General features: G+C 23.5%; 6 protein-coding genes across 13 annotated transcripts; 2 read left to right on the plus strand and 4 right to left on the minus strand.

Annotated features, from left to right (window-relative positions):
* Positions 1 to 9,697: 9,697 nt before the first annotated feature.
* LOC129606392 (putative uncharacterized protein DDB_G0272516) lies at positions 9,698 to 11,655 on the minus strand. The gene is made up of 2 exons (XM_055516703.1): positions 11,564 to 11,655; positions 9,698 to 11,125 (listed from the first exon to the last, which is right to left on the minus strand). The coding sequence occupies exons 1-2, from the start codon at positions 11,570 to 11,572 to the stop codon at positions 10,016 to 10,018; spliced, it is 1,119 nt and encodes a 372-aa protein (XP_055372678.1). The 5' UTR covers positions 11,573 to 11,655; the 3' UTR covers positions 9,698 to 10,015.
* A 1,894-nt stretch (positions 11,656 to 13,549) lies between these two features.
* Positions 13,550 to 56,082, minus strand: LOC129606245 (SLIT-ROBO Rho GTPase-activating protein 1-like). Of its 4 annotated transcripts, XM_055516450.1 has the most exons (17): positions 55,922 to 56,082; positions 53,688 to 53,772; positions 25,055 to 25,238; positions 24,797 to 24,962; positions 24,612 to 24,701; positions 22,811 to 22,942; positions 22,578 to 22,706; positions 22,021 to 22,518; positions 21,486 to 21,966; positions 21,307 to 21,412; positions 21,010 to 21,234; positions 20,873 to 20,949; positions 20,717 to 20,817; positions 20,429 to 20,508; positions 19,731 to 20,370; positions 14,540 to 15,037; positions 13,550 to 14,368 (listed from the first exon to the last, which is right to left on the minus strand). In XM_055516450.1, exons 1-17 carry the CDS (start codon positions 55,928 to 55,930, stop codon positions 13,742 to 13,744), a joined length of 4,128 nt encoding a protein of 1,375 aa, XP_055372425.1. In that variant the 5' UTR covers positions 55,931 to 56,082; the 3' UTR covers positions 13,550 to 13,741. The 4 variants fall into 4 exon arrangements, with proteins under 4 accessions (XP_055372425.1, XP_055372427.1, XP_055372428.1 ...); XM_055516452.1 differs by lacking the exons at positions 53,688 to 53,772; positions 55,922 to 56,082 and adding an exon at positions 51,590 to 52,127; XM_055516453.1 differs by lacking the exons at positions 53,688 to 53,772; positions 55,922 to 56,082 and adding an exon at positions 45,512 to 45,700.
* A 1,822-nt stretch (positions 56,083 to 57,904) lies between these two features.
* Positions 57,905 to 62,775, minus strand: LOC129606268 (ras-related protein Rab6). 2 transcript variants are annotated; one of them, XM_055516496.1, is made up of 7 exons: positions 62,541 to 62,775; positions 61,219 to 61,277; positions 61,004 to 61,163; positions 60,734 to 60,939; positions 60,603 to 60,669; positions 58,353 to 58,393; positions 57,905 to 58,292 (listed from the first exon to the last, which is right to left on the minus strand). In XM_055516496.1, exons 1-7 carry the CDS (start codon positions 62,605 to 62,607, stop codon positions 58,266 to 58,268), a joined length of 627 nt encoding a protein of 208 aa, XP_055372471.1. In that variant the 5' UTR covers positions 62,608 to 62,775; the 3' UTR covers positions 57,905 to 58,265. The 2 variants fall into 2 exon arrangements, with proteins under 2 accessions (XP_055372471.1, XP_055372470.1); XM_055516495.1 differs by lacking the exons at positions 57,905 to 58,292; positions 58,353 to 58,393 and adding exons at positions 58,904 to 59,459; positions 59,525 to 59,635 and having other exon boundaries at positions 62,541 to 62,773.
* A 1,989-nt stretch (positions 62,776 to 64,764) lies between these two features.
* On the plus strand, positions 64,765 to 95,948 carry LOC129606357 (protein SYS1 homolog). Of its 3 annotated transcripts, XM_055516654.1 has the most exons (5): positions 64,765 to 64,931; positions 65,067 to 65,338; positions 70,091 to 70,496; positions 94,068 to 94,189; positions 95,214 to 95,948. In XM_055516654.1, the coding sequence occupies exons 3-5, from the start codon at positions 70,308 to 70,310 to the stop codon at positions 95,407 to 95,409; spliced, it is 507 nt and encodes a 168-aa protein (XP_055372629.1). In that variant the 5' UTR covers positions 64,765 to 64,931; positions 65,067 to 65,338; positions 70,091 to 70,307; the 3' UTR covers positions 95,410 to 95,948. The 3 variants fall into 3 exon arrangements, with proteins under 3 accessions (XP_055372629.1, XP_055372628.1, XP_055372630.1); XM_055516653.1 differs by lacking the exon at positions 64,765 to 64,931 and having other exon boundaries at positions 64,955 to 65,338; XM_055516655.1 differs by lacking the exon at positions 64,765 to 64,931 and having other exon boundaries at positions 64,955 to 65,180.
* A 792-nt stretch (positions 95,949 to 96,740) lies between these two features.
* On the plus strand, positions 96,741 to 102,460 carry LOC129606321 (beta-arrestin-1). 2 transcript variants are annotated; one of them, XM_055516584.1, is made up of 9 exons: positions 96,741 to 97,010; positions 97,329 to 97,420; positions 97,514 to 97,842; positions 97,940 to 98,116; positions 98,205 to 98,362; positions 98,579 to 98,719; positions 101,428 to 101,520; positions 101,583 to 101,747; positions 101,910 to 102,460. In XM_055516584.1, exons 1-9 carry the CDS (start codon positions 96,925 to 96,927, stop codon positions 101,989 to 101,991), a joined length of 1,323 nt encoding a protein of 440 aa, XP_055372559.1. In that variant the 5' UTR covers positions 96,741 to 96,924; the 3' UTR covers positions 101,992 to 102,460. The 2 variants fall into 2 exon arrangements, with proteins under 2 accessions (XP_055372559.1, XP_055372558.1); XM_055516583.1 differs by lacking the exon at positions 98,579 to 98,719 and adding an exon at positions 99,340 to 99,483 and having other exon boundaries at positions 96,742 to 97,010; positions 101,910 to 102,459.
* A 4,333-nt stretch (positions 102,461 to 106,793) lies between these two features.
* On the minus strand, positions 106,794 to 112,039 carry LOC129606468 (acidic mammalian chitinase-like). Its single transcript, XM_055516808.1, has 5 exons — positions 112,029 to 112,039; positions 110,451 to 110,587; positions 110,034 to 110,307; positions 109,318 to 109,672; positions 106,794 to 106,811 (listed from the first exon to the last, which is right to left on the minus strand). Exons 1-5 carry the CDS (start codon positions 112,037 to 112,039, stop codon positions 106,794 to 106,796), a joined length of 795 nt encoding a protein of 264 aa, XP_055372783.1.
* Positions 112,040 to 118,610: the final 6,571 nt, after the last annotated feature.

A 118,610-nucleotide genomic window follows, 5' to 3' on the forward strand; every position in this document is an offset into this window, starting at 1 on the left:
AGTTTTAGTAACATTTCATTTATAATTTAAGTTTAAAGACTTTTATATTATTTATCTACAAACATAACAGAGTAATGAATTTTAAGTAGAACTTATGTTTAGTTTGATAAATTTACACATACTAGGCGCATACAACCAGAGCAACTGGTTGTCCCATTTGGGACTGTTGCACTATAGATACAACAGTTCCAATTTAGGACTATTATCTACAGTGCAACTTCCAAAATGCGTACCGCAAACGCAAGCCTAACGAAATTCTCTTTTGCTCTCTAAAAATTTTTACACATAAAACTTAAAATTAGTTCTTGGAAACCGCAAAGTAACCTGCTAGAAGAACGAGGAAACGGGAATTTCTGAGTAATTCTACCACTAAAGATGGATCTATTCATAAGGCTCATTAATTACGCATAAAATGTTTTATATTCGATTAATAACCGAAAATAAAATATTTGAAAAAATTTTCGAGAACTGAACATATACCCCTTCTGCAAAATAGGAATACTATTTCCGCTTTGTCATTTTTGCAAAATAATTTAAATGAAATACAAGACAAAACTTAAGTAAGAGTGTTAAGACAAAAAGATACATCTAAATTAAATTAAATTTAAAAATCTAAAATCGATTAAAAACACTTAAGAGAAAAAGACAATCTAGTTTAAATTTAATTAAGTAAAATTAAAATTGTAGCAAATAATAATTTGACGTTGTCAAAATGATTATTGAGAGGAAATAAGGGAATCAATTTTTATTGCTCTAAAAACAGTAAAGTTTTCTTTTTTCAAAACTACTAACACTAGCAAGTTTATCTACTAATACTATTCTCCCAAATCCAAAAAGATATGAAGAATCATAATTTATTTTTGTACTAGCTTATTCACTGTATGTACATATGTCTTGACGCCAGATTTTTTTTTTTAATTATCTTACATTAGCTAGTCGTCTTCCAGTCTGATTTTCTATTTTTAAAGTCTAACTATAATTGCATTTTTTTGTATAGTTCTAAGTTATGGTTATTTTGAGAAATTTTTATGTCGAGTTGAAAAAAAATTCAATTTACCATTCGAAATTTAGGCAAAAATATAAAATCAACACAAAAATAAGTAAAATCAATACACATTTAAGTAGGTACATAAAAATTTTCCGATGTCCTTATGAAAAAGCCGAATAATATGCAAAAAAAAAAAAAAAAATAACAAAAAAATTTTTTTATAGATTTTCATAAAAAAATCTTATGCAATTTTGCTGCATTGCCATTATATTTAGATATTTTCGTAGGTAACTATAATATTTATACATACGTATGTACATACATAATGTATATTGTATACCTATAGAGAATGTAAAAAAGTTATTTATAAATTTATCAAATTATTATGTAAAAATATTTTCTGCATTTAAATCTTAAAATTAGTTTTTAATGGTTCTTTTTAGAATGGTTATGAAGTTCTGAAGGGTAAATTGGGGGTTCAGAAAATTAATAAAATTTTTTTAACAATTATAGAAATAAGTGCATAACATGTCAATATTTCCTTAAATTAATGTTTTATCAAAGTACACACACGCATATTAGTGTTTTAATAACAATATTTCGAATGCCAACAAAACTTGGTGAATGTTTCATTCTTATATATTCATTATTATAATTCTTATATATTCATGGCCAACACAAATTTCTTAAGAAATTTGTTAAGAAGAAATAGCAGATCGCGCTGGAGCACTCTTGGACCATATCTGATACTCACTTACGAGGGGAAAACTACAATAAATCTCAAAAAATACTATACTATATTAAAGAATCAATGTGTGACACATTTAATATCTTGCAAACTACATAAGTGTGATGGTTTGATTCTTGTTTTTACCATTATCCTCTTTCTCAATGTTTTAATTTTATATCCTACTCTTTTACTTGACTTAATGAACAAATTTTAATTTAACACATTTAAGAAGGAATATTATCTACAAAATAGAAACAAATGTCGGAGAAATACCATACATTTATATTCCTTAAACTTAAGGGTATTTAGCCTTATATAAAACATTTGGACCCGTACCTGTACATGTATACATTTTATGTAGGTATAAATAGATTAACGTATAATATTTTAATTTCATTTAATTAGAACAGCAATTCAAACATCTGCGGTAAATAATCTAAAAAATGGTTAAGTTATATCTACAAAACTAGTATGGCTACAGTGCTAAAATATTGCATTTAACTTTTTTTAAGCATTTAAGATTTTAAACAATTCGGGATTGACGTGATTTTTTGCAACCACGTCCAAAAATTTAAAAAAAAAATAATTTCCTCATATCTATAGGAAATAATTAAAGCTTCAATGTTCATTTCTGGTATAAGACGAGTTTAGTAGCGCCAGTATTTCTAACAAAATTTGGTTTTAGTTCTGGTAGCTAAAATAGGCTGTTACAATACCTGCCATATGTATCCAAAACAAATTAATCATAATAATCTTGACAAATATTAAAACTGAAGTGTTAAAATTTTAAGTACATAATATGTTCATGCACATGTACATGAATGAATTTTTAGTGGAAATGCACTTATTGAGAAAGAATATTATTTGCTGAAACTTAAAATCCTCATTCAAAATTTTATGTTACTTAAATTTTACACGAATAACGTTAGTTTTGTATAACAACCCCAATACATTAAAGAAATATGAATAGGAATTCTACATGCGAATCATTGTGTCAATTTTCGAATGTAAGTATCACAAACTTAACACGATCAACTTAATTTGTCTCATCAGTAGTTCTTTCTCTTTCACTTAATAATATTTTTTATTGACACTTTAAATTATAAACAATTGTCATTCGAACTGTTTAAAGCGAGTAAAAATTTTAAATAATGTAAAAAAAAACAAAATTATAATTGCGATACGAAAAAAAAAACTTAGCCGACCTGACTTGAGTATTTTGTCTTAATATGGTAAGTAATACAAAAGCTGCTTCCTTTTAAAGACATTTTGTTTAAGACAAGTTTTATTGCAAGTCTTTCAAAGTTGATCGCATGTTAAGAAGGAAAAATCTACGAAATTAAAATATAGGGAAAAAAATTTAAAGAAAAACATTTTTTTTTTCAGGTTTATCGATTTATGGTGTCAATGTGTGTGCAAGTTAAATCAAAACCACTTTAATTTTAACGTCTTTGGTTGATTAGAACGACAAAATTGTTATTTGAAAATGAAAAATATGAATAGAAAAAAATCTGGCAAAGTAAATAACCTTAAAAAGTAAAAAGCTTTCTAATAGACTTATCGAGTCAGAGAAGAATACAAGCAGTATTACAAAATTATTAAATTATACAATTAATTTTTTTTAATATTAGAACGATTTCAGACCCCGTACAATATGTCTACATATTGTTTTTGTAGAGTAAAGTAACTTCCAAATTATAAAAACTGCGTTAATTTAAACGAAGTATCGCCATCCATATTGTCTATGTAGAAATTTTAACGAAAAATTTAATTCCATATAGAATAACAACCGCTTTTGAATGCGCTGGAATGTCTGCTTTCCGCTACTAGACAAACGTTAGATGTTTTTGAAGATTTACGCCTAGAAGAAACGCTGAATACTTTTTATAAATCTTCAAACTGCGTTGTTGCAAGTTGATAGTACATTTCACTAATTTTATATTTGTCAGCCAAAAACTATATTTTTTTTTATTTTTATACCCGAAGGAATATATGTTTGTTCATTCTGAGTCGATTTAATCATGTTTGTTCGTCTGTTCGTCCGTCCCAGCGATAACTTAAAAATTAATCAAACTATGCTAACCGAATTTTCACAAATGATTTAGTATAGTAAATTCCAAAACTTTGTCGTATATAACACTTTGTTGGGAACTATTGAAATTACAGTGCTAAAATTTTTAATAAACAATATGGTAATATGGTCATTATTTTTAGTAAAAATCTTTGAGATGGCATGAGTTCATTTGGTAACTGTCATATATGAATAAAATACGACAATACGTATTAAACAATAAGATCGTGTGAAATAGTGTGGCAATTGCAATACAATCAACTAATACAGTGTGGCAACTAACTAATTTCTTAGCAATTCGGAAGTCATGGTTAATAGAACAAAAAACTATCAATAAATAAAAATAAAAACATTCAACCACTGCAACTTTTAATCTCAATTTTGAAAATTTAATTCTTAATTAATTTCTACAAAAAAAATCCAAAATTATCCACATTCTCTTAATATTTTTTTAATAATTCTGGCATCGAATGCACCATCCAAATAACATTGCAAATGCAATTCATTCCAATCAAATCGCTTAATTGCCAGAATTAATTTAAACAATTACTTAAACATAAATTTAAAATAAAATATAAATCTGTTAAAAGTCAGTACTCGTGTAATTAAACCGAAGAAAGTCATAAAATAATAGCTACAAGTACATAAATATGAAAATTTTCTGTTCTGTATCTGAGAAAAACTTTCACGTTCGAATTGGAAACATAACGAAATCAAAATTTATATATAAACATGAACATACATACTTACATACGTAAGTACATTTTGATCTATAATGACGTGATCTGATGGTGAAATGTTTTATGTATACATTCATTTATTTAACTTTACCATTTTTGGTGTTTAGGTTGTATATACACTCACATATTAAAAAAATCCGGTTTATACACATTGGTCTATGGTTGCCAGATATCCCAATTTCGGGGAGATCACCCCATTTTTGAATTGATTTCCCGTCCTCCTGACTTCAGACTTAAACTTGACGTTTTCAACCCAATAACGTAGAAACATAAAGTATCTAAAAGAATGTCCTTGTGAATTACAAAATTTTCAGAACTTTTATGCTTATGTAAATTGTCTTAACACAATAAGAAAATCTAACTCTCTGTTTAAAAGAACAGCTTGAGATTTAAACTTTTCTCGCAGAACTCATTAATATAACTTAAAACAGTTGTACCACGATACTATAGCCCCATATGGTAGCGTTTAAATTATGTCTCTGAATATCAGGTGGTAGAATATTGTGTTGTGGTATTGTCATAATCATATTATCATTAACGTTAATCATCAAAATTAATTATTAAAAATTATCAGAAATTGTTGTGAATCCTACGATGCTCAACATAATATTCCAAAATAAATCTTTCTCAGCAAGTCACAAATTTTTTTCGATACTAATTCAAAATTTAATACTGCAAATTTAGAAATTGCTGGAATTCCAATAAATTAATGACATTTCTTAGTTTTCTACTTCTCTACCGCGAATTCAAGACGGAAATGTTTAACTACTGCGGTTGAAATAGCAATTGGGTACGACATAGCTATAGCATGCCTTCACAGACTGTACTGTTAATTTGTCTTCATCGCTATTTTTCATAATTTTAAAATTCTGTCCCGATTTTGTGTTTTATAAAAGCGGCAACTGTTATTGCACATACATACGTAGCAAGATGCAAGATTTGATTTTATATAAAAGCAGGCAAGATTGCTAGTGTAAAGTTAATTTCTTATATAAGAAGCAGAAATCGATTACAACCAAAATAAGAAATATTTAGGGAATTAAACAATATGCGTGTATGACGAAATAACGGGAATAAATTAAATTTTCGAAATGATTTAACATTTTTTTTTTTATTTAAAAATAAATATTAAAATTTAAAAATATTTTATATTTGTAAATTGTATGTATAACAAGTGCACATACAATTTAATAATTAAAAGTATAGAAGTTGTTAAACTCGAGTCTCTAAAGGCAAATTGCAATTTTAATAGGGAAAACATGAATTAGAAATTTAAGTTACTTTGGAAAAGAGATCAAATGATTGATCTATGTATGTATGTATGTATTTCTTGTAATTGGAATCCAGAATATGTACATGCATAGATGGATTAGTAAGTAAAATATAAACATTTCTCTGAATAACACGGGAAGAATATGGTCCAATTAAAAATTATGAAATGATTGTGAAAAAAAAAATTTAAATTAAATTTTAAATTCTTATTTTCCTTCTTGTATGAGAGCATGACAAATTAAATCAAATTTTCAATCTGTCTATTGTTTAAAACCTCTGCTGACATACTCATACGTATACATATGCATTTCAAAATTTTAAAATATAATGTAGGGATATAGCTTGTAAAATAACACATTCATACATACAATCCTATACAAAATGCATAATTAAAAATTTTGTAACCTATGAACTTATTTTGTAATTTAATACCATACTAATTCAATTATTCATACATATTAATAAATTACAGTTAATTAAAATAGAACGATGCCTAGTGGAGTTATTGAAATGTACATCACATATATATATATATATATATATATATATATGTCCATATTTAAACTTTGTTCTAATACTTATATTAAGTGGCATTTTGATTAAATTCTGTACGTAATAATTTCATTGACCTTAATTGCATTATTTTTAATAACATTATTGCTTTTAATTAATTTTACATACATACTTTCATACACATTATCCTTTTTCATTCTACGCATGTATGTGTACACGCACTCATTTAAAAACTAACTTACTTGTATATTTAAATTTTATTTTCAATTTTAAATAATTTTTAAATTAATGTTATTAGTTTGTAATTTATTTAATTCATTCCGTCTATATACACCATATGTATTACCACACATGTATGCACATCTTAGGTATATATACACTCAAACATTCATAGTATATAATATATATGCATTATGTCATATAAAGAATAAGAGTATTGTAAAAGTAAATTAAGTTTGACGCCTTATCACTTTCAAATGTGATAAGGCCTCAAACTCAACTTCAAAACCATATTATTCAGGTGCTCATTTAAAGATACTTAGCAGAATTTATTTTCCATGCTTTTTTTTTATAATATATGTAATTCATTTTTGGTCAGTCTAAGATAAAATTCTCTTGAAAATATTTTTCTCTTGTAAAGAAATTATTGATAACTGACATATTTCTCTCAATTCTATGCTATCACATTTCTATCTTGAACAGTTTTCATTATAATGAATTTTCTATTTTGGGCAGAAATTTTATATTTGCAAAAATTTGATGAAAATTGTGAATGAATAACGTAGTTTACCCGAATATACATCCATACATAGTATAATTGAGTAATTTGAGGTGTTATATTCAATTACATGTGTACGTAATCCATATACAATATAACAAATATTTGCCTATTAAGAAATTTTTAATATATTTAAAAATTATATCAGATGATAATCATATGCTGATCATGATTAATTGAATTGAATTAGTAGGAAAAAATTAGTAGATGATTCAAGGTACTTGTGTTTGTTAAAAAATTGGCCTTCCAACAAAAAAAAAAAAGAAATCAAATGTGGTGATATTAACAGCAATAATTGGTTTTAGTGTGATTTTATTTTCAGAAAAAATGATGTCATTTTTTAGGATTTAAAAAAAACGAGAAAAAATGGAGATGAACGTGTCAACTCTGTGATATCCGTACAATTTTGTTATCCTATGTGCGAGTAAATATACCATGGCTGACTGTAGGACAAATGAGACAATGCTAAATAACTTTTCAAGTTGTGTGTCAGCTACCAGTAGGAGCCAAGCAATTTCAACGAATTTTATCAAACGCATTAGCCCTACTAATATATTCGCTTTTGCGAAATTTCAATAAGACGGCTTTTATAGTTTCTGAGATATAGCCAAATAAACTTGGGAGTTATATGGCAGCTACCCGAACCAGAACCTCGTTCATAACCAATTTAAATAAGGTTCTGGCATTAACTATAATAAATGATTTGTGAGAACTTTGTAAATTTAGCTTTAATTAGTTTTTGAGTTATTTTTGTTACAGTTATATAGTTACAGGCAAAGCTAAATCGACTCAGAATTCGACGCTGATCAAAATCATATACCTGAATTTATATCTTATTTCTATAACAACATTATTTCTAAACGGTAAGGCAAATTTCGAACATACGTAAAACGTAACTAATTAACTATTGTGAATTTAACAATGCTATATGAGGAAGTTGCTTTTAAAAATTAGCCACCTAATTTCGTTAAACATCTGTACATAAGAGAATTTTCAGAATTCCAAGATCTAGAAATTTCTTTGTAATTATAAATTTTTAATACCTGAATGAACTATACGTTAAGTATCTCAATTACTACTTGTTGTTAATTAATTCCTTTGCATTTCTTTAAAATATATTTTTGTTATGAGCCCAGGCGACTGGGCTCATTTGAGATGAATTTGAATTAAAATAAAAACAACAAAAAATGTTTCAGTCGGTATAAACCAACTTGAATATACCCAGCACCTTGATAATCCAAGCATAAAAATTTGTTTTTGAAATATTTAGAATAAGCTTTTATTGTTGTATGGTCGCTACCTGAACCTGTCAGGCCATTACATCAAAACCTCAGGGATATATCTGCTCTACAATTATCTGGAAAATGTACCTTTTCTAATTACAATTTGAATTAATGAAGGGCATTAATTACAGTTTTGAAATCATAATAAGAAAAAATGAAGAACCAATGAAGAAAAAAAAATACCAATTTCTTTTAAAAAATTACTAAATCTTCCTTATCCTTATTTCTCCATTCAAATGCATATGAATGTGTATTAATAGTTATACATACATACATATATCTATGTATTATTTTCAACATTATTGATTTGAATAGCGTAAATATAAATTTAAAGAAGTACAAAAAAAGTTTGATAGTCACTTTACTTTCCACAAAATTATTATTGAGCTCACATAATATGAGAGAAAAAATTAATAGTGTTAAAAAATGTTTTCCTAATTTCCCTAACGATATTATTTTTCTATTTTCTACTTTGTAATCGCTAAGTTTTCCTACATGTTTTATTATCATGGATTTTTACCACTATATTTTATCCGATTTGCCTGGGTTTTTATTATAGATTCGAACCAATTCAAAATTGTTTAAAAAATGTATTCGAAATTAAGCTCCATCTAGTTACTACTAGGATTTTCGGATGTTAATTTATGAAAATTAGTACTTTTAACAGAGTCATCTAGAAGTAATGAATTATAAATAAGTAATGAATAAAAATTTTCATGTTATTAAGCGCTATCTAGTGTAAGATAAAAAAAAAAGAAATTGAGCGCTATCTAGTGTAGGATAAATTGAAAAATTGAACAACACTGAAAATTAATAATTTTAAAATTTAATTTTGTTTTTCATTGTTGATGATGTACATATATATGTAGTATTTCTTACTTCACTTTATCGTTACCAAATTCGCAAAAAAAAGCAATATTAATAATAAATCTTCGAGCTTTACCGATTCATGTATTTGCAGTATTTTAAATAGGAAGGATGCACAATTTTAAAAGGACAGTAAAGAAGAGTAATTTATGCAAGAAAATAATATATATATATAAATAATATATAATATATATAAATAATTATTGATAAAAATGCGTGCTCAACTGTTATAACTGGATACAACATTGTATAACTAAGTGGATTACCGGTTAACAGGTTTAGCTTAAAAGATTACTTCCATGATACATCACAGTTTTGATAATGTATGTATGTACGTACATACATACATATGTATGTATTCATTATTATTCAAAAAATCAAAAAAAAATCGTCGAAAAATGGATTTTTATTGGTATCAAAATTAATTTTACAGTTTCAATGTTTTTTTAATTAAAATAAGATTGAAGAGATATTTAGATTTGACTAATGAATAATATATTAATATATCATACCATCCAACGACCTAATGGCCATTGGACTCATTTATGCTCTATGCATTTATGCACTATGACATATTACGTAAGTTTGCCAAAATTAAATAATACAAAACTTAAGAATAATACAATTAAATAATCGTTATACAAGCATACTCCACATTCTTATTAGAAAATTTTGTCTCAAAAATTTTTAGTAATTTAAAAAAAAATCATAATAAATAATAACGTTAAAATAATAACAATTGTGTAAATTTATATTCTTTGGTGGGTATGAAATTATTTTCTGAATATCCTAATTAATTGTCCATTTTCATTATAAGCATAAATTGGATCTCGAATCGGTTCAACTGGCATATATCTTAATTGAGCTGTAAAGCCTGTGTCACCTTTATTTGGTGTAGTCATAAAAAGAACCCTTTGCAACATATTGTCCGGACTTAATATGTAATACTGACCATTTCTGTTGATTGAATTAGAGATTGCAACATTGCCTTGTAAATTATCTGTAGTTTGTTGTTCATTAGAATCTTCAGTACTTTCATTACTGCCGCTATTATTTTCATTTGTTGGCAATTTTGAATTTGAAACTTCATTATCTGGTTGTTTAGCTATTTGAGGGACTCCGTAAGTATTTGCAGGAATTTCTGATTCTGGAGCACCATAAGTATTTGAAACAGGATCTACAGCTTGTTTTCCAGATTTGCCGGTTTCAGTACTTACAAGGGCAACCTGTTCTTTGAGGCCTTGTTGTTGGCGAGACTGTTGTGTAACAGATCTTTCGGGTTGAAATTCTTGCTGCCTAAATTGACCACTTTTTGTATTTGAGTTTTGTTGTTGAGAAAATGTGTTTGTACTCAAAGGCATAACTTTATTTAGATTTCTAAATTGAGCAGGTTTATTAAGTGATGGTAATCCTTGAACTTTTAAGAAATTTTCCTCGTTTGGGGTAGCCGTTGTTGTTGTAAAGTATTCTGTTGTCGTTGAAAAATCATCAACATATTGTTCTGTTGTAGTTGGAATATCAGGTGATGGAGTTAAATATGTAGCATGTGGCTTGGGTGGCGGTTGATATTGCGGTTGTTGTGGTTGCTGTGACTGTTGTAGTTGTGGTTGGGGCTGCTGCGATTGAAATTGAAATTCATTCTGCAATTGAGGCTCGGGTTGCTCTATATTTGCTCTATGTCCAAATATTGGCTCTCTTACTTGATATTGTCCAATATATTCTAAACGTTCTCGATTAATTTCATGTTGTGCTGCCGCTTTCAATGGCGCTGATGGTAGATATTCACGTGGCAATACAAATGGAGTTCCTCTGGGCCTCCATCCTGATGGAGGGTATTGAGGAACTGCCACTGAAAGTGTTAATAAGGCAAAAAAACTAAAAATCTATAATAAAATAAATTTCATTAATAATAATATTAAATTCCTGATGTATGAATAAAAAAATATGAAATTAATGAATTTTGTGACTAAAATACGTGTTTTAAACAAGAAGCAAAAGCAAAACTGAAGTGTTACTGGTAAATATATTAAGCCTTTTAAACAAAAACAGGATTTTAAAGCGTAGAATATTTCTTTAATTATAAGTCTGAGAACTGAAATTAAAAATCTAATTTTTAATCACCGAAATGATGCAAAAACACCTATTATATTTTAATTTTTCAACCAACAATATTTTTTATATATCTTATAATTCACAAAATTTTTTGAACAAATTCTCACGTTTCGTTTTATTAAAAGCTTTGTTAATTTTAATTATGTGCCGCAGTCAAATATTTGTAATTAAATTTTATATAGTGTAATTTTCATAATATATATTAGTACCGTTATCATTATCCTTTTACAAAATATTTATCAGTTGAAAAAGTTAAAAGAGTCGATCTATTATACGTTTTTGATTAATACTCGAAATATTCATTTACAACTGAAAGTAATATTCACCCAAAAGTTCTATTTATAAATCTTTATCAACTTTACTTTGTAAACCTTTTTCATTCCATCATCTTCTATTTATAATTAGTATTCTAAAAGCAGTTCAAGTTTCATTGTATAAAAATTATTTTTTACTTTTTTTTTATACTTATTAATAATGCCTTTTTGGCGGTCTCTCAATTATCACGTAATTTCATCAGTAGTTCAATACAATACCATAAGTGAACTATCATATGCAAAATACATAAAATAGAAGTAACTAAGTTTAATTTTTCTACTAATATTCTTAAATTCGTTTATATGTACTCAGTAATATAAATTAATTCGTTACATAAATATGTACATACATACATATATTGTAGTGCATAATTTATATTGTCATGTTATAATAACACGGTCATTATTTTATTAGATGTAATTCCAAAAATTGGAAATATAAGTTCAAATTTTAATATGCAAGATATAAACGAATAAAATAAGACATTAAATTGTCAATCATTGAATATTTTTATATATAATTTTATATACATACATATGTATACGTACATACAAAGCTAAATATTTAAATAATAATTTTTTAAAGAATTTAAATAAAATATGTATAAAATGCATAATTTAGATATTTCAACATGTTTTGTAGGTTGTTCACCTAAAAAAATGCTTTTCATTTCAAGTTTAAATAATTTTAAAATATTCATATCACAATTTGTTTTAGAAATGCATTTTTTTTTTTCAAATTTAAACAAAAATTTTTAATTCTAAAACTTTGCAAATTATTTGATTAAAATTCAAACTTTGATATTTCATCAATGTAACGAAGACAAATAGCCTCTTTTTAAAATATTGTTTTGAATTGGAAATTTTATTATTTAATTTGTGAGTTTCATATAGACTACGTAATATTAGAATAATAATCTAATTTTAAATTTTGGGTTCTTAAGCGATGAATTTTATTAATAAAATTATCAAATTTTTGGGTCAAGAATATGTTACATAAGAGCAATATATAATTAAGTCTAAATTAATTTCATCGTGTTATTTTGTAAAATATGAGAATAAATTTTGAAACTAAAAAGTGAAAGCATATAATATTTTGTTTAATTATTTAAATAAAATTTTGTAGTTTTGTGCCTAAAAATATTTATTAATTAATACTTGCTTTTACTAATAACATCATTATACTAGAAATGATGTAGTAGATATTTGGGATCAAAAAAGTAAATGGTCCCTTTTCGTATTATGATGTGAATACATGTGCATATATACTCACATACATTTGATAAACTTAAACATTATAGCACATATTATTATGTATGTACATATTAGAATAATTAAGATAAATGAAATATTATGATTTTCAATTTCAACTCAATTTTCGAAGTTTTTCAAATGTTTGGTAGAACATCAGAATCGAAGCTCACTTATATTAAAAAAGACAAGTGTATCTTATTTGAAGAGAAAGATGACAATAATGCAATCAAATTAGTTAACGTAAATACGGCGAAGCATATCCACCTTTAGAATTTCAAATCCAATTTCATTATTTAAAACACCCTCTCATTAATGATTTCAGTTTATATACGTTATAGGGTTTAACAACTAACTTAAATATTTATTTACGAAAGAAATAAAAAAATATAAAATCGATGTACAAAAAGTTGATTAAATTGAATTTATATTTACTAAGTTATGAAGAAAAGTTGTTATTCATACTTACCACAAAGTACTCAACATCTTTTAATAAATTCATTTATCTTATTTTACGAAATTAATCATACATAACTTACAGTTAGCGATAAGAACATATTTACGATATTGATTTTAATGAACTTTGTAAAAACATTATTTAAAAAAAAATCTTGCACAATTTTAGTTTAACTATTTATTTCTGTAATGCACCTTATAGTAGTTATAAGTTACATATTATGTTGTATATACGTATGTATAATAATTATTATAAGATGTATAGTTTTTATAATAATAATAATAATAATAATAATTAAGGATATAATAGTTTAAAAGGTAAATGTATATATAAATTATTTCAATTTCATTTTTAATGTTTTTATTTTAATGCTGATCAATATCCATATTTTTTCGTTTGGCTTCTGGCGTTGTTGGAGTCCGTATAAAAGTTTTTTTCAAAATTTGGGGTTTCACTTTTACTTGTGGTTTAAATGAAGATAGTTGAAGTGGTTCAGGTGTAGTTGCGGTGGTAGTAAGAGATTTAGTGAAGCTACTTGGAATACCAACACCTAAAGAACTAGTACCGGCTGATACAGTATCTGGTTGACAACCTCCAGTTAATTTCAAATCAGCGAATTGCGAAACATATTTTTGAGTATTTCTAGTTGGAATTGGACTTTTTTGAATTAATTCTTTTGGGCCAAATAATGATGTCTCTGAATTTCCTTCGTCAATGTGCAATACTTCTTCTAAATGTTTAATTTTTTCAACAATTGCTGCACTAACACTAGCACCCCCAACAGAAACTCCTTCTGAACCCAAACTAGTATCAAGAGATTCTGCTTGTTGCGGCTTTACTTTTGCTTTAGGTTTTTCAATAATTTTGGTATCAAGTTTTTCCTCACTTTTATGAAGTGAAGAATCTGTTGATGTAGAAAATCTTTCATTCTTTTTCAAAGTGCATTGATTTTGTGAAGCAAAGCGTTCTGCTGATGTTAATTCATCCAAAAGCTAAAAGAAATTTATGTAAATGTAACGATTGTAAAAAAATATTTTTAGAACTTTAGAAAAAAAAAATATCCGTTTTTTTTTATATTACTTTTTTTCAAATATGTATGTATAAAATTGTGGGTCAAAATAACATTATATCAACAAACTATATTTCATTAAAATCCATTTTACCTCCATATCTAAACAATCTATTGAACTTCTAGTAGCAGCATTCTTATGATCAGATAATGGCAAATCCATAACTAAATCCGGTGCATCTCTAGTCCTTTCCAATATCCTAGATTGACTAAAACTACCTCCCTGTAAACCACTCTCAGCTCTTTTTTCCCATAAATCTCGGTTAAGACGAAACAAATTTCTGTTACTGTCCTTGCTGCTACTGTTACTGATATTACTACTACTACTGCTGCCACTAGTACTACAACATCCTAAATTGCTATCTGCTGAATGACGATTTAATTTCATTTGTTCTGATGACGGACTTTTATCATCATTTGCACCATGTAACATATTAACATTTTCTGAACGCCTTCCTTGAGGAAACAATGGTCTATCATGCTCAGAAAATCGTATTTCAACTTGATCTTGGTCTTCAATAGAGTCTTTTTTAATTGGCTGTGGGACTTTATTTGGTTCAGCATAAATCGGTTCATTTGCAGTTTTCTTCACCTAAAATTAAAAATTTACAATTTATTTTTTAAATTAAATTAATAACATTCGAAAATATTAGAATATTAATAGTTTTTTGCAAGCAAAAAAACAAAGTTATTATTGATCATAAAATAGTTAATAAATAAATCCAGAATACTAAAAAATTATTTCCATCAAATATAAATTTTAATAATAAAATAATAATAAAAATGATTATTAAATTTCCTCATGTAAACTTTTACCATTTTATTTAATTAATTAATTAGCGCTTGTTTTTTTTTGTAATTTTAGTGTTTATTATTTAGAAATTATTAGCTGGCATTTTGGAATTGTCTACTTTATATATTAATAGGTTCTATGTATTATTCATTATATACATTATGTAGGCTTTTGCTTACCACAAATATTTAAAGGAGTAATAAAATTCATAATAACAGAAAATATTCATAGTTTTCAAACTGATTGTTCTAGCAGTACAATTGAAACATACACAATTATTTAATTTAACTTCAATCCACTTTTTTTACTCACTTATAAATAAATTTTTAATTATGAAACTGATTTAAAATTTGTATAAATGGTAATTTTAATTTAAAAACAAATAAATTAAACGAAATCTCATTCGAGTTATTCTGGTATATTAAAATTGATAGTTTTACAAAAACATAATTTAAAAGTATATGACAGAGTGAATGAATAAAATATTTAGTGTACGATACTAGTTTTAGTTACCGAATACTTTGGCTTAAATTAATTTGAATGAAACTTAATATTTGCTAAACATAATTTGTTTAACTTGAACTGAAACTTCAATGGAATTGTGCATATCAAGTCATTGTCCTGTTTAATGGAACTGAAAATTAAACACATTAATTTTTCTTTTTTCTCTTTTACCTTTAAATTTCAGCATAATATTTTTTAAAAATTACCTTTTATCTAGGCAAAAAATTAACTCAAATTTTTGTAGAAATGGAGAAACTTATATAAAAATATTGTAACAAAATTAAGTAGCAAGAAAAATTTTGTTTTTAACACAATATTTTAAAAATAATAAAAAATTCCTTTTATTCGATAGAAATATATAATTCGATCGTAAGTTAGAAATCATTTCTTAGTATAATCAATAATGACATAAAACAAAAATTTAGTTTCTACAAAAAAAATATGTTAATTAAAATATTTATTATATACGCTCTAATACTATATATTAATCTAAAGTTTTACTATTAGTCAAAATTCTTTTTTGATTACAAAAAACTAAAATCTAATTTTTACATTCCTAAAAATGATAAAACATAAGATAATGTCCAAATCTAAGTAAATAGAAAAAAAACAACATTTAAAGGAATAAATTCTATTCGAAACATTCTATTTCGAAAAATATATATTTATATAAATTATAACTTTTACAAAGACACTTTTATAATGCATATATGTATATACTTTTTTAAAATAAAAGAAACATAAATTTTAAAGTATAAATTAATAATATAAAAATTAAATTAATTACTATTTTTTTTTTAATTTTTAAATTGTTTACACTAAAAAATTATATATTTTTTTTTTTGATTTTTCATGCAAATGTGTATAAAACTAATTAATTTTGATAATTTTTTTCTAAAAGCTAGAAAAATAAATTTTGAATTTAATAACCTAAAATAAGATAATTTTAAGTATGACACAGATACAGCCAAAAAATATTATACGATTATCAAAAACTTTTGTATATTTCAAAATTTTTACGTAACTATGTACCAATAATTAAAAAACAGTTCCTAAATAAAAGAGAAAAATATAGAAACAGAATAATTAATTATGGAAAATTCGTTTCAAACGTTTGAATGAGATTCCGCATAACAACACAAAACAAATAGGGAACACTTATTTTTTATTAAATTTATGATATTAAATTCTAATATTAAAAATTTAAAAATAGTATATTGTAATATATTCTTTATTTTATTCCTTAGAGCTCCCAAGTTATATTACAATTTATTATCTTGATATACTAAAGTTAACATAAGACGCTTGAATAATCCCATGTAATTTGGAAATTTCAAAAAAAGGTTTCGAAATTTACAAAAAAAAATATTAAAAACTAAAAAAAAAAAAGAAACAAGCACAAATATATAAGTTTAACAATACGGTAAAGAAAACATTACATTATTAATATTAATAATATAAAAATATTTGATAATTTTAAGTTATTGACAAAATTTTAAATCTTATAATTGCTACTCGTTTTCTTAAAATCTAAGTTTCAAAGATTTTTAAGTGTTATAACAACACTAAATATTTTCTTTATTTTAAATGTAATTACATAATACTAATATATTTTAAATGATTTCTTAAATTATTTTTTATTTCTTTTCGATTCTTTACAGATGTAACAACATGTAATATATTGCAATTACACACTTATTATAATTTGAAGTCCAAAAAATCAACCATTCCGTTATCACTTTCAATAGTTTTTGCGATGCAATATTCGTTTCTATAAGATATGCTTATCCTAATAGGCAATTATATAAATAAAGAAAATCTATTTAGAAGAGTATTTAAAAATTTCGATAAGAGAAATATTGCGACATCAAAAGTGAGTGCATAAATTAAATTAGCGATAATTATTTTAATCGGGTCAGTTGTGTACACAAAAGAAAATGCTTCGCTTTTACAACTTAATAATAATTAGTATTTTTTATATTTGATGAAACAAAAACAGCAAAATAATTTGATTTCTTAATATTTTGATTTTATACTTAATTTCAAATTATTTGAAGAAGCACAAAAAGATTTAAAGTTAATTAGTATGGCTGAATAAAAAAAACTTAAAGATAACTTAATATTTATTTGCTGAAAAAATTTTATAAGAGACAATTAATTGCATTCCTTAGCGAAGTAAAATATACTATGCTTTAGAATACCTTTAACTCTTATAAAATTACAAAAAAAAAATAGTTAATCTTCATTTCCCCCAACGATAACAAAACAATCAGTTAAATATGTAAAGTAATTTATCATTAAATTTACTTAACAAAAATATGAATTGTTACTTTTTGATTGTTATGCACTTTAGTTAAAAATAAAACAAAAAAGATTATTTAAATTTAAAACCTAGATCTTTCACATTATTTTGAAGAAGATGGAGTGTTTAACTTCCCTAAAATTGTTTTAAGATAAAAATAATAATTACTATAATATTGATTACAAATCTGATTCTTATTGTATTTGTTTTTTATGTATACAGCAAAATTTCTTAATTAACTATGCAATAGTATAAAAAGATAGCACTTTTATAAAATTGTTTCAAAAATGAGTTGCAGCACCATAAATTTTGAAAACAATTATGTTTCAAATCAACATAATAAAATTCTTATTTAACGGACAGATTTGTACGATAAATTTATTTCAAATTGAAATTGTTATGTTTATAAAAACTTATTAGAAATTTGTAGTTTTAATTTTTTGTTGTTTGTAAAGATTTATATATGAATACATAAATTTTAGCGAATCGCCAAATTTTAATACTATATGTACGGTGGATTAATTCAAATAGCTTTTTTAATTGTATAAACGATTTTTTGAAATTATGTATAGTACATAATTTATTGTTCATTATATTTATATAAAATATCCGTATTTTATGTAAACATTTCAATGATGATTAATCACAGTTATGCATTATATAGATGTATAATTTTAGAAGCACGCTATTTAGTATTTTTTAGATCATAAATTTATCGCAATGCTTATGACAAATTCAATTAGACTTTTATTGAATAAGAAACTACATTTTATATTAAAAGCTTATTCTTGTAATTTAAAAGAATTATATAAACAAAATGTTTCATTTATAAAATTTATTATACATAAGATGGACGTTACCTAATTTCTACTTTAAACCTATAAAATAAATGAAGATTTTTAATTTGTGAAACATTAGTTTAGAAAAACAAAGAAAAATCTTTGACATCTTTTGTGACAATTAACGTAAATTTCAAAACTTAAAAAATGTAAATATAAAATTATTTCTTCACATATTTATAAACTGAATTAAATAAAAATTTTAAAATAATAACGTTGCTGTGATAAACCTACAAAATGTGAATACTTTCTTTAATATTTTTAAGTTTACTATTGTAAATTATTGTTTATTACGTACTTAAATTTATTATTGAGAAATTGTTTTTTAAAAAAGAACATCTAGAATAAACGAAAATCAATACACATACATAACACATGATTTTACTACGAGCACTAAATTTAAAAACAGAAGTTGATCTACATATACGACCTCACACAACACTCACTCTAATAATTGTAAAAATATATTAAAATATAATTGCAATTATAAGTTTTGCAAATAGAATGCAAATACAAAAATTGAATTAATATCTCGATAAAAAATATATAATTGCTTCTATGATTTAACCAAAAAAAAAAAAAAAACACATCTACATCATAAGATTTGCTCAACCAAATTCTGTTTTTGATTTTTAATAAAAAAATATTTTGCAAATAACACATATTATAAAGATATAGTCTATCATTATCATTTATAAAGTGAATGGATTTGATGATAGTACACACTCTTAGTTAAAAAAAATTTCAAACATTATTTGAAATTGTTTTTCTCTATATGATATCAAAATAAAACAAAAAATAGATTTTTATGATACAATAATACTTTTCAAACTGTTGTTTCAAGTACCTCAAAAGGAAAATGACTCAGTTCTTCTGAAAATTCCATTGAATTTTCAAAGGAATGAATTTCATCATGATAACTGTACTTTGTTGGCAGACTACTATTCAAATCAGTGGATGCAGTTGATGATGTTGATTCTTTATCATTATTAATGGTGGTATTATTTATTGTATTTTGATGAAATTTTTCACTTAATAAATCTTCACTGCTCATTTGTTGTGATATATTATTCAAATTTGTCGTATGTGAAACTCCGCCACCACTTACACCCCCACAAATGTTTCCATCTTCAATTAAAACCATCGACGGGCTCTTATGTATTTCATTGCCATGATGATGGAGATGATATTGCTGATGTTGTTGTTGTTGTTGCATTTGTTGTTGTTGCTGCATTTGTTGTTGTTGTTGCATTTGTTGTTGCTGTTGCAATTGTTGTTGCTGTTGTTGTTGTTGCTGATGTTGAAACTGATGATGATCATTTCCACCTGATAGTATAACTGATGTTTCGTTGCTGCTCAATGATTGTTGTTGTTGCATAGTTTGCTGTTTTGCAATTGACAATTGATTGCTAGTCTGCATGTTGCCACTGGGCCGCCTTTTTCTGACAGATTCTTCAGAACTTGAACATTTAACTTGATCTTCACCCCTAAAATTATAATTCAATTTGTGCGATTTTTCAAATTAAATGGTAACTTTACTATTACTTGATTTTAAGTGAAATATATTTATCTGGAACTAATCCTTCTTTGCCGTCTATAGTACCTTGCCACCAATCGTTGGATACCTAAAAAATAATCATTATTCTCTTTTTTTAATTTTGAATCGAAAAGTCAACAAGCTTTTTCATAAATGTTTGATAAAAATTTGAACTGCACAAATTTTAAGTTCAATTTTTTTATTTTCGTTTATCATAATAATTTATTTACTACGATTATACTTTTATAATTTCAATTATCAAAAATCTTTTTATAAATAAAAAGACAGTGACGTACTTGTTTCCTTAATACTACTGTATCTCCCTTTCGCAACGACAATTCTCTGTTGGAACGTGCTTTAAAGTCAAATTGAACTATCGCTTCCAGTATATCAGATTCTGAAAGTAATAGTATAATCTTTTAAACTGCATGTGAATTGCTTTTAAAAATTACCATCTTCTGATGGGTAAACTTCTGAATCTGGATCTTCAACAACTTGATCATGATCAGATGGAGAATCTCCAACATCACTTAAAAAGTTCAAACTTTTGTAAGGAAAAATATTAGATTTAAAACTATGATTTGCTTACATGTCCATAAAGGGTTCGTCTGATATATACTTTTCATATTGAAGTCCACCTAAGTCTTTTGGAAACAGTTCAGCGTGGTATACAATCATGTTCTTAATCAATTCATTTACTTGGTTTTGATATTGAACTTGGTCTTTATCCTCTGGTGCGGGCATTAATGTTGGCCCGAAGCAGATAGCTAAATTATATGCATCCATCATATTTTCATCTGAGTATTCTGACAAACTGAAATTCGAAAACAAAATATTTGTGGTTACGTATTCAAAAACAAAATTAATCTAAACTGGGTTCACTTACTGGTGTAAAAATGCAAAAAGATATCTTATAACAATAACAACCGCACGAGGGAGACTTTGCAAAAATTTCTTTATTCCAACGACTATTTCATGTTTAGACTCTAATTCTATACAAAAATATTATAAAAAAAAACATTTGTAAAAGTTTCATCAACCACATAGTTAGTCTATTATGCTTACGTGCTAAAGACACGAAATGATCAAAATATATTATTGGAAAAAGTGGTTCTCTCAATTCTCGTAAATATAATTTTAAAACTCCAGCTACGGAATTTATATCAGAAGCATCAGTTGTATCTGCTAATGGATCTTCACCACGCTCAAATCCTTCTCGGAAGTTTGATATTTCTACTTGAGAACCAGAAACACGAAATATACCTTGATGGTGTAATCCATACAAATTTATAACCCTAATACAACTGCGCATAATCAATGGAATTTCTTCATTGGTTGCCTCTAAATATTCTTCCAATGAACCACCAAATAATTTTGGCTGACCAGACATATTAATTCTACCAATGCGTTTACGTTTTGGCACATTTGATTTGGCAATTTGATCGTTAATTTCTGTAGAATCTTTAATTAAAGCATTTCTAATTAACTCTGCTTTGGCATCAAGGCGAGCTATACGTGATGTTCCAAGTATATATTCTCGTATTTTCTGAAATAGGGGCTATTTAGTTCTATTTAAATTAATCAAATAAAAACATCTTACAGTAATATAAAATTCTTCGATCTCTTGTTTTTCTGATTTTGATTTACTTGATATATCTGCCATTTTGGTTTGCTGATTTACATGAGTACCATCACCAAATAAACCAGATGTATCATAATCTTTAGCATTTAAATGTTCTAGTAATGTTATTTCTGCTGTTTCCAATGTTTTCCAAATTTCTTCAGATTCAGCTCTCAGATTACTTAAGCGCTGATTAAGTAAATTTAATCTTTGTTCCATATCTGCATGCAATGTTTTTTGTAATTCTGGTTCAATTTCCTCTTCAACTTGACCTTGAAACTCAATACGTTTAGGTATCATAAATGCACCATGATGTTGTTCCAAAAATTTTTGTTTATCAGCTCTACTGTCCATAGATTGTATAATATGAGAAAGTACATCTGCATTTTGTAGTACTGCACGACATCTTCCTTGATCAGCTGTTACATGCATTAAAATAGCACGTGAAATCATTGATCCAAAACCCAAATCCATACACTATAAAATTTCAAATTCGTTAATAATTTAATTTTGAACTAAGTATTACGAATGTTTACATCTATTAAATCACTTAAATCTTCTACAAAATATTTGTGAATTGTTGTGTTCGCTGCTTCAAGGCAAAGTTGATATTCGTTTTTGGCTTTTAAAGCCTTCAGTCTTGCATCAGTATATTTACTTTTTCTCTTTAATGGAAGATATAAAAAGATATACACTATTAGTAAAATGTATTTTACAATAAAAGTATATATGTTTGTACATATTCGAAACAAATACATATTCTACTTACTTTGAGCACTTCATTTTTAGTCAGTCTATATTTTTTTGAGCGTTCCAGTTTTTCTTTTTGAATTGATTGCTCTAGTTTTGATCGTTGAGCTTCAGCTGTGCGTAACTTTGTTTCTGCCACTTTACAATCCGCCTTTCAAAAATTAATGGAAATAATCAAGTTAATTGCAATATGCAAATTCAGCATAACTAAAACTTATTTTTATAAAAAATGCTTTTATTTTAAATATTAAAGCATGAGGCTAAGCATACATAAATATTAAATATTAAAGCATAATTCCAATATTGCACATCTTAAAATTTTATGCTAATACACTTGATATCAAACTACATATGGGTTTTCACTGATTAGTGCAAAAGGTTATGTGTTAAAATTTCAAAAAGTACATTTAAAAAAATGTTACTGTTTTAAAAAATAATTTAAAATTTTTTTTTTTGTGTTATTTATTAAATATCAATTTGTGAATAAAAAAAATAATTTTCTTAATTATTTTCGGACTACTAAATAAAAAATATATGATTGTCAACTTTTTTTTACAATTTTACATCAATAATTTCCTTCGACCGCCAACTAGTTCAAAGAAAGTTACTTTCTTATTTCCATACTTTTGCAATAACACATAAATGAGTGAAAACCCCCAATTTATTTAGTAAATATTTTTGATTAAATGTGGATAAAATATTTTTAGTAACGTAAGTTTAAATTGCTTTATAAAAAGAATTATTCTTATCAATGACCAATTATTTCTAAATATTTATTTATTGTGACCAACGATTTTAACAAAAATTGTCGAATTTATTTTGTTTTCTTTAATAATCTTTCACTTGCATGTAAATTTTGGATATGAGTACTGATTTTATAATCAAGCATTTTAATATGCAATTATTTAAATATATTTATTTAAATATACTATGAATTTCCGGATTTGAGTAAATTCGATTCCCTCTCATATGAATTCATTGATGATGGATTACGTGATATAATAGAAAAATGACAATAAAAATTTAGTGAAAAGACTATTTTTGTTTTTTATCATATGAATGTTACAATAAATCATAATAATCGTTCGCTGTCAGATTTCCAAAGTGCGCATTCTGATAAGGGAAATTAAAAAAAACAGTAGTCATATGTTATTAACACCTTTATATGATAAAAAAAAAAACTCTTGTTAGATGATGGTTGACCAACTTCATTGAAAAGTTCTATATTAACATTCTATTTGTAAAGTAAAACTATCAAAAAATCGTGAAAAATTTTCTATTTGAAAACTTTATATTAAGCCTAACAATAATTTTCATATAGTTATACTCGTATAAGGCCAATCTGCCTATTTTACTCGCCAAGTGAGAAGAAAGTGAGTAACTATCATATATTTGTAAAATTTATTCGTTTTTTCTAAAATGTGTACAAAATTTATTCGCTTTGTTTTTGCAGGTGAGACGTTCAATCGACAATTTGAGAACGAATGTAAAAGTCTAATTGAAAAATGAGTAACCTTGTTAGAAAAATAAAATATTCATTAGAAAAACGCAGTATTCTGATTTGAATTTGAAAGAAATTTGAAATGAAAAAGTGAAATACAAGAGTAGCCTACAAATTTCATACACCTTTAATTTATTGTAATTTCAATTCATTAAAATGTTTTTTAAATTACAAAATTTCAAATTCTTTATCATATGCTGTTACACAGTAATTTTAACTAACTATACAGAAACTATGTATAAAAGTGGAAAAAGTTGTGTTCAAAGAGTATTAAAACGTTTTCAAAAGACATAACATGCATATATTTGTGTATATTTACTTGATAACTGTGGTATGTTTTCATTGTTGTATGTAATTCCTGCAGGACTCGTAATATTTCTTCATGAGTTTCGTAGCCAATTTCTCGGCACTAAAAAAGCAACAAGGAAAAAAAAATATGTTAAATAATTTTATCTGATCCAAATACATGTGTAATATTTGTTTTTAAAAAAATGTTATTTTTACTCTTTTGTATATTCGTTGGACATCCTCGATGATTGCTTGTAACCTAGCTACCAAATGTACGGAATAAATTTCTGACAATGTTGCGTGATCTTTTGACAATGATTTTGTTTGATTAAGCAATTGCTGCCAGCATGCATATGATGAGAACAATGGCCATTGTTCTCGTCTATAATTAAATAAGAATAATTTTTGAAATAGTTAACGAACAAATTTTATATAATTATTTATGAAAAAATGTTATATAATTAATAATATTACTTTTGTTTTTGTTCTTTATGTCTCATTTGTAATGTTTTTGCCAGTTTATCCAAACTCTTGCTGTAATCCATTTCTAATTCTCCACGTCGCCGAAAAAAATCCTGGAGCTCCTGTATAAAGGATACCTGTGATTCTACTCGTACATCCAAACATCTCAGCTGTTCGTTCAATTGTAATCGGATATCTTTGTAAAACAGAAAAAAAATACACATTAATATCAAAATAAAAAATCAAGTTTTTTTTTTCTCATTAAAGGTAACAAATTTTATATCATGTAAGTACTGTTTATAGTTAAGTTATGCATAAAAAATGAAGTGTAAATTTTGAATGACACTAGCATAAAATATTAATAAGAATTAAGAGTTTTTCTTTGGAAACCAAATATTTATGTGGAAATGAGTAAACTAGTTGTTTGCTAAAATTGAGTGAGAAAACATAAAATAGGATTTAATTATTTATAAAATTTTGCGATTAATAATTTCACATTTTTAGTTAAAAATTAAATTTAAGCATCTACATTCTGTTTTATATTAAATCTAAATAAAATATTCAAAATGTATTTGCAAAAACAGTTAGAAAAATTTATAAAATTGAAATATTACAACAGACACTTAAACGGAAAAATTTACAAAAAGTTAAGAAAAATAAAAACATGTATGCAAATATTATTGTACAATAAAACAAAAATATAGTCAAAGTTATGTACAAAATCTATTAAATTATAAAAAGAACATTAAAATACAATAAATTGTTGTTTAAAGCCGAAAATCATTAACATACAAACATGTAAACACTTATATATCTTCAATACTTAATATGGTAAATAAAATTTTAAAATATTATAAATTTTAGAAAACCAAAAATATTCAATAGCTTGGGACGAAGAAAGATATTGATTTTAGAGAATATTAAAAAATTTGATACATTCATTAAGTTTGCTATACATGAAATTTACATAATGTACAAATAAAGTGTTGCATGATATATGGTTTCTAATCAAAATTTTAAGTGAAATGGAGATTGTAAACATTTAAAATTGCTTCCTTACATTAAGTAAAATATTTTTATATCAAACTTCTTTTAATTATTTATTAATATTAAAATTAAAAACAAAGTTAAAACAGAGCCCTTATGGCACCAACAACTTTTTACTTTTAATGTTTCAACTTTTATCGCAACAAAACTTTCGAAATATTCCGTAGATGTCTTATACGGAATTATCTAAAATAGTTTTCAAAAAATAAAAATTTTGTATCTATATAAATATTATGAATGTGAATGATATAAGAATTACGAAATTTAAAATTGTGACTCAATTACAAAAATATTGAAATTAATTATAATTTTTTTGTCATCACAATTAAATTTTTTTTAAAATCTAGCAATATGAACATCAATGAGAACACCAATTTCTTTAATTGAAATTGATCATATGGCATAGCCATCATAGACATTTAAAATTTTAGCAATGTATATACATATATTGAAGAACAGAGTTATTAAATAAAAAATTAAACAAATAAGTACAAGAATGTTTTAAATATTTTTAAGAAATTCTTTATTTATATTATACATATACAAAAATAAAATTAATATATGTACAAAATAAGTACATTTCTACTTCTTGTATTACTACTAAAGAATTTTCCCTTAAACTGGGGGAAAAAATTATTTATCTTCTCAAATAAATTTTTTACTTGCTAATAATAAATAGGAGATTGTCTACAATTCTATCTAATAAAATATAACATTGAAAGTTAATTTTATACACATAATTATGCATATTATATTTTCATTAATTTTTGCATAGATTATTTGGCTACTTCTAAGGCATATACTACGCACTAGATTATTTCTTCTTAATCTGATTTCCCAATCCCAACCCATTTTTGCTTTTCTAAACTTTTCTTGAATAATAATGTAAAGGACAGCCATGCTACATGAAACATATAATCACGTATTTCTAAAATTTTGATTTTTAAAAACACTTCATTACTTTCATTAATCTATTTAAATTAATTAGTGAAAACTGTTAATATGATATGAAGATATGAAATGTAATGTGCTCTCAATACAATCGCATGCAACATAATAACAAATATTGAATAAATGAATTTAAAACAATGATAAGAATATCATCACAAAATTAGCTACGTTGTTATCATTAAATTTTAAAGGATTTAAATTCGTAAGATTCCTCGACGAAACTCGATTGCTGCTTGTAAGTTGTAAAATACAAAATAAAAAATTAAACAATACAATTTTTTGTTTTAGGTTTGGCTAAATTCAAAATTAACTAAATAAATTGTAACAAAACAAATCACCTACGAGTGAAGTCTTATCAATTTATAGTTCACAGTAGCCTTTAAATTTCAATAAAAACATGAATCAATGCATATTTTAATCATTTATGAAATAAATATAAAATTTATTTAGTCTACTTTCTTTTTAGCACTTTTCCAAAAAATTTTTTGAAAAAAGTGCTTATTAGTTTCACTCTGTCCGTCCGTCCGTCCGTCCGTCCGTCCGTCCGTGGACACTTTTTTTGTTTACAAAACTTCTACACCCTTGAAGATAGAAAGCTGAAATTTTATATGTACATAGATCTTTACTAGAAACTTACTTCCGTAGAACAAAATTTTTACTTATCTCCCCCCCTCCAAAAGTTATACCCCCCCAAAACCTTAAAAATGGCCTTTTTTAACTATTTGTTGCAATGAAACCATAAGCATTTTTGAAATTTTGCAAACGCAGAAAGGCAGCGGCTTGCTTTCACTAGCGCGGTAAATTTTTGATGTCGTTTTTCTTCTAGACCCCAGCCTGTAGAAGCTTGAAATTTTGGGGACTTTTAGACATAAACAAATAGTTCATTTCGTTAGAAGAAAATTTTTTTCCATCTCCACCCCCTCTCAAGTTATCGCCCCTTGAAATTTGTAAAATTTGAATTTTTGACACCTTATATTTCCGAAATCGCACGTTTTTTCAAATTTCTATAAACGCAAAAAGCTAACGGTAAATTCCATGACATTAAAAAATATAATTATTTTCCTTAACTCATACAATTAACTCTTAAAATCGAGCATTATGTTAACCCCTTTTTATATTAATTTTTGCTTTATTTCAAAGACTGCATGTATGCATCATTCTAAATATATGCAATCCATGGAATAGTTTTGTATATGAATGAAAATAATTTTAATAGTGTGATAGGTATACATAGACTGTATTTAAAAGCAGAATTTTCACTTGTTGAAGGGAAAAGTGCTACAATACAAACCACTGGTTTGACCCAACTTTATTTAAATAAGACACAAACTTTTTGTACAAAATATTAAATCGAAATAATTTTGAACTCGTAGTGTTTAGTCTATATGAACACTATGCACATGTTAAATTGATGGTATATATTAATGTAGTTACTATGTTAAATATGCAGTCACATTAATATAAGCATACACGGTAAATTTACATCCCCTATTATGGAACACATAATGTACATTATAACAGACACATCCATAAATTTATAACAAAAAATAAGCATTTTTTGCAATTATTCAATTAGTTGAATAAATATTAAAGTCGTTCAAATTTAATAAAATTAAATAAATCAGATAATAAAACTTATATAAAACAAGTGATAATTTTTTTAATACCCTCTATGATGGAGTCTCAAATATTAAAGCGGCAGAAATATTTTAGTTCTCAAAACGTTCTTTTTTTTAAAAATTGATTTAAAACTCTTTTTGGATTTTCATTTTTAATTTTTTAGGTTTATTCACATTTAGTACAGCATATTTACATAAATATTACATATTAAATGTGAAAACATATGTTTATGTAAATAAGCACTACATATAAATATTACTTCTTATACTTATATTATATAAATATATGTATGTATGAATATTTGTGTTAATAACATGTGTCCTCTAATATGATTTAAGCGAAATTCTTGACTAACTCTCTGCTACCAGAAAAATATATTCATGGCAATTATTTACTTTATAAAATATAAAAATTATTTATTCGTTCTCTTATTTTATTTTATTTTTTTTCCAACAAGAAACATTTCGAAAATTAGATCATCAATTCACATTGTTTATTGCATTAATAAGCTTCACGATATTACAAAATTTATAGGGTTTTAAGTTCTTTAAATTTTTATCACAGAATCATTATAAATGCAAAGCGAATGCAATACTGCGATCAATTTTATTTTAGTTCAATCGAAAATTCAAGCATACTTTTAAAAATTTTTAAATGTGTTATAAAATTTGAAAAATATAATAAATCATATAAAATATAATAAATGATCTATGACCACAACAACCTTTAATAGTTACTTTTTGGTAGATTGAAATTGACTAAAATTTTCGTAAATTTCTATTCCATCTTTTAGTAGAAGTTTTTCATTTTGTATTCAACCTTCTTTTTTACATTTTTAGAAGATGGCAACCCAATTTCGTATGTATTTTTGTACATATTATATCAATGTATGTATGTACATACTTAACTAATATTTTTTATAAAGTCAGATTCTACAACCACATCTCTTATTTCATTTTAGGGACCATATGTTCATAACAGAAGCAAATAAACACAAAAACTAAAAATATAATACATTATGAAAAAAAATAAACAAAAACAAAAAGGAAAAAAATCCTCAAACAAAATAAAATTGAGAAGAGAAACGAGCATGTATGAAAAACATTTAAAAACATCAACTAAATCCGATTTTTCATCCAGTTTTTCTCCTCTTCTACATTATTTTTGTTACTTTTAACAGCCGTCAAATGAATTAAAAGTGATTCTAAAATGGAAATACTGAGGAAAAGGCAAAAAAAAATAATAGTATTGAAACGCGTGTAATGGATGACAACAATCATTACAACAATAAACTTAACCGAGAAAAGGAAATAAGGGGGAAGGTCAAACTTATATGAATCATTAATACAATTGAAAATAATGACTATATTTAGTTTGATTTTTTTTTTACTTTTTTTGATTTTCTTTCCTCATTTGATTTTTTATTCATGAGAAATCCTCTTATTTTAGATGCTGTTTAATGTTCTATAAGTGTGCATCTTTTATTTAAAAGTGAATAATTTCATTGAAACATTGTTAATGCCTTATATAATATATCATTCAATATTTTATATACAATTCAATATATATGTATATCAAAATAATTTTACAATGCTGTAGTAAATCTCCTTTTTCTCAAAATTTTAATAATTACAAAATGCATATGCATACATGCTGGGAACGTATGTTTCTTGGTATAGCTAAATGAATTTCTAACACAATGAATTTTAAAAATTCATTGTGTTATCATTAACATTTGACATAAAAATTTTGATTTAAAGATTAAATTGGTGCAGTTATTCAAATATTTTAAAATTTGATATAAAAATTTCATAAAAGTTTGTATTTAAACATAAATTATAATATTTTTTTACTAATATACAACATTTATGGATATTCTGTATCCTGATCTTTTGACAGAAAAGATTAAATCTTAAAAGGTCTAAAATGGGTTAACAACAAAATAATAAGTAAAATATTATTTTAATATTTCGAAAAGAACAATCCAGGACCACATTATCAACCTAATTATGACAATAATAAAATATATAGAGTTATATAATCTGAGCAAATATGCATACTCGTATGTGATATATTTTTTCACAACAACATTATATGTGTATATACAAATATTTTTAAAATATGTATATGTAAAAAATATTTATACAAAATTATCTAATCATAACATATTCAAGAGACTTTTGAAAATTATCAATACGACACTGTGTATAAGCAAAGCCTAATCTACACATGCTCTTATCAAATATCACATATTTTTTCTTAATGGTACTGTAATAAATAATTTCTCATATAAGAATTATAAACACTCATTTAATATAAAATTTTTATTTTCCATCTTAATTTTTCTATTCTTAAATATTAAAAAATAATTGCAAAAATTATAATATTTGCTTTGACGATCAAATCGAGTGAAAAAATGTTTTTACTTTAAAAAAAAAATTCTATAATGATTTCAGCAAAGTGAGTGTATTGATTACAGAAATTTTAAACTTGTGGTTTTACAGATTACAAAAAAAAAAACCACAAATAGAAGAAAAATTATAATTACGAGTATAAGGTTTTTTGCTTCTCTAAACTGTATTGAAAGCCTTAAATATGAAATTATTTTTCACATACATACGTAATATGCTATGGAAGAAATGCAAAATTAGATCTATAACATATTTATTTTAAAAAGTGGTCAAATTTCGATAAGTCGAATTTTAGTAATTTTGAAAAATAGCTGAAACATTAGTGCGGGTTATGGTTTCCAAAAATTTATCAGTCAACAAATTGAAAAAACCGAACCAAAATATATGAATAATTTACTTAAGATACATTTTTTTTTACAATATATTGGTTCAAGCAACAGATTTGTAATCATAGAGAAAAATTCTATAGTATTCCTATAAAATTTAGGTGCAAAGCACAGGCGAATTTTACGACTGTTGGTATAAAAATTACCAAAATTTTAATACCTAAGTTGATAATGCAAATTCAAAAAATGTGAACGTTTTAACGCATCTAAAAACTATTTTATTTCAAAAATCAGGTACAAGACTTATCAAAATGAAAATTTGGGTTTCAATTATAAACCAAATTTAGTTCTCCCATATATTTCAAAGAAAATTTCAAACAAATATAATTTTATTAGATTCAATGAATTTAAATAATAAAAAATGTTATATAAACCAAAAACAATAAAAAAAAAGAAAAATTAAATGCTTAATTTATTTTCATATAAAAGTAAAATAAATTTAGGGTAACTTTAAAAATTTGTTATCCAACAATAAAATAAAAGTGTTATGAAAGTGCCCAACAAAATACAAAGCAAATTTTGTATTCAATCGGATAAAGAGAAAAAACAAAGGAAAAATTTGATTATCACCATCAAAAAAATTAAATGATGAAATATAAAAAAAACCTAAATCTAAATTAAGCCCATAATTTTTTCCTCTTAATTTTAATATTCGCTATAATAAATATTAAAAAAAAAAATATTGATAATTTTAATTACAAAAAATTGACTCATTCAATATAATACAAGAATAAGATATTAAAAAATGGAAAAGAAAATTATAAAAAAAAAGAATAAGGAAAATGTGACTGATTCTTAAATGACTAAAGTAACTGCAATTGTATCACTGACCGAGGGACAGTGGCATATTAGTGGTGATATTCTTAGAGTCAACAATATTGTCACTACATTTTTTTATCTTACATTGAGGGAAAAATACAATATTTTGAATATAAATTCACTCACCACATATTTATAAATAGCACATAAAACACATTTTTTTCTACTTATACAAAATTTAGTATTAAACCTCACCACATGACAGTAAATCATCTAACTTCAGGATTAAAGTGGCAGAAGTCGTGTGACATTTAAGCCAGTTTTTTGTTATAACTTATGCGTTATGTGTTTTTTAACAGACCTCAATTTTTTCAACAATGACAGCACAAAAAATAAACATATGTTTCATTAATACATAATATAAACTTTCAAGAGTATCACACAAAAATAGTAAATTTCAAAATGAGATTAAGGCCCTTATTATGATCGGCGAAGCGAATGAAATTTTTGGTGCCTAAATTTTAGGCGAATGAGCTGTCAAATTTGTCGAATGAAAATTCTGTGTGGCAACCTTTATGAATGAAACCAAAAATCAAATTAATACATAAGTGTTTTTTTTTATTAGATATTATACCATTTATAGTGATATAAAGGAAAAATCTAAACTATCTGTAAGGCAAGTTCATAAAATTCAACAAATTATTGTAAAAAATATTGATTGTTTAATATTAATTTAAGCGTGAAAAAAACGAACCAAAAACAATTCAAGCATTTAAGTAAATTAATGGATAACAACCCTAACATTGCTATATAGGAAAGTTCAATTGTTTTTGCAAAAACACAAAAACAATGTACATATGTGTGGTGCTAAGCAACATTTTGGTTCTGGCGAATGAAAGCATTCGCCGATCATAATTTAAAATCTCATTCAATTCGACTCGCCTAGGCAATCGCCGGTCATAATAAGGGTATAATAATATGCAAATTATTTTAATGGGGTGGTCTAGAAACGAGGATTTTTGCTTTTGAACAAATAATTATCTTTTAGCCATTCTATAAGCCCGGCTATAAACTTGATAGCCCAATTTTTTTATTTAAATTAGTGTTGCGCTCAATTAAATAGTTGTTGAAAATATGCAGTATGGCTAACAGTAATAAGTAACAAAAATAGAACAAAAAGACTGATTACAACTCTGTCCCAGTTCTTTCCAGCAGGATTTCCAACAGGTTCAGATAAAATCAATCATACTTGAATATTATTCGTTTAAATTATAAATATATTTTTTAATAAGATAATTTTATTAAGATACTGTTTAAGATTTGTTTAACAACAAAAATAAACTTCATATAAACTTGAACCATAAATATAAATTAATATCTCTCTAATATTAAAAATAAACACAAGTAATAATTTTATATAGTTTAGTCAATAATTAAAACTATTTCTTACAAATTTTAGTAACAATTTTTATACAATAAAATGATTAAATTTGATTTTGTATATAAAAAATTTCACTTTCTTATGAAAATAATAAAATTCTATAATTTTTGTTACATAAGTAATTCAATATACAATATACCATATACTTTATTTAAATTTAACAAAATTTAATAAACATTCTTTAAATTATATAAAAAAAATTGTGCAAAATTTATAAAAATTCTTTTAATAATTAAATAAAAAAAAATATTATTTTTCTTTATTCATTAAAAAATTTAATAAAAATTTAAAAATTTCGCTATATAAGTTTTGTTAGTTAGTACGAGTATATTAATAATAAATGAAATATTGAAAATTTATAAAAATTAATTAAAAAAAAATTCGAAGGCAAATACAACATTAAAATATATTAAGAAAATATTTTGTAACTAATGCGATATAATAATTGAATATCTAAATTAATACATATACATACTATTATTATAATGTTTTATTATAATATAAAATAAAAACTAAAATTTATGTATATATACTTATAATAATGTATAAATAAAAAAAATTTTTAAGAAAATAATTTAAATATATAAGCAACAATAAGATTTAAATTGTAATGATTTTATACTACTCAGTATACATATATATATATACATATATTTACAATTTATAATTATCTTTGCATAAAAATTATTTTTATAGTTATAGTCGAACACGCACATAATTAATAAATTTAAAGCAATTAAAAATTTAAACCAATTTTTTCATATGTACACAAATTAAAATTTATAACCATAAATTTTAGATTTTCTCACATATTGTAGGAGATAAAAAAACTTTTTACAAAACTTTATTCAATTTGTGGCATCTCTGAGAATATTTCTGACATGTTGTCAGATCCCAAACTATCAGTTAAATTTACCGATTTAGCGGGTTTTATTTCAAACCGCAAACTTAGTTTAATTTTATTTTAACAAAAACTGGATTTCACCTTTTTTTATATATCCAAATATTTTTGACAATTGTACAAGCTGTGCATCTATATGCGTATTTAGGATAAGAAAATAATTGCATATATGCCAACTCTCTATATATGTAAAGCTCATGTAAATGCAGTCAATTGGCGAAAAAAAAAGTAAGTATATATATCTATGTTCGACTGTATCAGGCATTTTAATTTTAATATAAATTATATACTAAGTATATGATTTCCATTATTTATATTAGGTCTTGCAATTTATAAAAATGTTTTTTTTTTTTCAAAAATTGGAGTTATGTGGTTCATTTATGGTTCGGCATTGGATAGCGATGAAGTCAGTATAAAAAAAAATTATATGAATACTGCAATAAGTTTTATATATATATGTATTTAATTGCATCTATATTATATGTACTGTGAAATTGATTTGTTATTCATCAATTGTTATAAAAAACGTTGAAAATACTGTATTTTCCTATTTATTGCTAACACAAAGGTAATTATAAGATAAACAATTAACGAAATAGATCTAGTGAAAAACTAATGATATGAAATTTTTTGACTATACAAAAAATAACATCAGCTATTTAAACTTTTGTGTTTTTTTTTTCCTTAAAATAAACAAAAGAAACAGAACTTCTTATATCTACGAAATGTTACTTTTAAGAATGGCTGCAAATTTTACAGTTATTAAATTGTTTGCAAAATAGCTTAAATCTCAATTTGATTAAATTTTATTAACGAAAATAAAATAAAATTGGAAATTAAATGTTGAATTTTTAAATTGTTTTTGCAATTTTTCAGGTACATATATTTCTCTTTAAGATGACATTTAATATAGTTTTAGAATTCTCCTGATTAATGATCACCTTAAACTATAATATAAACAAACAGCAATTAAAAGCACGCACATCGGACTGCTGTGATTTCTTATGTAACATTACAATATAAAATATTTATGGATTTAAAGTAGTTTTTCCACAAGCATAATAGGATTTTGTTAAATTCTTATTTTTGGTCTAAATGAATTTAAATTTGTAAAATTTTTTGTGTGCGTTCGACAGTACGTACTTATCATTTAATTTACCGAAAGTCTTCACACATATACAAATACTCTGCAAAAATAAGGAAAGGTATTCAATTAAAAGCTATAATTATATATCCAAATTATATTGACATATCTCAAATAGATAACGTTACATAATTCCTTTATTTTTAGCCACTCAAAATATTAAATGATAATTTAATGATAAATTTAATGATAAAGGATTTTTTTCACAAGAACAGCAGTATTTAAGTTTCATTTGAAATTCTCTTATTATATTTTTCGTATTTATGTAAAAACCAATTTAATTTTTTTATTGATTTTAATTACGATTTTAGTAATGTTTATTACAAGTATATACAAACATTAACACCGTCAAATGTCCCACGAAAATAACTAATTGGTAAGTATTCATTTGTTTGAATTTTTTTAAGTATAGATAATTTTCTAGTAAAACAAAATATCAAACTATATAAGCTTTTAAAATCTTTTTATGAAAATATAAATTTATCCAACTTGTTGACTTTATTGTTAAAAAAATAATAATAACATAATTTGTAATAATTTTCTTTTTGCAAGCCTGGTAATCATTTATAATAAAAATTCGTTTTTATTTCGGAATATAAAAGGAATATTAAAAAAATGAAATCTTTAATAAAAAATAAAATTATAACTCTTTAATTAATATTTAATAAGTTGAGTATAATATGTATATAAATATAAAAACTATTAATTCTACTATAAATTTAAGATTAAATTAATTATTTTTACATCGAATATTGTTTTTTTTTGTAGGGAAAACTTTCAACGGTTACCTGGGAAAACATCACGCATATCTGGACTAGATGCATGAATCCATCCGTTTCGTTGTTGTATTATACACTGAAACATTGCTGCTTATATATATTTAATCATATATATATATATATGTATATATTTCTATTTCTATGTATTTTTATATTTTTCCTTTAAATCTTAATTTCCTTATTAAAAAATATTGTATAAAATTGTTTTCTTGTTGTTATTTCCATTTTTATTATTTATATATAAAAATAAAATCAAAAGTAGAATTGTTTCTTCGATATTTCTAATATAATATTCAATTAGTAAAATTAAACTACACATTTAAAATATAAAATTGATATGATAAATTAACTTAAAACTTAGTTATACATATACAGGCATACTTCGATTAAAGCTATCTCTTTTAACGGTGTTTCACCATCGCGCTAATGATATGGTTTCATATAGATCTTAGTAGTAATTTTAATCTTAATTGTAATCTTTATATTAAATAAACAAAATTCTTTAAACAAAAACAATTTATTGCTTTATACAGACACATGTTGCTAAACAATCTAAGAAAAAAGCTTGATATTCGAAATGGAAATGAATGTTAGTGGGGGTATTGAGAACGGTGAACAACAAAAACGAGAAGTATTGAATACCTTATCATCACTCAACATGGGAATAAAGAGAAGAGAAAATTATAAAAGCAGTGACCAAGAAAAGACCTTTATTTTGTGAAACGTTTTAAGATATTTTTTTAATTTAATTAAAATTATTTTGTTTTATCAAATTTTACTCTATTTTCTAATTTTTCAGTTAAGTATAAATAAATTTAAGTACTTTTTCAAAATAAAAATAAATGCAATCCTTGACTACCAAAACGCTGTGAAAAGGTAAAATTTACAATGCATCATATTCCATAATGTATATTAAAAGCTCCTGACCAGCGTTTCTACTTGAATACAATTGTATCCATTTAGATACCTTACATTAAATTTAGCTTGGATACAAAGATACTCAATTATTATTTATAGAATTATACATAAAGTTTTATTATTTATAGAATTATACATGTCATAAAAATACTTGCCAGAATTATTAATTCAGGAATTATTACATTTCTTTTTCAGATAAATATATTCTGGTAAGAATATATTTTGGTATTGGAACCAAGATTTACTACAAGCAAATTTAAAAAACAAACCACTCATAATAGGTACATTTTTATAATATTTTATATAATATCTACGTATAATAATGTTTTTTATAGTCACATCGATATTCCATATGTAACGAAAGCTTACATATAATGTAGCGGTTTCAAAAGCTTTGTGTTGTTTTAAAACTGTATTTAGCCAGTATTTGAACTGTATTAAAACTTTTTATGCTCCGTTTTCGAAATATCCGTATCTTTTAATTTCGAAGTAACCAAAAAAGTTGGTTAGTAACCTCACCTCATATTAAAATATATGCTAAAGTATAACATTTTAACGCTCAGTTTTTAGAAACGCATCGTTAACGTTAAACGAGGTATGCCTGTATGTGTATAAAAACAATTTTTCATTTTTAGTATGAAATCATTAAAAAGGAAGTCTTCTAATTATAAAAACAAACTTTTGGAGTTCACTGTATGGTTTTACAATACAAAATTACTATCGAATTCCACTTAGTAATTTTTTTTAAATATTTTTATTTAAGTATATATTTTTAATGATTTTAGTTTTAAATATAATTTGCTTTGCTGATAAAATATTTGAAATCTATTTGTAATTTACATATTTCGTTTTCCTGCTAGTTAAATTCGTACGAACGTATGTTCGAAGGGTATACTAAATTTACCTTACCGTTTGTAACACTAAGAAATAATGCTCTGAGATATAGACTCAAGTGTATATTTTTAATAAGCGTCGAATTCTGAGTTGTCTGTCCGTCCCAGAGATAACTCAAAAATCTAATTGAGCTAAGTTCACCAAATTTTCACAAATGATTTATTATAGTACGTACCATAACCCTATTTAAATTGGATATGATCGGGCTACTGGTTCGGATAGCTGCCATAGAACTTCAAAAATTTTTTGGCTATATAGCAGTGGTATTGAAATTTCATCCAAACGAATATATTAGTATGGCCAATGTGTCTAATAGAAGCCGTTGAAATTACTTGGCTCCTTCTGGTACCTGCCATACAACTTCAAAAGTAATTTGGCTATATCTCAGAAACTATAAAAGCTATGGTATTGAAATTTCACACAAGCGAATATATTAGTAGTGTCAATGTGTTCGATGAAATTCATTTAAATTGCTTGCCTCTTTCTGGTACCTGCCATTCAACTTCAATAGTAGTTTGGCACGTACAGTACTATTTTGAAAAACACAGTACTGAAATTTTGCATAAAATAATATGGTAATACGGCAACTTAAAGTCATAATCTGTTCCATAGTTAGTTATGGCATATTTATTCGCACATAGGATAACAAATTCGTACGGGTATCACGGAGTTGACAAGGTCAACTCTATTTTTTTTTTGTTTTTTGTTTTTTTTTGTCGTTTTTTGAACCAAAATTCGCAGCGCTTGCTCAGGAAGTAAAGTAAAGTTTCAAATCATTTTTTTTTTTATTAAACATGTATATAAATATATATATGTACGTTAATTTTTAAATAAGTTACTAAAACAAAGAATAAGTTCAGTCACAATTTGCAAAGTACATTTTTATGTGTTATAAGTTCCGGTTAAATATAGAACATCAGCTAAATTAAATAACAAGATATTAAATATCGCAAAAATTTATGCTTTTTAATAAAATTATTACGTTCATACTAACTTGTTTGAAATATCAAAACAGTCCAATTTTAGTTACAGCTAATAAGAGATATTAGAAAAGAATTTGTTTGTGGATACAAGTTAAAAGAACTTTGAAACAATATAAACGTTTTATATTTCAATATAAAAATTCAGTCGGACTCGTGTATAATCAATTCTCACGTAAGCAAGGCATGGCTTCTTTTGTAAGAGTCTTTTTAGTATATTAAAAAACAGAAAACCGACATATAAGCAACAAAAATTTTAATAATTTCAACCTGAAAAAAGAACTATAAGAATTTAATACACAAATTTTAAATTTCTCTTTTTCCAATTACACTATAAATAAACATGTTTTCCAATTTAATTATTTATTATCATTACCATTACTATTTGCCGACTTTTTTGTCGGCAGTATAATTAGTAAAGAAAAAAAAAATTATTAGTTTTACTTATGCCACTAAAAATCTTATATAATATTATATGATTATCGCCACATATTGCAAGAATGTATACGTACTTACATATATATTTTTTAATTAGAATGTGTCAGACGAAAACCCGATACGTTCAGCGAAATATTTTTTTTTTTTAGAAGTAACTTCTTAATTTTTTGATCTTTATATAAAATTAAATATTATAAAATTATTAAAAACATTTTCTGAGATATTGAATTTGCAACTAAAGATGGTATATAAAGAAGCTATTTAGTTATAAAACAGTAACCAAACCCTATAAGGAGTGTGCTTGGCACAAGTCCAGATTTCGACAGGATTTTCTCGACTTTGAACCAATTTTATGCTGATATTTTAATATCAACACATTACACAAGCAATAATATTGTCGAATACAGTAGCAATATGAAATATATTTTACAGCGAAACATTTTATTCCTTTGCGGTCGTTACACCTATTCATATCCGCCCACAAAAAACTGATTGATTCGTACAACAAAGTTTTGGAACTTTGAATTCAGAAAATTTTATGTCCGGAGCAAAAATTTTTCTGAATTCGTGTCGCAAGAAAGGGGCAACCCTTTTAATCAGGCTGGTGTGTAGTTAATAGTACAAATTTATTATTTTTATATGCCCTAAATACAAAAGTAATAAGGCTGTTTTAGTTCACATGAAATAGCCGAAAAAGAATAGCAATAAAGTGAATTTTGTTAAGTGTAAAACAAAAAATTTTAACACTAAATTACGATGAAAATTTTTACGCTATTAAAATAGTAATAGAAATAAGGAAAAATATTTAAAAGATTTAATTTAAAAATATTCACATCATTTTAATAATGTATTTTTGATTTTCACATTTACTTTAAGCATTGCACTATTTATTGTACTTATACATACTATAATTAATTATTAAAGCCCTATAAATAGGCATTTAGTTGAACTTACTAGTTTAAAATTATTAAATTTCAATAAAATGTCATTTAGCAAAATAGCATATTTATTTATTTTAAACAATTATTTCATACTTTAAAAAACTAATAAAATTTCTTTTCAAATAGTCAAATATTTTGATAAAAAAAATTACACACCCTCTTTTAAGCATTTTAATTTTTAAATTAAAAATTATATAAAAGTACACAACGCTAATAAAAACTAGATACAGAAAATTTTTTCAAAAAATAAAGAATATACTAACACAAATACTTTTACAACAAATTCCACTACATGCGCAATATTTCTATTGTATTTGTTATGTTTCAATTTCATATTTTTCATTATTTTCATTTTGACAATAAAACGGAATACACTTTATGCACACACAATACAAACGTATAAAGTTTTCGCAGAAAATTATAAAAGGAAAAGAAAAAAGTTTTTGTAGATTCTCTAGTACGTTTGTTACATACTTAATCTCAGTTAAAAGCTCTGTAGTAAAAATAAAAAAAAAACAATATGAATAAATTTTTTTTCGAAATTTATCAATGAAGAAAAAAATACAAACATTGTATATTGTATAATAGTAATAAAGTGCCCATGATGGATGCGTGAACAGAACCTTATCGATATGCACATTATGCAATCTCCTTTTAAATAAATTGAAAAAAAAAGATGAAAAAATCTTGTTATAAAATTTTCTGCACATAAAAATTTTCAAGAAAGCGAAGTATGAAGCGAATATTTTTTCTAAGTTTTTAAATTTCATTACGTGTCATTTTACATTACGGTCCGTTCATTGGGGTAGGTATAGTGAAAAATAAAAATTATTTGATTGTATTTCAATAGCAAAATTATATTTTCTTAAGATTTTGACAAATACTTTTAGTAAATGACAAAATTAAAAAAAAACCAAATTAATTGTTCCGTGCATACGATTTTCAATTCATAATTTTGTCTATGAAGACAACACTGAAAGCCCACGTACTGAAATATTTATCTACCTACATTATTATGTTACAAAACATTGGATTATATCTAGGACTTTTTAAGAACCCTATTAATACATTTTTAACAAGTCATTTCATTTTTATACCTTAACTATTCATATAAAAATTATGTGCGACTAGTATAATAATGTTAAAGCAATATTTTGTATAAGTACTCGTATTTTATCTTAAATGTTCACACATCCACAAGGAAAATCGAAATCAAATTAATTTTTCAAAACTTCATTTAAATACAATTGAAAGTGGTGTTAAATATCATATAAGACATACATATCAAATATGATAGCGATAGGAGCAAAATGTAATATTTATAAAAGAATTTGTACCAAAAAGAGTTTTTAGGATTGTAAATCTAAATTTACACACATAATAAAGATGAGACTTTAAAAGAGCATTTCAAAATTGTGTAATTTTCTTATTTTGCATCAAATTTTACAAATAGGACAGCTTGTTCTGAAAGTTACTTAAGTAGCATTTACAATTTCAAAACTCATTGGTTTGTTACAAATTCTATTGATAATTTTAAAAGATGACATTGAAACTGATATTGTCGGATACGAAAATAAATATTCTATAAATCAAATAACCAGTTAACGAAAGTTCGGTTACTTTAAACTCAAACAAGGCAATATTTGATTTTTACTTCAAATAAACTAAGAACCTTACTTTAAAAATAAAATATCCATATAAAGGACCAATCAAGAAATTTATAAATAATTTTTTTTTATTATAAATAACACGATTCGGTTTTGTAAGAACAATATATATATATGTACTTCAAGCAATAGGGAATGTTCTTATTTACTAGTTCTCATTTATTGATTTTAAATACATATAATTTTTATACGATACTATCTAACTCTTATTTCACATTCTTCATAACAACGCTTTATGTTATGAAAATTTCGTTTAAATAAAAAATATGATAATGATAATCAAAAAAGTAGATAAGAGTCATATGATGTTAGATAAACTGTTATCAGAAATGATAGTTACTTATTAAAGTCAAAACAAATAAAAAACAAAACAAAAAACAAAGTCTTTTTTATCAAAACAAATAACTAAATTTAACAGTTAAATCAAAAAATTTTCTTTAACCATAAAACCATAATATAAAAGTAATTACAGTAAAAAGAAATCAAATAACATTAATAATAAAATAATAATTATTTTAAATTTTACAACATTAAAAGGCACGTCCAATATATTATTATAAATGTACAAATGCACACATAAGTAAAATGCTAATAAAATAAAATAAAAAAGTTATAAAGAACGTTATAAAATAAAAGAAAAAAATAGGTTTGACCATTTTTTTTTTCCCTCATTTGATTTAACGTGACTGTCACTTAATGTCTTGTTAACTTTAACATATTATTTCCTTTTAATTTTAGTTTAATATCATAATGTCGTTCTTCTAGTTCTAATGCTTAAACGTCTACTTGCACATAGATATATACACATATTCAACATAAAATACATTAAAAATGAATTAATGAAAAATGGATGTATACTTAAGAACCTTAAAAGGAGAGAAGGAACAAAACGTTTCTGTCTGGAGTTTTAATTTCTGATTCTCTTTTATTTTTCAATAATAATTTTACATAATGTACTCAACTACAACTACAATAATATAATTAGAGTGAATTTTAATATAAAATTTTGAACACCTTTTTTTTATTTGCCTCTAATTAAAGTTTTTTTAACTTTATTTTTTTTTTGGGTATTTTCATCTGAAAAATAAATGAATCACGTAATTTTCTATAGAAAATGTTCACCTGTAATAAATATTCTGCCAAAAAAGTAAGAATTTAACATAAATAGAACTAAGTATATAATCTTGCAGAAAAATAAAATAGCAAGATCTCTTAAAATAAATTATGTTGATTTTAGACCAACAGCAAATTTAATTAAAATAGATTTATGAAACCCCATGCAAAATTTTTAAAAGTTATTTTATTATTTTCAAGATTTTTAATGCAAAAAAACTATTTTGTATTTTGATCCCTATTAATAGCTTTCAATATAAATGTCAATAATCTTAAATACTAAATGTAAAGAAAAAACTACGGTAGCCTCTTAGTAAAACTCAATGACACAAGAAACCGGTTCATGGTCATTTACGACATCATGCACCAGCCCTATGTTCCTCCCAGGAGCGAAGTAGGATAAAAAAAAAATTCTTGAAAAACTGTTTGTATGGGTGTTAAAACATTTTTTTGCACTAAAGTTAACAGGTTCTCGAATCTGTTAAACACTCCAAAATAATAAGGTTTCGTTATAAAGAAAGAAATATGTAGAATATCTAGGGACGTAAATTCACAATTTTTACAACAATAATCCGAAAAATATTATTTCGCTTAAGTATAATATCTTACTTTATATATGTATATTATATACGTTATGTAGAAGTAAATGTTATCTATTCTAGTAAAAGCATAATATAAATAAATATTTCAGATTAAGTACGTCTTTTATTTAGTAAATAATGAAATTGGCAAATAAGCAATGTTAAATATTATTAGAAGAATTCCCTTTATTTCCTTTTTTAAAGAATAACTTTGAAAAATTAAATTTCAAGTTAGATTTTAAAAACTAAAACTAAAATAAATTTGCCTTTTTTCTAGCCTCACAATTATTTATGAATTAACATAAAATTCTTTTTAAAACCTAAAATTAGAACTATTAAAATTTTAGTTCAATAACATATTGCACGTATGTACTTAAATATGCTGACTAGTTGAAATTCGATTCATATGTGAAATAATTAGAAGTAAGCATACAAGTGATGTCTATTTATATATGATTATGAAAAAAAAAAAATAAATAAGTACTTAAATTACAGAAGAAATTCAAATTACAACATTCAATTTAAATGAATTACTTAATTTGTTTTTTTTTTTTCGGAAATTGACATTTAAAACAGCAGCATTGGGGTATTACATAAAAGTTTATTGAATAATTTAGTTGATGATGAACAAAGCACAAGTATCCTGTACTTCAATTTTGCAGACATAAAGTTCGTTACTCATAAAGTTTGTAGAGTGCGGACATACCTATAAAATTACTTAGTAATTTTTGCAATTTCTTAGCAATTTTTAATTTTAATTGCTTACTCTGTTTAGTAAAAGTAAACGACCTTTTTTGGTTTCGCCTGATAATTTTATAAGCATGTTTTATTATATTTTCATTGATTGGGTACCAGCACGTTCTCAGTTGATTGAGTTCAATAAATCTTTTTTATATTCAAGTCGTTTTTAGATTCAATTATCCCAAAAAAATTCTGATTATCCCAAAAATATTTTTGTATATTTACAGTATAGTAATTACAGTATGTAAAAATTAAGCTTCGTTTTTGTTACATCAGCTGTGCTCGAAATAGTATTGTCTGTATATTTTATACAACATTGAGGGTTTCAGATTTTGGTACACATAAAACTTTCAACTCTAGAATTTGTAGTATTTCGATATAACTGCACAATTGAAGTCAGGGTAAATGTGATGAAAAATGAAATTTTAAGTTTAGGTTGCAATACAAAAACATTAGTATCGATCTTACAACTTCCTTTTTTTTTAAATTGTATAAAAACGGAATGAATTTTATGAGATGATTTTTATTTTGCAATAATGAAATTGTAAGTAAAAAAATATTGCTTTTGTGTGCAAGGTTTGTGTTTAGTTTTGTTTTAGTTTATTTATTTTTTCTGGTGTTTCTGTTTTCTAACATTATATTTGTTACACGATACATACACATACGATATATATGCAATGTAAGTAAGTACAAACATAATATATAATATATATGGTTATTAATTCAATTGCAAAGAAACAAATTTCATAGTACTTACGAGATAACTTCATGATTATATTTTCTAGATTTAAAATATTTGACACAAAAATATTTTTTATTTTTAATTTCTTAATTATTACTTTTTTTAGACTAATAAATCACTCATGATTATATATGTAAATAAAATACATCTTATCCTTAATTATTTTTTTTTCAACCTTATTAATTGGCTTATTTTTAAAGTTTTATTAATACAATATTCCGAAAATAAGAATATTTCATAAATTATTGTTTTAATAACATTTTTTATAATATACAACAGTGAATATTATTAACAAATTTTTGCTGTTTACTTTTAGATTAGATATATATATATATATATTTATGTATATACGAACATGTTAAATTTTATGAATTTTTAAGCAAAATATTTTTTACACTGACAAAAATATTTCAATTGTATGTAATTAAAATATAAAGTAAAATTTGACAATGAATTTTTATTGAAAATATTTATACTTATATATATGTATATTTAAAAAAAAAACATTATTTGAATTGGAAGAAAAAAATTAGATTAAGTATATATGTACGCTATGTATGTATATAGAAAATTACATACACAAAATATAATTTTTTGTGCATTTAATCGCAACACTATACGCAAAACACTATAAATAAAAAAAATTTATTATTAGTTTTTAATTTTTTTTTATATAAAGATCTTTAATGAAAAAAATTGTTTAAATTATGTTCAATAATTCTATAAAAATAATACACTACATTAACCTGGAATTTTAACTCGCAAACTGAATAATAAATTTGTACATATATTATAAACAGTACTTATGAATATGTATATAATTCATAATAATATATGCAATGTCCCCAAGTATACTAATATACTAACAATATATCGGTCTAGTAAATAATTATATGACTCACCCTGTATAAAATGAAAATAGTTTTTCAAATGGAATACAAAAAATTTGATATGTGAATAAATGTATATTAAACACTCCTTTAATCAAAAGTTAAACTTTTATAGTAAAAACACAAAAAAAACCACAAAATATTACAATAACTATGATAATGTATGAATTACTAATTTAATATAGGACTTAAAACTTTATACATATAAAAATACTTATATATCTGGACACACACATGACTCACCCTGTATTATATTATTCAAAAAAATTAAACATTTACAAGTAAATTTTAAATGGTTGCGTGATTATAAAATTGAGGCTAGCCATTCAAACAGAAATATGTCATGTGAGTATGTATGTAAATATCAAACATACATATTTTTTGTAACTATTAAAAAAATAAAATATTCAAAATATCAAAATTTAAGGACAAAAGGACATAAGAATACCAAGATAAAAATGAATTGATAGCTTTACTAGTTAGTTGAATACACGCCCAAACCTTATTAATTTTCGTTCTTTGTTTTTCTTTTTCAATATTAATGAAATAAATTATATAAAAATGAATTTTTTTTATACATTTGTTGATTCATTCAAATCGAAATTCATTCACAAAACTAAAAGAAAAACAATAAAAATAATCTATGAATTTCCATTGTTATTTTGTTCGATTTATTTATACGCTTTATTTATTAAAAACATACACGTATACATGTACTTAAAACATGTATACATTAAGGATACGTATATACCGAAAATATTGAGAAAATGTTAGTGACCCCTACTTCTTCCAACAAAACTTCTCTCATTACATTAGTTTGAATCCTCTTGAGTAGAAATTTCAAGAATTTTCACATTATTTTCATCTTTTACTTGGAAAAGAATTCAAATTAATTTATTTTTGATGATACAAGAAATGCACTCTGTTATATAATGTGTTCTTTATTTCTAAATCACTGTACACTAGAGTAGCGACATTCGTAAATTTTATATGTTAAATTATGTCAATTCCATTCTATAATACAGGACGTCATCCAAACTTCCAATTTTGATGCAAGAATTTTCTCCAAGAAACATTATTGCTTAAATTTTTGGAAAATTTAATTCTAAATTTATTAATGTTAAATATCTAAAATACTTTATTAATGATTTGATTTCAATTTTTTGCTTAACATTTGCTTAACAAATTGGTAACGTACATATTTGTTATCAAAATGAAAATCGGAACATCAGTTTCTTTTTAACATTACAAAACATCATTAATTTGCAATTTCTACTCAATATGCATTGCATTGAGATCCAAAAGCTGGGAAAGAATAAAAATAAAAACGTCTTTCTCACTTTTGACTAGTTTTTGCTCAATTGCGTTGATTTTTATAAAACTTTCTCCGTTTCCTAAATTTTCGTCTCACATGTCAAATTTTTTTTTGAGAAATTTATTGTATCTCAATCTACTTCTAACAAAAATATTTTTTTTATAGAATCATTAATTATGAAATATAAATAAATAACAACAAATTTAATTTTTGGGAGATTAAAGAGAAAAATTTAAATAATATTTTAATAACTTATTTTTATACTTTTAAATAAATCGAATATACGTATACATATGTTAAAACATAATCTAAAAATAACAAATCAAATTAATTATATTGAAATTTCAATTAAATTACTTTAAACAGCGTAAATTTAAGAAAATAAGAAAATATCCTTTACAAAATTGTAAAGGACTCAGTTTTTTTTCGCATTTTTTGCTATTTGTTTAGTTTCAATCATTTCTTTTACATTTAAGTAATTTTTGCGAAATAGACATGTACATTTGGTTTCAATAAAAAAAAAATTAAATCGGATATTTTTCAACTCACAAAAATTGAAAGAAGCGTCAAAATCAGAAGTCATTTTGAAAAGTTTTTTTTTTATGAAATCGCAGAATTTAAAATTATTTTAAAAATTTAGTATGTAATCAAATTGAAGTAAATTTTCAATATAATAAAACCACAACATAAAACAATTAACACTTACTTATACATAAGTGTATGTAGACAATACAAAATTATTTTTTTGTCCATACATACTACATATTGTATAAAAATTCACAAATTTTCAATTTAATAAATCAAATTTGGGAAGAAAGTACATTATTTTATGTAAGTACTTTATGAAAGTACTTTTTATCCTTCTTATTTTTATATTTTCCTCATGTTCACTGCCACAACACAATTCCATTTACCACCACACAATAAGTCTACAGTAGTCGAAATCATATTTTCTAAATACACTTAGATTCATTTTAGAAATAAAAATTATTAAGATACCATAATTTACTTAAAATTTAAAAAGAAAATAATAGACGAATGCCTAGAGCTAAAGCTTTCTCGAGATAATTTATTGTAGTTTTCTAAGGAAAAAAATGTTTGTGTGATGGCGAAACTTGGATGTCTAAGACCAACTATTATAAATATTTGTCAGAAAGAATTTTTTAATCTAATTTGCTTTAACCCTCCAACACTAATCCCAACCACCCCCCGTCCCTCCCCCCTTTTAAGTTCAAGGAATCCCGCCATGAGAGTTGTATCATCGCTTCCACATAATCCTGCATTCCACAAATTATTATACTATTATGATATTCACTGTGTTTACTTCTTTGAATAATTACAAATGATATTTTGTTTTGCCTTTTACAGCAATGACTTTTGATTGCCGAATTTTTCCGTTCGTTATTTTGTCAAATATTCGAAATTGTTCTATTCAGCTATATATTCAATACACAAACAAGGTTATTAACCCTACCAATCAAGCATCTTAATTACTTTTATAAATATCTTTTTAATTAATATCTTTTAAGGTTTATAGTTTTTTTTTAAATTTTCCACGCATGAATTTAAACTTTATTACCAACCGACATATAGATTAACCTATTCAACAGATTCTGCAAGAATTTGAAATATTCAAATGGTGAATACTCTTTCATAAAATAAAATTAAACAAAATTTTTTGGGTGCATCGTTTGCGTTTCTATTGCGTATAAAACTATATTTGGATTCTATAAACATTTGCCATAGAAAACTTTTAGTGTGCAGTGTGAAATTTAAAACTTGGTAGTGAAACATAGAACACAAGGTATTTATTTTACCGATGAATTCGGCGATTTCAAATAAAAGGCTGATAACAATTGGAGTTCGTTTGAACGAATGATTGACAATAATTGTTATTTGATCTTTTTCGACGACATGCACTATCTTTTGAAATTCCTTTGAAGTTCATCTGAAACAGTAATCAACATTTAAAAATTTTTGGGGTTATAAAGTAACAAAGCAGAAGATTATTACTCGTATTTGAACTTGAAAAATAAAATTTTGAAAACCAACATGTTACTATAGACTATGGTTTACAAAGTCATAAAGAGTAAATATATTTTTAATAGAATTTAAAAGCAAACTTAATTACAAACATGGCGAATGCTTTTGATTTTTTATTATAATCCAATTTCTCAACAATTTTCATATTTTTTATGTTTTCAAAACAGTATTTTATGCAAATGTAACAAAATTCAAAAAAAAATTTATATGTACTTATGTATGTGCATACATATGCCCAGCGTGCATATTTATTAGTTTCACAAATCTCTTTTGTTATACATATATGTATGTACTTATACATATTGTACATATTATATAGGAAAATTGAAAAAAAAATATCATTTTTCAATGCTAAAACAAAGTGAGTCCTGCACTAAAGCCTACACATCATTAGCAAAAATTATATCGAAAACTTTCGTTAAGACATCCTTTTTTATCAGCAAAAAAATAAATAAATAAATTTATAATACTTTTTTTTTCAATCTTATTCTTCGAAAATTTTCAAGGTAGGCACGCATTTTATGATAAAAAAATATACAATACAAACTTTTCACTGTTTTTATCCATATGCATATACATATTACATAATTGCATGTTATATATCTACATATATTTGAATATTCGAAATATAGTGATTTATTAATTTTGTCAGTTACGCTCAAAATGTAATAAAAATTGCATTACATATTTTTAAACATTTTCAACCAATGAAACTTAAAAGTGTGTTCACCTTTAAATCAACAATGAATTTTTTTTTAATTAAAACACTTTATAAGACTTTATATAAGTACGAAGGATTAGCGTTTGCAGTCTAATTTGTCTGAGCAACTAGACTAAGCAAAGGGCAATTTAAACCAAATTAAGATTTTCTTACGTTTTTGTGAATAAGGATGAAGATTTTAGGGAATTTTATTTTGATTGAGCTGAGCTTTGCCGTATAGGCTGATAAGTCTGAATAGTTTTAAGAGAGAAGGTGAAAAAACACAGAGACAAATGGAGACTCGTTCTAAAAACATGATTTTTTTAATCACAAATGCCAGTTCAGGTTTTTAAAATTCAAATAAAGATTTTCTCATAAAACTATTTATGTTGTGTTTTTAAAAAAATTTCTCATAACTAAAACGTTCTGATAACTAATTTTGATATGGCCAATGAAGTTATTAAAACGTTTATTATTTACTATGTAGTGTAATCTTAAATCGACCATAAATTTAGACACAGGTAGGTAAGAAGGTACGCTACTATTTCTTTTTAAATCCACGTTCATACACATTTACGTCCACTTAATAATATATTCTGAATCTAGTGCAATAATATTTTAATATTTAATATTAATAAATCTTAATAATAAGATTAAAGATTTATTTAAGTATTAATAATACTAAATTTTAATAATAAAAATCTTAATATTTTTAATAGTACATTATGAAAACTCGGCTAAGGAAAATGGTAACAAAGTATTTATTACTGTCTTGTTTAGAAAAGCCGTAATAATACGTAAATATGTATATAGAAATGAGTCTGTTCGTAACAAAATGTATGTAGAGTATGTACAATCTTTCTCCCAAAATCTTTGAAAAAGTTTTTTAAGAAAAAATTTGAAGAGCGCTGATCTTGAAATAACTAACAGGCACTCATATTACGTATGTATAAATCTCATTTATACATTTGGGTGGGTGTGTATGCACATTTATACTAAATATAATAAAGTATGTATGATTATACAGAATAAATTTCTATGTATGTATATGCATTTACAATCTGTAGAAAAAAAAAACATTATGGAATAGTAAAAAAAAATTATATATAAATTTTATTTAAAATTAATTGCAATTAGATAGTTACTTATTGATTTTTTTCTCATAGTAGTTTTTTTATATTTTAAATTTTATTTTAATTGATATTACTTATTAAATTTTATGGTTTTGATTTTTATTTTTTTATTTTCATAAACTTAAATTTCCATAGCGAATTTCTTGGTTTTATTTTTAATATGATTCTGATTAGACTTGTAAAACTATAATTAAACGCTGAATGTAGTGTTTTCGTTAGTAAAATGTTGCACAAAAAAGATTTCTTGTCATAGTAAAATTTTCAATATTTTAAATATCACATAATGTAAAATTTTTTTTTAAAAAAATAAAAAAAAACACACATATTACACATATGTATGTATGCTTATATGTATGCACTAAGAAAAAAAATTAATATTTATATTGTCTTATTTCATTATTAAAACTTCAATTAACTTATTCTACAACAAAAAAAAATTTTTTTTAAATTAAAGTGAAAAAAAATAAAAATTTGTTTCAAATTATTTCTTAATTTTCTTATTTGAGAAGCGCCTTTTAAAAAACAACCATCACCGACGCCATATTGATGCGACTAACAAGAATCAAAAATTTCTTTCATTCTGGTTTCTTTTTCTCATATTCCTATCTTTTACATTCGTTAGGTTTCGATCCGATGGGAATGAGATACTAAACTAATAGGCTGTCGCTTCGCTATAGGCAAGACTTTATATTCATATGAATGAAACAAATCGTTTTGTGTTGTGAATGGAACAAAAATGAAACTTAATTTCTAGTTTTTGCTATTCACAATTAACATTGGATATTGTGATTTTTTCATAATTTTATGTGTACGTACCACAGACATCTTTATATAGATACATTGTAGGAGTTTATGGTACGTACCCTTCTTCTACACATCAAACATTAAGTATGCCCGAATTTTTGTTTGATTTGACAAAAATTTTATGAATAAATCAAATTTTTAATATTAAGTTTTGCTCGATGTAAAAAAGGTTGAAATCAAAGAAAGTTTTATTGAATAATGCGAACTAAAATTTAAATTCTAGGACATTATTAATTTTATTATTGTTAATTTTTAATATTGAAAATTTGAAAGAAGGAATTATGCTATAAATTTAAATACTATTTTTTATTTTAAATTTAATTATTTTTAATAAAACATGAGAAACAGATTCAATTTTATTTTATATTTATCAAACACAAATCTCTGAGAGTCACGGACACTTAGTCCATTTTTGGTCGATAAGTTAATGGAAAAATTTCCAGAAATATTAGCTTTTTTCCAAAAATATTGTTCAAATACAACGTTAATTATTAATTATATTTTATAATTTAAATAAAATTTTAAAAGATATGAAATCATATCATTTTGTCAGTTTAAATGATTATTAAAACTTTTTATATAAAGTTTATACTTTATAATTCTTTTCAGTTACTTTAACATGTTTTGAAAATTTTGAGGCTTTAATAAAAAATATATAAAAATTTATTGCTAAAAATACTAAAAAAAACTAAGCTGGTATAAAAATAAAGGTTCTTAAGTAAGCGCATATTCTATTGCAAAGCATTTTCATTAGTAAATTACATATTTACTTTTTGAGTTAGAATTTAAGTAAAGGTGTTAAAGAAAGCACATATTATTTTATAGTCAAATTTATTTATTGTTTACTCAATTTTTATTTGTTAAATAAATTTCAGGCAACGTTTACACTTTTCAATTTAAAATATTGTATACAAGATCAATTATAATAACAAACTCATTTTTTTTTATGGAAACGAGTCCGTTTAATAATAACCATGTACAATAGCACAGTACAATATTTTTAAATAAAAAACATCTCCATATACATTTTATATTTGTACTCGCGTAATAAAAACCCCGCATTATAGAACCTCCTCAACTCAAAATTTTAAAATTCTCATTGAGTGAAATTAGAAATTTTGTTTCCAAAAAAAAAAAGCTTAGCTTTCAGTTTCTGAAATGTTTCATTTCAAATTTTCACCAAACAAATTTTCGATTCGCTACTAGCAAGTGATATACACTAAAATTATACACATAGTATTCATTATTGCAATTTCAACTACGTGTATGTATGTCAATATATTCAAAAACTTTGTTATACACTTACTGTTAAAAATTAACAATTTTCTTGTTGAACCTAATCGTCTTATAGGACTTTTAATTTCTTCATGTTCATCCATCATATTAAATATCTGAAACAATAAATAAGACAAAGATTTATTCAATACTTTTAAACAAATAACAAATTTTAGAATAAAAATATTAGAGCAAATACAAAAATATGTGTACAAATACCGATTTTCAGTTAATATATATATAGTTATAGGTATAAATATATGTACATATGAATAGCTACGTATAATTCCTACATAAGTATTTCTGTGTGTTTTTAATTTTGTTTTTGAGCTAAATATGTACATATATACACATATTGTAAGTTCCAAAAATATTAGTATTACAATGCTGGTATTAATTTAAAATATTTTTTCGTGTAATTCATGTTAAGCTACACAACAAAAATTGTGTTTATCGCCGTCGCAATGATCCTTATTTAACATTTGTATCATTAATACAAACGCATGAATGTTAAATGATATTGTTATTGCTACAAAAAAAGAAAAAAATTAATAGCGTTTGTTCCATCTCTGTTTACTTTCTCTTAAAAATATAAAATAAAATCAAAGACAAGGTGTAAAATATCAAAATTAATATATTATGTATGTAGGTATATATTTAGGAGAACTATAAGAACTTTTAACGATATACATATATATGTATGTTTGTAAAAGATATCGTAAACAAAATACATATACTACATATACTTATGTATGTATGTATATAAAAAATTTTATTATTAAAACTTGAAATTTTTTTAAGGAAATTTATAATAATGTGGATGCATGAAATCTATTTACACACGTGCATATTTACACAGATTTACCGTAATGCCTCGTAATATTTTGTTTTATATATCTACCTAATATGATAATTGAAACTTGTGAATTTATTATACATACGATGCGAATGATATGAAATATTCGTACCAGTTTGTTTATTAAAGTTATCACTCAGAAAAAATCAATTAGATATACAGAAATTCGAACTCTTTAAAATTTTAATACTATTTTCTCACTTCAGTCATTAAAACCTCGCTTCAAGCCATTTTTTCTTTATGAATTAAAGGCGAAAATTACGGGTATCAAAAACGAATCTAAGCGAGAGATTACTGTATATACATACATATATATAATGCAAATACATATTTAATTATATCATTCAATTCTTTTGTTTATAATAGCTCCACAAACTTATTCATTTAATCTTTCATTTCATTCGATGTTTAAAATTGCTTCAATTATCATGATTATTTATTCAACTTTTTGTAATATTCACATATTAAACAAAGTTAACAAACCAAATATTTAAGATTTGAAAAAATTGAAGAAAAAAAACAGCACTAAAATTTTTCAAAGCCTTTAGTTAATTGCGCAACTTTGATTTTACTCATAATCAATAATAAAAATTGAAAGACAGCCTGCCGCAAACGAATAACATCAGACTGATATTCTTGCTTATCACCATGCTTGTTTAAAAAAAGAATCAATGAACTCAAGGGTACTTTTTTTAAAAATTCAAAATAATTGTCATTTTTTCGTTAATAAATACGTTTTTCTAAAAGCCCAGTAAAATTGCTTCTACGTCAGGAAATTGCAATTGTCATAAAAATGTCATTCTATTCCAAATCAGATTTGAATATTTTTTACTCTTTTAACCCAATACCGCATAGTTCTCGTCGTCAATTGAAATAAACTGAGAGACCCAATTACATATGTATATATGTATGTAATAGAGAATAAACCAATGTTCAACATAAGTCGTGGCAACCCCAGGCAGAGATAGTAAGAATCGTAGTAAGCATATGTATGTACATATATAAGTACCTTGTAATTTAATATGTTCCTGCAAAAATGGTCTTAATTTCTTTCATTTCGATGACCATGGACCATTAAGTTCTTTTTTTAAGCTTTACATTTGCACAGTATATGTGCAGGATAACAGTTCAACATAACTATAATGCCTTGGTGTAATGCAACAGCACTGATGATAGAATATATACATATGTATGTAAGTATGTATGAGTATACATATGTATGAACATCGTCTATCATGTGTATATAATATGTTTCCAGATTAGGACTCTTTTTTTTTTTAAAGTATTAAAATCTGATTCTTCTAATTGATTCGATATACAATTTATAACTTACCAAATAAATTTATTGAAAGAATCAAACTTGGAGGAAAGAATAAACAAATTAAAAAGGATTTAAACTCCATGCTTACCTTTTCCATTTTCTTTTTTCATTTAACAAGAACGCGCAATTTATGTATTTCTAAACATACATATATAGATGTTTAAATATTTCAACTTAGTTAATTTTAATTCTATTTAAAACTATATGTAAATGTAACGCAAAACTAAACTATTTACAAAAATTTTATAAAATTTATATTAGGTGCAATAAGTTTTATATTCACTTAGCTTATTTTCTTTAAAATCTAAATAAAACCAATACAACACAACTGAAACATCGTAAAAGTGAAACTGATCTTTTACGCAATTTGGTATTGCCGTTTTATGATTTGAAAATGTAGACTTATTTGATATATTTAATATATCATATAATTATTAGAGCTATAAATTAAATTCATTTATCTTAACGTGATAAAAATAAAGATCTGGACATTATTTCTTTGTATATTTATGTATGTATGTACATTATTTACCTAATGTTTCATATACATATGTACATATTTTTCATTTCATCGATTTTGAAAGAATTTGTAGAAGCCTGATTATTTTTTATAAAAATAAATTTTAATTTTTTGAATAACATAATTTATGAATATGTTAATATGTTGTTCTACAATTAAATGGTTTAAAAATCAAATTACTGTTATTTTGGTTTACAGAAGCGAAAAGAGACAGATCTAACTCCATATGAACGCTTGCATTTTAAAAGAGTATCATTTCTATTTTTAGGCGAAATTTCATTCTGTTTTCACTAACTGGGTTACTTACCTGCATTCATGTCATGTTGAATTACATGTTCGCACTCAAAAATGCATTTTTATATTAAACATTCAAAGAGATTTAAGTAATTTTCACTGTTGCTGAATCCATTTGTACATCAAGCTGACAGGTCTTTTTTATGTCAAAATTTTTACATGAAATAGAAAGTAAATTAATTAAATACATATTAACATCCACACATATTATAAGTATGGCTATATGCATACGCATGTATGTATGAATATAAGTATTTGTTTGCTTAGCAAATTGAGTTTACTCCGTCATTATTTTGCTCAATGAATGACGTGCCTTATTTAATAGAGCAATGAAAGTGTCGATGCAAAGGTAAGAGCGGTTTCATTCTAGTTCTAGTATTTAAGTCGAATTTAAAATCTAGTATAATAAATACGAAAATTGATCTGTTTTTGACTAAAAGAAATTTGCAGAACATTATGTTACATACAAATTTAGAGTAAAAATAAGTACATGTACAAATAGTATTGTATATAATGTTTCGTATTTACATTATACATATGAATGTACATGTGTAATGAATGTGCATATGAAATGAATGCTTCTACAAAGATTACATTTATAATTTCTTGAAATACTTTTATCATTTTCACGCATTAAAAGTCTGAGGCGGCAAATTCTCAAAGCGCAATTACTCAAAACAGTAGTTGGTCACTTTAGAACCTTAGAATTCTAAACCAGCGGTATATGTACATATGCATTTATGTATATACGAGTACATAGGATCTTTTGTACGACGCATAGGATCCTTTGTGATTCTCATTCCCACCTACATTAACAATATATGTAGGCCCTTGTCAAAGTCCATTATAGCAGCCACCTCAAATCGCGAGACTTCCATCGGGGTCACAAAGCCCCCGTTAAGGACCTCAGTCGTAGGTGAACCAGCGCTTCGCATGCACACAATATATACTCCGCCGTTTCGTCCTCTTTCAGGCAAAGACGAGGGACCTCACCCTCCACCTTGTTATCCCTTCAGTTGGTTTAATATTGTCATTTACTTGAGGAAAACCTAAAATGCAGAATTCCACCGATTATCGGTAAAATATAATAGAGGCGGATGGTTTCACGGCGGAAATTTCTTATAAACATGACATTGTCCGCCCTGAAAAAAGGACTCAAAAATTTGAAGAAACAAGCTTATATTATTCGTGCTACTTCTGTTATTTATTATAATAAATAAAACAACATACAGTTTTTATTGCAATATGTTATTTGAATTTCAGCCATTTCCGAGTAATTTAGAAAAAAATCTATAAAAAATCATAAAAAGATAATGGTTTTCATTTTTTTTAATTTGAATCTTCTATCAATAATGTGAATAATTAACTAAATGCAATGAATCCTAATTTCATATTTTAAGCAAGTGACAAAATTTCTTTTTTATTTATGTTTTAAATATGTTTTTTGTTGAGTTTAGTTTTAGTAAATATATTATTTAAAAATTCAAATTGCCCTTAAAACCACAAAAATTCGACGTGTGGCAAATAAAAATCATTTTATACATAATTTCCTTCTTATTTTAAAGCGATAAATTCTTCATCAATGTTGATTGCTACATTTAGCTCACAATTGGTAAAATTAACACATACACCCACCTTCGGAATCCTGAAAAACAGAATCGATTTATTTCTGAATCTTAACGATAATTAATTAATAAATAAATACCTGTTGTTGACCTGAAGATGGCTGAGTTTGCAAATCGACGGCTTTTTTTAAATAAAAATTAAGGAAAATTAAATTTTTAAAAGATATTTGCGGAATAAAAGTTATAACAGAAAATATATACAGCTTTAGAAAACAAAATGTACAACATACAAACTGTATATTAAAAATATTAGGATTTAATATACATACATTAAGATTTTAAAAATCAATTTTATATTTAAGAACGCTGTAACAAATTTAACTTTTTTTAAATATTTGGCAGTTGATCGCAAGTTTAGTTTAAATGATAACGATGCTTTCCAGCTTCCAACAAGCTTTGCACACATGCAAGATGTACTCATTGTACTCATTTGTACAAATAAGTACACAAGAATAAATTCGTAAAGTAAACTAAGAGAAATAAATCATGCAAAGCATGCAGAGTAGCTTCTAACGTAGTATAGAATAATTATAAACATAGTTTTAGGACAAATTAATAATTTACTGAAATATTACATCTGTGTTTCAGTTTCAAACCAAAAAGTAAAATAAAATTATTAATATAAAATTGCAGAAAATAAACTTTTTATTGTTATAATAATATAAATAAAATTGTTAACCTTATATTTAACTAAAATTATAATAAGTAATTATGTTTTATATAACTTTTAAAATGCAGTTTGATTCTAATGGGTGTTATTATTTGAAATAATTTGGAAATTTTAATTTCTATTATGATTGTGTTTAGTTTTACAACTGTCTTTTGATTTTAATTGAAATGTAATTGTCTTTACTATCATACTTTTTTTTTAATTAATACTAATATATAATATAATACTCGTATTGTAAAATTTTTTGAATTACAAATAAAGTAATATAAAGTATGATGAAAAAATTTTAAGTAAAATATCCGGCTTTATACAACCATAATAGAATTGAAAAACATATAGAACTCACGTAAAAATTTAAGAATATACAAATTGTGAAACGAAAATTCCTATTACAAATTTATTTTACGTTTTTTTTTTTCATTAAATAACCACATACTAAAATTAGTGTACATTATTGCTAAGATTAAGAAATTTTGTTTTCAATGATCAACTATGTTTGGACATTTTTTTATTTGATCTAAAAAATTAAAGTAATGTATTTTAAAAATTTCAATGAAAGTCATCGAGTCAACGATTATATACCCGCATAATTCCTTCATTTTCATTCAAATTTCAATAATCACTTCTAGCATGCACAGCCTCCCTCTGGATCCTTTGTTTCATAAGATGTATCTTTTAAAATAACTTCTTGCACTGAAGAAACATAAAAATAAAAAAAAAACAACAAAAAAACAAAAAAGCACGAGAAATAATATTAAGGAAAATTAAATATTTAAATAAGTCAAAAAGAAATTCAAATAAAAAGTTTCAATTAATGAATTTTTAAAAATTGAAAAAATTTCTACCGTTTTATAAACCAAAATACTTAGCTAAATTAATTTTTTTTGTAATTACAAATATACTAAAACTCTGAATTTGTGTACTTAATTTCTACCTTAGAAAAATACTATATTTAAAATAAGTGTTTTATATTATAATAAACTCTTTATATTTATATCATCATTATATTATACCATCATACTTTTATTTTTAGCTAAATATTAGGAAAAAATATTAAAATGATACTTAAATTATCTTATACTTCTATAAAATTGTATAATAAAATTATACCGCATGGATGTAATAAATAATGATAAAATTACTATAGCCAATAAATCTAATACTAATCTAATACTGAAAATTTTGGCTTTTTGCTTATATTCTTCTATGTGTAATAAGTGCAAAGGTATTAAATTCCATTGATTGCCAGATAGGACAAAAAAGAAAAAAACAGTGAAACTTTACAGAAAAAATAAAAATTATGCCAAATAAATAATGAAAGTAAACTGCTTATCAAAAGTTTAAATAAAGCAAAATGAAATTAACTAAAATAAGCGATATAGCGAATTACATGCCAAATCATACTGTTTTTAGATAACAGACTGGCATTGTTTTGAAATTATAAAGTTTCTATTCTCCCATTTGTTAGATAATTTATTTACAAGAGCAATTATATGCAAAAATAATTAAGCAAGTATCATTGTCTACAAAATAAAAAAACACTTGATGATATTCTCAATATTGATAACTTTTTGTAAGGAATAGCAAGCGTTAAAAAACAGCGAACATAATGAAATTTTGTTTTTCAAAAATTGAAGAACGTTTTTTTTAAAAAGGATACTGTCTTCTGGCGGTTTGTTTTCTGTAGAATCCATTCCAGGTAAAGCTGCTGCTACTCTTCTAAATAACTAAAAAACGTGAGAATAAGATATCATTGAAAATTTCCAAAAATTATATATTTGAGAAACCTACTTGTTTAACATTATATCCAGCTTTCGCACTGGTTTCTATGAACATAACGTTTAATTCTTTAGCCTTCCTCTCACCTTCTTCAGTCGAAACTTGACGCTTATCTGATAAATCAGTTTTATTACCAACTAACATAATGATAACATCACTACCACGTTCAGTTCTAACATCATCAATCCACTTAGATGTTTGATGGTATGAATTGGCATCTTTAATAAATCAAATAATATTAAAATTTTATTGTATTTATACATAGATTTATTTTTAACACACTTGTAATGTCATAAACGACCACAGCTACAGTTGAATCACGAATGTATGAAGGAATTAATGAACGAAATCTTTCTTGACCTGCAGTGTCCCATAATTGTAATCTTACAGTGCGATCTTCTAAGTACATAGTTTTTGAAAGAAAATCTATACCGATTGTAGCCTAAATTTTATTATTGGTTATTTTCGTTTGCTTGATAAAATGAATTGCACTTTACCTGATACGTATTGTCAAAGCTATCATACATGAATCGGGTTATCAACGATGTTTTGCCAACTACAAAAAAAATTCAATTAGTAAATAAATAACTAAATGATAAGAGTGATTAATTTTTATTTAAACTAATCTAAAGAAAGTGCCACATTACACATAATTGTTTTGTGTTTAACCAAATACATATTAGATACAGGAATAAAACGTATAAAAAGCTATGAATAAATAAACATATATATGTATAATTGTAGTTTAGTTCATTAATTCAATAAAACTTTTATCTATTTATATCATATTTGCATATCAGAATTAAACAAAAACTTTAAAATATCCACACAATAAGAATATGGAAATTTAAGTGGTTTTGAATAAGAATAAATCTAAATATTATGTATATTTACAATATTGTTGAGGTTCTTTAAAAATAATACCACGAATTGGAAAATAGAATTTGCATAACATAAAAATTTTTTAAAGAATTTGAAATAGGTCAGTCTGCAACTTTAATCAATATGCAATCTAAGTAAGTTATGTATCGAAGTCGTTCCAATCCGAGCTCAAGTGCTTGGGTGTTCATTACACTTTTATGTTTAATAGCCCTTCTTAATATTTTTCGACTACCTACATTTGAGAATGTTAATTTTATATAACCCAATATCTCTCTAGAAGTACATCATACCGATCAATATAATTTTTGTCAAAAATATTTTATGTTAAGAAATTAAAAATTTTTTATAAATGGTATTATTCATATCACAGTTTAATGACGAGTCTGAATTTGGAAAATTTTGTATATTTTATTTACATTTTTATAGACGAAATGAGTAATCTAAATAAATATTAGAACAGGGCATGTCTAATAATCTATTCCTTACTTTATAAAGTCCTTAACAATCCCTTTCAGAAAAACCTTTTTAAAAATCCTTTTTCAGAAAAATTTGTTTTTAAAAAATGTTAAAAGCGTTAAAGTACGTACTAATAATAATAAATAAAATAATGAGAATAAAGTAATGCATATTTTATGTTTTATATATTACGTGAGTATTAAAAATGTTAGAATGAGAAATAGCCTGACTAGACTGAGACGGTAGTTTTTTATGTAAAAAAAAAACACGTCAACATTTCCAAATCACCAAATTTTTAAATAAATTTTACAAAATTTTTAAATGAGAATATTGAATTCATAATCTGGAAATTTTTCAATTTAAGCATTATGAATTAGCTCTATCATGCAAGAGTGCATAACTGGAAATTAATGTTTTAAGAATGAGAACTAGACTTTGTCGAATTTCAAAGTTAATAGTCGATTAATTAATAAATTCTTACCGCTTTGTTCACCCAAGAAAACTAATTTAAATTTCCTTAATGGATTTCCGAAATCTCCAGACGTCATGATTTTCTATTAACTAATGTAAATAAGTTAGTTTAAAAAATTTCAAATTTTTCTTTAATGTTAAATGGTAATAAAATAAAAAAAAATATTGAGTCACTGGCTTCAAATTACACTGAATTATATTTGACAACCACTCCTATAAAATGGTTTTTCGAGTGAAGTTTATTTGATGATATGTTGTGCAACTTCAAATTTTATGTTCTGTCAATTTTTCGATAGGGTTCCTTTCTAAATGTAGCATCATATAGGTTTTAAATAAAACTTTAAAACAGTGATTTTCAATTTTTATTGATTCATAAAGTAATTCTGAAATCTAAGTAAAACCATTTAAATGAAAAGTGAGATCTTTATTTATGTGATTTGATAGCTGCCACTATGTGTTTGTCCAAATAATTCTCCTTTCTTTGATTTAATGAATTAGAATTTCCAAAAAGACGTCACTTAATGAGCAGAATTACAAAAAAGACGTCACTCTTATTGTCAAAAAGATATATTGAAATGAAAAATGCACATTTTGCCACTTTATTTGCTTTGAAAACTTTGTTAATTTCATGTATTTTTGTTCATGTCTGGAAAATTATTGTAAATTAACACATTGGTTAAGTTAAAAGCAGAACAATACCGATTTTTCGCTTCAAAATCTGAGGAGAGTTCATATAGAATATACGTATTTAAATGGGACAGGCCACAATCAAGCGTAATTACCCCTGCGAATTTCACCGCCAGTGAATAGCAAAAATCCTATTTTATCGCTGACGTTTTTGTTTTTTTTGACATAATCTTTTTCCACTTGTGTGACATTATGTACGAAACACTGTGCACTTAATTTCGCCATTCTACTGTTGTTTTGGGTTAATAACGAAAATCATCCGCGGTTGTCGTTCGCTACTTTGGTTATGTTCTTACAATTCGCATTACGAAATTAGTTTCATTATAATTTAAAGTTAAAATAAACAATTTTTACAAGCTTATTTAAATATAAGTCATAAAGACTTTTTCGTTACCAGATTATAATTCAATTACTTTTCAATTGAATTGTTTCACAACGAGTTGAAATTTTATTTTCGTCTTCCAAAATGACCTATTGCTATAAGTTTCATCATATGAAATACTTGTTACGCTTATGTAATAAAAAAGTTTTGTACTACGATTATTAATATAATATGTCAAAAATTGTACAATATTATTAACATGTCACAATTTATTTCTGATACAATATGTCAAAGGCGTTTTATATAACATACATATTAAGGTCAAAATATATTGTATTCTACAGTAGCCCCTTTTACGAAACACAATTAAAAATAACTTAGATAAATTTTATTGATATCTTTTTTTAATAATTCTCTAAAAAAACTTTAAAGTATGTGGGAAAATTAGTACGACTTGTCAAAAAATTAAATAACATTTCGTGAAAAAAACACACTCATGAAAAAGTGCTTATCATTTTTAACTAAGATAACCGAGTTAAAATTTAAGTTAGTTGCTGAAGGAACATAATATTGTTGTAACCGCCAAGTTTTTAACCGATTTTCACGCAAAAAAAATTTTTGGTGGATATTTTTCAATATAGGTGAACCCATTTCGATGGCATTCAATTTAAACAGTTATCTTTAAAAATCGTGGTAATCGTAAGGATATACGCATTATCTGTTGAAACTGGCCTGTTCAATGTGCTCTATAAAAAAATATATGGATGAACAAATAGCAAACATACAAATAATCTACTAGTATGGGTTAAGTATAATGTATTTTCTTCCAAGAAAAAAATATCAGTACATATTTTTTATACATAAAACAATAATAAATACTGAAAAAAATTGCAAAAATGCTCCAATGCTCCAATCTATTAATTCGAATTTCATATTCTATAGTTTTTTAAATATTAGTTATAAATTTCAATCACTTCTTTTGCAATTGTCAAGAGTAAAAGAAATTCTAACTTTTAACATATTTTTTATTAAACTCTATAGTATTATGTCAAAATTAGTAGTTGGCGCTTTCGCCATAATTTTCACGCATACTTTTGTCGCGCTGAAATAACATTCTGTTTCAATTAGATGAACATGCCATAAATCGAGTGTAGCTTTCAAAATTTTTCATGGAAACTTAATCATTCTTTCAATTTTCGTTGCAGTTTTTATTCAATCATTTAATAATTAAGGTGTGTTCTTGAAATCCTTATGTTGAAAAATAATTTTTTGTGGTATAAAAAATATTGTTAAAGAAGAATATACATACACATGTATTTCGAATGTGACTAAATAATTTTTTTTTTGTGATGAGAAAATTAATTTGAACAAAAATAAGCTTAGGAATTCTAGGTATTTTTGATAAAATAAAATTTAAGTGATAATATTCTATAAAAAAACGCTCATCTATTATTAATAAAATATCTGGTTATCGTATATAAAAAAGTATATGTATGTTCATTGTAATATCCATTAATATTTTTTTAGAATATAGATATTAAAAAAAATCGACATTAATTACTTTTTGCAAAATGTCAATATGACAGTGACATGAAAGTGTGTGTTGTCAAATCAACTCAGCAAATAAGCACCAATAAAAAAGTACTAGTATATTTTTTTAATTAATTTTGATCAACTCCAAATTTATAAATTATTAATTTTGAAAGTGTTATATTTTTAAATTGTTGGAAATTTAGTAAATACTGATGTAGCAGTCTATATTGAAATTGTTTTAAAAAATCAAAAACAACAACTCAATGGTAAGGGTTTACTGATGCCAAGAAAATTAACCTTATTCCACTAAAGTATACCATATTAAATATTTTATAATGTGTAGGCTTAATTTTTGAAAATTACTAGAAGAAATAAGCGTAACATTTTAATAATTTTACAATATTGAAAATAATTTTAATATTGAAACAATAATATAAGAAATTAAAAATACATACAAAGTAGGTAGGTAAGACTGCCTGCCTTACATCTAAATACAAGTATAACATATGAATATTCAACATCTCAAATTAATCAATAACAATATTATTTCTACAAGGATATATGCAGATATGTTGGCTTTCGTGATTTGTCTATGAACTCTAGTCGAAAATTTTGAGAAAGTATTTTGCTACTTCATACATACGTACATAATATATCATATGTACGTTTTACCTAGGGATATATACCTAGCTATTTTTTAAATAGATAATATAAACGAAAATGTTTAGCAAACATTTTATTAGAATAATTATTAATTAGTAATCATTCTACGTGATGTCTACAAATTCTTTTATTTAAACTGAAAGAGAAAATTGTATAGGTAGGTATACCTACTTTATGCTTATATAATATTATTATGTGTTAGAGTCAACACACCTCTCTGGGCGTCATTATCTGGATTTTGATAATTATATGTACATATGTATGTATGAGATATTTACTCAGATACAAATTTTAAATGGAATAACTATTCATATATCCTCATTAAAAGATATATGAAGAATTTTTATTTTAACACATTTACACATGTTCATCAGTACATTATCTACGTATTTATACAATTAAGCCAATATGTGTATTTTAAAATTATTAAGCGTTTTGCTTAAAATTCTTTGAAAATCATCATGAAATTTGTAGATATCAACATAAATGTTAAGTTTCCGAAAAAATAAGTTAGTAATTTAATGTGAAACGAAAGTAAGTAAAAAATTCCTGAGAAGTAAAGTAATAATTTTATTGAATTAAATAAGTGAAACGATTACAATATTATTTATTAAAATATTTAAGAGTAAATTCCTAATACGTATGTATTTTCACTGTAAAAGATATAAAATATAAAACTAATTAAGACACAACATGAATTGGTGAAAATTTTCATTAAGTATGAGGCAAATGTGCGTTCCGATATTAAATTTAAAAGACGAAAAGGATTAAATAATAATCCTCTAAAATAAAATAGTCCTTTAAAGTTCTATCGCGCTTTTTCTAATAAAAGAATTTAATCCTCGGGTTTTAGAACTCCAATTTTCATAGAAATGTACATGGGTATACAAACCATACTAAAGAAATTAAAATTTAATTTAAGGAGATCAGTTAAATCATTATGTATACCCATATGATATCTAGATTCTAGACAAATGTATATGTATATAATATAGTTTTCTGTATGTAAAATTTAAATGATTATTTATATATATGTACATATGTAGGTATACCTACATTAAAATATTTCCTCCTATAAAATACACGAATTTTTAATTGAATAAGTTAAGCCATTTATCTACAAAAAATATATAATGTTTTCCTACTTAGTTAGGTGTTTCAATTGAAAATTTTGCAATCATAATTTTGTTTGTTTCGGAATAAAAAATCACTTATTTACTTAACTTAACGTCATACGTCTCACATATTATATTCACACTTACATAAATATCTGGGGCATCATCAATGAAAAGCTTTTTTTTTGTTTTTTCTTTTCTTATTTTTTTTTTATTAATATTTTCACTAATAGCAATATAAATTGAAATGATTATATTATGTATGATAGTTGCTTCATTATGTTATATGTCCATATAATAATAATTTATATATGTTATTGCTATAAGTAGCACATAATTTCCATTTTAAAATAAACTAAAAATATTTACATACATTTCTATTTATTACATTTCCAAATATAGTGGGACAATTTCCTCATTAATGTTTAGCTTCCATAAAATTTTTGTAGAGAGATATAGATATATTTTAAATCAAATGGATGCACGATATACTTTTGATTTTTAGAATCATTTCCAGGAATAAAACCCCAAACATAATAATACGCAGCAGTACATTTATGATTTTGCTATTAAAAGCATTAGAGAGGCAATTTTGTACTTGATACTTTCAATTTTATAAATAAAACTTTATTGAATTTGAATTTTAATATTGTATGCTGAAATATTTGATTTATTTTGTTTTCTTTTTTACATTCAATGTAAATCCTTAAATAGTTTTTGCACAGTAAATATTTCTTTTCTTACTTATGTATGTAGGTATAATTTTATAGCTTTTGGGAATAGCTACAAAATTTTAAAAATGCAATTGCTTATATTCGAATTTAATTGAATATTTAGATAAAAAATCATATTTATATTTTTAATAATGAAAATTTTCACATTCTCTTTCATTTTCAATATTTTGCCATAATTTCTAATTTGTAAGATAAGAATCAAAAACATAACTGATGTTTGTGTTTTATTGAATTGATTTAACTTCTTAAAATTTACATACATATATAGTTATGTACGATTTTGAGAACAAATATGAAATTCTAAATAAGAAAAATAAAAACTGAAAGCATTTAAACGGTTCTAAGCTATTTTCGATAGTAATAATTGATAACAATTACTTTAATATTTTTTACGTTTAATGTGGATATTATAAGATGTAAAAGTAGGTTCTTTCCCATTACATCAAATGCGTTCAAGTTACGTTAGTCATGAATTCCAAAGCGGTATAACGTACGCATTATGAATTTCAGTATGCGTTGCTAACGCAACTGATTAGTATTTTAGTTTATTTCTTGCATTTCTTTAAAACTTTATGCATAAGTGATTTTTATACATATGTGACAAAACGAATGGTAAAGAAAACATTTTAATTATGAAATTTGATTTTTTTTGCTTTGTTAAAGTAATTTTTAAAATGTCATTTGAGAAAATTGCTTAACTGCAGATGATTTTAATTTGCAAAATCAAACGAATAACGTGATAATCATGACGTGATTATTAAATCTTGGACATATGTATGTACATGGAAAAGGTCGTATACTTCAAATGTGTTTATACAAAATTTATTTGGTATGACTCACATTCAATAATTTAAAAATTGAAAATGAAATTTCATACGTCTATACATATACATATATACGTATGCTTGTATTCGTTAACATATACTTATTTAATCGCTTAAAAATGAATACTAAAAAAATTGTAAAATCATGAAAAAAGAATCAAAAAATTAAAAGAAGTTTTTTTTTGTTTCATAAAATTTAAAACACAACGACGAAAATTTATAAAAAAATATTTCAAGAATTTACAAAAAAAAATAAGAAAAAATGTTGTTTTTTTTAAAGACCGTGTGAAAGGATGTTTTTTATTTCTCTTTGTTTATTTTCAAATATCACTTGTTGATTAACACCTGTAAGAGCATGTTGTTAAATTTTTCTCCTTTATGTGTATTTTATTCTCACGTAAAACTTCATTAAAATTTGATATCCTTTTACTATAGTTTTTCTCTCTGTCCTTATCAATTTATTTTTTCATTTTTTGCTCTTTTTTCCATTTAAAATAACATTCATCCAGAATTTACACATGTATGTATATGTAATAATTACACATACTATTTATTTACAAAGGTGAATAAGAGAATTTACTCAAAAGTACAGAAAAATTATGTGAAGTAGAAAGAAGAAAAAAAAGTTTTAGTAAAAGTAAAATGGAATATGGTAATAATTATATTTTTTGTCTAAATTAAGTACCTACCTTATAGTTTTGTTAAATATTCAAGAAGCAGACACATTACATATATTATACATAAAAAGAAAGTGAAATAATTAAGGGCTCATAATATGTATGGAATATGTGAAAAATATATAGTTTTTGTCAATATACTTTGATTTTTTTCTTTTCGTTGTTCTTATTAGCCCTATAAATTTTTTCATTCGAGAACATATGCTACATGGTAACAGATAACGTAACGTAATACAACGTAAGAAATTAATTTTTAGTTGTATTTTGGCTTACTGTTAAAGTTTAGTAGGAGTCGACGTTATCAAAAAGGCCAAAATATTAATTTCAAAAAATTTAATTTTTAAATTGTCTTGTACTCTTCTATTTTGGTTAAAAATTTTGGAAAAAACATTTTTCAAAAAATTTATTTTCGAATAGTATTTAATATATTTAATATGTCCCAGAAAAATTTGGTTTCGCTTTTCTTTTGTGGGCTGTGTCTAGGGATTTTTTCTCTCTTTTTCTTCCACTTTTTCTTTTCGAAAATGAAAACATGTAAACTGTGAAGGTCGTTCGTTATATGTTTACATACAATGAACTGTAAATAATAAACATTTTCCGTTGTAATTATTAGAAAAGTTAAAAATTTACAAGGAAAACATATGAAATTATTGAATCGAAAAAGTGGTCGTTTAGAAGTACTTAACGTTTTGTAATGAAAATGGAAAGAAAAACATTTATTTCCTTATTTTGTATTTCCTTAGAAATATTGATTTTTGATTAATTTTGTTCAAGTATGAGAGCTAGTAGCATTTTTCGGATACCAAGTATATTTTTCTACCAAAAAATGTATTTAAAAGTATGTGAAGAATTCGATTATTAATCTTTGATCTAAAATCTAGCTAAAAGAATAAATATTCAAATTATAATAACCAATTATACTAGTATACCTTAATGCAAATAAAAATTAATATAGTTAAACCTTTTTTAAGTTTCTAAGTGATTTTCCTGTAATTTTCGTTTCAGTTCCGAAAAACATTACAATAAAATTTCTTAAAAAAAAAATTTTTGTTTGTGATCAAAAAAAAAAGAAAAATAAGTAAATTAAATTGTGCGAAACAATAAAAAACTTGCGTAACAACGAAAACACGAATCTATTTCTGTAATTATATTTACAAAAAATTTAATAATAAAAAAAAGATCAAAACTAAACAAAAGAATATATACGAAATATTTATCTTAAATGAAATCAAAAAGTCTCAAATCAAGTAACGGAGGATCATTTCGTACTACACAATGGGATCCAGTGTTATTAATCAGTCAAATAATTGCAATGCAATCTATATTGTATTTTACATTAGCCCTTCTTATGTCTGTAATGGATGTTTTAGCGGGAGCAAATCATACATTAGACAACATACTCAAATATCATGTAAGTACTTTCTATAAAATTTTTATTTTTTTATATAAGATTAACCGCTTAAATAATAAAAATATCAAAGTATATTATGTATATTTGAATTGTATATATATATATATACTTAATAATAGAAACATATATATATATATATATATATATATGCACATACATATGTTCAAAATAGAGTAAATTAGAATATAAGAGACACAATTATTTAAGAACATATAACAATCAATTCAAGTTTAAGAGAAATTCAGGCTATAAGAAGTTCGAGTAAATTTTGTTTGTATTAACATATTCTAACATACCCAAAATGTACAAGAGTAAGGTAGACTTTTATAAGTGTTACTTATTTCATATTACATTATATTATTTATTTATAAGTTTATTTTTCTGTTTACTCGTGATCAAAATTTGAGATGTATCAAATCCAAAAATTTGAGATGTAAGTATCTAGATGTAAGGTAAAAGCTTCATTAAATAGTTAAATTCTAAGACTTTAAATAGAAATGATATCGAAAATATTATGAAGTTTTTTCAAATCTTTGCTATTAAATTTACCTTAACATGAGTTTATTTTGGTTGTGTCACACTCAGATTGATCCACTTTTGGAATATGTTAAATTGGTTTTACATTTTTGCCCATATAATATATGGGCAATTTAATATATAAATTCATATGTGGCCTGATATTTTGCATTTTGTACCATATTTAATTGACGGAATTTTTCGAAATTTAATATTTGAGTTCTGCTGCTACTGGAAGTAACTAAGAAATTTTCAGGGAATTCGAACGGCGTAAAGGAAAACAAAACTTTATTATTCTAGGTACGTAGCAATACACCTGGTGGTCGGTCATGTGATTTTTTAATAAGGCAACAAAGTTATCTAAATGAAAGAAATTTAAATTTAGTATTTTAATCAGAAATATGAATTATGTGACAATTATGAAGGAAGTAACGCTTGTAAAACCGAAACTTGGAAATCTTTTTATTGAAGCATAATTTCTTTATTTAAAAAACCTTTAAAGCAAACTACTTATTTTGGTTTCCTTTATTCCCCCGTTTTAAATGGTAAACCCTTCTTAATCATTATTACTTTTGTTAGCTTTTTATTTTATTTCCTTTTATTTTTTGTTCTTTTATATTTATTTTAAAGGGAATCACTTACTTTAAATAGAAATAAATTTTTTTTATTTGTTTATTTGATTATGAATCGAAAGAAAAAAATTTTTGAAGAATATTTTTCGCTATGGTTTTTTTTTCGTTTTTCTTTATGATTTAAGTGTTATGGTTTTTAGAATTTTTTTAAAGATAATATTATATGAACTTCAAAAAAAAAAAAAAAATTTTTTTGTTATTAAAGTAATGAAGTCTAAATAAAAGTCCAAGGAGTGTCGGATAGGAGGAATGAAAATTTAATGCTAATAAAGTTGTATTTTTTTTTAATTTAACGTATGTGTATGTGTATATATATACATATATACAATTATACAAATACTCTGCTCGTTTTTTGTGAGAAATGAAAAATGATAATGCCAATCATTCATTTTTTTTTATATAAAAATTTTCGTTGTTTTATATAGGCATACACATGTATATAATATATAATATATGAACATATATGTGCGAAGAAAGATGGTGGCCTTAAATTATCTAATCTTTATTAGGTGCAGTCAAAATAAGGCAACTAAATAATTCTTTAAATATAATATGCACATATTTGGTTTTAACTTAAATGTCGAAAATTAAAGTTGAATTTGCTTATTTATATATTAAAAAGAATTAAATGATATTATAGATGAAAATTTTATTTAAAATTTTCGGATATACACATGCATACACACAAAATTCTGAAATAATATCAATACTTAAGTAACATATGTATGTTTGTATACGGATTTTTTTATTCGTTTTTAAAACTATTGATTACTTTAATGTATAATTATTTTATATAATTATCACTAACTTTACATAAATTTTACAGAAATGACGCAATACAATAATAATTTTAATAATGAATGCAATTAGAATTTATTTTCATATTAATAGGAATAGAGTTGGGTCAAACCAATGGTTTGTATTGTAGCACTTTTCTCTTCAACAAGTGAAAATATTGCTTTTAAAAACCCTATATGTTTTACCTATATACCTGTTACACTATTACTTTCATTCGTAAACGAAACTACTTTAAGGATTGCATACATTTAGGATGAACGATTTATGCCGTCTTTGAATTAAAGCAAAGATAAATTTAAAGAGGGGCTAACATAATGCTCGATTATGTAGTGATATGCTGTGAGTTAGGAAACCTAATTATATTTTTTATTGGCATCGAATTTACCGTTAGCTTTCTGCTTTTACAGAAAGTTGCAAAAGCTTGTGGTTTGGCAAATGTAAGGTACCAAAAATTCAAATTTTACAAGTTTCGTGAGGCGATAACTTGAGAGGGGGTGGAGATGTTAAAAAAATTTCTTCTAATGAAATGAACTATTTATTAGTGTATAAAAGCTGTTAAAATTTTATACTTTTACAACCTGAGGTCCAAAAGAAAAATGACCATTTGTTTAACGGTCATTTTGTTTTTTCATAGATCAAGTATGGTATGTCGCGGTAAAAAACCACCCACTATATTTCTACCTTTGCAAAATTTAAACAATGCCTATGGTTTCACTGCAATAAATAGTTAAAAAATGGCATTTCTATGGTTTTGTATAGGGGGAGGGGCAGTTAGGTAAAAATTTTCTTCTATGGAAATAAGTTCCTAATACATATAAAATTTCAGTTTTCTATCTTCAAGGATGTACAAGTTTTGTAAACAGACACTTGGATAGACAGTCGAATGGACAGAGTGAAACTTATAAGTACCTTTTCTCAAAATTTTTTTGGAAAAGTGCTAAGAACATCATAAGAGTTTCTTAAACTTAGAACATTTATTGTATTTAGTTTGTAAAGGGTATGAATATTATTTATATTTAAAAGACAATCTTTATGTTTCGTCATTTTGGAGAGAAATTAACCTAAATATTATCGTTATTTAAGTTTTATATGAATAGAATATGATGTATGTAAGTGTATAGTTTAACAAATTTTTCAAGACCTTATCATTCAATTTTAAATATTAAAATTCTAATTATTCTACATATGTATATATATTTAAAGTCAGACCGATATATACATATATACTAAACACATAACATATGCAGACGGATTACACATTTTATTCCTACAATTTTCTTGCAATTGCAATGTACTTATATAAGTACTTATAGTAAGAAATTTACTATAAAATAAAAATTTTATATCGCTATGCAAGTGTATAACAAAGATTTAATAAATTTTGACAAAGTTATATAAAAATAGAAAAATATTTAAATGAGAACTCAAAAATTTGGTATTTATTTCTAAAGGCTACTTCGTTAAGTTTAACGAAATAAAAATATAAAAATTCAATGCTAGAGGTGGCTTATGTTAAAAAATAGTTAAATTTGCTACATTTTAAATTGTAGATTTTTCTATGTAAACACGTATACTACGAGTACACACATAATATGAAAATAAACTTTAATAAATTCTTGTTGGACCATATTTCTGTAATTATATGTCTTCCTATAATGTCCGTATAATGTATACAATATGTTTGTAATTTGTGCTACTATTATAAGATTTAAACAAAAAACTGAACTCGCCAGTAAATAAAAAAATAGGACAAAAAATTCCTGATTATTGATTTCGAAATTCTTTTAATTATTTTTTTCGTAAAAATAAATTACCGTCATCAGTAAATATCATTTAAGCATATTCTTGAGGAACTCTAAATTTGTTGCTGTAAATTATATTTTTTTTAAAGTAGTAGATTTGCAACGAGGTTTACTTTTAGATTACATTTTTGATTTTTTTTACTTATACACCACAATACTTATGCTCAATTATATTCAGTGTGCTTTAATTGAGTCAAATATTAGAGAGATTATTGAGTAATATAGAAAAAATTTTTTAAATTAAATGTATATTCAAAAGTTCTAATTCTAAATGCAATGCTAATTTTTGTTTTGTTTTTGTTATTTTAAGTTTTTCTTTTAAAAATTCTCGAACGTCATTTATCAAGTGAGAATTAATTATTTTTCATGTCGCAAGTATTTTATATTTTTATATTTTATTGTGCATACATTAATTAACCTTGGTATCAATTTAAAAACACTAATGTTAAATAACCATAATTATTTAGTTCATAAATAAAAAAATAAAAGTAAATAAATGTGTTTACACTGAAATTTTAATAGACATGAAATTCATAATTCTTTTAAAATTCGTTGAACTGTATAAAAATGAGTTTTGCTTTTGTTGGAGTATACAGCTGGCCGATTAGTTTGAAAAATTTTATCTTAAGTAATTGCATAACACATATGTACATAATTCCATAATTACTTTTGGAATTTTTTTTCAGAAAATATAAGAAATACTTAATTTTTTGCATTAAATTCGAAAATTTTTTGAACGCTACAACGAATGCTTTTGAAATATTCTACTGTTTTGACCAATGTTTTTGATCATAACTTTTAGTATTAGTAGAAAACTTCTGTAAATTTACAGAACAAGGTAAAAGAACAGAAGAAAAAAACCACAAGTATAAATTATTAAAATTAAATTTTAATAACAAATAATTTTTTGTTTACATTTGTTTTTATTTATTTTAGAATTCATTTTGTTTTCCAAACAATTTTTAAAATAAACAATTTCGTTGTTTAATTTTTAAGTTTCAATTTTGTCTAAAATTGTTAAACTTTTTTTTTATCAATAGGGGCGATAATTTGTATTATTTTTAATTATTAAATACAGTAAGTAAACTAATTTTTATAGTATACATATTTTGTATTTGGGAATCCAATTTTTTTTCAAAAAATGATATTCGGAATTCCGGTATAATTCCGGTGTTATCGCAAAGAAAATTTAAAAGGAAAAAAATATGTAGGTTTAAAAAACAAAACCAACTCACTGAGAAAAAATAAAATAATCAAAACAAATTCAATGAGAAAAATGAAATAATTGTATAAATTAGTACCATTGGTCATGTATCAATGTGTTGAAGTGTCGGAGCCAAACTTTACACTGCTATACCAACAATTTATATGTAATAAGAATTTCCGGCAAATGTGGTTCACAAAAACAAAAAATGTGTAAAACATTTTTTTCCTCCAAAAAATTTTAAAAATTACATTTGGAAAACTGTTTTATGATTATAGTGATTAATGTAAATAACAATTTTCTTGTATCAATTTTTTCAAAAACTTTCTAAATATGTATTGCACGACGAAAATTTCCTTCGGTCTCTCAGTATATCGAGGAAAATTATTTATTTTTCTTTTTTTTTTACAATCGTCCAATCAATGAGTAACCCTATTCTGTTATGAAAACAACAAAAAATTGTGAGAAAACGAATAATTTTTTTTTAACTATGGCAGAGTGCGTAAATTTTTCGAATAAATCCTTATAAATGCTCACTAATGCTCTCTTTCACAAATTATATTTGTGTTACTTGCTGAAGTTCCGTATGATTTGTTGGAAAAGAGAAAACTAACGATAAATAAATTAGAATAATTTGGAAATGGGCTTATTTCGATTCCGCAATTTCGAACTTGATAAAAACTAATGAATTTTTGAATTCGGAAGTCCGAATTTGGATTCCTTATTTTGTATACATTTTGTTTTAAATTTTAAAATTTTGAATTTTCAATTATTCCATAAGGAAACTATTACTAATAAGAAATTCTAAAAAAAAAATATTTTTTGAAAATATTAATATCAAACTAAAAATAAAATATTATTAAACGAATTATAAATATTTTTCATTGTTATTGACTACTGCATTCGAAAAAGAAATACTATTTTTAAATTATATGTAAAATGTTCATCAATGAATATTAAAATCTATAATTATAAATAAAAATTTTAATAAAAAGAATACTTTTATTAAAAGAGAAATTTCTTTTACACACTCTCTTTAGTCTTAAAGAATTAATAATATTTCTATTTTTAAAATATATTCAAAAGCATAAATAATTGAATATGAAATATTTAGCAATTGTGTTACTATGTTTTCATTAAAATTTCAATTAAATATAAAATATTAATTTGTTAGCAGGTGTTAGTGAATAAGTATGTATTTGTTATTCATTTGAAATTTTAAGGAAATTGATAGTTTTAATTAAATTTTATTTTCACAATGTAACTATACTCATCAAGTATTTTAAATTAAACAAAACTGTAAAAACATACAAAACTGTAAATTTTTTTTTTATTTTTTTTTCAATTTGAAACATTTAAAAATGTTTTAATACTTCATAAGTATATTACTTTTAAAAATTGTTGAATGTATTAATTATTTATAAGGTATATTCAAAATACAGAGTACATTACGAGTAATTTTGCAGTAACGAAAGCTTGCTCTAAAAAGTGCATTATTTTTACATAAAAATAATTAATAAATAGAAATTTGAAGATTTATTGCAAATTCTGGCATCGAAATTGTAATGACACCATATCGACACAAAGCTGAATGCTGCATTAATACAGTATTATTACAATTCCGATCATTGGGTATATCCAAAACTTTTGATACGAGTATTAAAACTAAATAACTAAATATTTTATATTTAAATTTCAATAAGAGTTGAAAATTTTAATGCTTCACGATTACATTTATAGCTATAATAGTAGTCAAACATTTATTAATAATTTTATTGAATCACAAAATATAACTATAAAACTGAATTGATATAAAAAAATGATGAAATGACTTTTAAAATGGAAAATATACAAAAAAAATTTTGATGTAACACGTACATATATTAAATTTTTCTGATATCACAGATCTTATAGAAATTCTCGATTAGATAATCAGTTTTTAATAATTATTTTTATTTGTTATGTTTTAGAATTATAGTAAACAATAATTATTATCGGTTACCTACCTTAAAAAAATATATTGTGAATATTATACATAAAAGAACCAGTATAGCCTTTGCATCGAATGAGATTATAATCGAACGTGATTTGGTTGTACGATAAAATATTTAATTTAAAATTAAAATATTGCCTATGTATATATATTCATGTATGAATTCATGTATGAATCATTAAATTGTATATTGGAATAAATTAAAAATACAAGTCAATATAAATATTTTAAATTGACAAATATTTAAGATCTTATACAACCAGTTTGCACTTTCAAGAGATTTTGATTAAAAAAAAATTAAAAATATATTTAATGTCTTCTTTCTAATGAATTTGACTATTTTCTTCTAAATATTGAATAAAATTGCTTGATTCCATACAGCTTTGACAGTATTATTAACAATGAATCTTAAAAACTAAATAGCTTTGAACCGTTCCCAGTTGATTAATTTTGAATTTTTTTGTAATTTGGAAATTTTCTACTGCAATTATCTTATTTGTAGTTTTTAGAAGTATTGTACCGAATGGAAAATATTTAATATAGTGTCCAAAGTTTTTTTTACTAAATAATCGAACTTTCAATTCAATTCAGTTAAATTTCTAGTTTTTACTATGCAATGTTTAGAAGGTCGAATATACTCGAAAATTTTCACTGGGGGTAAAAATGAAAAACTACAATAATCTTAAGCTCTGGAAAAGGTTCTAATAAATTTTCAATTTACATGTGAAAACCAAGCTAACAAAATTTGATATAAAAAATGTTATAGTGTAGATATAGATTATAATTGTAACAACTTTTCTAATTGAGTAATCATACTATTCAAATTTGAAATTCATACAAATTTTCTTGCCGATGAAATGTGGTGGTACAAGCGAAAATTTTAAGAGCAAAAATATTGGTATTAAAATTTAAGAAAATGTCTACAATATGTACAACAAAATTGGTATGCAATATCAAGTGAGTAATAAAGTATGTAAGCTTGTTATCAAACACCAAATACCAAATGCCAATGCCAACTTTATTGTTATATTTAAAAGGCAAAAGAAATTATTTGATTTACCAAAACAAGTATATTTTTTTAAAATAACATTTTATAATAGAAATAATTTTATTATTACTATTGTATTACAAATGTAATAATTTCCAATATTTGTAATTATTGTGGTAGTAAAATCGTCTATAACATTTATAAAAGTAAAACCATCTATACATATGCAATCAATCAAATAAATCAAATTTGTTGCAAGTAGGTTTACTTATAATAATTTTTATTTTATTATTTCAGTTTTTAGTTACATACATACACACATATATAAAATATTCAGGTAACTAAATATAGAATTTTTAAATATGCTTTCGAATCATTTTTACACGAAATGTCAAAGTAAATCTTTATTACTTTATACGTTTTATTTTTATTGTTTCACGAGGCTTTATAATGCAATGATTACAAATTAATTAATACATAAAAAAAAGTTCATAAGTCGGCATAGAAATTTTAAGGTTACAATCAAAAATTGTTTTTATTTTTTTTTTTCTATTTTTTTTTATTTATTTATTTATTATAACGCTAATTATCAAATATAATCTTATCTGAAATCCTAGAATTTGTTTTTTGTATATTTTATTTAATATAGGTGAAATATGAAAAAAAATTATAGATATCGACATACGCAGTATACACAACATTAGTTATAAAGAGAAAAGACAACATAATTTGTTGCGAAACGAAATTATATTATTATCGTTTTATGCTCGCACATATCGTAATTACATACAGTGATCTCTAGCATAAAGTCGTCTTGATATAGAAAATTTTGGCATAAATCTCTTATATTTTTTGGTATCATTTCCTAATTTTAAATCATTTAAAATTATTTAAGTCATTTATTTTTTTATAAATTAACCTTAAAAATTAATTTTATACACTTTTATTCATTTTGCTTAAAATCGTAAATTTGAATAAAATTTATATTAATTTTTTAACTTAAGTATACTTTAACCTTTTATTATTAACGTATGTTCTATTTAATCATCACAACTCTGCGAAAAAAATTATTAACTCTAGCAATTCGATTTCAAAGAAAAGCAGCGAAAACGTTCTTTAAATAAATTTTATAAAAGTAGTTAGAACAAAATTTTCAAATTTGTATAATGCAAGACCATTATACAAATTTGAAAATTTTGTTCTAAATTAAAATACCTCATTTATTGTATTAAAATATTTTTGCCGCAGGAATACGTTATGTACTCTTGCACATTCTTAAATATTCTTTATTTTAATTTTTATACAAACATTATCTATACATACAAATGTATATTTGTATGTATAGATATTTTTTTTAAATTCATTCCATGAGGAAAATTAAATTAATAAGCTGTTTATTTTCTATTTATATCTAATTAATTTGTTCAATATTTGATTTTTTAAAAATTTAATTAAAAACAACGAGCAATCTATAAAAGATTTGCATAAATTTTAAAGTGTATTTTTAAATGTGAAAAATACCTAAAAATTTGTATGAGAATAGAACGCTATACTTATTAGGAATTATCTTAAATGGTATTTAGAATTATATTATTATCATACAATGTAATACTTAATAACTTCAACGTATAATATGAAATTTTGATTCTCGAATTAAAAGAAACTTTTTTAACCAAGCCCACAAAAGAGAATCGATAAAAGACAAAAAAATTCATGATAAAGTAGAATTGTGAAAAAATAATTTTTATTTTCTATTTTTCCAATAATGTCCAATTGATTCTCCATGTCTCCTTCTGTAATCCCGTGCGTATGATAGTTCTGCTTTTAAATAAATGGGTTTAAATTTAGTTATAGGAATGGAATAAAAATGAAAACTACTAAATGGATAATTAAATAGCATAAAATACTATTATAAGCAAATAAAATACAAAGTAATTGAATATTCAATATTCTTATACCTATTCCATTTTTAAATAAACGAATTGCTTTATCAGTATAAGTTTAAAATAAATAGTCAATTTTAATGACAGCCTAATCATAGTTATTATAAATGGATAGGATATAATCAGTTTGTTTTCACTATACTTTCTTTAGTCATTTCTTAATGTATGTATTTTCATATTGTTATTATAGGAGACATAACATTAGAGTGAATTTTATGATTAACAATGAAAAAGGTTAAGTTTTCAAGATGCCGAAATGCCGAAATTCTAGTTGTATAACCGCTATATAATTAAGCTCAATTTCAGATTTAATTTACCTTTTTTTAGCAATTCTTCTGTAAATTCGAAACTAATTGAAATTCATTGACCAATATTGAAACAGAATTCATGCCAAACTGTAAGAAATTTGAGTATGTAAAAAATTAAGAACTTTCATATTAGAAACAGTCAATTGTACCACCAAAATTTTAAATCCATAAGGTTGAAATATATGTAATTATATATGTATGTTTAATAAGCACTGATTAAAAATTAATTTTATACCTATAGATTTTTTTTGTCATTTTTTTGGATATTGTGTCTCCATTTTTTTTATTATTCTTATAATTATTTAATTAAAATTATTAAAGGTATTCTTAGCAATTGTATAGGAAGAAAAATTTTTTTTTATTGAATTCAGGAGGAAAAAGTGAAATAAAAAAAATAAATATAACAAAACAGAAGATTAGAACAAAGAATGGAAAATAAAAAGTTTATTATTTTTAAAACGAAAAAGAAAAGCTTTTTTCCATTTAGAAAAATGGAACATTTAAAACATATTGTTTTTAAACCATTTTATTTTAATGTTTACTTATATACATACATTTACGAAAATCTAAATAAATAAACATATCGTGTACGCCAGATGCTCTTCATCCGCATTCTGTATGGAAAAAAAATTAACAATTTGATCTTTTACATTTAAAGGAAGAAAATAACCAACTTAATCTTATAAAAATTGTTTAATTTCGAATCAATTTGCTTTAAAGAATCTACTCCTTTTACCGAACGTCTTACATAACATAAGTGAGTCAATTATATTCCTGTAGAATCTCGTGTAATAAACTTTCGCTAAAATAGAAAATACAAACTTTCATGCTGATCATATTAGATTACATGCTGATCATATCAGATTTCATTTTTGGTTCAACAGTGATTTAATGAAAGATGAAAAGGGGGGCCAAATCAATTTTATTTACAAATTATAACACATTTATTTTTGAAACGTAAATGCATTATGTTATTCCGTAAATAAGAATTGAAAATTGTTTTGTTAATTCGAATCTTAGTCTGCATTTTACGTTTTCAGTGTTTTTTTTAATTATTTTTCAATTAAAATTTGTCATTTTACCAATTTAATTGGTTATTTTTATAACTTTTGCAATTCTCATTTTTTTCATAATGAGTAAGTACGTCACGTAGAAATTACAAAACATCTATCCAACTTTTCATCTTCTGAAATAAAGTGACAAAATTTTTCTTCATTTAACTCTTTTTTCCAACTCAGTGAGTAAATACGGAAGGAGGAATTGTCAAAATAATTTTCTTTTTAAACAAAATATGATTTTCTTATCAATAATTTTTGATTTATTAATATTAAAGAAACAGACGAATTGGTAGAGCAAGACCAATTAAGTATGTATATTTAATTTTACTGTTCTTATTTTTTGTGAACATCTTAAATAAAGTCAAAAGAAATAAAAAACGAGAAAAAAATAGAGTTGACCTTGTCAACTCTGTGATACCCGTACGAATTCGTTATCCTATGTGCAAATAAAGATGCCATAACTGACTATGGGACAGACTATGACTTTAAGTTGCCGTATTACCATATTAATTTATGCAAAATTTCAGTACTGTGTGTTTTTCAAAATACTGTGTGTGCCAAACTACTATTTAAGTTGTATGGCAGCTACCATAAAGAGCTAAGAAATTTTAACAAATTTTATCAAACACATTGGTCCTACTGATATATTCGCTTGTGTGAAATTTCAATACCATAGCTTTTATAGTTCCTGAGATATAGCCAAATAACTTTTGAAGTTGTATGGCAGGTACCAGAAGGAGCCAAGTAATTTCAACGACTTTTATCATACGCATTGGCATTACTAATATATTCATTTGTGGGAAATTTCAATACCACACCTTTTATAGTTTCTGAGATATAGCCAAATAAATTTTGAAGTTGTATGGCAGGTACCAGAAGGAGCCAAGCGATTTTGACGACTTTTATCAAACACATTGGCCCTACTAGTATATTCGTTTGTGTGAAATTTCAATACCATAGCTTTAATAGCTTCTGAGATATAGCCAAATAACTTTTAAAGTTGTATTGCAGGTACCAGAAGGAGCCAAGTAATTTCAACGACTTTTATGAGACACATTGGCCCTACTAATATATTCGTTTGTGTGAAATTTCAATACCACAACTTTTATAGTTTCTGAGATATAGCCAAATAAATTTTGAAGTTGTATGGCAGCTGCCCGAACCGGTGCCCCGATCATGTCCAATTTAAGTAGGGTTCTGGCACTTACTACAATAAATCATTTGTGAAAATTTGGTGAACTTAGCTTAATTAGTTTTTGAGTTATCGCTGGGACGGACGGACGGACGGACGGACGGACGGACAGACAGACGGACGGACGGACGGACAGACAAAGCTAAATCAACTCAGAATTTGACGCTGATCAAAAACATACACTTGAGTCTATATCTAAGACCGTTATTTCTTAGCGTTACAAACGGTAAGGCAAATTTAGTATACCCTTCGAACATACGTTCGTACGGGTATAAAAAGGAAAAAGCTGGCAATGTAATACATATACATACATATATACGTGTACTAAACGGAAAGATAAAAATATGGCGCGTAACGTTATTAACTTTAATGATTTTATCATTATTAAAATTAAAATTTAATTTTCGTTTGAATTTTTATTTTCCCTTTGTTTTACAGAAAAAGTTGTAAGTATGTATGTATGTACAAAATCTAAAGAATTTTTTAGTTTAAATAAGTTTATATTTAAAATTTAAGGTAGTGTGTTAGTAAATTAAAGTTATTATTGAAATTTGATTTTGGCAAATATAGAAAAAAGGTAGTACATTAGAAAACGTCGTTTAACCAATTTAACTAAACAATAGTCTAAATTTCATCCTTACTAAACAATGAAGAACAACATTATTGTTCGAAAGCAAATTTAAAATTTATTTTAAAAGAAACTAAAATTAAAATCATTTTTAGAAAGAGCCTCACCTTTCTCCCAATATTTTTTTTGCAAAATATGTCTTTAAAAACGCACTAATTCGGATACGGATTCGGATCATAAAAAATTACTTTAATAATGAAATTAAATAAGAAAAATTCATTACTTATGAGATTTTTTTGCATACAATTTATAAATGGACTGTTATGGTGGCTTTAATTTGAAAAGTAATGATTCCCTCCCATTCTTGCTGTTTTGTTGAACATCAAACGAATTTAAAAAAAAAAAAAACAAAAAAATTGATTAAATAAATCCTCTTTTGATTTATTAAATTTGGCCGAACTTTTGATGTATATTTTTATTAAAATTGAATTATCTAATATTATATACATACATTATGCTCAATTCATATATATATATGTGTGTAGATACAATATCTATATTAAGTTTTGAATAATTATTTAATATTGAGTAAAACAGTAGTTATTGCAAAATTTAATTTTGTAAAACAAAATATTCAAATGAAAAGAATGAAGTAAATTTTGTCATGTGGTTAATGTGGTTTTGTGGTAATTCATGTTAAACAAACAATCTAATATCTAGTATAAATTTAAATAAATTAAATTATATTATGTTTGAAGGTTCTGTAATTATAATATAAATGATTTATATAAAAATAGAAAAAATTTTAAATCTAATTTTGAAAAATTCTTACTTAAATTGCATGCAAACAATTTCTCTTAATTAATATTTAAACTTTTCAATTTTCGAATTTTAATGCGCTTGTATTATCAAAAAGAATTTGGAATAATCGAAAACAAAAAAAATAAGAAATACTCTTATACGATTTTTTCCAGTCTTAACTGAAATATTGTATTGAACCTGAAACTTTTTCCAGGAAGGAATCACAAATGTAAATTTGGTTTACGTACTTAAGCAGTTCTAAAGAAACTAGTAAAAATATTGTAATTTTCGGAACCTGGTCAGCTTAATTTCGACCGTAGTAACTTTTTTCCCGTAAAAATTATTATTATTAAATTTTTCCCGTAAATATTTAAATTTTTTTAACCTTAAACATTTTACGATTGCTATTAAGCATTTCATTTAATAATTATTTTTATGGAAAATAAATATTTAATTGCATTAAATTTCAAAATTAAATTAAATTTACAATAATTTCTGAATACTTATAATTTTGTTTTATTTTGAATACCAAATATTTTTGATTAAATTTATTCAAATCGGAATTTTATTAGATGTTGGATGATGATGCAATTTAATAATTTATTTAATAAAAAAATTTCATAAGTTTCAAATTTAAAAATTAATACATAAAAGTAACAATAAATTTATATCCTTGTATTTGAAGGATAAAAGAGATTTTTTTTCTTTTGTAGGTCAGATATCTTTCGAGAATTTTTAATATTGCAAAAAAAAAAAATTCTGTTTCTTTTTCAAATTCTAAATAAAAATGTTGATTAAAATTGAAAATAATGGAAATCAATCATGAAAAGATCATCACACGTACATACATTTTATGTCCATTTATATTATTTTATATTATGTATTGTGTATTATGTACATATATGTAAGCATTTATATAAGCATTTTGAACTCTTCCAGTCATAATATATGAGTTTTCATATTTTTATTGTGAGTTTGAACGTGCTTCTCTTTTATTTGCATACAAATAACTTCAATGTATAATATCTGAATCTTTTTTTAAATGTTGCTTACTTACTACCATTTTACTAAAACAAAATCATAAAATAAATAATTTTTTGTTTTTGATGAATGAATAAATCAAATTTTTTTATTTTGCTTTGCATATTATATTTTATGAAAGAAAAATTTATTGCTTTTTTTCGAGAAATATTGAAATAAACAAATGGAAACAGTGGTTTTCCTTTTGTAATTATTTTGTTTAGTTACGATATTAAAATAATCAATTTTTCGGAAAAAAAATTCTTTATCTTTTTTGCTACTTGGGCATTTATTTAAAATTACATAAGTTCATATACTTAAATTTAATTTTTTTAAATAATTTTTAATTTTGAAATTATTATGTTTATTGAAAATTATTAAAAATTAAATTTGAATATTTTTGTTAATATAATAATTATTTTATAAATTGTAAAAAATAAATAAAATGAATAAATAAATAAGGTCTAACGCCATTTGAACAAGCAGTCAATTTGAAATTTACAGGAATTATGAATTTAAAGTTTATTAATATTCAACTAAGTATTAATTAATACTTTGTTGCAGTATTTTAAAATTTTCATAACATTAAAAAAATGTAGCTTCTGGATTATTAAATGGAATCGTACAAAATAAAATTGAAATCGCAAAGTGGAATTTTAAAATTTCTTAATTTTTTAATTTTCCAGCCGCTATCAGTCATATTTTACTAATTTTTAACGGTATAATCTATTATTATTTTATTCATCTAAGTATTAGAAATTTTATATTTTGAATTATATTGTTATTTGCAACATGAATTATTGTTCTGTTACTCCGTAAACAAAAACCGCTTAAGCTCCCATTTGTGCATTGCAATTGAATAGCGGCCTCAATATGTTTTAAGGCATTAACATTAGTGTAGTTGGCTCCATTTCCGATTAGATTTTTTTTAAGTGATGTTACCCAATTTTTTTGATATATTGCAGTATTTTAGGGTTCAAATTGAGGTTAGTTCATAGTTTTAAAGTATACTTATACCATTTTTAAAGGAGTGATTGAATGATTTTCCTTATAATAAAATAAGATTTCAGTAACATATTTTTATTAAAATAATTTTGTAAGTTAGATGTGAAAAATGAACATTGGGATGTTTTGAAAAATTTTTATAAGGGAATGGTCATATTTAAGTTATTTTTTTTTATAATTTCAATCGAGAGTTGAACTGCAATTAATTCATATGTCGATTTAGAAGTAACCACTTTCCGGGAAAAATACTGAAACTGCCATATGGTATATAATATAATATTTCGAATTGGTACCGTAAGTGCAATCCAACTAAAAAATCTGGTGAGAGTAAAAACAATTTAATTATTTAGGAAAAAGTTACCCTAAATTGTGTCGAGATTCAAACACAATTTATGAAAAACAATTTTTGATTTTTATTTAAGTAGTTCTTATTTTTTAACTACAGTTTTTCTTTAAATATACTATTGTAATAAATAAGTGCTGGTAACTTTATTCAAAAATTTGTAATATTTTGTTTTCCTAGCATGCACAATAGTATGATTATTCATTAAATTCTGATTATTCTATTGGTTTTTTTAAACTAAATCTTACAATAAATGGGTTCATTGTAATCTTAAAATAAACTCAAAGCTTAAAAAAAATTTTTTGCTACTGCTGTTACGACTACATTCAATTTTAGTTTTTGAATTAATTTTTAAATTATAATTCATGAATAAAAATGTGAAAAATATATAAAAATGATATGATGAATCAGAGTGTAAAATATTAAATGCATAATAATTTATTTTTTACCTAACAATGTCTATATATTTCATACATATTGTTACATACCTAAAGTATAATTAAAAAAGTAAGACTAACAATAGCCTCGTATTCATAATATGTACATACATATATATATATATAGAATTAATGAACGAAAATGTGGATATGAAAATATAAAAAAATTAAAAATAATGAGAATGAATACATCTAAATAAATCAAAAAACTTCATTACTATTTAATTATTTTTTTTTTGTTGCGAGACACAGTCGTTCAACTTTGTACATATATTTTGTTGCATTAAAGAGAATTTTGTTATAGCCCTTAAGAAGTTGTATAATTTTATCAGTACCTACTTAATTTTTTAAGAATAAATCAACTTAATTAATGTATTTAATTAGAATTTAAATAAAAATTATACCAAGTGCCGTTCGAATCTTAATAAAAGAAGAAAAAACCACATTTATTTAGAGAAAATAAAATAAATTCAAAATGAAATCTTTTATTCTTAATTATTGTTCCTTTTGATGAATAAATTGAATAATTTAAATTGAGTATAAAATAAAATTAACTTAGAACAATTTTACAAGAAAAAAAATTGAAATTTGGCAAGGTCTTGAATAAAATGCAAAATTATTGTATATAAGAGTAACATTTATTTGCATTAATTTAAATAATTTCAATTGAAAATTGCGAAGAGATAATAAAAATAACAAAGTAGTGTAAAAGCCATGAAATAACAAACCACGATTTCATCAACAACAATAAGATTAAAAAATTAAACAAATATCTAACGAACAACCTAACATTTTCATGTCATAAATAAAAACCACAATAAAACATGATAACTGAAATTGGTCTAAATTTTTTATATCAAATTGAATTTAATGAAATTATAATTTACTTTTAGAAATAATTTCCCAAATATTCAAACGCGACTAAACAATCAGGATGTTTAAAAAAAAAATTGCCTATTAGTTGATTTTCAAGAAAAATAAAACCTTTACCATTTAAAAGGGCAAAAATTTTATTAAATGAAATCACTGCAGTGTGTTGTTTTAAAGCCACAAAATTCAAGTTTTAAACAAGCGTTAAAGAATAAAGAATTAAAATTTTTAAATTTCTCCGATTACCTAAATCATTTTGTCATTTTCAAATCAATTCTTTAATTTCTTAATTATTTGGCTACGAGAATATCGAAATATAGGTTTACAAATAAATTTGTTGCATACGAAGCTTTCGCAATTGAACATACGTGGAATGTAAAAATATGTACCTAATTTATAGGTTATATCATAAATGGCTTCAATTCAATTCAGAAGTAAGTAAGTACATTGTTCAATTTAGTTCATTTCGATTAGAAAAATTTTCTTATTTGTTCTTGCTTATATTGCAGTTGAAATAATATATACAAGGGCAGACTTTAGAAATTTAAGATTTATAAAATTAATTCTTAAAATGATGTAAAAGAAGAAATAAAATTAGTTTTTGGAAGTTGAATAGATTTAAAAATTTAAAGCTTAAATATTTTTTATTTGTTTCAAGGGAGTTTGAGTTTTTATTAAGTTATGCAGAGTACATATACACAAATTGTCAAATTACAATTTTATTTATCGCTTTCTACTATGTCTGGTTGGTAATAGCATTGTATTTTGGAGTAAGATTTTTGAAAATAATGCGAAAGTATGTGACAAATGTATGCAATCGGATTTTTTGTATCATTTCGTTCCTATGTGAAAAACTTTATATTGATTTTTGTTTTTAAGTATTCAACCAACGAAATATTACCATTTTGCAGTATTTTTTTTAATTTTTTTTTTGCAACGCGCACTTTCATTTTCTTATATTATTTTATATATATATATTTAAAAATATATATATTTTCACTTTCTTCCTTTTTATACCTGAGCGAATGTTTATTCGAATAGTATTATAAATTTATCACTCCGTTTAAAACGCTAAGAAATAATTGTCTGAGGTATTGAAATACATATGTATATATATACATATATATAGTATGTATGTAATCTTGCTCAGAGTCGAATTCTGAGTCAATTTAGTCATGTTTTTCCGCTCATCTATCAATAACACAAAAACTAATTGTAAATAAGTTCACCAAATTTTCACAAACTATAGAAAATGTAATCGAATTGAATGAGATCAACACAGAGAATTGGGAACTGCTATACAACTTCAAAATTTACCTCAAAAATGATTGAACCTATTAACTTAGTATTGAAATTTCATATGAACTGATTTTTATGGCTGTTATTTTTAGATAAAACCCATTGAAATGCTTGACATCTCATGGTAACTGCCATAAAACTTTGGAAGTTATTTGAGCATAAATACTAAAACTAAATTCCAGAAATTTTACACTAGCAAATAAAATTATATGGTAACATTCGTGCTGGTATAACAGAGTTGACACGACTAACTCTATACCTATTTTCGTTTCTTTTTATATTTCTTGTGTGGATTATTTAATTATTTATTCGGAAATTAATGATACACAAGAAAGCAAAAAAAAAACATATAAATAAAAAATAACCATAAAATAAAAGAAAAAACAAACACCAATATAACACTAAAAAACTGAAAATAAAAATGTTTATTGTTCATAATCTGTTTTGGAAGAAAAACGAATCTATTTGGAAAAGTTTGTGTTTATTTTTCACCTTTAATTTTTCCTCATTACTTTTATTATTTGGTTTTTTTTTGTTATTTTTTTAATTGAATAAAAATTTAAAATTTTAAAAATTATTTTTTCTTTGATATTAATTTTATTCAACAACGTTTATACTTAAAATTAAGTATATTTTTTAATGTACATAATTTGAGGGATAAATTGTGTGTTGCTTGTTGATCATTAATTATTCTTACATTTCAAATGGAAACCTACTAGCTGTATTTAATATTTTACCTTCCGAATTAATATTGCGAGCTGATTTCGAACAAAACAGTAGGATTTCGAAATTAAAGTATAAATTTATTTTACTATACGATTCAATTAATAAAACTCATTTATAAGCTGAGTTTTTTTTTAGAGATTATTTGATTGGCAATTTGATTTGAATTCGAACAAATATTCCGTGAAACATATTTAAAATTAAATTAAATATTCAAGTTATCCTTTTTTCCATTTTTTTTTTTTTAATGCAATGCCACTTACTATATAATTATTTTTAAATTATTTATAATTGCTTGTTGGTTAAATAAATGTTTCTATCAAATAAATGATTAATTATTTCATATATAACTATATTTTGAATGACAAGTGATAATATATACTTAATTAGTTTAATGTTTCAGTTATAAACATACATACATAATATCCTTACATATATGTACATATTTGAATACTTATGTCTCCATTAGTCATTTTAAATTAATCAAATAAAAAGAGAATTTCCAACTGAGTATAACACAAAATTTATATAATTGTATAGGTATTAAAATGTGCCTTTATTTATAACTTGACACAATTAAAATATTGGCCTGGACACTATTTTTTTTCTTAATGCGAGACAGACCTTTATTTACGGAGAAGGACTAGCTCAAAAAAGTAAATGGGCATACTTATTCCGGTAGAGGGCTTGCCAATTTTTCTTTTTTTTTTATGTTAGTAAATAAGTGCTGAATGCTCAATATTAAATTTTTAAATTTCTATGAAAAACTTTAATATAGAGAAAAGAGTACTGGCTGGCTAAAGAGTAAAAGTCTGGCTTTCAATAGAAAGAAAGCATTTCGAAATATGAGAACAATATGGCAGAATTTTATTTTAAAAAAAAAATAATTATATAAAATGTGGAAGAATTGCTTTAAATCAATTTTTTAATATTGATTAAATTAATAAATAAAAGTTGTAAAATACTGAATTTTAAAATTTTTCTACAACAAATTTAAAAACATTCTGTTTTGTGGGAGATTTTTCATTTTAATGAATTTACATAAGTATGTGTAATGAATGAGCACGTTTTGTTTTTTATAAATTTTTATTTTCTGTTACTGTCCAGGTTCGCATTTTTTTCTTGTCAAAATTTGTAGAACATTAAACAATTTTATATAATGTACGAGTATTATAAATAAATTTCGTTAAGGACTTTAACTATTTAAAATAATTTTTTTCTCATTTAGTTTCACATTCATAGTGATTTTTTCTTAAACAATAGTATGCGTACTTTAATTTATTGTAAATTTTATTATCTGTCAACAATAATTGAATTTAAAGCATTTCATTATGACACTATTATTAAGTAAGTATAATCAAAACTTAGACTATAATGTATAAGATCCTTGAATACTAATTAATTATATTAAAGTAAATATGTATGTATAAATGTTCGTGAACTTTTCATAACGATTTTACTATATCATTTTATTTATGTACATTTATGTAGTTCATAAATATAAAATGTTCGTGTTAAATTTATAACGATTTTATTATATGTATTTTGGTTATACATTTACTATGCTACCCCATATAATTAAATTTCAATAAAAATTGTTTAGAAAACACAAAATTCTGGAAATTAGAAAGTCATTTAGATTTGTTTCTGTTTTTTCTTTTTTCATTTTGATAATTATTTTATTCTACTAATCATTTTATTAATTTCATTCTGTTATACGCAATACATACTATCAATATCTTTTTGTTATTACCAGTTTATCTTTTATATTTATTATGTTTCAATTAAAATGCCTATACATATTTGTATACATAGGGTATGTATGTATATATTTCATGAGATATAATAATTCTAAATAATATATTAATATGAATATGAGGATGTATGTATATATGTGTATTTCAATGTTTATACGAATGAAGGGGGTGAAAGTTGATTCTGTATTTTTTTTTTCTTTTATTTGTTGGAATTTTGTTATATAATCTTTTAAATTAGACGAGTATACTACTTATTATTTAGACTATTTGGGATTTAATATTGTTATAAATATTTATCATTTCTATAATTGATACAATGAACAAAAAAAAAGGGAGAGAAACAACAAAATAAAAATTTAAGAATATTTAAATCTGTACGTGAAACTATTTTAATTAAATATGAAAAAAAAATTCATGAAAAAAGTTATTCAATATCATCATTAAGACTCGTAGATTAAACAAAAAAAAATTAAGATTTTAATAAAGGGAAAAGCAGTTTATTGTATTGAAATTCATGTAAGATTTTCTCGAAATTAATTAAAGTGAATTGTGAAGCGTGAATGGTCACATTATGAGAACGTAAACACGAACGCAAGATTTTCATGAAACCATAATTCTTTTCTTTTTTTAAACTTATAAGAGTTATAAAAACAAAGAAGTTTTCCTTCAAAAATTGTTTTTTACTAATAAATAACGGTTAAATAACATTATTTATAATGAGACTTCACTAAATTTGACAGGGAATTAAAATATAGTAAAAAGTTCTAAATATGGGTGACTTCCATAGTATGAAAAAAAAAAAACAGCTTTAAAATCGTTTCTAAACCACCTTTAAACTTGAGCTTTTAATTTTTTTTACTAGATTACCAAATAAAAAGATTTTAAGAAATTTTACATTCATTGGCAATACCGCTTAAAAAAAATTTATAAACAGCATCGGGAAATTTTTCGAGACGCTTTCTGCTTTTTCTTCGTGTTCAAATCGGGTTCCAAACAATTTTAAACTTATTACATCGTCGAAAGCTTTTGAAATACAACATACATGAAACATGGAAGCTACATATTATTGGAAGCTAGGGTTGATCATCGTTTAAGAATTCGATATATAGAGTTTTTGTGTTAAACGTGTTTTCGTATAAAACAAATGAAACTACTTAAGTAATTAAATAAATTTTGGTATCAGAAAATAGATTTAAAAATATTTGATGTCCAATAATAAAAAGCAACTTAACGCTTCTTAAAAGTTAAGCACCGAAATTTTATAAGATAATCCCGTGCTTTTATGTAATTTATTTCTCTTGTAATTTTCCTTCAATTATTATTATTATTATTAAAATTCGGTTAACATTTAGTTATACGAGATGTCGAGTTTTAATTCAATATCAGTAATAGATAACAGTCACTTTGTATTCAAATACGTAACAAAATAGTACAAAATGAAACTAAAATGTTTTATACATAATTAAATATATGTATATTGCTTTCATAAAAAGGATGGAAAGAAATTGCAATATAAGGAAAATTTGTATAGAAGGCGTTAACACTTTTTTTTGCTTCTCAACTTTATAAGATCTTAATTTAAATGTTGTAATCAACCGCAAAATCTTCAATAAGAAATTCCTATTATATAAAAAAGAAATAGCTAAAACTTTAATGACATCATTCCAAATACATTACTTGATATTTTTTTTTAGAATTTACAAACATACTTATCTTAAGTACATTTTGTCAAGGCTTAAAGTACTTACATTACGTAATTTTACAAAAATTCAATGAGATTTATTATGTATTTCTTAAAAATTTTCAGGGTTTTGAAGTTACTAAAAGTATATAGTAGGAGAAAGTTTATTGGCAAAAAAAAATTATACTCTAATTAGCTAACTAGGAAACAATAAAACTAACTACTTATATTAAAAAGAAATTACATTGAATGCAATGAACAAAACCAATTAGAAATGTTATAAATTAAAAAAAATAATTGAAGCATTAAATTAAATTTCCTTATATGTAGCATGCCAAAAAGCATGTTGCGTGCCATTCTGCATTTGCGAGCATGTACTGAAATTGTGCATTTTTATATCAAATTTCCCATATAATATACCAATATGAGTACTTTACCAATTACCAGTGACATTATAATTTCATTTGATATTTTTTAAGCAGCTATAATTCGAAGAGTTTTATATTGTCAATCATAAAATAAAAATAATAATTTAATATTAATCATAAAAAAAAGTAATTTCGATTTCAGGAATTTAAATTTTATTAAAAAATTAACTAAAATTACTGTTTAAAATTTCATTTTTATTTTTAGGAAATTCATGTATCAGAATTACCTGGAAGATTAGTAATTCTTGCCTTCGTAATTAATGCTGGAATTGGAGCTGTTGCTTTATGGTACATAGTACAACGAACAAAATTATGTCTGGATTTTAGGTAAGAATATTATTTTACCTGGCTATTGTAATATAAATTCAATTTTCGCTTACCTAATTATAAATGGATTTATTCAACTCTTATACAATTTTCATATAAAAATAATGAAATTATTTAATTGAATATTTCAAAATAGTGATAATTCAGTTGATTACACATATAATAAATAACTAAGTGTATAATATAAGAGTATATGTATATGTATAAGATTATAATAATGTTAGGTGTAGCTACATATAATGTACTTAAATAAATTTTATTATTTCAATTGTTCTGTACTTTTTTTATGAACGTAAATTTAATATTTTATTCAAGATAAAAATTTGATTTGTTTGGCAAAATTATTTTTTATAATTTAATTTACGTGTTATATAATAATATAAAAAAATATATGTAGAATAAATTTTAAGTAAAACTTCCGTTATTATTAATTTGCTTAATATTTTTCATAGTTTATACTAGAAATAAATTTAAGTGAAGAATTTCGATTTGATATTAAGTGGAATTTCAAAAATTTAAAAAGAAAAATAGTTATATAATAAAAAACTTTTTTTAAAAGGTGGAATAAGAAAATCATATGCACTTAGCTTTACACAGGTTGTGCACTCATACGCTATTATTTAGCCTAAATTGTCAAATTACTCTTCTAGTGTTTTGAAGTGGCATGAGTTCCTAAAAGCAAAAAAAAATTCCGAAAATTTCTATCCTTACAAGTCGTGAAAAAAAGATTAAAATTAATGAAAAATCATCTGTGAAATTACTTTTTTCTCTTCCCAAAATAATTTGCCAAATTGGTGACTTTTTTTTACTGACTTTCAATCCATGCTTGTCGTTTAAGAAAACGATATCTTTTGTAAAAAAATAATTAATTGATGTGAAAAATGTAACTTTCTAGTAAAATAACTGTTTCTCAATTATTCTCTCAATATTTGAATTTTTTAATATTTTTGTATAAATATAGCAATTATTTTGTTTTAAAAACTATAATAATATACTTATTAATAATTATTTTTTTTCTTTTTAGTTGTACCTATCATGGAATACATTTAATAGCATGTTGGTGGTATAATTCTGAGTTTCCAACAAATTTCCCATGGTGGTTATTAAATATTGTTTGTGCAACCTTTATGTGTGTTGCTGGAGAGTTTTTATGTTTAAAAACAGAATTAAAAGAAATTCCAGTAGGTTATTCATCACTTAATCAAAAAGCTGATGTATAAAATAAGAAAATAAAATATAATTTTATCTCAAAAAAAAAATTTTTTTTTGTGTAATGTTAAAAAACTACTCTTTTTCCTAAATTATTATTAGACCTATACGAGTAATTTTTATTTTTTAACAAAAAATGTTAAGAAAACAAGTATAAAAATGTAAATTTAGGGCGTGTACCAAAATGCAGATCTAAAATCAAATTGACTTATACAGCAATACTGTTTTAACTACTGAATAATTCAATTTTTTTAATTAAGTTATTAAAAAAATATTGCTGAATAAGTCAATTTGATATTAGATTTGCAGTTTGGTAAACGCCTTCATAGATTAAAAGAACGAAAATTCTAATTACTTACTTTTTTACAATTTATGTACGTATTTTTATTTTGAAAAAAAAATATGTTTTTTTTTCATTTTTATTTTATTACAAAATTTATAATAGAAAACGAAATATGAAATTCCTTCCTTGAAAATTTTTATAATAATTGTATGATTGTATGTCAGGTATGTAAAAAAAACAAAGAGATCATTTATGCACTTGTGTAAAATAAATAATAAAAAAAAACTAAATTAAAATATAAAAATCGCATTTTTATTTGTAAAAACAACTTAAAAAGGTTAATTATAATATTCGAAATTATTAAATTAAATTTAATCATTTAAATTTATTTTAATTATTAAACCAGATCATTTAACATTTAACCAGGTCGCTTTTTATAGAGGAGTAAAGTGTAAATTTACAAAATAAGTAAATAAATTCAATGAACAAATCGTTTTTGTGTATATAGTTCCAAATTGCAATAAAATGTTGGTTTAAATCTAATTCAGCTATTTGCATTTAAGCTGAATAACACATTTAACTACTATAATTCTAAAATTTGGTGCTTAAAGTTTTAATATATCGTAATATGTGTAATATTAAAAAAAAAATAATATACGATCAACCAGATTTTTTTTATCGAAATGTAATAAAAAAAAATAAATATATTTTTCTTATTTAATTTTAATATTGATAAATAATTAAAAATTTTTTATATTTTTTTTCTAGGTTAAAATAGTTCTATTAACAAAAAACAAAAACTGTATCCAGTATTTTATTAATAATGACAAAAATGAAAATGGGAAATTAAAAAAATTGACTAATTGAATATAGAATAAGCCTTTTTAATTATTTTTATTATAACAAAACAATATATTATATATTTAAATATAAATATAATATTTTAGTCCTTGAATAGCTTTATACCAGATAGTATTTTATTTTAATTTGTTTTTTTTTTGTTGTGACTTAAATATTTTTCATTAAATATCTAATTTGGATTGACATAAAAATATAAAAATAAAATATACATATATATATAAAAGAAAATACAAAAAAAATATAAGTAACAAATTGCATTTTTAAATATTTTTTAAAGGACGATTTAAATTGAAAATAAAAAATAAATTAATTTATCATAAATTTTAAAATTGTTGATTAAATAGAAAAGATATATATTTTAATATAATAATTTGATATAAATATGAATTCAACTGTACATCGATCACCGCAGCCATCACCAGATCCAGCTGTTGAAGAAGATGGGAGTTCAAAACGACAAGCAACAAGGTAATTAAGATTGTAAATTCTAATCAAACACGCTCTTTAAACAGAAATTAAAAGAAAATATAATATATTTTGTGTAATGTAATAAACTCATTTGTTTCTTATAGTTTACTAGAGGATAAAATGTTCAAAGTAATGTAAGCCTCATGCAAAAAAAATTTGTGGAATTTTAAAAATTCCTACATTTATTATAAGAAACAAATGTGCACAAAATTTTGTTTTGTAACTTAAATTAAAAAATTGTATAAGTAACTTATTTTTCATTTTTCTAATTTGTAATTTATTATTGCGACGAAATAAAAAACACAAATTGAATAACAGAGTATTTAAAAAGAGTTCTTCAAATGGAAAAATAACAGTTTATTTAGGTAAAAGAGACTTTGTTGATCACATAACACACGTTGATCCAATCGGTAAGAGTTTACTTAATAAATTCAGTTTAGTTTTACGAACTTAATCTAAAAACATTTTACTTCCTTTGTTTGTTTTTGTTGTTTTTTATGTAGATGGTGTTGTTTTAATAGATCCAGAATACGTTAAAGATCGTAAAGTGTTTGGTAATGTATTAGCGGCATTTCGTTATGGTAGAGAAGATTTAGATGTTTTAGGTTTAACATTCCGTAAAGATTTATATTTGGCCCATGAACAAATATTTCCGCCATTAAGCGGTAATGATAGACCGTTAACAAGATTACAGGAGCGTTTAATAAAAAAATTGGGACCAAATGCATATCCATTTTATTTTGAATTACCACCACATTGTCCAGCGTCAGTATCTTTACAACCGGCACCTGGTGATACAGGTAAACCATGTGGTGTTGATTATGAATTAAAGGTTAGTATTATAAATTTTTGTATTAGGCACTAAAAGTAATTAAAATGAAACATACAAAAAGATAAATATAATAAATATAATTTTAACAATTTTTCAGGCATTTGTTGGTGAACGCATTGAAGACAAACCACATAAAAGAAATTCAGTTCGATTAGCTATTAGAAAAATAATGTATGCCCCATCAAAATTAGGGGAGCAACCATCCATTGAAGTTAGTAAAGAATTTATAATGAAACCAAATAAAATTCATTTAGAAGCAAGTTTGGATAAAGAGGTAAAATATTTTTTTTTTTGGTCTTCATTTATATTACAAATTTTTCTTAAATTTATTAATTGAAATTAACATTTATTTATATTTTTAGCTTTATCATCATGGAGAAACAATATCGGTTAATGTTCATATCGCAAATAATTCGAATAGAACTGTTAAAAAAATTAAAGTTTTTGTAAGACAATTTGCTGATATTTGTCTTTTTTCAACAGCACAATATAAATGTATTGTGGCTGAAACTGAATCTGAGTAAGTTTTATTAGGAAATCATGAAAATATGTTAAATCAAAAACTTATTAAAGTTATATATATTTCTTATAATAATTATAATGGGTTTCGAAATTTAAGAACTGAACAATGTTTTTTTTTTAAAAGATTTCAACTAAAATTTATTGGAACAAAAAAAAATTAGAAAAAAAGAAAACAATTTAATTTATTATTTATTTTTAAATAAAACTTATTTAGAGATAATCCGGTGCTACCAAATTTTACTTTATCAAAAGTTTTCCATGTAAAACCTTTATTGACAAATAATAAAAATAAACGTGGTCTGGCATTAGACGGTCAACTGAAACACGAAGATACAAATTTAGCATCAAGCACCATGTAAGAAGAAGACAAAAATTTAAGAACAGTTTTGATTTTATCCTTTTAGATTTCCAATTTAATTTTTTATAATAGCTTGGGGTTTCTGAATAAACAACACTAGTAGTCTTTTTTTCCTTCCCTTTTACTATTCTCATTTTTTTTTATTAATTTAGTTTTGAATTAAAACTTTGAAAAACGATTTTCTTCTTTAGTTTTATTTTTTTTTTTAATTTTAGTATTACTACTTGGTTTCTTGTTTTTAATATTTAGTTAATTTTAATTCTAACACTATTTTAAGCGTTTGGGTTTTCCATTTTTTTTTTATTTTAACAACTTAATTAATTATTATTGAAAGTATTAAAATGAAAAAGACTGTGGTAAGTGCTTTGAATTTTTCTATTTAGATTTTACTAAAAATTGTTAGTCATAAAATAAATTAATTTTAAGATTTTAATTCATTCGAGGTTGTATTTTGATCCCATTAATCATAAAAAAATTTGTTATGAAAAATTTTGATAGGAAAATTTGCAGTTTGAGTTTAAAATAATATTTATTAAAAAAAAATATCGGAACCCAAAAAATTTCAGAAATTTAAAATAGAAAGATATTATTTCAAAATTTATCTAACTTATTTAAAGGGATGGATTACAAATTCAACCGGGTTTTACAGTTTCTAAAGTATTTGAACTAACACCTTTGTTAGCAAATAACAAAGATAAATGGGGTCTTGCTTTAGATGGTCAGTTAAAGCATGAGGATACGAATTTAGCCTCAAGCACATTGTAAGTGTAAATATAATGTAAAAATAAAAAATGCCACAAACAATAATACGTAAAAAATATATAAATGAACAAAAAAAAAATTTTCAATCCGTGTACATAATTTGATCGTTATAAAATTTTCCATTATAAACGTTTTCTTATTTTGCGAATATTGTTTTATTTTATTTATAAATCTGGTGTATATTTTTGTTAAATAAATATTTTATTGTAATATTATTAAAAATTTTCGAAAAATATTTGTGTTTTGAAAAAGATTTTTATTTTTAAATATTATAATTGTTGTTAATGCTAGTAGAGACATCTTAGCAAAATTTCTTTGTAAGCAAATGTTTTGTTTATAAATTTACAATATTTTTTGTTTTGCTGTAAAAGTTTAATTTTTAGAAAATTTTTTAAAACCCGATTGTTAATAACCATATAGTAAATTAGAAAATATTTTCCAAAATGATAATTCAAACATTTTTTATTAAAGAAGCTCTAGAAATTAAAGAAGATCAAAAATGTTTTTCTTCTGAAGTTCATTTCTGCGATTTTGATAAATTCAAAATTTAGAAAAAATAAATTTAAATTTTAACATGACGAATAAAAAAAATTATTTTGACGTTTTTTGTTTATTAACAAAAATAACGTAAATTTCACGTTGAATTCTTTTGCATCTCAATCGATATTGCAGTTGACAAAAGCATTGTAATTTTTAGTCTTGTCAACAAATGTCTAAATTTGTATTGTAACTTTTATGTCATGTAATTCATGTAATGTCAATTGCTTGTCATACTGTTAAAATTTTCTGGCATTTTTGTAAAAAAAAATTTGCTTAAAAAATGGTAAATTTGGAAGGAGATAATTAATATGAAAGTTCTTAAATTATTCCGGTAATGTTGTCGGCTGGTATTTAACATTATCGATTACAGCTTCATTAAAGATTTTATTCAGTTCACTTAAAAAAGTTATATTTGTCAAAAACTACTTGATATTTTGAATTTATTCAACCTCAAAATGAAATTTTTAATCAAAAATATAATTAAAATTTTTATTTTTCATTTATTTGATTAAATCTTTATTATGCAATTGATTAAAACTGCCTGTTTTTTAATTTTTTTTTTTGCTTTTTTTCTCAATAATTTCTTATTTTTTTACATTAACGAATTTCTTTTTTGCTAACTATTTTTTTAATGTGGTTTTTTTCATTAATTTTTTTTTTAAAATTGATTTTATTATAATAAGTAAGTAAGCTTGTATGTTGAATTTGCGAATTTAAGTGAATTTATTGTAGTTTTCTTATTTTTTATGTGGCTCATAACATTATTATATTATCCGATATGTAATTGTAAAGTGACACAACTTAAAAATTGGAAATTTTAGCTAAATTTTACTGTTCTAAAGAAGAAGCAGATTTTTCCTAGTAGCTGGAATTATCTTCTAATATTATATTTAATGAATGAATTTAAAACTTTGAAATTAGGTCTTAAATTGTAAAAAAAAATTTTTTTTTTGTTTTTGAGTTTTGTCACTTTTTGTCAAACATGGACGACACCTATATTTAATCAAATCATATTTGTAAGTACATGTGTACATTATATTGTTTTGTTAACTATTTATTTGATAAGGTTGAGTACAAATATTTTTGCATGACCATTTAGCTTTAACAAATATAATAAAGATTTTGAAATATTTAACTCATACTATTATAACAATTTCATTAATTTTTTTCATTGCTCCTATTTAAAAATATATTTTAAAGAGAAGGTCTTTAAACACTATTACTAAAGCATGACAAAATTTTTCAAAATAGTAATTAGCATGTAAAATTTTAATAAAAACTTAATCAACTTTAACATAACTTTGCATATAACTTAGCATGTTAATTATTGTAACAAATTGAAACACAAAGAAAAATTAAAAATATATTAGGATTTTTTAAATGGTAACATTTCCGTTTTACAGAATAACAGATCCCGCACAAAGGGAAAGTCTTGGAATTATTGTGCAATATAAAGTTAAAGTAAAACTTTTTATAAGTGGACCCATATTTCAAGGGTAATTTTATTTCTATAAATATTCTATAAAAATTTTGATTTGAATTTTTTTTTTTCTTTTAGTGATCTAGTCGCTGAATTACCATTTATTTTGATGCATCCTAAACCTGAAGAAGAGGACATAAATCCGATATTATCAGATCGTTCTTCAAGACAGAGTGTAGATAGACAAAGTGGTTCACAAGATACAGGCGAAGTCCCAACTCAAAACTTGATACAACTTGATGGGTAAATTAAATGCTTTATTTTAAATTAAATTTTTGTTTTTGATAAATAACAAACAATAATCTATAAATTTCTATACAAAATGCACATAAACACTAATTAAAATTAAGTTACAAGCTTCTTATTTCAAATATTAACATCCTACTTTTTTATTTGTCATTTTAGTGATGATCCTGGTCAAGATGATGATATTATATTTGAAGATTTTGCAAGACTGCGATTAAAAGGTGCAGAAACAGAAGCCTAGGATTCAATTTAATTTAACTATTGAAAAAACAAATAAAAAAAACTATTACAAAATTTATATTTAATTAATATGATAAAATATTTTCCTTTAATTTTAAAAGTATGTAACACGAATAAAAAAAAGAAAAATAAGAAAAAAAAAACGCCTAAGCACATTTGCTTTTTATTTTTTTGTCAACACAAAAAAAACTAGATTTTCATTATACTTTTGGTTTAGTTGAACTTATTAAAACTTTTTCATAAGTTTGGAATAAGTTGTACACAGACGTAAAATCTAAAACGGAAGGAATAATGAAAAATTGATTTCAAAATTTTAAAGCGCAACAATTTTTTTTTGTTTCCTAATTTTATATCCTTTTTTTATTTTAATGTAAACGAAAATTAAATAGGAATTTTTAACAAAAAAAAAAGGAAAAATTATTAAAATGTTATACAAAAATGTATTATAAATTTAATAATCTTTCATGTAAAAACAAAAAAAAAGATATATAAGGGATTTTCAAATTAATTATTTTTTATCATTTAAAAAAAATAAATATAATATAAAACAAATTTTGTAAATGAAATATCTAAGGTATAGGATATATTGATACTTTTTTATCTTTTTAAATGAGAATAAAGAAAAGCATAATATAGAAATATTTGATAGTAAAATACATAAAATAAATATTATAAATCTTAAAAAAATATTTTTTTTTCTTTTGTATAAAAACTAATAATGAAGTTGAAAATTATTTTACATTATTATTTTCTACTATTATAATGTGTATAAAACGGAAAAAAATAAGTAAAAATAAATAAAAACCAAATAAAATTTTATTAAGATAAATAAATAAGAAAAAAAGGAAATTTCTGTACCTGTGGTCAAACACATCTTGATTGAAAAAAATTTTAAAATTACTTAAATTATCTTCAATAAATAAAAAAACAAATGGAAATTAAAATTATTGTGAATTGATTCTTAATTTTTCGTTAATATTGTTACTTCTTTTTTTGGTAAATGATATTTTTTTTTAAATAATCTATTTGTTTTGAAAATTATAATAAGAGATTACGAAATTTCGATAATTCAGAACTTGCGTTGAAATTTCTAAATTAAATCTTTAAAGTCCTTTCACATATAAGTACAAAGGAAAACTGAATACATATTTTACTTTTACAGATTTCTAATATACGCGAGTAATTCTTTAATGTTCAACATTTTTCTATTATATTTTCATTTAATTTATAATATTTTTGCAGTATTTATAAAAACAACTTAAAACTTCATTTAAAATCTTAAGTACAACTGTCATTTTTGAACATGCTGTTTTTGCAAATTTTTGTAGTTTAGATTTATCGGATGTGCTTTATATTATTAAGACCTAAGTTAGTACTGAATTATCGAAAATCTCATTATTACAAGCATTTTGTTTTTTAATTATTAGACAATTGTAATATTAAAAAGGATAAGTGCACAGTTTTTGAATTGGTTTTATAAATTATTCATTGTGTATAAAAAATTTTTAAAATTGTTAAATATATAGATATTATATGCGGAATAAATAAGCTTATAAAATTCATACCCAATAGTATCGACATCCGATTATTATGTAAAACAAATCCTTATCCGCAGGTATAGGATTTTCAATCACTTGAACATTTTACAGCTTCAGCAAGAAATAAGTGTTTTTTTTTCAGTTTCTGTTTACTTATAAAACTAAATAGTTACTAAATTATATTTGAATGATTATACTTAATCAATAAAAATTTTATTAAAAATGTTCGTTCTATGTAAAAGAAAGTCTGAAATTTTTTTTAATTACGCTTTTATTATAAAAAATTCATTTTGAGTTTCAATGAATTTCGCATTTGCATTTGGAATTTAATTACGTTTCGATTAGATAATCACCATACTATCACGAAATTCAGTTATAAATTAATTAGTTCATAACAAGTTAATCATTTCTGGATTTCAGTTCAATTTTTTCATTAAATATTCATTTGAAATTAATCTTGTTAAAGCTTAAAATGTTTAAAATAACAAAATAAACAATAAATAAAGAATGTAATATGTGTTTTAGAGTTTAGACTTCTTAACCAATTAAAAATATATGTTTATAATATAGGTACACATACATTATAATTCAAATAAGTATAAATTTGTAAAAGAAGGCAAAAATGTGTTATTGTTTGAATAAATAAAATTATAGTTGTCATAGTATAAAATAAAAGTTGCAATTTACACAATTATCTGAAAAGTGTTAGGAATTTTAAAAAAATAAAAAGAAAAAATTAAAGAATTTTTAATTTTTCTGTAAACTGCTTTTAATTTTTTATTAAACTGTTACACTTTTGCTAAGACTTATTTACATACATATATATGTATAATGTATAACATTTTATATACATAAGTTTAATTGGAACACTTTAATATTTTAAAATTTATCTTAATGAATTTTCAAATTTTTGGTTATAATTTCCAATTTAAAAATACAGAAAAATATATTTGATCTATTAATTAAATAATTTAAATAAAAACTTACTTCAATTTGAATACATTATTAAATTAAAACAAAATTGATGTAGAGACAGTTTGACTACAATACGGAACAAGGCTCGTTAAATTTGAAAAATTTATGAAAAAATTTATGAAAAATTTATTTAATACACTCAGAAATATAAAAAATTTATTGATTTGCTAAAATAACTATAATTCCATATATAAATTTTTCGTACCTAAAAATGTAAAACAAAATAATAAACTTGTAAAGTGTATTTTAAAATAAGTGATGTAAAGTGTATTTTAAAATTTATGTATCACCTTAAAAAAAAACCTACTGTTTGTTCTTCAGCTGTGTAAAAGCAAAATTATTTTTTCCAATTAAACACCATTAAACTATTTTTTCATCCCCCCCATTAATAATTTGCAAAAAAAAAATAACACAAAATGTAAGCAGATCTATATAAAACACAAAAAGCTAATGCTTCGGAGGACCACTATTTCCTTTAACACGTCATACAAAAAAAATTTTTAAAATAAAAATACGTACAACATTATTTATAAATGAAACCAGTTAAATAAAATTAATAAAATGTTATTTCATATATTTTATGTAGAAAAAAGAAAAGAAAACTATAATATGTAATATGTAATTATATTTTAATAAAATAATTATATTTATAATTATATTTAATAAAATAAAAACCAGCATTTTTTTTTTAAATGTATACATAAAGATAAAATTTTAAATTATGAATTTTTTTATAAAATAAAGCCATAGTTTTTATTTATTTTTTTTTTTTTTTGAAATTCTATTAGCACCTTTAAAAATATAATATTAAGCTCATTAAAATCATGTAAACTTTATGGATTCTTGAAAAAATATTTGGAAAAACATTTGAAACATAAAATTACCAGGATATTTCAAGAACTATCAAATTTTGATTGGAATAAAGTTCTGACCTTCTCTAAAATTCAAAGTAATCTGAATAATAAAATAATATCTAATATGAACTATTGTATTTCAAAATTCAAGAGTTTCAAAGACCCCAAAATATAAATGACATAATAAATTTAAAACTTTATGCACATTTAAATAATTTTGCATTCAATATACTTAAAGGTCTATAAAAATATAATTTAATACTCATTATTGTTAATATTGAAAAATTTAGTTTTCACAAATTGATGTTATTGTTTTTCTGCTTAAAGAATGCTTAAGTTAAATAAAATTTATACTATTTTTTACCTTATAAATAATTTGTATATAAAATTGTTTATTTGATTTAAATTATGGAATTTAATGAGTCTGAATATTCATAACATATTTCAAACAATATTCATAATAATTCGATTCACATTTAACATAAGATTTTAATTCATTGATGTATGGATTATTTTTCTATTTTATTGTTTTTCCATGGTGCATTCTCTATTTCATATTTTATAATTTTTCTACAATAAATAAAAATGTGTTTTCACCGTATTCCTTACAATATTATATGTAATGTACACTTTCAGAATAAAATCCCAAGTTGTTCCCTTTGAGTACACTACTTCCTTAAAAACAAAGTAATTGTCGCTTTCAATGTAAATTAATTCAATATTGACTGAATATTAAAATTAAATATTGAATATCATCATGTAATTAGAAATATTTTTGTATGCAAATAATTTGCTTCGTATTAAATTTTAAATACTAAAATATTTTTCTTTTTCACTGCACGGATATTATTTAAACAAAAAAATAAAAATTATAGTTGTAATACAAAACGTTTCCCACCTGTTGCATTAAAATTGGTTATGTAAGATAAGTAAATTTATGCAAAATTTTATATAACATTATTAATCTATACTCCTAAATGATTTTAATTAAAATAACAATTTTATGTGTAGCGCTATTATATGCAGACATATTTTTTTATGGCATTTCTTTTATTTTTTATATTTACTAATATATAATACTAATATATGTATATGTATATATAAAAATAAATTTAAAATATATATATACATGTGTAGATAAATATACAAATACATAAATTTATGTATTATAAAAGATAGTCAATTTTAAATATAATTTATTAAGAAAATAATAAAATTCAAAATTATGAAAATAAATTAAATTAATATAACAATAAAATAGTATAAAAAGGAAAAAAAATAGTTATGATATTTTATATATAAATGTAATTATATTTAAATGTATTCATATTCAAATAATGTTTTAATATTGAATATTATGCAGAAAAAAAAAAAAAAAATTTTAATATCTGTACGAATACCATAAAATCATACATATATATATGTATCTAGGTCTATTATTGATAATTGAATTGCTAAAAAACAAATTTTTTATGTTTTTGTAAAATTTAATATATTTTTAATCAAATATTTAAGAATTTTATATAAAATATTCAATTTGAATTCATAATTTGTATAATTAATTATTTCGTAATTCAATTTACAGTTTTATCGTATAACAGAATATTAAATTTAAAAATTATTTAAAAAACATTTTAATCGTTTGTGTTATATTATAGTATATTAGCAATATAAATAAATAATAGGTCTATATTACATACATGTATGTATACAACACTATATATTTAATTTTAATATATAAAATAAATGAAAATTTAATTCAAATAAATGACAAAAAAAAAAAAATAAATATTTGAAAAACCAAACAAACAAATTATGGAGCGTATTATGTATAAATGTTACAAAAATTTATATGTAAATATAAATATACGGAACAAAAAATAACAGCACTTTTCTTTAACTTTTTTTCATATTAGTTCAAAAATTTCGGGATTTTGACGAATAGTTGGTTTCAGATTATATGGATTCATATACATACTTTGTAACATCACAGCTTATTATGTGACAAGAATCTTTTGATGTGCTTCTATTGAATATAGCAATTGTTACACGGTCTCGAACGGGTTGTTTACGATATAATGTTGTTTATTTTGAAAAATTAAAATTTGATTTGTGAAACAACGGCTTTTTTTTTTCGAAAAGTAGCGTTATAAAATATTATTTCTTTTATTTATTTGAATAGAGTTTTTTTTTCTTATCTACAATCATATGAAACATATTATTTACTTATCTGTCATGGTGTGGGTAATATGAACTTCTATATTTCCCAAAAACTTTAATTTTTGTTTATATTTCATATAAGAGGGCCTAATATTACAACGATTACAGAAGGCACGTCACCTACCTAGTAAACTCTATGACGTAAGAAACTGATTCATGGTTATCTACAATATTGTGAACCAGCCCAATACTCCAAAATATTACAATGATAACTCTAATTATTTTAAGAATGAGATGCGGATTGAACTGAATGACTCTCCTGTTATTTTATGCTTTCAATTGGTATGCCTAACAGAAAATTTGAAGACTTATTTTTATAGAATGTGTTTGAATTGAACTTAAAAATTTAATTATTTTAAAATTTCCATATTTGTATATTTATTTTCACATAAGATTATCTTTTAGCTATACCAAAAATATTAAATTTGTTACAAAAATATATCGGGCTCCAATTTAGTTTTCAATACTTACTATAATTTTTTTTTATTACTCCGTTTTAAGGTGAAAGAGATTGAGCGGTCTCAGTAGCAAATAAGATTTTTTTGAGTTTAAATTTTTTTTTATTAAATTGCACATAATTATGTAGTCGGGTTTGAATTATGTTGAAAATCACAATCAAAAAGTCTTCATATGTAATGTATAGGTATACTATCCTATCATAAAATAAAAAATTAATAAAGGTAAAATAAAAATCATCTCTGCGAGTGTCCGGCCCTGGGCGGACCCAGATTGATTAGACGAAATATCGAAGATAAGCATCGGGAATATAGATAGATTTCTGAAGAGAACCGGGTGGCTTAGACAAGCCACCTGCATTCGTACGCTCAATGTCGACTTGTGATCACATAACCGTAGCAAAACGCACATTTGCTGCATTGGCCACTTTAACCAGCCAACCAAATAGGAGAAAACCCAACTTTGTCATTTCTGCAACTTTACTTTGAGGAGGATATTAAGTTATCATTATCTGTAATATTAACATAACTAGGTGTGCATTTATTTATTTACATACTAATAGCTATATCTAACATTTTTTTTTCTTTTTAATTGTTAATCATTCTAATCAATATATGAGCTCTTATTTAATGTTTTATTTATATTAAAATCTTTAATTAAATGTCAAGATTGTTTAAAATTTTCATTATATTCTTCAACATAATTTGGGTAAGCACATTTTAATATATGTATGTATATACCGTGTACGTATATGTATGTGTAAATAATTAATCCATATATTAATGTATTACAATAAATATAAAAGTATATAAATATATAAAAGTAAGAAGGAGTCGATTTTTAAACATATTATTAAAATCTAATAGCCCTTAGTCTTGAAATAATCTGATTTATTTATTTTTAAATTGAATTTACCCGACAATCATATCAATTTTATTGACCTCTACTAATGGCTTAAGTATTATTATATAAAAATTACATATATAAAATACAAACGTTACATACCTTCATATATTATGACAAATTGGAAAAAGCCTTATTTTTGTTAATAGAAAATTGAAATCAAATTCAGTAAGAAATAGATTTGCTATCTGTGCTTAATTAAACCGTAAATAAATGATGCCAATAGCAAAAACTGTTTATTCTTAGTAAAAGCTGAATAATTCAGAAAAAAAAATAAAATTTTATTTTCACATCACCTTAATTCACTTTTAAAATTTCTGTTTCGCTATACAAACACAAATTAGATTTGATTTTATATTTTGAATTCGATTCATTTTTAACTCTTAAATGATTATGCAATGCTTTCAAAAGTGGATATTTTTCACCACATAATCCTTTCACATCATCATCTAGTATATCAAAAATAGAAACACCACCTAAATTCTTATCAATTACATATTTTGCTTTAAATTTTAAACTTCTTTCATTTTCAAATCCAACCCATTGATCATCTTTAAATGCATATGGATTTTTTTGTGTTGGTTCCCATTTTACGGACCATGATCTTATAAGAAATCTCTGACATAATTCCATATAACTCATACGACCAGCTTCTTGAAAATATTCTGTTATTTTTCCAACACCAATATGTGGTGCCCCAGGTGTAGTTTCATTAGAATATTTTAAGGTAAATGTTCTAGAAAAAAATGGTATACCCATAATAATTTTATGTGTATTTTCTTTTCCAACTCGAAGTAACCAATAATTTACGGCAGAATCTGTACTTAATCTTTTGTTATTTTCTTTTGGATGCAAATATAGACCACTTGCAATTCCGATATGTTCTGCTTTTGCATTTGCCATATAGAAGTCATATGAGTATAAAATAATATAATCAACAATTTTTACTATTTCTTTTACATTATATGATTTATCAATATAGTCATTGTAACAGTGGCCAGTTAAAGCAAGAATAAAATTTTTCTTTTGAAATCTAAAAATAAAATTATTTTTTGAACTTTCAAATTTTCATATAACATATTTTTGAACTTACTTACTCTGTTTTTAATTCTTTTAGTAATTTTGTTAAAGTGAATCTGTCTAAATTTGGATTCCCACCGAAAATACCAGGAAAAACCCAATGCAAAACAATACCATCAAATTGATATTTCGTCAAGAAACTTAAAACACTTTCAATAAATACTTTTCTTTTTTTCTCATCTGCAAATATTTTCGAGGATCGCTCCGAACTTTGAGACCAACCTCCAATACCAACAAGTGTTTTCAAATTTGTTTTATACTTCTTTTTCTTATTAAATCTTCTAAGATTATCTTAAAAATGTATAATGTAGTATTAGTTCTATAATTTAATCTTATTTACATATATTTTATTGTTTACAATTTTTGATAAAAAGCCAAAAATGAATCGGACCTTAAAGTTTGAAATGATATTAAAAGAATATTTTGAATATTACCTTTTCCACCGTTAGTACTAAAATCAAGATTAGGTTTTAACGAACCAACTTGACCTTCATTATTAATTCCCAATTCGGCGTATATTAGATGTGTGCAATAATTTTCATTAATATCCTCAACTTCAACATGGCCAACACTCGGTCGGTTAATAGAACCGATAAAATATAAACAAAAAATTTTTTCTAAAAAAATATTAACTGAAAAAGTTTTCTTTAAGTGATTTAAAAATATTTGAAACTACTCTCGTCAATTGTTTGACCAACACTCCTAGAATAATTAAAAAAACTTAAAATTATTACAAATATTGGAAGTAACATCATTTTATTTTGATTTTTTGAGAAGAACTGTTGGCCTCTCATAAACTCTAAACAAAATTTGTACAAAAGTTTAAAGATTTTATCAATTTAGTAATTTTGTTTTTTTTTTCTTTTTTTCTTAATGACAATTTTTAGATTAATGATTATTGAAGTACAAAAATTTCCCGTCACTCAATTTTTTGAAAATTCTTATGCAGGGACTTCAAGAAATTTTAAGATTGACTTGTTGTTTGTACATGCTAAAATTTTCCGATTTTCCGGCCAAGTTAGTTTCTAAAGTAAGAATTTAAAACTTTAGAAGATCTACATTTGCAGCCCAATCGTGTATCTCACTTTTTCATCTCACTTTTTATTCAATTTAAATCAGAATTCGCCTTTTCTCTAATGGATATTTTATTTTTTCAAATTTTGTATTTTATTCTTAAATCATCGACTGAAGCTGTGACCTTCGAAAACAAAGTAAATGAATAAATTTTGTACACATTTGAGAAAAATGAGATACATACGAAATACGGAAAAATTCTTCTCACTCGAAAATTACATTATAACAAATGTATGATAGTGATTCACGTTCTTCTCACTTGTAAAAATCTGTTTAAAACACACAACAGAAAATTGAGAAGTCTTAAATGTTAAAAAAACTCGTAAGAATTTTATATTAGGGTTTAATTGGTTTTTTTAACAATACCTTTGAATTGAATTTTAGTAGCCAAGAAAATCAAAATAGTAATTCAATATTGTTCTTATTTAAACGAATTTCTAAATCATTTAAAAAAAAAAATTTTTATTTTGAAATTTCATTTTGACATTAAAATTTCAAACAATGTAATTATTTCTCTAAAGTAAAAATCATCTTTGCAAATTGTTTATCATAATTATCACAAGACTTTATGGGACAATCAAAATTTCACGTTAACTAGACTTTTTTGGTATAATCTCAAAAAAAGATGGAATATTGATTTTAGTGAAAGGATTTTCGATAATTCAACTATACACTGAAAGTTCTAAATTAAATCTGCATTGATTTAGATCTACAGTAACTAGTTAACTTTTTAAGATTATAATATATTAGATTTTTCTATAGGATTTCCTGTGAATTTAAAAAAGTCTTTAAAAATGCATTAGAAATGAAAGTTAAAAATGTTTTAGAACATTCCATTTCAAGGTTTGGTAGTTTTGATCAATCGAACATGTTTTATATTAAGATCTAAGTTGGAACTTATTATTATCGAAAATCCTTCTGATTTTAGTAATATTTACCAAAATGTCATAGTCAAATTCAAATGAACTTGATAGATTTCAATAAAATAAAATTTTACCTAAGTTCTGTGTCTAAAAGAACAAAGTTACGTTAAGAATTTTATTTATTTTAAAATGTTAGCATTTGTAGAGATCCTCTTTTTACCTTCAAAAAGCGTAACAACAATAGATTGAGATTTTAGAAAATAGTTTTGTTACCCAAAGGCCAAAATGCTTAGTAAAAAGTAGAATTCAAGCTTGACATCCAAAAGCTTACATTTTGGTAGACGTCCTATATTTTAGAATAAAAAGCCTTGTCGTCCTTATATTTTGAAAGCTAAAAAATAAAATTGAAAATAAATTTTTAAATGAAAGACATAAGTATTTTTTGTTTTTTTTACGTTTTTTTTTTTTTGTTTTTTATCGCCAATTTAGCATTTTAAAGCGATATTTTTTTCTTTATTAAATAATTTTTAAACTTTTTTTGTTGATTTTTCTTATTTTTTTTTAGTATAATTCTAATTTTGTTTTTATAATAATATATTTAAAGATTTTTTATTTTGTTTTTTTGTTTACTTTTAATTTAAATAATTACATATAAGTAATTTTAAAAAGGAAAAAATTATAATAATATTAATAACTAATATAATAATCATAGTAATAATTATTTTTAAATTAATTCAAATATAATTATAATCAAATTTTCTTTTATATTTATCTTTTTAATTAAAAATCTTTTATGTTATTTTATCATTGTTGTTTGTTTTTTTTTTTAATATTAATAATTAAATATTCTTAAGTTTCATTTTTTTGTTTACTTATTTGTTTTTGTGATTCTCACTTAATTATTTTCAATATCTCATTCTTTATCCTACTTAAATTCTACTTTATTTTTCACAAAAAAAAAAAAAAAAAACAAAACAAAATCAAAAAGAAAAAACTTTTATTTTACTATTTTATCTATTTAATATTTTTACCTCTTTATTTATATTACATTTTGATTTTCTTAAATATTTTTCTTTAAATTTACATTTTCTTCAATAATTTTTTTTTTTAGTTTTCAATTTAGATATTACAATATAGACATTTTATATAATACAAACATAACGATTCAAGTCTCGGACCCTTATGGAGCAATGAAATAACTAAATTTTTTTTTATTTCTTTAAATTTTAACAAAATAATGGAAATATAAAATGTTTTTTTTTTGTTATAATATTCATTCTTGAAAATATAAAATATTTAATCAATTTTATAGAATGCAAATGGTATACATATATATCAAAAACATATTTTATAAAAATGTAAGTTGATAAGATTTAGATTTTATATGCCTTATTTAATAAAGCAAATAATGCAGTTTTTCTATTATATTTTCCATGTTATTTTGATTTAGTTTCGCTAGATAGATAAATTATTAAAAACAATATTTCTAATGTAGGGAGAAAAAATTTTGCTTCAAACAATTTGGAAATTAATATTTTTAATATCGTTCACGTGTTCAATTACATATATTAAATTTAAAATTAAAATTTTGTTAATAACATTTATTTTAGATATATATAAAGGGTAAAAATAATTAAAATTTTAGTTAAATAGCTAAAAAGTTTTGTAATAAAGTATTACAAGTAATATAAATATGTATAAATATTACATAACAAATTTATATATGTATCAGAGTTTATGTTGAATAATCATAGTTAAAATACCATAACACAATATCATTTTTTTTTCTGAAATAATAAAAGTACATTAATCAAAATAAATTTCTTATTTTGATATATTATTTAATTAATGAAATGGAGCATGCAAATTTATAAAGATTGTAAAATTTTAACATTTTTTTTAACATTGATCGATTTTGCAATATTGTAAAATTTGTGCGTTGTACGCATTGGATTGCTATTAAAAAAAATGCGAATAATATTTAATAATGAGTTTCATTTAAACATACATAAAAGTGTGATATTTATAAAATTTAAAAGTAATATTATTTTTTTTTAAAAAACATTAATTTTGTTCAATTACAAAATGAGAATCACTGGGATTGTTCAGTGATTTGTTATTACAAAGTATATTAAAATTTCTTTATGTTCTTATAATCACCTTATTATACTAATTGTGTTTCAAACAAGGAAATTGTATTTGTTATGTCTTTACTTAAAATAAAATATGAAGGAAAAGTAAATATAAAATGCAATTTCAAAAATATGTAATATTTTCAATGGAAAATTCTGTTTGTTTGACTGATGCAAGAATTAGGAAATTTAATAGATCATTTAAATAGCATATTTTACTACAACAATATAATTTATCCATCATCACCAGACTCTGTCACATGTATTATCTTCAAATAACACATGTAATTAATTTTACAATTAAATTATTTTTGTTTTTTTTTTTCGAATTGTATTTTATTCTAGCTTTTCTTATTTAGTATTTCATTGCTTATCGAATATTTATGTTAATTAGATTTTGTACGGTAAAATTGTTGTTCTGGGCCTCTTGGTAATCATTGGAATTTCATCGTGATAAAATTAATTATTATTTTTTTTGGAAATTTTGAAAATAAACTTACTGTATATTTTAAAAAATTCCTGTGATAATTGGTGTGAGAATGTTAAAATGTCTTAAAATAATTTGCTATTACAAATTTTGAAATTGATTTTCGAAACGGATTACAGATAAGTATTATGGTATGTTAACTAGAAAATATGTTTAAGAAAAATATTTGTTTTTTATTTTTATAAAGTACGTAGGTGGTTTTGTATATCAAATGATTACAATACAATTTACATTTTTTGTTTTTTCTTTACGTCTATATAAAACTATAATTCAGTATTTCAAACTGCAAAAAATTTGATTTCTATATTACTGCAATAAAATTCACAATAAATTTCGTTCAAGCATTCTAGTATTTTTTTTAAATTTGACATTATTTTGCAATATTTTGAAAATCATGAAATTTTAACTAAATTGCGTTTTTTTCTAAGCATAACTAATTCCAGCGCCGATTTTACTTTTCAGATTTTCAAAATTTATCGTTCGTTACAATTTTTGATGATTGTAAATAAAATATTGCAATTTTTACTTATCATGAGGCCATAAATTTTGATTATTTGGTTTAATTAAAAATCAAATTAAAAATACCGAAAATGTGAAGAGCATACCAGACCAGTAATAGATTTAAATAAAATTTGATAAGTATGTAATCGACACAATCATATATTGTTACCCAAATAAAGCAAAAAAAAAAAAAGCTTTCGTTGAAATCAATTACAAAAAGCAGAATTAAGTTTTGTCAAAAAGTTGCTATAAAAATTAACAACTTAACAAATAGAAAAGGTTAAAAGAAAATCATTAGTATTTATTTTTAAAGACTAAGAGAAAAATTGATAATGTTATTATTTTGAATTTTTATATCCGGTATAGGAGGAACTTCAAAACTACCGAATAATTTTAATTAAATATTGAAGTTAATTACAGAATACTAACTTATTTGTAACAACTCACAAAATATATTGGTAACTAATTATTTTAAAAATGTAAAAATTTTTAAATTGATTTCAATTAAATATAAAATGAATTTAGGAAGTGCATGAGTTCGAAGGAACAAAAAAATGCACAATTAAAAGAAAAAAAAAAAGTTTGTTAAAATTCATTTACGATTTTCTAACACTTTATAATATTAAAATTTATGAACTGGCTTAATAATTACATTCATTCATCTTTAGTTTGAAAAACGATAATGTTTTTAATTGCGATAACAATTTATTTTGTGAATGTGCACTCTATTAGTAATTTAATAAATTTTAATGGTTACTTGAATAACAAATCATGCTCAGACTAAATGTTACGTTCTATTTTAATCAATAATGATCTTATTATCTATTATTAAAAAAAATTAATACGCCACTAATAATAAAATCTTTTTTCCTGCTTCTAATCATTTTCCCATATTGTTTAGACTTTCATTTGGCAAAACAAACAAACAAAAAAAAAAAGATTCTTACAAATTTATAAAGTTTGCATGCATATTTAAAATTAATTTTTTTTCTTTTCATGTTAAAAATTGTAACTTAATTTTTGAAAAATATCGTTAATATAAAAAAAGTTTTACTGCTATTTTACAAATTCTTTCTTAATATTTGTTAATTTTTTTACATTTTTATTTGCAGAAAAATCATAATATTGAAATTTATTTCGGTATAAACTTTTTTCTTTAAACAAATTAAAATTTAAACATTGTTGTGTCACTGTAAAATATAATATTAAAATAAAATTTAATTTTTAAAGTCGGAAGTACAAAAAAATAAAGAACAAATATTCCCAGATTTTATGATACAATTCAAATTTCTCGTACATTTTATTTAAGTTTTTAATCTCTTATTATGTATATTTCTAAGTATTAAAATCTATCTTCAAATTTTATAAGATTTTTCATACATACTTCGAGTTTTTCTTATATAGTTGAAATATTTCATTATAAATCTATGTGTTATTTAAATAACATGTTAAACATTCCAAATTATGTACTCTATATTTTTTACTCCTTCTAATATCTATGATTATTTTTAATTTGATTTTAATATCCTTTAATTTAAATTAGTTCCCTTAATTACACTCTTTTATTTCATTGGAATTTAATAGCAACATTTTCTTTCATTTTACTTTGTTAAAAATGTTACTATCTAAAATAATAAATTTTTATAAATTTAATAATTTAGGTATTTAAGTTATATTTTATATTCATAAACATTTGATATAGTACCTTTACATTTAAAAATAAAAAGGTTTACACATATTTATATGTACATATATCTCGGTATATATTTAAATATTCTCTTTTATATTAATTTTTTTTTTTCAAAATGTAATTCATAAAATACATACATATTATTCATATTTCAATCTGCTTTTTTACACAATTGTATTTATGTGACATGATAAATTTGCACATTAAATACAATAAGTATATAAAGATAAAATAATTTTTAAAATTAGACATTTCTAAACATATATATGGATTAAAAGTTGATAGACTATTATCTTAATTATTTTTTGTTTAATAACTATATTTACTTCCGACAGAAAAAATTGTTAAAAAAAAATTCACTAGATTAAATATTTAGTGAATGTTTAATAATTACAAAATTTTTTTCTCTTAAAGTAAATAATCGTTTGATAAAAATTTATTTTGAAATCCATTTAAAATTAAATTAATAATTGTAATTTTTGTGGCGTTTTATTTTTAAAAAATATTTACTTTATTGTTAATTTTTTTTTCCTACTTTTTATAATAAAATTCACCTTTCAATTAATCATTAATAAATTTATAATTTACAGAACGTTTCTTCTTTTTTGCTTAATTTTAAGTTTTTATTTTCACATTTACATAACTTCATAATATGAATTGAGAAAATGAGTATATTATATTTATTCGTAAATTTTTTAATGTTTAACTTTATATTTTAATAAAAAAAATAATAATTTATTTTTAATGCTTTATTACACAGAATGGAACTTATTGATTATAATTAATTATCGATCTATACAATATTTCTCTTCCTTATATGATAAATAATTTTTGTTTAATTATTAAGGTCAGTAAATTTTATCAATATAATTTTTAAAGATATTTTTTACTCTTTTGTTGACTTAAGTTAACTTTTTTTTTGCATAAGCGATATTAATATAACTAACACGATTGAATTTTAAGGATAATTTACAATGTGAATGAGAATTTCCTCATTTTTCGCATTCTGTGCAACTAAGATTGAAAATAAATATATATGTATAATTTGTTAACAAAATAGTTTTTTTCTTTTTTTTGGATATTTTTGTTTATGTTCTGTTGATTATAATTACATTTTTTATTCAAAATTTTATTTAAATCATAAAAAACACTAAAACGAAAATTTTATTGTTTTGATATACACATTTTTTTGATTATTACTTATTTCTTTTTTTTTTAATGTTAGTGTAAGAAATTTTTATATAAAAACAAAAAAAGAAAAGGTTTATATTAAAATTATCATATTACAATTATGAGAAAACAATTTTTTGTGATATTCTGATATTTATTTTTTTAGTATAATTCTTTTATAACTAGGAAAATTATATTATACGTTTTAGAAATAATTCCAGCAAAATAATAAGTTACTTTCGGCAAATACCCTTAATAAGAACTGTAACTAATATACATAAATTTGCAGAATTTAAATTTTACACACAAAGTAAACAAGTTTTACATGTTTAGAACTTTTCTTATACATTAAACGTTTGTTAATAAATCTTGTTACTTCAATTATTTTCAAACTATTATTAAAAATTGGTGAATATTGCAACCGCTACAAAACAAAAATCGTGAATTCATGCAAAACATGTGAAACTATCTTTTTTCCTAAAAATTGTGGAAGAAAATAAATTTTGAAGAAAAAACCTTAATATCAAAATATCACTGCAATTGCCTGATTTCTTTTTTAATAATATGATACCATTTCTTCTAGTGATTTTATTTATAATAGAAAAAATTAATAGAATCAACTTTTAAGATATTTTCAAACTGCGAAAATTAATATCTATTATTTTTTTAATAAATAC

The sequence above is a fragment of the Condylostylus longicornis genome, unplaced genomic scaffold (genome assembly GCF_029603195.1).
Source record: "Condylostylus longicornis isolate FDR11 unplaced genomic scaffold, ASM2960319v2 ptg000018l, whole genome shotgun sequence".
Classification (NCBI taxonomy): domain Eukaryota; kingdom Metazoa; phylum Arthropoda; class Insecta; order Diptera; family Dolichopodidae; genus Condylostylus; species Condylostylus longicornis.

What these genes read in the sequence shown, in the direction of transcription:
- LOC129606245 (XM_055516450.1), bottom strand. An exon ending in TCCAACGAATATACAAAAGA is followed by an intron (nt 24,702 to 24,796) that starts GTAAAAATAACA and finishes TTGCTTTTTTAG; the next exon opens with TGCCGAGAAATTGGCTACGA. An exon ending in AAACATACCACAGTTATCAA is followed by an intron (nt 22,943 to 24,611) that starts GTAAATATACAC and finishes AATTTTTGAAAG; the next exon opens with GCGGATTGTAAAGTGGCAGA.
- LOC129606268 (XM_055516496.1), bottom strand. Translation starts at nt 62,607, where the DNA reads ATGACGTCTGGAGATTTCGGAAATCCATTAAGGAAATTTAAATTAGTT. An exon ending in TTTCTTGGGTGAACAAAGCG is followed by an intron (nt 61,278 to 62,540) that starts GTAAGAATTTAT and finishes TTTTTTTTGTAG; the next exon opens with TTGGCAAAACATCGTTGATA. An exon ending in AAACAAACCGCCAGAAGACA is followed by an intron (nt 58,394 to 60,602) that starts GTATCCTTTTTA and finishes ATTTAAAAAAAG; the next exon opens with CCGTCGATTTGCAAACTCAG.
- LOC129606321 (XM_055516583.1), top strand. Translation starts at nt 96,925, where the DNA reads ATGAATTCAACTGTACATCGATCACCGCAGCCATCACCAGATCCAGCT. An exon ending in AATTTAGCCTCAAGCACATT is followed by an intron (nt 99,484 to 101,427) that starts GTAAGTGTAAAT and finishes TCCGTTTTACAG; the next exon opens with AATAACAGATCCCGCACAAA. An exon ending in AGTGGACCCATATTTCAAGG is followed by an intron (nt 101,521 to 101,582) that starts GTAATTTTATTT and finishes TTTTTCTTTTAG; the next exon opens with TGATCTAGTCGCTGAATTAC.
- LOC129606468 (XM_055516808.1), bottom strand. An exon ending in TAGTACTAACGGTGGAAAAG is followed by an intron (nt 110,308 to 110,450) that starts GTAATATTCAAA and finishes TACATTTTTAAG; the next exon opens with ATAATCTTAGAAGATTTAAT. An exon ending in CTAAAAGAATTAAAAACAGA is followed by an intron (nt 109,673 to 110,033) that starts GTAAGTAAGTTC and finishes ATTTTTTTCTAG; the next exon opens with AACATTTACCTTAAAATATT.
- LOC129606357 (XM_055516654.1), top strand. Translation starts at nt 70,308, where the DNA reads ATGAAATCAAAAAGTCTCAAATCAAGTAACGGAGGATCATTTCGTACT. An exon ending in ACAACATACTCAAATATCAT is followed by an intron (nt 70,497 to 94,067) that starts GTAAGTACTTTC and finishes TTTTATTTTTAG; the next exon opens with GAAATTCATGTATCAGAATT. An exon ending in AAATTATGTCTGGATTTTAG is followed by an intron (nt 94,190 to 95,213) that starts GTAAGAATATTA and finishes TTTTCTTTTTAG; the next exon opens with TTGTACCTATCATGGAATAC.